This window comes from Myotis nattereri (genome assembly GCF_964212035.1).
Source record: "Myotis nattereri genome assembly, chromosome: 17".
Lineage (NCBI taxonomy): Eukaryota > Metazoa > Chordata > Mammalia > Chiroptera > Vespertilionidae > Myotis > Myotis nattereri.
In genome coordinates, this window is record NC_138092.1 from 53,396,818 (window position 1) to 53,540,996 (window position 144,179).

Consider the following 144,179-nt stretch of genomic DNA (forward strand, 5'->3'; position numbering starts at 1 on the left):
GCTCATTGTGCTCATTGTGCTCATTGTGCTCATTGTGCTCACTGTGCTCACTGTGCTCATTGTGCTCATTGTGCTCATTTTGCTCATTTTGCTCACTGTGCTCATTGTGATCACTGTGCTCATTGTGCTCACTGTGCTCATTATGCTCACTGTGCTCATTGTTCTCACTGTGCATATTATGCTCATTGTGCTCATTGTGCTCATTGTGCTCATTATGCTCATTGTGCTCTTTGTGCTCATTGTGTTCATTGTGCTCATTGTGCTCATTTTGCTCATTGTGCTCATTGTGCTCTTTGTGCTCATTGTGCTCATTGTGCTCATTCTGCTCACTGTTCTCATTGTGCTCACTGTGCTCATTGTGCTCACTGTGCTCATTGTGCTCATTTTGCTCATAGTGCTCATTGTGCTCATTTTGCTCATTGTGCTCATTGTGCTCACTGTGCTCATTGTGCTCACTGTGCTCATTGTGCTCACTGTGCTCATTGTGCTCATTGTGCTCATAGTGCTCATTGTGCTCATTTTGCTCATTGTGCTCATTGTGCTCACTGTTCTCATTGTGCTCACTGTGCTCATTGTGCTCATTGTGCTCATTGTGCTCATTGTGCTCATTGTGCTCATTGTGCTCATTGTGCTCATTTTGCTCATAGTGCTCATTGTGCTCTTTGTGCTCATTGTGTTCATTGTGCTCATTGTGCTCATTTTGATCATTGTGCTCATTGTGCTCTTTGTGCTCATTGTGCTCATTGTGCTCATTGTGCTCATTGTGCTCATTTTGCTCATTGTGCTCATTGTGCTCATTTTGCTCACTGTGATCATTGTGCTCATTGTGCTCATTGTGCTCACTGTGCTCATTGTGCTCATTGTGCTCACTGTGCTCACTGTGCTCATTGTGCTCATTGTGCTCATTGTGCTCATTGTGCTCACTGTGCTCACTGTGCTCACTGTGCTCACTGTGCTCATTGTGCTCATTTTGCTCATTTTCCTCATTGTGCTCATTGTGATCACTGTGCTCATTTTGCTCATTTTGCTCATTGTGCTCATTGTGATCACTGTGCTCATTGTGCTCATTGTGCTCACTGTGCTCATTATGCTCATTGTGCTCATTGTGCTCACTGTGCTCATTTTTCTCATTGTGCTCATTGTGCTCACTGTGCTCATTTTGCCCATTGTGCTCATTTTGCTCATTGTGCTCTTTGTGCTCATTGTGTTCATTGTGCTCATTGTGCTCATTTTGCTCATTGTGCTCATTGTGCTCTTTTTGCTCATTGTGCTCATTGTGCTCATTGTGCTCATTTTGCTCATTGTGCTCATTGTGCTCATTTTGCTCATTGTGCTCATTGTGCTCATTGTGCTCATTGTGCTCACTGTGCTCACTGTGCTCACTGTGCTCATTGTGCTCATTGTGCTCATTTTGCTCATTGTGCTCACTGTGCTCATTGTGCTCATTTTGCTCATTGTGCTCATTGTGCTCATTTTGCTCATTGTGCTCATTGTGCTCACTGTGCTCACTGTGCTCATTGTGCTCATTGTGCTCATTGTGCTCATTGTGCTCATTGTGCTCACTGTGCTCATTGTGCTCATTGTGCTCACTGTGCTCATTATGCTCATTGTGCTCATTGTGCTCACTGTGCTCATTTTTCTCATTGTGCTCATTGTGCTCACTGTGCTCATTTTGCCCATTGTGCTCATTGTGCTCATTGTGCTCACTGTGCTCATTGTGCTCACTGTGCTCATTGTGCTCATTGTGCTCACTGTGCTCATTGTGCTCATTTTGCTCATTGTGCTCATTGTGCTCACTGTTCTCATTGTGCTCACTGAGCTCATTATGCTCATTGTGCTCATTGTCCTCATTGTGCTCATTTTGCTCATTGTGCTCATTGTGCTCTTTGTGCTCATTGTGCTCACTGTGCTCATTGTGCTCATTTTGCTCATTGTGCTCATTGTGCTCATTTTGCTCATTGTGCTCATTGTGCTCATTGTGCTCATTGTGCTCATTGTGCTCATTGTGCTCATTGTGCTCACTGTGCTCATTGTGCTCTTTGTGCTCATTGTGTTCATTGCCCTCATTTTGCTCATTTTGCTCATTGTGCTCATTGTGCTCTTTGTGCTCATTGTGCTCACTGTGCTCATTGTGCTCATTTTGCTCATTGTGCTCATTTTGCTCATTGTGCTCATTGTGCTCATTGTGCTCATTGTGCTCATTGTGCTCACTGTGCTCATTGTGCTCATTGTGCTCACTGTGCTCATTGTGCTCATTGTGCTCACTGTGCTCATTATGCTCGTTGTGCTCATTGTGCTCACTGTGCTCATTTTTCTCATTGTGCTCATTGTGCTCACTGTGCTCACTGTGCTCATTGTGCTCACTGTGCTCATTGTGCTCATTGTGCTCACTGTGCTCATTGTGCTCATTGTGCTCACTGTGCTCATTATGCTCGTTGTGCTCATTGTGCTCACTGTGCTCATTTTTCTCATTGTGCTCATTGTGCTCATTGTGCTCACTGTGCTCATTGTGCTCACTGTGCTCATTGTGCTCATTGTGCTCACTGTGCTCATTGTGCTCATTTTGCTCATTGTGCTCATTGTGCTCACTGTTCTCATTGTGCTCACTGTGCTCATTATGCTCATTGTGCTCATTGTCCTCATTGTGCTCATTATGCTCATTGTGCTCATTGTGCTCATTGTGCTCACTGTGCTCATTTTTCTCATTGGGCTCATTGTCTCACTGTGCTCATTGTGCTCATTGTGCTCACTGTGCTCATTGTGCTCATGTGCTCATTGTGCTCACTGTGCTCATTGTGCTCACTGTGCTCATTGTGCTCATTGTGCTCACTGTGCTCATTTTGCTCATTGGGCTCATTGTGCTCATTGTGCTCATTGTGCTCACTGTGCTCATTGTGCTTATTTTGCTCATTGTGCTCATTTTGCTCATTGTGCTCATTGTGCTCATTGTGATCACTGTGCTCATTATGCTCATTGTGCTCACTGTGCTCATTGTGCTCATTATGTTCATTCTGCTCACTGTGCTCATTGTGCTCATTGTGCTCATTGTGCTCACTGTTCTCATTGTGCTCACTGTGCTCATTATGCTCATTGTGCTCACTGTGCTCATTGTGCTCATTTTGCTCATTGTGCTCATTGTGCTCACTGTTCTCATAGTGCTTACTGTGCTCATTATGCTCATTGTGCTCATTGTGCTCATAGTGCTCATTGTGCTCATTGTGCTCATTGTGCTCTTTTTGCTCATTGTGCTCATTGTGCTCATTTTGCTTATTGTGGTCATTGTGATCACTGTGCTCACTGTTCTCATTGTGCTCACTGTGCTCATTATGCTCATTGTGCTCATTGTGCTCATAGTGCTCATTGTGCTCATTGTGCTCATAGTGCTCATTTTACTCATAGTGCTCATTGTGCTCATTGTGCTCATTGTGATCACTGTGCTCACTGTGCTCATTGTGCTCATTGTGCTCATTGTGCTCATTGTGCTCATTTTGCTCATTGTGCTCATTGTGCTCACTGTGCTCATTGTGCTCATTTTGCTCATTGTACTCACTGTGCTCATTGTGCTCATTGTGCTCATTGTGCTCATTTTGCTCATTGTGCTCATTGTGCTCATTGTGCTCACTGTTCTCATTGTGCTCACTGTGCTCATTGTGCTCACTGTGCTCATTGTGCTCATTGTGCTCATAGTGCTCGTTGTGCTCATTTTGCTCGTTGTGCTCATTGTGCTCACTGTGCTCATTGTGCTCACTGTGCTCATTGTGCTCATTGTGCTCATTGTGCTCACTGTGCTCATTGTGCTCATTGTGCTCATTGTGCTCATTTTGCTCATTGTGCTCACTGTGCTCATTTTGCCCATTGTGCTCATTGTGCTCATTGTGCTCACTGTGCTCATTGTGCTCACTGTGCTCATTGTGCTCATTGTGCTCACTGTGCTCATTGTGCTCATTTTGCTCATTGTGCTCATTGTGCTCACTGTTCTCATTGTGCTCACTGTGCTCATTATGCTCATTGTGCTCATTGTCCTCATTGTGCTCATTATGGTCATTGTGCTCATTGTGCTCATTGTGCTCACTGTGCTCATTTTTCTCATTGGGCTCATTGTCTCACTGTGCTCATTGTGCTCATTGTGCTCACTGTGCTCATTGTGCTCATGTGCTCATTGTGCTCACTGTGCTCATTGTGCTCACTGTGCTCATTGTGCTCATTGTGCTCACTGTGCTCATTGTGCTCACTGTGCTCATTGTGCTCATTGTGCTCATTGTGCTCACTGTGCTCATTGTGCTCATTGTGCTCATTGTGCTCATTTTGCTCATTGTGCTCACTGTGCTCATTTTGCCCATTGTGCTCATTGTGCTCATTGTGCTCACTGTGCTCATTGTGCACACTGTGCTCATTGTGCTCATTGTGCTCACTGTGCTCATTGTGCTCATTTTGCTCATTGTGCTCATTGTGCTCACTGTTCTCATTGTGCTCACTGTGCTCATTATGCTCATTGTGCTCATTGTCCTCATTGTGCTCATTATGCTCATTGTGCTCATTGTGCTCATTGTGCTCACTGTGCTCATTTTTCTCATTGGGCTCATTGTCTCACTGTGCTCATTGTGCTCATTGTGCTCACTGTGCTCATTGTGCTCATGTGCTCATTGTGCTCACTGTGCTCATTGTGCTCACTGTGCTCATTGTGCTCATTGTGCTCACTGTGCTCATTTTGCTCATTGGGCTCATTGTGCTCACTGTGCTCATTGTGCTCACTGTGCTCATTGTGCTTATTTTGCTCATTGTGCTCATTTTGCTCATTGTGCTCATTGTGCTCATTGTGATCACTGTGCTCATTATGCTCATTGTGCTCACTGTGCTCATTGTGCTCATTATGTTCATTCTGCTCACTGTGCTCATTGTGCTCATTGTGCTCATTGTGCTCACTGTTCTCATTGTGCTCACTGTGCTCATTATGCTCATTGTGCTCACTGTGCTCATTGTGCTCATTTTGCTCATTGTGCTCATTGTGCTCACTGTTCTCATTGTGCTTACTGTGCTCATTATGCTCATTGTGCTCATTGTGCTCATAGTGCTCATTGTGCTCATTGTGCTCATTGTGCTCTTTTTGCTCATTGTGCTCATTGTGCTCATTTTGCTTATTGTGCTCATTGTGATCACTGTGCTCACTGTTCTCATTGTGCTCACTGTGCTCATTATGCTCATTGTGCTCATTGTGCTGATAGTGCTCATTGTGCTCATTGTGCTCATAGTGCTCATTTTACTCATAGTGCTCATTGTGCTCATTGTGCTCATTGTGATCACTGTGCTCACTGTGCTCATTGTGCTCATTGTGCTCATTGTGCTCATTGTGCTCATTTTGCTCATTGTGCTCATTGTGCTCACTGTGCTCATTGTGCTCATTTTGCTCATTGTACTCACTGTGCTCATTGTGCTCATTGTGCTCATTGTGCTCATTTTGCTCATTGTGCTCATTGTGCTCATTGTGCTCATTGTGCTCATTGTGCTCATTTTGCTCATTGTGCTCATTGTGCTCATTGTGCTCATTCTGCTCACTGTTCTCATTGTGCTCACTGTGCTCATTGTGCTCACTGTGCTCATTGTGCTCATTGTGCTCATAGTGCTCGTTGTGCTCATTTTGCTCGTTGTGCTCACTGTGCTCATTGTGCTCACTGTGCTCATTGTGCTCATTGTGCTCATTGTGCTCACTGTGCTCATTGTGCTCATTGTGCTCATTGTGCTCATTGTGTTCATTGTGCTCATTGTGCTCATTTTGCTCATTGTGCTCATTGTGCTCTTTGTGCTCATTGTGCTCATTGTGTTCATTGTGCTCACTGTGCTCATTGTGCTCATTGTGCTCACTGTGCTCATTGTGCTCATTGTGCTCATTGTGCTCACTGTGCTCATTTTGCTCATTTTGCTCATTGTGCTCATTTTGCTCATTGTGCTCATTTTGCTCATTTTGCTCATTTTGCTCATTGTGCTCATTTTGCTCATTGTGCTCATTGTGCTCACTGTGCTCATTGTGCTCATTTTGCTCATTGTACTCACTGTGCTCATTGTGCTCATTCTGCTCATTGTGCTCATTTTGCTCATTGTGCTCATTGTGCTCACTGTGCTCATTGTGCTCATTGTGCTCATTGTGCTCACTGTGCTCATTTTGCTCAATTTGCTCATTGTGCTCATTTTGCTCATTGTGCTCATTGTGCTCATTTTGCTCATTGTGCTCATTGTGCTCATTGTGCTCACTGTGCTCATTGTGCTCATTGTGCTCACTGTGCTCATTGTGCTCATTTTGCTCATTGTGCTCATTGTGCTCACTGTTCTCATTGTGCTCACTGTTCTCATTATGCTCATTGTACTCATTGTCCTCATTGTGCTCATTATGCTCATTGTGCTCATTGTGCTCATTGTGCTCAGTGTGCTCATTTTTCTCATTGGGCTCATTGTCTCACTGTGCTCATTGTGCTCATTGTGCTCGCTGTGCTCATTGTGCTCATGTGCTCATTGTGCTCATTGTGCTCACTGTGCTCATTGTGCTCATTGTGCTATTGTGCTCATAGTGCTCATTGTGCTCATTGTGCTCACTGTGCTCATTGTGCTCATTTTGCTCATTGTGCTCATTTTGCTCATTTTGCTCTTTGTGCTCATTGTGCTCATTTTGCTCATTGTGCTCATTGTGCTCATTGTGCTCACTGTGCTCATTGTGCTCACTGTGCTCATTGTGCTCATTGTGCTCACTGTGCTCATTGTGCTCATTGTGCTCATTGTGCTCATTGTGCTCACTGTTCTCATTGTGCTCACTGTGCTCATTATGCTCATTGTGCTCATTGTGCTCATAGTGCTCATTGTGCTCATTGTGCTCATAGTGCTCATTTTGCTCATTGTGCTCATTATGCTCATTGTGCTCATTGTGCTCATTGTGCTCATTGTGCTCACTGTGCTCGTTGTGCTCATTGTGCTCTGTCTGCTCATTGTGCTCATTGTGCTCACTGTGCTCATTGTGCTCATTGTGCTTACTGTGCTCATTGTGCTCATTGTGCTCATTTTGCTCATTTTGCTCATTGTGCTCATTGTGCTTACTGTGCTAATTGTTCTCACTGTGCTCATTTTGCTCATTGTGCTCATTGTGCTCACTGTGCTCACTGTGCTCATTGTGCTCACTGTGCTCACTGTGCTCATTTTCCTCATTGTGCTCACTCTGATCATTGTGCTCACTGTGCTCACTGTGCTCATGTGCTCATTGTGCTCACTGTGCTGATTGTGCTCACTGTGCTCATTGTCCTTACTGTGCTCATTGTGCTCACTGTGCTCATTTTGCTCATTGTGCTCATTGTGCTCACTGTGCTCACTGTGCTCATTGTGCTCACTGTGCTCACTGTGCTCATTTTCCTCATTGTGCTCACTCTGCTCATTGTGCTCACTGTGCTCACTGTGCTCATTGTGCTCATTTTGCTCACTGTGCTGATTGTGCTCACTGTGCTCATTGTGCTCATTGTGCTCACTGTTCTCATTTTGCCCATTGTGCTCATTGTGCTCATTGTGCTCACTGTGCTCATTGTGCTCACTGTGCTCATTGTGCTCATTGTGCTCACTGTGCTCATTGTGCTCATTTTGCTCATTGTGCTCATTGTGCTCACTGTTCTCATTGTGCTCACTGTTCTCATTATGCTCATTGTGCTCATTGTGCTCATTGTGCTCACTGTGCTCATTTTTCTCATTGGGCTCATTGTCTCACTGTGCTCATTATGCTCATTGTGCTCACTGTGCTCATTGTGCTCATGTGCTCATTGTGCTGACTGTGCTCATTGTGCTCACTGTGCTCATTGTGCTCATTGTGCTCACTGTGCTCATTTTGCTCATTGTGCTCATTGTGCTCATTGTGCTCACTGTGCTCATTGTGCTCATTTTGCTCATTGTGCTCATTTTGCTCATTTTGCTCATTGTGCTCATTTTGCTCATTGTGCTCATTGTGATCACTGTGCTCATTATGCTCATTGTTCTCACTGTGCTCATTGTGCTCATTATGTTCATTGTGCTCACTGTGCTCATTGTGCTCAGTGTGCTCATTGTGCTCATTGTGCTCACTGTTCTCATTGTGCTCACTGTGCTCATTATGCTCATTGTGCTCACTGTGCTCATTGCGCTCATTTTGCTCATTGTGCTCATTGTGCTCACTGTTCTCATTGTGCTTACTGTGCTCATTATGCTCATTGTGCTCATTGTGCTCATAGTGCTCATTGTGCTCATTGTGCTCATTGTGCTCATTTTGCTCATTGTGCTCATTTTGCTCATTGTGCTCATTGTGCTCACTGTTCTCATTGTGCTCACTGTGCTCATTGTGCTCATTTTGCTCATTGTGCTCATTGTGCTCATTTTGCTCATTGTGCTCATTGTGCTCATTGTGCTCACTGTGCTCACTGTGCTCATTGTGCTCATTGTGCTCACTGTGCTCACTGTGCTCATTGTGCTCATTGTGCTCATTGTGCTCACTGTGCTCATTGTGCTCATTGTGCTCATTTTGCTCATTTTGCTCACTGTGCTCATTGTGATCACTGTGCTCATTGTGCTCACTGTGCTCATTTTTCTCATTGTGCTCATTGTGCTCACTGTGCTCACTGTGCTCATTGTGCTCACTGTGCTCATTGTGCTCATTGTGCTCACTGTGCTCATTGTGCTCATTGTGCTCACTGTGCTCATTATGCTCGTTGTGCTCATTGTGCTCACTGTGCTCATTTTTCTCATTGTGCTCATTGTGCTCATTGTGCTCACTGTGCTCATTGTGCTCACTGTGCTCATTGTGCTCATTGTGCTCACTGTGCTCATTGTGCTCATTTTGCTCATTGTGCTCATTGTGCTCACTGTTCTCATTGTGCTCACTGTGCTCATTATGCTCATTGTGCTCATTGTCCTCATTGTGCTCATTATGCTCATTGTGCTCATTGTGCTCATTGTGCTCACTGTGCTCATTTTTCTCATTGGGCTCATTGTCTCACTGTGCTCATTGTGCTCATTGTGCTCACTGTGCTCATTGTGCTCATGTGCTCATTGTGCTCACTGTGCTCATTGTGCTCACTGTGCTCATTGTGCTCATTGTGCTCACTGTGCTCATTTTGCTCATTGGGCTCATTGTGCTCATTGTGCTCATTGTGCTCACTGTGCTCATTGTGCTTATTTTGCTCATTGTGCTCATTTTGCTCATTGTGCTCATTGTGCTCATTGTGATCACTGTGCTCATTATGCTCATTGTGCTCACTGTGCTCATTGTGCTCATTATGTTCATTCTGCTCACTGTGCTCATTGTGCTCATTGTGCTCATTGTGCTCACTGTTCTCATTGTGCTCACTGTGCTCATTATGCTCATTGTGCTCACTGTGCTCATTGTGCTCATTTTGCTCATTGTGCTCATTGTGCTCACTGTTCTCATTGTGCTTACTGTGCTCATTATGCTCATTGTGCTCATTGTGCTCATAGTGCTCATTGTGCTCATTGTGCTCATTGTGCTCTTTTTGCTCATTGTGCTCATTGTGCTCATTTTGCTTATTGTGGTCATTGTGATCACTGTGCTCACTGTTTTCATTGTGCTCACTGTGCTCATTATGCTCATTGTGCTCATTGTGCTCATAGTGCTCATTGTGCTCATTGTGCTCATAGTGCTCATTTTACTCATAGTGCTCATTGTGCTCATTGTGCTCATTGTGATCACTGTGCTCACTGTGCTCATTGTGCTCATTGTGCTCATTGTGCTCATTGTGCTCATTTTGCTCATTGTGCTCATTGTGCTCACTGTGCTCATTGTGCTCATTTTGCTCATTGTACTCACTGTGCTCATTGTGCTCATTGTGCTCATTGTGCTCATTTTGCTCATTGTGCTCATTGTGCTCATTGTGCTCACTGTTCTCATTGTGCTCACTGTGCTCATTGTGCTCACTGTGCTCATTGTGCTCATTGTGCTCATAGTGCTCGTTGTGCTCATTTTGCTCGTTGTGCTCATTGTGCTCACTGTGCTCATTGTGCTCACTGTGCTCATTGTGCTCATTGTGCTCATTGTGCTCACTGTGCTCATTGTGCTCATTGTGCTCATTGTGCTCATTTTGCTCATTGTGCTCACTGTGCTCATTTTGCCCATTGTGCTCATTGTGCTCATTGTGCTCACTGTGCTCATTGTGCTCACTGTGCTCATTGTGCTCATTGTGCTCACTGTGCTCATTGTGCTCATTTTGCTCATTGTGCTCATTGTGCTCACTGTTCTCATTGTGCTCACTGTGCTCATTATGCTCATTGTGCTCATTGTCCTCATTGTGCTCATTATGGTCATTGTGCTCATTGTGCTCATTGTGCTCACTGTGCTCATTTTTCTCATTGGGCTCATTGTCTCACTGTGCTCATTGTGCTCATTGTGCTCACTGTGCTCATTGTGCTCATGTGCTCATTGTGCTCACTGTGCTCATTGTGCTCACTGTGCTCATTGTGCTCATTGTGCTCACTGTGCTCATTGTGCTCACTGTGCTCATTGTGCTCATTGTGCTCATTGTGCTCACTGTGCTCATTGTGCTCATTGTGCTCATTGTGCTCATTTTGCTCATTGTGCTCACTGTGCTCATTTTGCCCATTGTGCTCATTGTGCTCATTGTGCTCACTGTGCTCATTGTGCACACTGTGCTCATTGTGCTCATTGTGCTCACTGTGCTCATTGTGCTCATTTTGCTCATTGTGCTCATTGTGCTCACTGTTCTCATTGTGCTCACTGTGCTCATTATGCTCATTGTGCTCATTGTCCTCATTGTGCTCATTATGCTCATTGTGCTGATTGTGCTCATTGTGCTCACTGTGCTCATTTTTCTCATTGGGCTCATTGTCTCACTGTGCTCATTGTGCTCATTGTGCTCACTGTGCTCATTGTGCCCATGTGCTCATTGTGCTCACTGTGCTCATTGTGCTCACTGTGCTCATTGTGCTCATTGTGCTCACTGTGCTCATTTTGCTCATTGGGCTCATTGTGCTCACTGTGCTCATTGTGCTCACTGTGCTCATTGTGCTTATTTTGCTCATTGTGCTCATTTTGCTCATTGTGCTCATTGTGCTCATTGTGATCACTGTGCTCATTATGCTCATTGTGCTCACTGTGCTCATTGTGCTCATTATGTTCATTCTGCTCACTGTGCTCATTGTGCTCATTGTGCTCATTGTGCTCACTGTTCTCATTGTGCTCACTGTGCTCATTATGCTCATTGTGCTCACTGTGCTCATTGTGCTCATTTTGCTCATTGTGCTCATTGTGCTCACTGTTCTCATTGTGCTTACTGTGCTCATTATGCTCATTGTGCTCATTGTGCTCATAGTGCTCATTGTGCTCATTGTGCTCATTGTGCTCATTTTGCTTATTGTGCTCATTGTGATCACTGTGCTCACTGTTCTCATTGTGCTCACTGTGCTCATTATGCTCATTGTGCTCATTGTGCTGATAGTGCTCATTGTGCTCATTGTGCTCATAGTGCTCATTTTACTCATAGTGCTCATTGTGCTCATTGTGCTCATTGTGATCACTGTGCTCACTGTGCTCATTGTGCTCATTGTGCTCATTGTGCTCATTGTGCTCATTTTGCTCATTGTGCTCATTGTGCTCACTGTGCTCATTGTGCTCATTGTGCTCATAGTGCTCGTTGTGCTCATTTTGCTCGTTGTGCTCACTGTGCTCATTGTGCTCACTGTGCTCATTGTGCTCATTGTGCTCATTGTGCTCACTGTGCTCATTGTGCTCATTGTGCTCATTGTGCTCATTGTGTTCATTGTGCTCATTGTGCTCATTTTGCTCATTGTGCTCATTGTGCTCTTTGTGCTCATTGTGCTCATTGTGTTCATTGTGCTCACTGTGCTCATTGTGCTCATTGTGCTCACTGTGCTCATTGTGCTCATTGTGCTCATTGTGCTCACTGTGCTCATTTTGCTCATTTTGCTCATTGTGCTCATTTTGCTCATTGTGCTCATTTTGCTCATTTTGCTCATTTTGCTCATTGTGCTCATTTTGCTCATTGTGCTCATTGTGCTCACTGTGCTCATTGTGCTCATTTTGCTCATTGTACTCACTGTGCTCATTGTGCTCATTCTGCTCATTGTGCTCATTTTGCTCATTGTGCTCATTGTGCTCACTGTGCTCATTGTGCTCATTGTGCTCATTGTGCTCACTGTGCTCATTTTGCTCAATTTGCTCATTGTGCTCATTTTGCTCATTGTGCTCATTGTGCTCATTTTGCTCATTGTGCTCATTGTGCTCATTGTGCTCACTGTGCTCATTGTGCTCATTGTGCTCACTGTGCTCATTGTGCTCATTTTGCTCATTGTGCTCATTGTGCTCACTGTTCTCATTGTGCTCACTGTTCTCATTATGCTCATTGTGCTCATTGTCCTCATTGTGCTCATTATGCTCATTGTGCTCATTGTGCTCATTGTGCTCAGTGTGCTCATTTTTCTCATTGGGCTCATTGTCTCACTGTGCTCATTGTGCTCATTGTGCTCGCTGTGCTCATTGTGCTCATGTGCTCATTGTGCTCATTGTGCTCACTGTGCTCATTGTGCTCATTGTGCTATTGTGCTCATAGTGCTCATTGTGCTCATTGTGCTCACTGTGCTCATTGTGCTCATTTTGCTCATTGTGCTCATTTTGCTCATTTTGCTCTTTGTGCTCATTGTGCTCATTTTGCTCATTGTGCTCATTGTGCTCATTGTGCTCACTGTGCTCATTGTGCTCACTGTGCTCATTGTGCTCATTGTGCTCACTGTGCTCATTGTGCTCATTGTGCTCATTGTGCTCATTGTGCTCACTGTTCTCATTGTGCTCACTGTGCTCATTATGCTCATTGTGCTCATTGTGCTCATAGTGCTCATTGTGCTCATTGTGCTCATAGTGCTCATTTTGCTCATTGTGCTCATTATGCTCATTGTGCTCATTGTGCTCATTGTGCTCATTGTGCTCACTGTGCTCGTTGTGCTCATTGTGCTCTGTCTGCTCATTGTGCTCATTGTGCTCACTGTGCTCATTGTGCTCATTGTGCTTACTGTGCTCATTGTGCTCATTGTGCTCATTTTGCTCATTTTGCTCATTGTGCTCATTGTGCTTACTGTGCTAATTGTTCTCACTGTGCTCATTTTGCTCATTGTGCTCATTGTGCTCACTGTGCTCACTGTGCTCATTGTGCTCACTGTGCTCACTGTGCTCATTTTCCTCATTGTGCTCACTCTGATCATTGTGCTCACTGTGCTCACTGTGCTCATGTGCTCATTGTGCTCACTGTGCTGATTGTGCTCACTGTGCTCATTGTCCTTACTGTGCTCATTGTGCTCACTGTGCTCATTTTGCTCATTGTGCTCATTGTGCTCACTGTGCTCACTGTGCTCATTGTGCTCACTGTGCTCACTGTGCTCATTTTCCTCATTGTGCTCACTCTGCTCATTGTGCTCACTGTGCTCACTGTGCTCATTGTGCTCATTTTGCTCACTGTGCTGATTGTGCTCACTGTGCTCATTGTGCTCATTGTGCTCACTGTGCTCATTGTGCTCATTGTGCTCACTGTTCTCATTTTGCCCATTGTGCTCATTGTGCTCATTGTGCTCACTGTGCTCATTGTGCTCACTGTGCTCATTGTGCTCATTGTGCTCACTGTGCTCATTGTGCTCATTTTGCTCATTGTGCTCATTGTGCTCACTGTTCTCATTGTGCTCACTGTTCTCATTATGCTCATTGTGCTCATTGTGCTCATTGTGCTCACTGTGCTCATTTTTCTCATTGGGCTCATTGTCTCACTGTGCTCATTATGCTCATTGTGCTCACTGTGCTCATTGTGCTCATGTGCTCATTGTGCTGACTGTGCTCATTGTGCTCACTGTGCTCATTGTGCTCATTGTGCTCACTGTGCTCATTTTGCTCATTGTGCTCATTGTGCTCATTGTGCTCACTGTGCTCATTGTGCTCATTTTGCTCATTGTGCTCATTTTGCTCATTTTGCTCATTGTGCTCATTTTGCTCATTGTGCTCATTGTGATCACTGTGCTCATTATGCTCATTGTTCTCACTGTGCTCATTGTGCTCATTATGTTCATTGTGCTCACTGTGCTCATTGTGCTCAGTGTGCTCATTGTGCTCATTGTGCTCACTGTTCTCATTGTGCTCACTGTGCTCATTATGCTCATTGTGCTCACTGTGCTCATTGCGCTCATTTTGCTCATTGTGCTCATTGTGCTCACTGTTCTCATTGTGCTTACTGTGCTCATTATGCTCATTGTGCTCATTGTGCTCATAGTGCTCATTGTGCTCATTGTGCTCATTGTGCTCATTTTGCTCATTGTGCTCATTTTGCTCATTGTGCTCATTGTGCTCACTGTTCTCATTGTGCTCACTGTGCTCATTGTGCTCATTTTGCTCATTGTGCTCATTGTGCTCATTTTGCTCATTGTGCTCATTGTGCTCATTGTGCTCACTGTGCTCACTGTGCTCATTGTGCTCATTGTGCTCACTGTGCTCACTGTGCTCATTGTGCTCATTGTGCTCATTGTGCTCACTGTGCTCATTGTGCTCATTGTGCTCATTTTGCTCATTTTGCTCACTGTGCTCATTGTGATCACTGTGCTCATTGTGCTCACTGTGCTCATTATGCTCACTGTGCTCATTGTGCTCACTGTGCTCATTATGCTCATTGTGCTCATTGTGCTCATTGTGCTCATTATGCTCATTGTGCTCATTGTGCTCATTGTGCTCACTGTGCTCATTTTTCTCATTGTGCTCATTGTGCTCATTGTGCTCATTGTGCTCATTGTGCTCACTGTGCTCACTGTGCTCATTGTGCTCATTGTGCTCATTTTGCTCATTTTGCTCACTGTGCTCATTGTGATCACTGTGCTCATTGTGCTCACTGTGCTCATTATGCTCACTGTGCTCATTGTGCTCACTGTGCATATTATGCTCATTGTGCTCATTGTGCTCATTGTGCTCATTATGCTCATTGTGCTCTTTGTGCTCATTGTGTTCATTGTGCTCATTGTGCTCATTTTGCTCATTGTGCTCATTGTGCTCTTTGTGCTCATTGTGCTCATTGTGCTCATTCTGCTCACTGTTCTCATTGTGCTCACTGTGCTCATTGTGCTCACTGTGCTCATTGTGCTCATTTTGCTCATAGTGCTCATTGTGCTCATTTTGCTCATTGTGCTCATTGTGCTCACTGTGCTCATTGTGCTCACTGTGCTCATTGTGCTCACTGTGCTCATTGTGCTCATTGTGCTCATAGTGCTCATTGTGCTCATTTTGCTCATTGTGCTCATTGTGCTCACTGTTCTCATTGTGCTCACTGTGCTCATTGTGCTCATTGTGCTCATTGTGCTCATTGTGCTCATTGTGCTCATTGTGCTCATTGTGCTCATTTTGCTCATAGTGCTCATTGTGCTCTTTGTGCTCATTGTGTTCATTGTGCTCATTGTGCTCATTTTGATCATTGTGCTCATTGTGCTCTTTGTGCTCATTGTGCTCATTGTGCTCATTGTGCTCATTGTGCTCATTTTGCTCATTGTGCTCATTGTGCTCATTTTGCTCACTGTGATCATTGTGCTCATTGTGCTCATTGTGCTCACTGTGCTCATTGTGCTCATTGTGCTCACTGTGCTCACTGTGCTCATTGTGCTCATTGTGCTCATTGTGCTCATTGTGCTCACTGTGCTCACTGTGCTCACTGTGCTCACTGTGCTCATTGTGCTCATTTTGCTCATTTTCCTCATTGTGCTCATTGTGATCACTGTGCTCATTTTGCTCATTTTGCTCATTGTGCTCATTGTGATCACTGTGCTCATTGTGCTCATTGTGCTCACTGTGCTCATTATGCTCATTGTGCTCATTGTGCTCACTGTGCTCATTTTTCTCATTGTGCTCATTGTGCTCACTGTGCTCATTTTGCCCATTGTGCTCATTTTGCTCATTGTGCTCTTTGTGCTCATTGTGTTCATTGTGCTCATTGTGCTCATTTTGCTCATTGTGCTCATTGTGCTCTTTTTGCTCATTGTGCTCATTGTGCTCATTGTGCTCATTTTGCTCATTGTGCTCATTGTGCTCATTTTGCTCATTGTGCTCATTGTGCTCATTGTGCTCATTGTGCTCACTGTGCTCACTGTGCTCACTGTGCTCATTGTGCTCATTGTGCTCATTTTGCTCATTGTGCTCACTGTGCTCATTGTGCTCATTTTGCTCATTGTGCTCATTGTGCTCATTTTGCTCATTGTGCTCATTGTGCTCACTGTGCTCACTGTGCTCATTGTGCTCATTGTGCTCATTGTGCTCATTGTGCTCACTGTGCTCATTGTGCTCATTGTGCTCACTGTGCTCATTATGCTCATTGTGCTCATTGTGCTCACTGTGCTCATTTTTCTCATTGTGCTCATTGTGCTCACTGTGCTCATTTTGCCCATTGTGCTCATTGTGCTCATTGTGCTCACTGTGCTCATTGTGCTCACTGTGCTCATTGTGCTCATTGTGCTCACTGTGCTCATTGTGCTCATTTTGCTCATTGTGCTCATTGTGCTCACTGTTCTCATTGTGCTCACTGAGCTCATTATGCTCATTGTGCTCATTGTCCTCATTGTGCTCATTGTGCTCATTGTGCTCTTTGTGCTCATTGTGTTCATTGCCCTCATTTTGCTCATTTTGCTCATTGTGCTCATTGTGCTCTTTGTGCTCATTGTGCTCACTGTGCTCATTGTGCTCATTTTGCTCATTGTGCTCATTGTGCTCATTTTGCTCATTGTGCTCATTGTGCTCATTGTGCTCATTGTGCTCATTGTGCTCACTGTGCTCATTGTGCTCATTGTGCTCACTGTGCTCATTGTGCTCATTGTGCTCACTGTGCTCATTATGCTCGTTGTGCTCATTGTGCTCACTGTGCTCATTTTTCTCATTGTGCTCATTGTGCTCACTGTGCTCACTGTGCTCATTGTGCTCACTGTGCTCATTGTGCTCATTGTGCTCACTGTGCTCATTGTGCTCATTGTGCTCACTGTGCTCATTATGCTCGTTGTGCTCATTGTGCTCACTGTGCTCATTTTTCTCATTGTGCTCATTGTGCTCATTGTGCTCACTGTGCTCATTGTGCTCACTGTGCTCATTGTGCTCATTGTGCTCACTGTGCTCATTGTGCTCATTTTGCTCATTGTGCTCATTGTGCTCACTGTTCTCATTGTGCTCACTGTGCTCATTATGCTCATTGTGCTCATTGTCCTCATTGTGCTCATTATGCTCATTGTGCTCATTGTGCTCATTGTGCTCACTGTGCTCATTTTTCTCATTGGGCTCATTGTCTCACTGTGCTCATTGTGCTCATTGTGCTCACTGTGCTCATTGTGCTCATGTGCTCATTGTGCTCACTGTGCTCATTGTGCTCACTGTGCTCATTGTGCTCATTGTGCTCACTGTGCTCATTTTGCTCATTGGGCTCATTGTGCTCATTGTGCTCATTGTGCTCACTGTGCTCATTGTGCTTATTTTGCTCATTGTGCTCATTTTGCTCATTGTGCTCATTGTGCTCATTGTGATCACTGTGCTCATTATGCTCATTGTGCTCACTGTGCTCATTGTGCTCATTATGTTCATTCTGCTCACTGTGCTCATTGTGCTCATTGTGCTCATTGTGCTCACTGTTCTCATTGTGCTCACTGTGCTCATTATGCTCATTGTGCTTAATGTGCTCATTGTGCTCATTTTGCTCATTGTGCTCATTGTGCTCACTGTTCTCATTGTGCTTACTGTGCTCATTATGCTCATTGTGCTCATTGTGCTCATAGTGCTCATTGTGCTCATTGTGCTCATTGTGCTCTTTTTGCTCATTGTGCTCATTGTGCTCATTTTGCTTATTGTGGTCATTGTGATCACTGTGCTCACTGTTCTCATTGTGCTCACTGTGCTCATTATGCTCATTGTGCTCATTGTGCTCATAGTGCTCATTGTGCTCATTGTGCTCATAGTGCTCATTTTACTCATAGTGCTCATTGTGCTCATTGTGCTCATTGTGATCACTGTGCTCACTGTGCTCATTGTGCTCATTGTGCTCATTGTGCTCATTGTGCTCATTTTGCTCATTGTGCTTATTGTGCTCACTGTGCTCATTGTGCTCATTTTGCTCATTGTACTCACTGTGCTCATTGTGCTCATTGTGCTCATTGTGCTCATTTTGCTCATTGTGCTCATTGTGCTCATTGTGCTCACTGTTCTCATTGTGCTCACTGTGCTCATTGTGCTCACTGTGCTCATTGTGCTCATTGTGCTCATAGTGCTCGTTGTGCTCATTTTGCTCGTTGTGCTCATTGTGCTCACTGTGCTCATTGTGCTCACTGTGCTCATTGTGCTCATTGTGCTCATTGTGCTCACTGTGCTCATTGTGCTCATTGTGCTCATTGTGCTCATTTTGCTCATTGTGCTCACTGTGCTCATTTTGCCCATTGTGCTCATTGTGCTCATTGTGCTCACTGTGCTCATTGTGCTCACTGTGCTCATTGTGCTCATTGTGCTCACTGTGCTCATTGTGCTCATTTTGCTCATTGTGCTCATTGTGCTCACTGTTCTCATTGTGCTCACTGTGCTCATTATGCTCATTGTGCTCATTGTCCTCATTGTGCTCATTATGGTCATTGTGCTCATTGTGCTCATTGTGCTCACTGTGCTCATTTTTCTCATTGGGCTCATTGTCTCACTGTGCTCATTGTGCTCATTGTGCTCACTGTGCTCATTGTGCTCATGTGCTCATTGTGCTCACTGTGCTCATTGTGCTCACTGTGCTCATTGTGCTCATTGTGCTCACTGTGCTCATTGTGCTCACTGTGCTCATTGTGCTCATTGTGCTCATTGTGCTCACTGTGCTCATTGTGCTCATTGTGCTCATTGTGCTCATTTTGCTCATTGTGCTCACTGTGCTCATTTTGCCCATTGTGCTCATTGTGCTCATTGTGCTCACTGTGCTCATTGTGCACACTGTGCTCATTGTGCTCATTGTGCTCACTGTGCTCATTGTGCTCATTTTGCTCATTGTGCTCATTGTGCTCACTGTTCTCATTGTGCTCACTGTGCTCATTATGCTCATTGTGCTCATTGTCCTCATTGTGCTCATTATGCTCATTGTGCTCATTGTGCTCATTGTGCTCACTGTGCTCATTTTTCTCATTGGGCTCATTGTCTCACTGTGCTCATTGTGCTCATTGTGCTCACTGTGCTCATTGTGCTCATGTGCTCATTGTGCTCACTGTGCTCATTGTGCTCACTGTGCTCATTGTGCTCATTGTGCTCACTGTGCTCATTTTGCTCATTGGGCTCATTGTGCTCACTGTGCTCATTGTGCTCACTGTGCTCATTGTGCTTATTTTGCTCATTGTGCTCATTTTGCTCATTGTGCTCATTGTGCTCATTGTGATCACTGTGCTCATTATGCTCATTGTGCTCACTGTGCTCATTGTGCTCATTATGTTCATTCTGCTCACTGTGCTCATTGTGCTCATTGTGCTCATTGTGCTCACTGTTCTCATTGTGCTCACTGTGCTCATTATGCTCATTGTGCTCACTGTGCTCATTGTGCTCATTTTGCTCATTGTGCTCATTGTGCTCACTGTTCTCATTGTGCTTACTGTGCTCATTATGCTCATTGTGCTCATTGTGCTCATAGTGCTCATTGTGCTCATTGTGCTCATTGTGCTCTTTTTGCTCATTGTGCTCATTGTGCTCATTTTGCTTATTGTGCTCATTGTGATCACTGTGCTCACTGTTCTCATTGTGCTCACTGTGCTCATTATGCTCATTGTGCTCATTGTGCTGATAGTGCTCATTGTGCTCATTGTGCTCATAGTGCTCATTTTACTCATAGTGCTCATTGTGCTCATTGTGCTCATTGTGATCACTGTGCTCACTGTGCTCATTGTGCTCATTGTGCTCATTGTGCTCATTGTGCTCATTTTGCTCATTGTGCTCATTGTGCTCACTGTGCTCATTGTGCTCATTTTGCTCATTGTACTCACTGTGCTCATTGTGCTCATTGTGCTCATTGTGCTCATTTTGCTCATTGTGCTCATTGTGCTCATTGTGCTCATTGTGCTCATTGTGCTCATTTTGCTCATTGTGCTCATTGTGCTCATTGTGCTCATTCTGCTCACTGTTCTCATTGTGCTCACTGTGCTCATTGTGCTCACTGTGCTCATTGTGCTCATTGTGCTCATAGTGCTCGTTGTGCTCATTTTGCTCGTTGTGCTCACTGTGCTCATTGTGCTCACTGTGCTCATTGTGCTCATTGTGCTCATTGTGCTCACTGTGCTCATTGTGCTCATTGTGCTCATTGTGCTCACTGTGCTCATTGTGCTCACTGTGCTCACTGTGCTCATTTTCCTCATTGTGCTCACTCTGCTCATTGTGCTCACTGTGCTCACTGTGCTCATTGTGCTCATTTTGCTCACTGTGCTGATTGTGCTCACTGTGCTCATTGTGCTCATTGTGCTCACTGTGCTCATTTTGCTCATTTTGCTCATTGTGCTCATTTTGCTCATTGTGCTCATTTTGCTCATTTTGCTCATTTTGCTCATTGTGCTCATTTTGCTCATTGTGCTCATTGTGCTCACTGTGCTCATTGTGCTCATTTTGCTCATTGTACTCACTGTGCTCATTGTGCTCATTGTGCTCATTGTGCTCATTTTGCTCATTGTGCTCATTGTGCTCACTGTGCTCATTGTGCTCATTGTGCTCATTGTGCTCACTGTGCTCATTTTGCTCAATTTGCTCATTGTGCTCATTTTGCTCATTGTGCTCATTGTGCTCATTTTGCTCATTGTGCTCATTGTGCTCATTGTGCTCACTGTGCTCATTGTGCTCATTGTGCTCACTGTGCTCATTGTGCTCATTTTGCTCATTGTGCTCATTGTGCTCACTGTTCTCATTGTGCTCACTGTTCTCATTATGCTCATTGTGCTCATTGTCCTCATTGTGCTCATTATGCTCATTGTGCTCATTGTGCTCATTGTGCTCAGTGTGCTCATTTTTCTCATTGGGCTCATTGTCTCACTGTGCTCATTGTGCTCATTGTGCTCGCTGTGCTCATTGTGCTCATGTGCTCATTGTGCTCATTGTGCTCACTGTGCTCATTGTGCTCATTGTGCTATTGTGCTCATAGTGCTCATTGTGCTCATTGTGCTCACTGTGCTCATTGTGCTCATTTTGCTCATTGTGCTCATTTTGCTCATTTTGCTCTTTGTGCTCATTGTGCTCATTTTGCTCATTGTGCTCATTGTGCTCATTGTGCTCACTGTGCTCATTGTGCTCACTGTGCTCATTGTGCTCATTGTGCTCACTGTGCTCATTGTGCTCATTGTGCTCATTGTGCTCATTGTGCTCACTGTTCTCATTGTGCTCACTGTGCTCATTATGCTCATTGTGCTCATTGTGCTCATAGTGCTCATTGTGCTCATTGTGCTCATAGTGCTCATTTTGCTCATTGTGCTCATTATGCTCATTGTGCTCATTGTGCTCATTGTGCTCATTGTGCTCACTGTGCTCGTTGTGCTCATTGTGCTCTGTCTGCTCATTGTGCTCATTGTGCTCACTGTGCTCATTGTGCTCATTGTGCTTACTGTGCTCATTGTGCTCATTGTGCTCATTTTGCTCATTTTGCTCATTGTGCAAATTGTGCTTACTGTGCTAATTGTTCTCACTGTGCTCATTTTGCTCATTGTGCTCATTGTGCTCACTGTGCTCACTGTGCTCATTGTGCTCACTGTGCTCACTGTGCTCATTTTCCTCATTGTGCTCACTCTGATCATTGTGCTCACTGTGCTCACTGTGCTCATGTGCTCATTGTGCTCACTGTGCTGATTGTGCTCACTGTGCTCATTGTCCTTACTGTGCTCATTGTGCTCACTGTGCTCATTTTGCTCATTGTGCTCATTGTGCTCACTGTGCTCACTGTGCTCATTGTGCTCACTGTGCTCACTGTGCTCATTTTCCTCATTGTGCTCACTCTGCTCATTGTGCTCACTGTGCTCACTGTGCTCATTGTGCTCATTTTGCTCACTGTGCTGATTGTGCTCACTGTGCTCATTGTGCTCATTGTGCTCACTGTGCTCATTGTGCTCATTGTGCTCACTGTTCTCATTTTGCCCATTGTGCTCATTGTGCTCATTGTGCTCACTGTGCTCATTGTGCTCACTGTGCTCATTGTGCTCATTGTGCTCACTGTGCTCATTGTGCTCATTTTGCTCATTGTGCTCATTGTGCTCACTGTTCTCATTGTGCTCACTGTTCTCATTATGCTCATTGTGCTCATTGTGCTCATTGTGCTCACTGTGCTCATTTTTCTCATTGGGCTCATTGTCTCACTGTGCTCATTATGCTCATTGTGCTCACTGTGCTCATTGTGCTCATGTGCTCATTGTGCTGACTGTGCTCATTGTGCTCACTGTGCTCATTGTGCTCATTGTGCTCACTGTGCTCATTTTGCTCATTGTGCTCATTGTGCTCATTGTGCTCACTGTGCTCATTGTGCTCATTTTGCTCATTGTGCTCATTTTGCTCATTTTGCTCATTGTGCTCATTTTGCTCATTGTGCTCATTGTGATCACTGTGCTCATTATGCTCATTGTTCTCACTGTGCTCATTGTGCTCATTATGTTCATTGTGCTCACTGTGCTCATTGTGCTCAGTGTGCTCATTGTGCTCATTGTGCTCACTGTTCTCATTGTGCTCACTGTGCTCATTATGCTCATTGTGCTCACTGTGCTCATTGCGCTCATTTTGCTCATTGTGCTCATTGTGCTCACTGTTCTCATTGTGCTTACTGTGCTCATTATGCTCATTGTGCTCATTGTGCTCATAGTGCTCATTGTGCTCATTGTGCTCATTGTGCTCATTTTGCTCATTGTGCTCATTTTGCTCATTGTGCTCATTGTGCTCACTGTTCTCATTGTGCTCACTGTGCTCATTATGCTCATTGTGCTCATTGTGCTCATAGTGCTCATTGTGCTCATTGTGCTCATTGTGCTCATTGTGCTCATAGTGCTCATTGTGCTCATTGTGCTCATTGTGCTCATTTTGCTCATTGTGCTCATTTTGCTCATTGTGCTCATTGTGCTCACTGTTCTCATTGTGCTCACTGTGCTCATTATGCTCATTGTGCTCATTGTGCTCATAGTGCTCATTTTGCTCATTGTGCTCATTATGCTCATTGTGCTCATTGTGCTCATTGTGCTCATTGTGCTCACTGTGCTCGTTGTGCTCATTGTGCTCACTCTGCTCATTGTGCTCATTGTGCTCACTGTGCTCATTGTGCTCATTGTGCTTACTGTGCTCATTGTGCTCATTGTGCTCATTTTGCTCATTTTGCTCATTGTGCTCATTGTGCTTACTGTGCTCATTGTGCTCACTGTGCTCATTTTGCTCATTGTGCTCATTGTGCTCACTGTGCTCACTGTGCTCATTGTGCTCACTGTGCTCACTGTGCTCATTTTCCTCATTGTGCTCACTCTGATCATTGTGCTCACTGTGCTCACTGTGCTCATGTGCTCATTGTGCTCACTGTGCTGATTGTGCTCACTGTGCTCATTGTCCTTACTGTGCTCATTGTGCTCACTGTGCTCATTTTGCTCATTGTGCTCATTGTGCTCACTGTGCTCACTGTGCTCATTGTGCTCACTGTGCTCACTGTGCTCATTTTCCTCATTGTGCTCACTCTGCTCATTGTGCTCACTGTGCTCACTGTGCTCATTGTGCTCATTTTGCTCACTGTGCTGATTGTGCTCACTGTGCTCATTGTGCTCATTGTGCTCACTGTGCTCATTGTGCTCATTGTGCTCACTGTTCTCATTTTGCCCATTGTGCTCATTGTGCTCATTGTGCTCACTGTGCTCATTGTGCTCACTGTGCTCATTGTGCTCATTGTGCTCACTGTGCTCATTGTGCTCATTTTGCTCATTGTGCTCATTGTGCTCACTGTTCTCATTGTGCTCACTGTTCTCATTATGCTCATTGTGCTCATTGTGCTCATTGTGCTCACTGTGCTCATTTTTCTCATTGGGCTCATTGTCTCACTGTGCTCATTATGCTCATTGTGCTCACTGTGCTCATTGTGCTCATGTGCTCATTGTGCTGACTGTGCTCATTGTGCTCACTGTGCTCATTGTGCTCATTGTGCTCACTGTGCTCATTTTGCTCATTGTGCTCATTGTGCTCATTGTGCTCACTGTGCTCATTGTGCTCATTTTGCTCATTGTGCTCATTTTGCTCATTGTGCTCATTGTGCTCATTTTGCTCATTGTGCTCATTGTGATCACTGTGCTCATTATGCTCATTGTTCTCACTGTGCTCATTGTGCTCATTATGTTCATTGTGCTCACTGTGCTCATTGTGCTCAGTGTGCTCATTGTGCTCATTGTGCTCACTGTTCTCATTGTGCTCACTGTGCTCATTATGCTCATTGTGCTCACTGTGCTCATTGCGCTCATTTTGCTCATTGTGCTCATTGTGCTCACTGTTCTCATTGTGCTTACTGTGCTCATTATGCTCATTGTGCTCATTGTGCTCATAGTGCTCATTGTGCTCATTGTGCTCATTGTGCTCATTTTGCTCATTGTGCTCATTTTGCTCATTTTGCTCATTGTGCTCATTGTGATCACTGTGCTCACTGTTCTCATTGTGCTCACTGTGCTCATTATGCTCATTGTGCTCATTGTGCTCATAGTGCTCATTGTGCTCATTGTGCTCATAGTGCTCATTTTGCTCATTTTGCTCATTTTGCTCATTGTGCTCATTGTGCTCATTGTGCTCTTTGTGCTCATTGTGCTCATTGTGCTCATTGTGCTCATTGTGCTCACTGTGCTCATTGTGCTCATTGTGGTCACTGTGCTCATTGTGCTCATTGTGCTCATTGTGCTCATTTTGCTCATAGTGCTCATTGTTCTCTTTGTGCTCATTGTGTTCATTGTGCTCATTGTGCTCATTTTTCTCATTGTGCTCATTGTGCTCTTTGTGCTCATTGTGCTCATTGTGCTCATTGTGCTCATTGTGCTCACTGTGCTCACTGTGCTCATTGTGCTCATTGTGCTCACTGTGCTCACTGTGCTCATTGTGCTCATTGTGCTCATTGTGCTCATTTTGCTCATTGTGCTCATTTTGCTCATTTTGCTCATTGTGCTCATTGTGATCATCGTGCTCATTTTGCTCATTTTGCTCATTGTGCTCATTGTGATCACTTTGCTCATTGTGCTCATTGTGCTCACTGTGCTCATTATGCTCATTGTGCTCATTGTGCTCACTGTGCTCATTTTTCTCATTGTGCTCATTGTGCTCACTGTGCTCATTGTGCTCACTGTGCTCATTATGCTCATTGTGCTCATTGTGCTCATTGTGCTCATTATGCTCATTGTGCTCATTGTGCTCATTGTGCTCACTGTGCTCATTTTTCTCATTGTGCTCATTGTGCTCATTGTGCTCATTGTGCTCATTGTGCTCATTGTGCTGATTGTGCTCACTGTGCTCATTGTGCTCATTGTGCTCATTGTGCTCACTGTGCTCATTGTGCTCATTGTGCTCATAGTGCTCACTGTGCTAATTGTGCTCACTGTGCTCATTGTGCTCATTGTGCTCACTGTGCTCATTGTGCTCATTGTGCTATTGTGCTCATAGTGCTCATTGTGCTCATTGTGCTCACTGTGCTCATTGTGCTCATTTTGCTCATTGTGCTCATTGTGCTCATTTTGCTCATTGTGCTCATTTTGCTCATTGTGCTCATTGTGCTCACTGTTCTCATTGTGCTCACTGTGCTCATTATGCTCATTGTGCTCATTGTGCTCATAGTGCTCATTGTGCTCATTGTGCTCATTGTGCTCATTGTGCTCATAGTGCTCATTGTGCTCATTGTGCTCATTTTGCTCATTGTGCTCATTTTGCTCATTGTGCTCATTGTGCTCACTGTTCTCATTGTGCTCACTGTGCTCATTATGCTCATTGTGCTCATTGTGCTCATAGTGCTCATTTTGCTCATTGTGCTCATTATGCTCATTGTGCTCATTGTGCTCATTGTGCTCATTGTGCTCACTGTGCTCGTTGTGCTCATTGTGCTCACTCTGCTCATTGTGCTCATTGTGCTCACTGTGCTCATTGTGCTCATTGTGCTTACTGTGCTCATTGTGCTCATTGTGCTCATTTTGCTCATTTTGCTCATTGTGCTCATTGTGCTTACTGTGCTCATTGTGCTCACTGTGCTCATTTTGCTCATTGTGCTCATTGTGCTCACTGTGCTCACTGTGCTCATTGTGCTCACTGTGCTCACTGTGCTCATTTTCCTCATTGTGCTCACTCTGATCATTGTGCTCACTGTGCTCACTGTGCTCATGTGCTCATTGTGCTCACTGTGCTGATTGTGCTCACTGTGCTCATTGTCCTTACTGTGCTCATTGTGCTCACTGTGCTCATTTTGCTCATTGTGCTCATTGTGCTCACTGTGCTCACTGTGCTCATTGTGCTCACTGTGCTCACTGTGCTCATTTTCCTCATTGTGCTCACTCTGCTCATTGTGCTCACTGTGCTCACTGTGCTCATTGTGCTCATTTTGCTCACTGTGCTGATTGTGCTCACTGTGCTCATTGTGCTCATTGTGCTCACTGTGCTCATTGTGCTCATTGTGCTCACTGTTCTCATTTTGCCCATTGTGCTCATTGTGCTCATTGTGCTCACTGTGCTCATTGTGCTCACTGTGCTCATTGTGCTCATTGTGCTCACTGTGCTCATTGTGCTCATTTTGCTCATTGTGCTCATTGTGCTCACTGTTCTCATTGTGCTCACTGTTCTCATTATGCTCATTGTGCTCATTGTGCTCATTGTGCTCACTGTGCTCATTTTTCTCATTGGGCTCATTGTCTCACTGTGCTCATTATGCTCATTGTGCTCACTGTGCTCATTGTGCTCATGTGCTCATTGTGCTGACTGTGCTCATTGTGCTCACTGTGCTCATTGTGCTCATTGTGCTCACTGTGCTCATTTTGCTCATTGTGCTCATTGTGCTCATTGTGCTCACTGTGCTCATTGTGCTCATTTTGCTCATTGTGCTCATTTTGCTCATTGTGCTCATTGTGCTCATTTTGCTCATTGTGCTCATTGTGATCACTGTGCTCATTATGCTCATTGTTCTCACTGTGCTCATTGTGCTCATTATGTTCATTGTGCTCACTGTGCTCATTGTGCTCAGTGTGCTCATTGTGCTCATTGTGCTCACTGTTCTCATTGTGCTCACTGTGCTCATTATGCTCATTGTGCTCACTGTGCTCATTGCGCTCATTTTGCTCATTGTGCTCATTGTGCTCACTGTTCTCATTGTGCTTACTGTGCTCATTATGCTCATTGTGCTCATTGTGCTCATAGTGCTCATTGTGCTCATTGTGCTCATTGTGCTCATTTTGCTCATTGTGCTCATTTTGCTCATTTTGCTCATTGTGCTCATTGTGATCACTGTGCTCACTGTTCTCATTGTGCTCACTGTGCTCATTATGCTCATTGTGCTCATTGTGCTCATAGTGCTCATTGTGCTCATTGTGCTCATAGTGCTCATTTTGCTCATTTTGCTCATTTTGCTCATTGTGCTCATTGTGCTCATTGTGCTCTTTGTGCTCATTGTGCTCATTGTGCTCATTGTGCTCATTGTGCTCACTGTGCTCATTGTGCTCATTGTGCTCACTGTGCTCATTGTGCTCATTGTGCTCATTGTGCTCATTTTGCTCATAGTGCTCATTGTGCTCTTTGTGCTCATTGTGTTCATTGTGCTCATTGTGCTCATTTTTCTCATTGTGCTCATTGTGCTCTTTGTGCTCATTGTGCTCATTGTGCTCATTGTGCTCATTGTGCTCACTGTGCTCACTGTGCTCATTGTGCTCATTGTGCTCACTGTGCTCACTGTGCTCATTGTGCTCATTGTGCTCATTGTGCTCATTTTGCTCATTGTGCTCATTTTGCTCATTTTGCTCATTGTGCTCATTGTGATCATCGTGCTCATTTTGCTCATTTTGCTCATTGTGCTCATTGTGATCACTTTGCTCATTGTGCTCATTGTGCTCACTGTGCTCATTATGCTCATTGTGCTCATTGTGCTCACTGTGCTCATTTTTCTCATTGTGCTCATTGTGCTCACTGTGCTCATTGTGCTCACTGTGCTCATTATGCTCATTGTGCTCATTGTGCTCATTGTGCTCATTATGCTCATTGTGCTCATTGTGCTCATTGTGCTCACTGTGCTCATTTTTCTCATTGTGCTCATTGTGCTCATTGTGCTCATTGTGCTCATTGTGCTCATTGTGCTGATTGTGCTCACTGTGCTCATTGTGCTCATTGTGCTCATTGTGCTCACTGTGCTCATTGTGCTCATTGTGCTCATAGTGCTCACTGTGCTAATTGTGCTCACTGTGCTCATTGTGCTCATTGTGCTCACTGTGCTCATTGTGCTCATTGTGCTATTGTGCTCATAGTGCTCATTGTGCTCATTGTGCTCACTGTGCTCATTGTGCTCATTTTGCTCATTGTGCTCATTTTGCTCATTTTGCTCATTGTGCTCATTGTGCTCATTTTGCTCATTGTGCTCATTGTGCTCATTGTGCTCACTGTGCTCATTGTGCTCACTGTGCTCATTGTGCTCATTGTGCTCACTGTGCTCATTGTGCTCATTGTGCTCATTGTGCTCATTGTGCTCACTGTTCTCATTGTGCTCACTGTGCTCATTATGCTCATTGTGCTCATTGTGCTCATAGTGCTCATTGTGCTCATTGTGCTCATAGTGCTCATTTTGCTCATTGTGCTCATTATGCTCATTGTGCTCATTGTGCTCATTGTGCTCATTGTGCTCACTGTGCTCGTTGTGCTCATTGTGCTCACTCTGCTCATTGTGCTCATTGTGCTCACTGTGCTCATTGTGCTCATTGTGCTTACTGTGCTCATTGTGCTCATTGTGCTCATTTTGCTCATTTTGCTCATTGTGCTCATTGTGCTTACTGTGCTCATTGTGCTCACTGTGCTCATTTTGCTCATTGTGCTCATTGTGCTCACTGTGCTCACTGTGCTCATTGTGCTCACTGTGCTCACTGTGCTCATTTTCCTCATTGTGCTCACTCTGCTCATTGTGCTCACTGTGCTCACTGTGCTCATTGTGCTCATTGTGCTCACTGTGCTGATTGTGCTCACTGTGCTCATTGTGCTTCCTGTGCTCATTGTGCTCACTGTGCTCATTTTGCTCATTGTGCTCATTGTGCTCACTGTGCTCACTGTGCTCATTGTGCTCACTGTGCTCACTGTGCTCATTTTCCTCATTGTGCTCACTCTGCTCATTGTGCTCACTGTCCTCACTGTGCTCATTGTGCTCATTGTGCTCACTGTGCTGATTGTGCTCACTGTGCTCATTGTGCTCATTGTGCTCACTGTGCTCATTGTGCTCATTGTGCTCACTGTGCTCATTGTGCTCACTGTGCTCACTGTGCTCATTGTGCTCACTTGCTCACTGTGCTCATTGTGCTCATTTTGCTCATTGTGCTCATTGTGCTTACTGTGCTCATTGTGCTCACTGTGCTCACTGTGCTCATTGTGCTCACTGTGCTCACTGTGCTCACTGTTCTCATTGTGCTCATTGTGCTCATTTTGCTCATTGTGCTCATTGTGCCCATTGTGCTCACTGTGCTCATTGTGCTCACTGTGCTCATTGTGCTCATTGTGCTCATTGTGCTCATTGTGCTCATTGTGCTCACTGTGCTCATTGTGCTCATTGTGCTCACTGTGCTCATTGTGCTCATTGTGCTCATTGTGCTCACTGTGCTCATTGTGCTCATTGTGCTCACTGTGCTCACTGTGCTCACTGTGCTCATATGCTCACTGTGCTCACTGTGCTCACTGTGCTCATTGTGCTCACTGTGCTCATTGTGCTCATTGTGCTCATTGTGCTCATTGTGCTCATTGTGCTCACTGTGCTCATTGTGCTCATTGTGCTCACTGTGCTCATTGTGCTCATTGTGCTCATTGTGCTCACTGTGCTCACTGTGCTCATTGTGCTCATTGTGCTCACTGTGCTCACTGTGCTCACTGTGCTCATATGCTCATTGTGCCCATTGTGCTCACTGTGCTCATTGTGCTCACTGTGCTCATTGTGCTCATTGTGCTCATTGTGCTCATTGTGCTCATTGTGCTCACTGTGCTCATTGTGCTCATTTTGCTCCTTGTGCTCATTGTGCTCACTGTGCTCACTGTGCTCACTGTGCTCACTGTGCTCTTTGTGCTCACTGTGCTCTTTTTGCTCACTTTGCTCATTGTGCTCATTTTGCTCATTGTGTTCATTGTGCTCATTGTGCTCATCGTGCTCACTGTGCTCACTGTGCTCACTGTGCTCACTGTGCTCACTGTGCTCATTGTGCTCTTTGTGCTCATTGCACTCACTCTGCTCACTTTGGCGACTGTACTCACTGTTTTCATTGTTCTCACTTAGCTATTTGTGATCACTGTACTCACTGTGCTCAGTGTACTCATTTTGCCTATTGTGCTCACTGTACTCACTCTGCTCGCTCTGCTCACTGTGCTCACTGTACTGAATATGCTCACTGTGCTCATTGTGCTCAATGTGTTTTCAGTGTGCTCCTTGTGCTCACTGTGCTCACTGTGCTCACTGTGCTCATTGTGCTCTTTGTGCTCATTGTACTCACTCTGCTCACTTTTGCGACTGTACTCACTGTTTTCATTGTTCTCACTTAGCTATTTGTGATCACTGTACTCACTGTGCTCAGTGTACTCATTTTGCCTATTGTGCTCACTATACTCACTCTGCTCGCTCTGCTCACTGTGCTCACTGTGCTGAATATGCTCACTGTGCTCATTGTGCTCAATGTGTTTTCTGTGTGCTCCTTGTGCTCACTGTGCTCACTCTGTTTGCTGTGTGCTCACTGTACTGACTGCTCACTGTGCTCATTGTGCTCATTTTGCTCACTGTTCTCACTGTGCTCACTATACTCATTGTGCTCACTGTGCTCATTGTGCTCACTGTGCTCATTGTGCTCACTTGCTTGCTGTGTGCTCACTTTGTACTCACTGGTGCCTATTGTTCTTGCCATGTGCTGTTTGTGATCTCACTGTTTCCTGGCATGGGGCCCTGTTGCTGTGGAATGCTCAGCAGTTCAGACAGATCTTGTGGGGCATGTGTAGTGGAGAGGCTGGAATGACATCCTTTCCTGTAATGTGATGGGTGACACAGCCTCCCTAGACCCACTGCAAGGCTTTGTGAGTGACTCTCATCTCTTCCTACTGTTGATTTCTCAGATACTTTCTTGATTTTCCTGAGGTTCCTGAGCAGACTGTCAGTCCAGCCTAGTCCTTCCCCCAGGGAGACACAGGTAATGGCCATTCTGCTACCAATAAGTCCGTCTAATTTCAATTGTACCTTAAAATTCAGCTTTACGCCGGCTCTAATCCTCACCAATCATAGGACCACTCTTGCCTTTAGTGTCCATGCATTGCCTGGGCTCCACCAATGAAGTTACCTTTGAACTATCAGAATTTCCAGTTCCTCCTTTTCCCCTATATTTGGTTCTTTTTTATCTTGATAAATCTGGCTAAAGTTTGATCAATTTCGTGTATTTTTTCAAAGAACCAACTCTTAGTTTTATTTATCTTTTCTATTGTTGTTGTTTTTTTCATTCATGTATTTCTGCTCTGATTTTCATTATTTACTTCCTTCTCTTTGGGGGTTTTGTTGTTTTCTCTTAGTTCTGTAGGCACAAGATTAGATTGTTTGGTTCTTGTTTCTTGAGATAGGCCTGCATCATTATGAATTTCCCTCTTAGCACTGCTTTTGCTGTCCCCACTATTTTGGAGTGAGATTGTGAGGACTGTCTTGGCCCGCAGTGCTTAGTGATATCACTGATGAAACAGACAGGCTCTAGTTGTTCTTAGTCCATCGAGGGTGTGTCAACAGTAGGTTCACAGTTGTTTGTATTTGAAACAGTTTATTCTAGTATTATCATTTATTAATTATTGTGTTATTTTCATATGAACAACTGTAACCCTGCTTTTGCCCACCCTGTGTAATAATGTGATCACGATTGTCATCATCATTATTGTCTTGTTGCTTCTCGTTGTTTTCAGACACGCTTATCCCCTCAGTTGCTTTTATCTGTTCTTGTTTCTCTGGCCATACTACCCAGCTGTGACACCATATTAATGCTTAGCTTTCATAAGGACTCAGCCATTGGAAGTGCTGGGTGGTTGCTTTTTTTGGCTACTAACAGTTAAACACACTCCCACACATGTATGCCAAGTCCTGTGATTGGGGAATAAACATTCTACATGCAGCACTTTATTTCATCCTCAGAGTATTGTCATCAGCACTATCCTGCAGGTGAGGAAACAGGTTATGGGCCCAGGTGGCAAAGCTCTCAGGGTCTGGGCCACACTTCACACCACCCACAGACACCCACGTGTCTTCAGTCTCTCTGAAGCCTGGGAATCCTGCTCCAACACGAAGGCTGACATCAGGGGTGGGAACCTTTAGTCTGCTGAGGCTGTTTGGACATTTACAACATCATTCGCTTAATGTAATTCACTCTGTACACATCTATGTTGCTATGAAAAAGCTCCTAGATTTGCTGAATCTTGAGTCCCGCCTGTGTTTGCCTTGGCAGGGCCAGACCCAGTGGACGTACATGGCCCACAGGGTGGTGGGGGAGGCTGACATTCTCCCCCCTCCAGTTTAGATAGAGGATAAATAGGCTTTTTATTTAATAAATAATACAAATGAATTCATTTATAGAAGGCAGCTCATGAAGATCCTGAAGTGTTGGGCTGAGTAAACTTTATCCTAAAAAAATAGTCAAAGATTAACATTTCTCCATTACGTTGTCAGGTCACATTTGGAGATTACAGACCCGTTGAGACTATGATGGGAGCTATGGATTCTCCTCCCTGGAAAAAGAATAGATCTGCACATACATTTGTAGCTTACTTCTGGGACTTCATTACCCCCCCCACCCTGGCCCTCCAAAAAGGCCCATTCATGAACTCCTGGGAAAACGTTCAATTTCTACTCAATTCCTTTGATTCTATTATAAACCTTTCTCCCCAAAAGTCTGATATTGAACTAATAATATTTGCTACATCCTACCTTGAAATAGCAAGCTAGATAAAAAGCTGAAAATACTAGTTACAGGCAAAGAGCAAAACAAACGTATTAAAATTTCTGTGTAGTTACCACCACCTGCTGGTCATACTTAGGAAATTCTAAAGCTACATTTATCTTGACTATTATACCACTATGTTCTTTATTCTCTAGTAAATCAATAGTCCTGTGTTTCTAGCCTCTAATTTTGATTTCTAATCTGAACACTTGTGACACATTCAGCTGGGCTTGTGGAATTACTTTTTAAAGTCTCTTGCAGTCAAGTTTGTGAGTCGTCCCCTCCTCCTCTTTTTCTACCTGAACTTGGATATCAACTTATTCACCTGCACTGCTCGGCTCATCTCACTTCCTTCCTGCTCCCTGTGACTGCTTTCAACTGACGCCCAACCTGCTGCCAGAAAGATGTTTAAACATGGCTCTCACCTGACTCTCCCTGGTCTGAACCCTCGATGGCCCTTCAGGCTACAGGGTGAAGTCCAGTCCTCACTTCATCTTGTCTCTTCCACCCCCACTCCTCTTCCCTCCTCCCAAACATGCCAGATTGGCTTTCAGACACCTGGGCTGGTCATAGGACTGGAAGAACCAAATCTGTCTTCCCTGTCCAAGAAAAGCAATTTTTAAAAAGTACAGTCACAGCCAGAATGTGGATTCTCAATCCCGATCTGGATAGAAAGTTGAGAGGTGAACCTGTGTGTGAGAGAGAAAGTAGGAGACCCCGGGCACTGGACACCCATGTTAGCAACAGTGGGGTCCTGGTGGTTTGGGCAGGACCCCAAACAAAAGCTGTCAATCAGGAAGAAACGTAAGGCCAAGAATTCGTCAAGAGGAGGGTGATAGTCCCTCCAAAGAGCCACACCCAAGGGCCAGGGCAGGGGCTTGCACTCCTGTTTCTGAACCTGACACAACAGAGCATCTTTTTAATGAATGAAATGTCACAGAAGTTATACTTGTGATGTCCATCAAATGCTGGATAGTCTTTATGATGCTAAACCAGAAAACTAAAAATTATATCAGACAGACATTGACATTACCGACAAGATGAACCCGCTTCCTGGCAGGCCTCCTGTCTCCTGTGCAGGTGGGCAGGTGGCTTCACACAGAGAGAGGAGAAGCAACATTGGTTAGCTTCTTGTCTTTATTTTCCTGTGGTTAATTTGCCTTATTTTTCATCTCAGTATTTCTGTATAGAAGCTTTCAAATGAATCTCGCTACATGATTTATGAGCTCTGGGAGAGATGTAGTGTGTGGAACAGGTAAGTTATGAGAAAATTATCTTTCAGTCATTTACTTATTCATTTATATTTGTCTCATTCATGTTGCCAGGGAGGTGGAATGTGCATGATGGATTCCAGAAGTTATAGAAAAAGCTCCCTTTCCTTAACCTCACCTTAAAACCTCGAGCATTTGATTATTTTTCAAAATCCCACTCTTTTAGGAATTTATTTCATGGATTAGAAATCACTTTCCTCTTAGAGCACAGATAATTTTGCTAATGATCCCACTTTATTACCATTTTACTGATTTTTCAGGGAAGATAATTTAGATGTGAGTCATGGGTGCCTGAGGCATTGGGGTGAGGGGGCTTAGGATGCAAAAAAAAAAAAAAAAAGACAAGAAAAAATGTTTACTTCCTAATTCTTCCTAAGCTCTGAGTTATTATTTTATTTTACAACAGGATCATCACAACTTAACTTTTCTAAATGTCTTTAAATACTGCAAATAAAGGGAAAATTTAAAACATTGTCAGGAAAAGATTAAAAACCAACTTCTCGAAATTAAAATAATTGCTAATAAGTAAAACATATATTAGAAAAGTTGGATAAAGGAAATGTTCATTATTCCAAGATTATAAAACAGTTCTAGTGGCTTTAAATGGCAGCGCATGTGGCTCTCGGACGACGTCCATGCCTGTGTGACCAAGGCCGTGGGCATGATGGGGCTGGCGATGCAGTGATACTGTTGCCCTGGCAGTTTCATTCCTGTGGCTGTTTAGGTCTGTGGTGCCCTGATGCATAGCGACCCCCTAGGGCTCCAGGCAGAGGGAGGCTCCCACCAACTCCTTCCCTGTCTTCAGGGTGCCCTGGAAATGGGTGGCTTTCCCTTTCATTCTCTAGGGATGGGGAGTCTATAGTCCCTCTTCTTAGCTATCCTATTTTTTAAACATTCTGACAGCTACAATAGTCTGCCATTGTAACTTCTAGTTGAATTAAAGTCTATCTCCTTTTGTTTTACTTCTGTAGAGAATTAATGTTCTCCTGATTTTAAAAATCTTTTAAATAAAAATTTTTATAATTGTTAAATTACTAGTCTTTTTTTAGGCTAAGCAACTATAAAAAGAAGTCTGTATTCGGACACTCAAATCATCCAAAATTGCATGGGAGCTCCGACCTGTTTGGGAGACGGTGAGGAAAATGCAGAGCCGTGCCCTGTGCTATGCCCACAGCACCTTCAGGCGAATCACAGCAGGCCTCCCCGAGAGGGAACGTGGGAACCCAGAGCTCGTGTCTATGATGCTGGTCCCAGGTAGCATCCGGGTTCACAGTGCTTCCCTGGCTTGTGGCTGTCTTTTGATTTTGAAAAGATAGAGGCTGTGGAAGGACATACACTCAGTAGTGCTCTCTTTATCTATCTTAGAATCTGAGAAGGGTGGAGAAATTAAATCTATATTTATTCTGTTGCTTTTAGTTCTTATGAAAGGACAGAGCAGGACGGATGGCTGTGTCCTTAACCCCTCTTCCAAGAAAAAGCCGCAGGGTGTATCAGTTACTCAGCCTGCCCTTATCTTGGTCAATGGGAAAGCGGGGGGAAACTAGCCCAAGGCCAAAAGTATGCTGGCCACCCCCCCTGTCTTTGTGTAACCAGACCCTAGCTGCACCCTGCCCCCGGACCCCAAGCCCTATAAATTCTTTGTTCTCTTGGGATTCGGGGCTCTCTCTTGCACCCAGTAATGGAGGCAAGGGGGGGACCAAGCGAGCTTGTATAAGGGACCCTCTGCTTTTGCATCGGACTGGTTCCCTGGCGTGGTTTTTTGGGGATCTTGAAATCTGGGCATAACATTTTGGGGGCTCGCCGGGATCCCCAACACCATCGAGGGGGCCCCCAGTCCGGAGGGCCTGACTGACCGCGGTAGGTCCTGTTTGTGACGTGTGTGTTTTGTTGTGTTTTGTATCTATCTTGTGTGAGCTCACTTCTGAAATCTGTAATCGTAATCGCCCGCATGATCTAGGGGATCAAGGGCGGGAGGAGTCGGGGGACACCTCGATCCTCCATCTGGAGGGATATAGCTTTGTTTCCGCGGAGTCGGAAGGTCTGTAGAAACCCCCTCAATCTGAGACGGGCGGAGGAGTCGGGGGACGCCTCGATCCTCCATCTGAAGAGGGGAAATTTTGCTTCCGAGGAGTCGGAAGGTCTGTAGGAACCCCTCAATCTGAGAAAAGGCGGGTCGCTCCCGCTGGTTGGCACGCAGCCATCGTCTAGCTTTTGATTTTTGCTTCCATGGAGTTGGAAGGCTGTACTTTCTTGGGCCCTTTAGTTGTTTGTGTTTCCGTTTTATTTTGTGGACTTGCTGGATGGACGTTATGGTGGACTCAGACTGCTCTTTTGGGTATTGTGATTAATCATTTCAAGGAGATTGGGGGAGGCTTTACAGCCCCCTCAGGAATGGGGAAGTTGTTAGGAATTGAATGGATTGTTTAAACTCTGAATGAATGTCTGGTGAAAGTGTGGAGGGAGGGGGACTGCTCTCCCCCCTCCTTTGTGTGGCGGTCGGGCGGCCGCCTGAGTGAGGGTCTGTGGAAACAGGTCACCCCCTTCCCAAGTATTCTAAAATTAAAATCCTTCTTGTAATTGAAAAGCTTTTACAAATTTATAAATGCATCCGGGATTTCTGTGCACATGTAAAGGGAAAAGGCCAGTTTAAAAACGAGTGTGCATAGTTTTGAGCTGAACTTGACTTTTTGCTGTGTACAGAATAAAAACCCGAGACTGTTTTGGCCTTAAAAATGGCAAAGATGAACCTGAAAAAGAAATACAGGCTGGTTTCCCAAGGCCATTTAAATTAGCTCTTTTGAAATTTCCCACCCTGAGGCAAGTACCACCAGGAAGTTGATAGTCAAGTTTACATATGAAGAGCTATGACTTCCCCAGCAGGAAAATTGTGACCATTTTGAAATTTAGCAGCTATGCCAGGCTTATTGGCTGGAAACTTAAAACTTTTAAGTTCAAATCATCTAAAAGCATTGAAATTTATAATACTGAAATGTTGATCTAAATATGCCTAGTATGAGGTCTAAATGATAGAAGTTAATCTATTAATTGACAATGCCTTTGCTTATTGATCTGATTGAGAAGAGAGGATTGATTTTGTGACCTCAACTGAAGATTTTTGATGCAAGGACCAGTTTAAATTTAATTGATATTCTTTAAAATGATTATAAAAGGTATAAACAGCTAATATATGCCTATGTTTAACCTACATTCTAGATAATGTGTTTACCCAAAGCTGTGGTTTAAATTGCATGCTGTCTCTGCTTAACTAGAGAAATTTCTGTGTCTCTTAAAATGTATTGCTAATCACCTAAGAATTAAGGCTAAGAGTTCTAGCTACCTGGAAAGCATGGCCTTGGTGTGATAGGAGGAAAAAAGAAATGTTAAATGGATAATATACCAGTGAGCTGGAACTGGTCACTAATGATGGATTGTGAGAAGGGCTGGAGATGGCCTAACTTCTCCTTCCTTGGTACCCCTGAAACGTCAGAGGATCCAATGTGTTTAATCCTCTCAAAGGACATTGAATGGTTCTTTCCTTCCTCTTTAACTTTTAGGGGATTGTATAAATGGATTACTGATGTAGATTATCAAGAATCTCTAAGGGACTTGTCCTGTATCTGGAGGAATGGCTTCTAGATGATATTCACCATCTCTGGGACTTCCGGAGGGAAGTCGAAACTTGGACTGGCTAAGGGTTCGAATCTGGCCTATCTTTTAGAAAGATAGGAAAGAAGCATTCCTAGGCAGTTTTCTACTGCCTCTGTTCAGGGACTTGTTCTGTATCTTGACACAACTGAAACTGATTTGTTGGTATTTTGTGGTATAAATGTGGCATGGACCTCAAAGTTCTTAATGGGGAATGTATCTAGTTATTGTGTCTATTTAGTCTTGATTTCCTTGTTCAATATGAGTACCGTTTCTATCTGGATGAGACATAGGTCAAGAATCCCATCCTGGGACGTGGGAAAGGGAGGCCCCCACATCTGCTCCTGTCAGGCCCCCATCAGGGGACTTGGACAGTGTTCCTGTTACCTGCTCAAGATCCCAAGACTGTATTTGTTCATGTAAGTGTGGAAATATATTCTGTGCTAGGTTGGGATTTTGGAATTCTGGGGTAGAATTAAAAGATATTTGTGACTTTTCTAGTCTGATTGGGACATTTAAGGGTGGGGCTCACAGTTCCTCAGGGCAGAGATTTCATGGGCCCTTCCCCCTGCCTGTGCTAAATTAAATAATACAGGCCAGTGTCATTTAGCTTGCTGGTTAAAGGAAAACAATGGGCCTTAGAATCTGTAAAGGTGGGCGGGAATGAACTGGTCAAATGTACTGAAAGAGTTTGGTACCTGTTGCTGCTAGCTAAGGAGGGGCTGATACCCACTTCTAGCGCACTCCCTTGAAAGAGGCCTGGTTGCTGCTCTACCACAACAGGAACTGGTAGAAAGACAAAAAAGCAGAGCGCTGTAACTGATAAACAGGGTTACCTAGAAGCCATCAGGACTTTGAAGTTCTCCAAGAGAGGAGGAATCTGACTCAGAGACTGGCGAGGACTGGGTGGCTTTTCTTTAACAATCTCTTTCCTTGAGAGGGCTCCAGAGGGCGCATGAGGACATTTGGCCGCACCTCCGCGCCATCTACGAGACCAGCCCAACCCCAACTCCTCATCAGCACAGACCAGGAGATTGGGTCTACATCAGAAGGCACTGCTGGGAGACCCTAGAGCCACGTTGGAAGGGTCCCTACACTGTGGTGCTGAAGACCCCCATCTGGAAAGACTTCATCACCAAATCGATCTCGATCGATCGAGATCAACGCAACCCGCTCAAGCTCAAGCTACGGAGTGCTTGACCTGCCTGATGCCGGTAACATGACTCGCGATCGCTCCTGTCACCAGGAGCCCCCACAATACTGTGTAATACACTTAGATAATGCCTGCATCTTCATGGACATGGCTCCAAAGAGACAAGGACCATTTATAGGATCACATGTTAGTAGATTTGGCTACCTGACGCGGCCATGATGCCAATATTTGTTTCATTGTATTGATATGTTATATTAACCTTTGATTCTTTTGCAGGTTTGAATGTGTGTTGGCTGTCCTGGAAGGAAGCTGTGTAGGGTAACCCCCAAAAGTAAAGGGTGTCTAGCTGCCAAAAAGGCAGGTGCCCAACTAGGCAGGGAAGGATGCCCATCAGGTTTTGGTCTCTGCTGAGAGACAGCTAACAGTTGGCAGCCTGTAATACTGTCTTGCAGGCCTGAGTCACCATGCCCATGTCAGGGGTAGTAAAGCTGGAAAAAGTCTGTTTAGAATAGAAGGTCTGAGGCATGGTTATGCATAGAAAGAAGGTTTTATACCAACAGTTGCTGTTTTGTTTTAAATCCATGAAAAGGAATAAGCAAGGAAAGTCAGAAAATCTCAGAGTAGATCAGTATGTTTTTCTCCTTATATAATTCCTCCGAAATCTGGCAATGCTAAATAAGTACGTTTCTTTGCATAGATTCAGTAAGACTGGTTCCTAATAGTGGTTTTATTAATGGAAAACTTTGGAGTATCATGTTTTGAAGAGCCCTATCTGAGCTCTAAAGACTTGAAGCCAGTAAAAATGCCACAAAGAAAGCCTGGTATCCTGCTTGGGAGCCCTGAAGACGGCTGGTGCTGGAGCGTCGGGCTGATGCCCTACCATCACTGGCGGTTGGTAAGAGTAGAAGGGGAGCAGTAAAGATACCTCTGCATCCCTGCAGAACCCCCACACACTCTGGGCCGCAACGAGTAGGAGGGCTACTGAGATGGGCCTTAAAGCCTGGAGCGTGGGCTCAGGTGGAGTTGCTACAGGTGAGGGATTCACCTAACTCAGCAGGTACTGCAGGCAGGCTTGATGACAGCTGGATGGCTTGGCTTCCTGGCCCTACGGAGCACATTAAGGTTCAACCATGAAATTCCAGCAAAGGTAGTCAGTTACCATTCTTGTTGTGTTTATGCAAACATCAGGACAGTAAATAAATTAATCTTAATTTGGCTTTTTAATAGCCACAGAGGAATTTTAAGAAGAAAAATCCTATTTCAATAGAAGTTGTTAAAGCTAAAATGGTTTCTTTCCCTTCCACCGGACCATTTGTTAAGCTTATAAGAATAGTTCAATTGATAGTTCTGTGTGCCCAGTACGGGCCTCTAGCAACGGTGGAATAGAAATGCAGTCCGTCTCATGATTGAGCCGGAAGTTCCAAGACAAGGGGGGAATGAAAGGACAGAGCAGGACTGATGGCTGTGTCCTTAACCCCTCTTCCAAGAAAAAGCCGCAGGGTGTATCAGTTACTCAGCCTGCCTTTATCTTGGCCAATGGGAAAGCGGGGGAAACTAGCCCAAGGCCAAAAGTATGCTGGCCACCCCCCCCTGTCTTTGTGTAACCAGACCCTAGCTGCACCCTGCCCCCGGACCCCAAGCCCTATAAATTCTTTGTTCTCTTGGGATTCGGGGCTCTCTCTTGCACCCAGTAATGGAGGCAAGGGGGGGACCAAGCAAGCTCATATAAGAGACCCTCTGCTTTTGCATCGGACTGGTTCCCTGGCGTGGTTTTTTGGGGATCTTGAAATCTGGGCATAACACTTACTTAACCCAATTTGTATTTCTGACTGTTAAATCTAATATTAGTCATTTGTTGGTCACCTTCAAATTTAAAAAAAACTTTAAGTACAAGTAAATTCACAATATTTTTTCTTCAAATGCTTTACCACAATATAATTTAGTGTATTCAACAAAATTAGAAATAAGTGACCCATAGACTGGAGATTATAATTGCTACAAATATTTTTATTATAATAGCCGTTAAAATATTACTTGTAATTGGGGGAAAGGAGAATGGAAAGAGAAATTTGAAATGAAATTGTCTGGCCTAGTTAAAGCGTCAGATAACTGAGAACCAAGCTCATCCCTTCATCTCCCCATCCACTTAGTTGCTGACTAAACACATCTGTTGAGTATTGCTGTGTGTCAGGCTCTGGGGTTCCTTGGGGCTCAGCCTTTGACCAGCACTGACTGAGCTCCAATTCTGAACAAGAGCATGCTGGGAGCTGGAGAAGGGCCAGGCACAATGCAGTCCCTCCCCAGAAGGCAGCCCAGTTCAGGGCATGCTGGGAGCACCACCGCGTGGTGAGAGCAACGAGCACTTTTCTGAGTCTGAGGAGGAGACGCCCGTAGTTGGACCTTTAGAGATGAGATGTGGACGAGTGAAGTGGAGAAGGCGCTTCTGTAGGGGGCGCTGTGGACATGAGCAAAGGCAAGGGATGCGCCCAGTGCTGCTCAGTTGATGCCAAGATCTGCCCGAGGGGAAGCCTGTGTTGGGCACATGGGCGGGGAACCAGCAGGAGAAAGTGGATAAGGCCATCATGAGACTGAACCCCATCACAGTAACACGGGTCATTACAGGGTCCTGGGGCAGCGAGGGCTCTCATTAAGAACCATGCAGGAGGGACCAAGTGAGTGGCACCTGCTCTAGATGGTAGAGCCTCAGTGCCCTTGCAGACAGGGTGTCCATGAGGCTGAGGCCTGGGGTGGTGAGAAAGTGGGTGGGTGTGGGAAGCTGCCTATTGTCTTCACTAGCAGAGAGGTGTGGACAAGGAACCTGGAAGGCTGGTGATACTGTTGTGCCCAGATTTCATGATTCCCAAGAACCCACAGGGAGCCAGCGAGTCCGATGCAAAAGCAAAGAGTCATTCATTTCAAACCTAGGTTTGGCTCCCCTGCCACACTCACCGATGCAACGGTAAGCTCCAGTGGCCGAGAGAGAGGCCTGATGGGACAGGGGGCTTTAAAGGGGAGTGGAGTGAGGGCAGGAGAGGGGACTGTGGGCCCCGCCGATTGGCCAGGCGTGAGTTGGTACAGGATGTGGTCATAGTGATGGCGTGCACTTCCCTTGATTATTATTGGTTAGTCCAGAGAAATCCTGGGTGTGGCTAGCAGCGGCATCTTCTGGGAAGAAGCACATGGCACCGTCCCAAAATGGAGGACCCAAGGCAAGATGGAGGGCGCAGTCCTAGCCCACGCCCCCCCCCCCCCCCCCAGGGCGAGCTGAGCCCAGGCTCCAGGGGCCAGTCCGGTTGCTGGGGGTCCAGCAGATCGACCAGTTTCAGCCCAGACAGGAAGTCCATGTCCTCCATCTCGTTCCCGGGGGTGCCGGCGATCGCCTCCTCCTCCATCTCCTCGGGCGAGGGCACACACCCCGCCCTGCCGCCGCTGCTGCCGCCGGGGGCAGTGGGCGGGTGGCAGCCTGCGCTGGGCTCCCCGTGGGCTGGGGAGTCGGTGCCCGAGGCCGCCAGCAGCGTGGTCAGGCCCCACGACGACTCGCCCTTTCAATACTTGAAGTCCTGGCAAAGGTCAGAGCTGTGCACCCACTGTTAGTCCAGACAATGGTAGCTGAAGCAACTTCCCCATTTCTTATTATGTAAATCCTTGCTGATTGGCTAGTCTGCCTGTTACTGGAAATTGCCTAAGGGCCATGGGTGGATCCCAAACCAATAAAAGGTTGGTGCGGCCTGAGCATGGGTGGAAGTCCTTCCCCTTGAGTTGGACTTGCCCGCCTGGCCCCCCAGTATTTCCAAATTATCTCTTGTCTCCTCTCTTTCATTTGTGTGCAGCTCCTCTTCCAGATCCTGAACCCAGAACCACACGGGACGTGGAGGGAACAAACATTTAAAGAGGTGGGTAAGCATAATACACCCAGCACAACCAGGGGAAATGCCCTTATTTAAAAGTTTGGGAGCATCTCTGCCTCTGTATCTATCTTTTTGTTCATCAAGTTATAATGTTCTTTATTATCCATACATGAGTGAGATCATGTGTTTTTCTTTCACTTCCTGGCTTATTTCACTTATAATTCTCTCCAGTTCCATCCATGCTGCATTGAACAGACTGTCAAACTACAGCGGGGGAGGCTGGGGAGGGTTCGTGGGGGGTGGGGGGGAGGTAAGAGATCAACTGAAGGACTTGTATGCATGCATATAAGCATAACCAATGGACACAAGACACTGGGGGGGTGGGGGAGAGGATGTGCCAGGGGGTAGGGGAGGCCTGGGGAAGGTCAATGGGGTAAAAAGGAGACATGTACTACTGTAATACTTTAAACAATAAAATAAAAAAGTTTGGGAGCAAACGCCGACTATGCTAGGGGCCTGAGCAGAGGCGGGCAAGTCAGAGGGGCAGAGCATGGAGCACCACTCGTTCCTGGGCTGCTGGCAGAGCTGGCGGCAGGGATGGTACTGAGAAGGGATTGGTGAAGTATGGTAGCAATCATCTCAGGTAGAAACTATAGTTTAACTTTAACCCTGCTGTTTGGCTTCTGTACTTATTTGCTTTAATAATAGAAAAGTTATTTTGATTTTCTGAATTATATAAATCACCCCATTTGATTAAATACCCCATTGATTGTAATGTGAATATCCCATGGGTTGTGGTCATACTGGTCTTAGGAAGCACATTTCCTTTACCTGGGAGGGACAGCGCAGTTATCCCAAGGTCAGAGGCTCCAGTTAACGTGGCCCTGTTGACTCGGTGTTCCCGAGACCCAAAACTGTAATTTACATCAAACCAGGTTCCTCATTCCAGACCCGAGGGCTCTAGATAATGTTTCTGTCAGAGACCCAAAACTATAATTTAGATAACATGCTGCCTCTGCTTCTGTAAACTGCTTTTTTGCAAACCAGGTTCCTCATTCCAAACCTTGGGATGTAATCAGTACCTTTGTGAATATACGTCTGGTGTTAAGGCCATTTTATCACTATGAGATTTGAGAAAGCAAAATGGCCCCTCATAGTCCCGGATTGCAATAAATGTGATTTTTTTTTTAATTGATTTTTTACAGAGAGGAAGGGAGAGGGATAGAGAGCCAGAAACATCCATGAGAGAGAAACATCGATCAGCTGCCTCCTGCACACTCCCCACTGGGGATGTGCCCACAACCCAGGCACATGCCCTGGACCGGAATCGAACCCGGGACCCTTCAGTCCGCAGGCCGACGCTCCATTCACTGAGCCAAACCGGTTTCGGCAAATGTGACTCTTTAATTCGACTTCTTGAGGTGTCCTTCTGTGATTCGCGGGGTACATTACAACATTGGTAGGAATTTTTAAAGTTAGGGTAGATTCTGATGAATTCAGGAATAAATGGGAAGAGAAAAAGTAAGATCCAGGATTAAAGCTGGGCGCTGGTCCTGGACTCACTCTGGACCTAAGGGCAGGTGTGTCCAGCCTAGAGACGCTGGAGAATTACTCACAGTGTGTCTCTGACTTAAACAAGAGGCCCTGGGCATGGCTGCTGTCTCTCCTGATTCGCAATTGGTGTAAATTAGGATGCACTGCAGCATCAGGATGGTTACAGACAGGGCAGTCCCACGGGTCACCAAGGAGCAGACTTCAGTGAAGCCTTGAATTTATCCAGAAGTTTCAGCTTCCCTATTTACACAGGCGTGAAATCCGTTATGAGAAAAACTACAACACAAATAACTTGTGTAGCTATGACTGCTGCGCCTTTGTGCACACGATGCAGGGAGCAAGGTCTGCACCCGCTTTCCTTGCACATCTGCCTGGGCAGTATTCCACAGGGTGTGGCATGAGGAAGGAAAGAATACGTTCTTTGGTATCATTATAAGCACATTGGTCTTCAGTCATAACATTTCCAACAAGTCCTGACACTTGTAAAGTGGGTCTGTCATGTCTGTCTTCCACTCTCCAGTCTGGCACCCCCTGGGACAATGATGTGGAAGGCAGAAGCTGTGCTTACTGGACCTTTGAATCTTTCCAGGACAGAAAACACTTGAAAAAGAATGAAGTAGACAAGGAGGGCAATGAGTTAGCAGGAAATGCCAGAAGAATAGGATAGTTATAGTAACTGGACAGGTTTTCTGGACCATCACTACTTCTTCATCTTGGATGAACTTCTGTCCTCCCCGTCCCTACTATTGTTAGCACATGCATTACCTTGCTCTTCCTCTCAGAGCAGTTCCTAATTTAGAAGAATTGAGTGTGTATAAAACTGGATCATTTCTTGTTCTCAGAGCCCGAATTCAATACAATGCAATGCCTTTTAATTGCTAACCCTATTTTGCATTAATTTTCATATAACATCTAATTTCAACAATGACCACTGGAATTTGACGGGACAGAAAGAAAAGTTAGGCCTGATTTCTAATGCAATTTTTTTAAACCTATCTCTCACAAGATTTTAACATATATCATGGTACCTGACTTTATTATAAAGTAAAAGTCTTATAAAACACACCTCCCTGAACAAAAACTTGGAATTAGCTTATAAATATTATTTATGGTTTTAGTGGTCAGATGACTTCTAATATTTTTAATAACTAGTTTTGTGCATTGTGTGTGTTATACAGCTCTGAAGGCTAAAAATAAAAATTAAAAACATTGTAGCTGTACATGTTTAGACCTAAATTTAAAATACGAAAAAATGCTATTTTTTGTAGTTTTATATTTATAATCACAAATTATGATTTCTAATAAGATTTTTTAATATTTCTTAGCAGTTTATCTAAGGTAGAGCTTAAGAAATAAAGCAACTAAACCAGCCAGCATCCATATATAAACATACAAACCAAAACATATAGCTATGAACTCTGAAACATAAAACGCATTCAAATGAAACAGCAGCCCACTAAACATCATTCATCACCCAAGCAAACAGAGAATGGGCATTCAGTCTGTGGAGCAAAATATTCCCTGGCAAAGGAGAAAGGCCTGTGGTTATGGAAAAGAGCTTTGGAAATAAATGAGAATCCTTTACATTTGTCTGTTTCTTCAAGCATCCCACCAGTGTTACTGTTTTGCTATATGTTTGTCATTGGGATATTTATACTCACCAGGAAAACATTTCCAATTTTACAATGTAGACATATACTAAAAAGCATTATTTAGGACACACCAACTTATATGCAATCTTTGAAAATTGACATATAAAAACATATTGGTATACAAAAGTATATTACATACACCAAAACTGGTATATAAAAATAGATTAAAACAATAACAATTTTATCTACAGGGCACTTATGATCTCATTGCCAAACTCTATTCAACAAAAACTTTCAGTCAGACTGTGATCAGCTGCCAGAAGATACGGTACGAACAGCAGCTGCAGAGGAAGAGCTCAATCTTGGCTCAGAAAGTTAGGAATTAGTGACTGAGAAAGGTTAGCCGTTATGCAGACTGAAGTTGGGGAAATGGTCTCGAATTATTTGCACCTTGAACTTACCTCACCTGGCAGGGATTTTCATCATTTAAAACCTGTTTTTCTATTTGCAGCATCGTGGTGGGTCCTGAACAGCAGCTAGCTGTTTCCACACCTCTTTGTGGGCCAAGTACAAACCACGTGTCAATCAAAATGTGAATTACAAATTCTCTTTATTCATTTACTCTATTCTTTTTCTATATTTACTCTAAGATGAACACTGTTTTTAAATGTCTTATCTTTGTAACTATCTTTCTTGTAAAATTTAGCTCAATATTCAAAGTTCACTGTTACTCTCTACATTTACTGATTTGCTATACTATAACCCCAAACCCTTTAGTCATAAAATTCTAATATGTGAAAAAAGTGTTCACTTAAAGAAACAAAATTGTGAGAAAGAAACTGATAAAGAAAATATTTAAAATGTGAACTTTTAGAATATTACTTCATAGAATAGATTTGTAGATTTGCCATAAACTATAAAGGTTAAACCAGTGTTTTGTGATTTTTAAGTAACTGATTTTCTGCGAGTGAAGTTTATTCTTCTACTAGAGGCCTGCGGGGATCAGGCCAAATTTGTGCACTGAGCCTCTAACATCCCCCGAGGGGTCCCGGACTGGGAGAGGGCACAGGCCAGGCTGAGGGACCCCACCGGTGCACGAATAAGATCTTTGGTTAATCTCTTCCCACCCTCCACACTTCCCTCTGGATTCATCAGTCTGTTCCATGTTTCCATGCCTGTGCATTGAGTGTCTGCCCCCTGGGGTTAGTGCATGTCATAGCTACCGGTCGAACAATCGCACAGTCGCTTCGGCTTTTAGGTATATAGATAATGCCTACTCTTAGCGCTATTCATTTTTCTCTTATTTTAAAAATTGGTACATTATCCAATATGACTAGTGCCCTTATATACACACACAGAGAGAGAGACAGTGAGAGAAATGGTCATGTGGGGTCACGGAAGCAACCACGGAAGCACGCCCAGAAGAGGGGCCACAGGAGAACCAACCAGCCAGCGCCCTGAGCTTGGACTTGTAGTCTCTAGAACTGCAAGAAAATGTTTCTGTTGTTTTATCAGAAAAAAAGTTAACATAACTTTGTACAAAACCACATTGGCTGAAACCTGCAGAATCTCTATGTATCAGAGTATAAACTGCTTTTTCCCAAGTGAACAGTTCTGTGACAGGTACCATTTAATAATGTGACATCATTATGTAATTTATTAGCATCATAATTCCTTGGATATAAGTCAAACAAATCAAGAAAAATGGAGAGAGAGTTTAACTTTGAGAAAACCTGGTTCATAGCTTATAGCATTATGATCCAGAGGGCTAAATTTCCTAATGAAAAGTAGACATTTCTATTTCAAAATACTTTAAAAAATTTTTAATCTAAGTAAACAAAGAAGGAATATAGCACAAGCACCAATTTTAGGGAAATAATAAAATAGGGCAGGTGCTGCACAGATACAGTTTCCAGATTCACAGCGGAATGACCACAACCCAGTCCCACTGCCACCGCCTCAGACGCTCCACTGTTTAAGCTCATAAGTTAAATATTTTTCATAGTAAAATCTCTTTTAATGATAAATGTTGCTAATGAAAATATAATGTGTATAGAAATTTGCTACTATACTATTCTGTAGTCCAAATTCCTTTGAAACCACAGGTCTTCCAGGAAAAAACTGTGAGGTAAATATTTCCTGTTTTTTTTTGTTTGTTTGTTTGTTTTTGTTTTCCTGTTGGAAAATTCAGAAAAAAAGGAAGTCTGAACACACAAAAAATTTAAATATAAAACCTAAAATATTTTCTCCAACTGATTCATGGAGTATTAACTTTTATCAATACCTTCTTTGTATACCCACAGTCCTCATTCAATCTAAATGAAAGAATTTTGCCATAGGATCTACCTAGACGTAGGTCATAAATGCTGACATAATGCACACGCAACCACATGCATGTGTCTCAGGTCACTTCTAAAGAGGAGAAACACTAAGGAAAACCCCTGACTCAACATTTCCTTTATCTACCTAGCAAAGAACATCAATGGATAATGGACACCTACAGTGACTATTCAAACCATACACATGTACAAGATGTGCAGATAATAAATATCTTTGCTCTGATTATATACAGTAACAAAGGAGGAAGAGATGGAAACCCAGGGGACTGCTGACACACAAACTCTTCTTGAAACACAGGTTATAAATGGTTTCAAAATATAAACTACAGCCAATAGCAGTGTTATTCTGGCCAGTCCATGTCAGTGTCAGACTCAGAAGGTGCACTCCACCTTTGGGGATGAGGCAGTTCCCCACGGAGCTTGGCAGCGTGACTGGGAGGTGCTGCTCTTAGCAGCAGCGCCAGGCGGAAGGGCCCTGCAGGTTTCAAATTGGAATCATTCCTATTGTCTTGTTAACTAGAATTAAAAGACCTTGAGAATAGGCAGAAAATAAAGAGCTCTTACACAGATTATACATCTATTTTTGTGTGAGAGAGCATCTGTGTATTTATTTACACACATCTATATAAGGGAACCTATAATATAAGGGCAAATAGTAGGGGAAATGGCCCGGGGATTACTATCTAATTTAAAGTGACCAATAAACGTATGCTTAATGAAGTTTTCTCTATTTAAAACACAATCTACTTACTTTTCTGGGGAACAAAGCCATGAAAAGTATGGTGGATACTGAGAGACCAAGGAGGGAGACCTACATGTACTTAAAGCTTTAATCTGGTAAAAGCCCAAATGCCAGTGAACAGAAATGTCCTGTTGTTAGGAGTTGAGGATTCAACCTAAACCTTCCTGCCAAATGACAGCCTTCCATGCCACCCAGCAGCCCCGAAGACGAGAGCTTCTGAGAGAACCAGAGTTGGGGAAGTTTGCACTTACCTTTCTGTCAGCAATACTGTTTGGCACTGTGCTGGAGTGAACTTTTAGGACTAGAAGTCATATCCAGAGTGACAAATTCCAAGAGATGGTATAAAAATTCCAGGAACTAAAAGTTTTTAAGCCCTCAAATTCTTCATGTATACATATTCTTGTTATAAGAAATAAAAGAAATTACAGAACTGAATCTTAATGCACCTCAACTGGTTGCAAATGCCTAATTTTTCCTCTTTGGAAATAAGAATGGGTTTTGCAATTACTTTTGTTCATGGGGTCTGATCAGCACTTTTCACCTTCAGTTTTGTTCACTGCTATTGTTTCCAAATTGTCACCCTTTGCTGGTAACTGTGATCCTTAGACAATGTTATTGGAAACATCTATCTGCAAAGACTATCTAAACATCCCCCGTGTCACTGAGACTGCCCTGTGCAGACGCGTCCTCAGCCGAAGGTTGAAGAGACCCTCTCAGTGCTGGTCTGAAATCAGGAAACAAACAGAAGCCACTTTAGCAACAAGTCTGTGCCATCTACACATCGCAGCAAATTCTTTATATTTGAGAATCTTTACAGCTTACATTTCCATTCCATTATTACAAGTGATGAAAAACAAAAACTGAAAGTAGCATGCAAATTATAAGTACAGTCTTCCCATGTCACTAACCACATTTTTATTTGTGAGTGCTTCTTCCCAATATATTTAGGAAAGTGCTTGAAAAGCTGAAACTGATTAGAAAATTTTTTATAGTTTAAAATATCTCTCTCTCATTTTAGGAGAAACCAAATACCCAACCATCAAAATTAAAAATAAATTGAATTGTCACAGTCCATTACAGTTATTGTTACTAGATCCACTTCATTTGCAGGTGTCCAAAACATAAAATAATTATCTATCTTCAAATTCATCTGTTCTTAAAGTGCTCCTTAAAACTTTGGTTGTTTTCCTATAATATAAAAGAAAAACATAATGAAAACAGTTTTTACTAATTTGTTTATCAAACCAAATACTGTGACCTTATTAAGTGTTTACAGATCTAAATGCATGTTACTATAGAAATTATTAAAGTAACTGGAATTTGTCAAATAATAAAACAATCTTCTGTGTTTAATAGAACATATGTAATTCATTTTTAAATATATTAGATTGTATTCCAAACCTGTTCTGTTTTTGTGGTACTTAATTTTTTAAATGTTATTAATATATATATATATCAAAATTAAAGTCAACTCTAATGTATAAGGATTGGTCAAAATAATAAGCATACTCAACTTTTATCTACAAAATAAAATATTAGAGATGGAAAGTCTGCAATTGAAAAAATAACAGTTTTATAAAGCACTTAAGTTTAAGATTCATTTGTACAGACCAAGGATCATATGTTCCTAAAGTCGGTGAACAGGTAGGAAAATTCAAGCATCATAAGGACACTTATCCTCTTTAAATATTCCTGTGTACAAGGCATTATGAAAAAAAAGTTTAAACCCTGCTTTAAGTTTAAAAATAAGAATTGGCTGGAAGTGTACAAGTTAGGGATTTTAAGTTAAGAAACACTGATGTATATTATGAGCAAGTTAAAATATTTAAAAATTGTAATTAAGAAAAAAAGACTATGAAGTCTAAAGAGAAATCTCAAAACCGGAGAGCACAGGAGGGTAGTCTGTATCTGTTTGAGTCATTCTCAGTGTACCTATATTCTGAGCTCTTCTCAATTGAATCCCAGTTGCTTTTCTTTCTTTTTTATTTTTATTTTTACCATTACAGTGTTTCTGAAAACTCTAAATAAAGGTGCTTTAGTATGGAAGTAAAGACCATAGAAGATGAAAGTCATGTTTACTGAGTGCCTAATGAGAGAAAAGCACCATCCCAAGCACTTCCGACATGGTTGGAATTTAATGCTAACAAGTGCAGATTATCATTCTTATCTGTCATTGTAAAACGGAGGCTCAGGAGGGTTAAGTGACTTGTCTAAGTTTGAACAGGACACCAGTACACACAGTAACCCGAGCCTGATGCCAAAACACACGCCCTTCCCATCAATATATTTTGTGTATTTATTTTGATTGAATCTGTTGAGGTGGCAGAGAACTTTAAGACTAAGAAAATCAGAAACATGCTAAAAAGGAATAAGGGGCATGACTCTTTTTTTACTATAAAAAGACAATGTGTGTGGCTGACTGGTGTGGCTTGGTGGTTGAGCGTTAACCTCTAAACCAGGAGGTCACGATTCAATTCTAGTCAGGGCGCATGCCCAGCTTGCGTGCTTGCAGTCCCTAGTAGGAGCCATGCAGGAGGCAGCCAATCAATGATTCTCTCTCATCATTGATGTTTCTCTCTCTCTCTCCCTCTCTCTTTTCTGAAATAAATAAAAAAAATATTATAAAAACAACAACTAAATGAACAGAACAAAAGGCCCAGAAACAGACCATATTGTAGCCACAAAGATGGTGGGGGTGGGTGTGGGGGGAAGAACCGAGATTGTGGCGTAGGTAAATGTGGTAATTGCTGCCTCCCACAACCACATCAAAATTACAACTAAAATACAGAACAGCCCTAGCCAGTTTGGCTCAGTGGATAAAGTGTCAAGGGCACATGCCCAGGTTTTAGGCTCAATCCCCAGTAGAGGGTGTGCAGGAGGCAGCCAATCAATGATTCTCTCTCATCATTGATGTTTCTATCTCTCTCTCCCTCTTCCTTCCTCTCTGAAATCGATAAAAAAAAAATATACTATAAAATACAGAACCGCCATCATTCAGAACCACCTAAAATCTGGCTAAATGGAAGTCCTACAACTAGAGAAGTAAAGAAAAAAGCACATCGAGACAAGTAGGAGGGGAGGAGGAACTGAGGAGCGGAGGAGTGGAATGGGCTGGTCTGACACCCACATGTGACATGTTTTTAATCAGGAGGAATATCTTGGTTGCAGAAGCTTCCAGTGAGGGACAATGGGACTCAGGCCCACACCAGATCTCCTCAGGCTAGGGCTCCAGAGCTGGAAAGAGAGTCCCAGTAACTTCAGGCTATAAAAACCAGTGGGGATTGTGGCTGAGTGACACAGAGACTGCTGGAGTCCCAGGCAGTTCCTCTTAAATGGCTACCACTAGAACTTACGAGGATTCACTCCCTCTGAGCTCCAGTGCTGGAGCAGTGGCTTGAAGGGATCCAGAGACATATGAAGAGAAACTGGACCGTCTGGAATTGGGGCAAGAACTCAGGGGCAGCTTTCTCATAGGCAGGGAGGGGTTCATTGTTCCTATACTGAGACCTCCCCCTCACAGAGCTGACAGGCAGGGGCCATATCTGAGTTACCACCAACCTGGTTCACACTGTTTGCTCCACCTGGTGATTCCCTGAGACCCCGCCCCACCCAATTTGCAGCCTCACCCAAGCTGTTTGCAGCTGCTTTTCCATATGAATGGCCTTTCCTGGCTCAGGTTTCAGACTTTCCTAAAATCTCTCAAACAAGCAACAGCTGGACTCAGCATGTCCCATATCTCTCAATAAGTGGCCCAAGACTTGGCACTAGCAGCAGCCTGCCTTGCTTCACAATTTGGCCTTTCTTGGGTACTTTCAAGCCCAATACAAGTAGCAGCTACCTGCAGATCACTCTGTAGTGCCTGCCAGCAGTGGCTGACTTTGCATTATCTGGGAGGCCCCAGAGCCAGTGCACCTGGTGGACAGCTTCAGACCACAAAAGATTACAACTCTATACATCCACAAGTGATGCACTTAAGGGGCAGACTCACTGAAGCAAGTCCTGTTCCATAAGGGTGTCTCCTGCATAGCAGCTCTTCCACTGTAGTTGTAGCTCGTCCTCAAAGTCAAGTGGCTTGGGAATAAATTCCTCCCAGTGATGCCAACAGTAATCAAGACTCAACTACAACAAGACTGTGCACACAGCCCACACAGAGGCACACCTAGCGTGCCCAGCTTAGGTGACTGGGGAGACTGAGTCATTGGGTCCTACAGGACATCTACTAAACAAGGCCACTCTATGAATTCCAGGAGACACAGCAGCTCTACCTAATACATAGAAACAAACAGGAAAGCAGCCAAAATGTGGAGACAAAGAAACATGTTACAAATTAAAAACAGAAGAAATCGCCAGGGAAAGAACTAAATGAAATGGAAGCAAGCAAACTACAGAGTTCAAAACAATGGTTATAAGGATGCTCTAGAACAGCGGTTCTCAACCTGTGGGTTGCGACCCCTTTGGTGGTTGAATGACCCTTTCACAGGGTCACCTAAGACCATCCTGCATATCAGATATTTACATTACAATTCATAAGAGTAGCAACATTACAGTTATGAAGTAGCAACGAAAATAATTTTATGGTTGGGTCACAATATGAGGAACTGTATTTAAAGGGCCAGAAGGTTGAGAATCACTGCTCTAGGATATTAATTAGAGTTTCAAGGATCTTTAGGAAAGCTTTAAGGGACTTAGTGAGACTTTCAAGGATCTTAGTGAGAATGTCAAAGAAATGAAAAAGGATCAGTCAGCAATGAAGCATAAAGAACAATTTATAGGGATTCAACAGTAGAGCATGCCAAGAATCAAATCAATGATTTGGAATATGAGGAAGCAAAAAACAACCAACCAGAAGAGCAAAAAGGAAAAAGAACCCCAAAATATGAAGATACAGTAGTGTAAGGAGCCTCTGGGACAACTTCAAGCATACCAACATTCACATTATGGGGGTTCCAGAAGGAGAAGAAAGGGAGGAAGATATTGAAAAGCTATTTGAAGAAATAATGATAGAAAACTTCCCCTACCAGGTGAAAGAAATAAACTTACAAGTCCAGGAATCACAGAGAGTTCCAAACAAAAGGAACCCAAAGAGGCCCACACCAAGACATATCACAATTAAAATGCAAAGGGTTAAAGACAAAGAGAGTGCCAGGGTCCAACCCCAGCAGGTCCAGGGGTTCCCAAAGGCGTAGACGGAGTCTGCGAAGAAGGAAGGACACGGAGACAGTGTTCAGTTGATCAGCAGCCTAGCCAGGATCTCCAGCCAAGTTCTGGTCTGGATCTCCAGCGAAGTTCTGCTGTTTATTGTCTTGTTACATCCGTATTTATACCAGTTGATTTTAATCCTGTCAATTTCTATTACAAAGGTTAGGGCGTTTCTTATCTCCATTCCAGGGAGTAAAGATTATGTAGCTTAAGCATGATTGTTTGTAGTTAAAGTGATTACCCGCCTGGCACTTAGTTAAGGAGTTTCATCCCCTCCCTAACTTCAGGGAAAAATCCCTGCCTGGGGAAACAACCTTTCTCGGAGAGGTGACCTTGGTTAAAACACACAGCGCTAAGGGGAGCAAACATATTAAGAACAGTATGCTATATACGCCAGGTCCCTTGAAACATATGCTGTGCAGATGTTTCTATCCTGCAGCGACTGTGTCAAGCAGCAAGGATGGACCGGCTTCCCGCAAATTCCCCCTTTTTAATTTTTTAAATGATAGCACATGCAAATCAGTGGCCACCTCTCAGATTGGGCCGTTTAAAACTCAGAAGAAGACTGGCAAGCAATGACAGTGAGCATAACTATAAACATAGTGAATGGAGTGCACAAGGAGCCCATTCCTGTAGAAGGTTGCTGGCCTCTTCAGTCAAGGGATTACAGCTGTCCTCAAGTTGTTGGTTTGTCTTTGTTGGTCTGGCTAGCGGGCGGCGTCACTGGCGACGGGCTTCCCGAAGCATCAGCAAGTTGAAGGGCTGCATCAAAGGGTCCATCGGGGCCGTGGTTGATGGTGGTGTCGATGTCCGAGGAGGAGTAAGCTGTGCCCTCTGGGTCAGCTGATATGGAAGATGGAGGATAGTAGAGAGAAAAAGAAGAGAAAGCAAAAGAACTACAAGGCATGGAAGTGTTTAGAAAAAAGAGGGAGAATAAAGGGAAGAAGGCAGCATCCTGACACAGCCCTTTCCTTCAGCTGCCCCTTTCCCTGTGGTCCAAGGTAGAAATGGGAAACAAGTCCTGTTGCAGTAAGAGGACAGCTGCTGTCAGCCAGTCTCTGTCTTTACCTGGGTCCCGATATGAGCTGGGCCAAGTCTCTTTCTGTTTCTCGATCTGAGCTGGGCCAAGTCTTTCTGTTATCTGGGTCCCGATCTGGGCTGGGCATGGGAAGCGGGAAGCAGCCATGGGGACAGGAGACCTTCCTCAGAAGGGGCGAGTGTTCAAGCCCCTGAACCATTGGGGGCGTGAGGATCTGTGCCCCACCTCTGTTGAACCCCAAGTTCTCTCCTACTGGCCCCACGACTGTGCCTGTCTTAGGTTGCCCCACCTGTGGGGTCTTACCCGTCTTTGACTACCAGCCATCTCTGGGCCAAGTAGGGTGATGTGAGGTTCAGTTCTGTCTCCTTGGTAGCCTATGTCCCTCTGGCCTCCATGCCCAGCAACTGCCTTGGGCTCCCCTTGCCTGCTGGCCGGGCCCCGGCATTGATCACATATCTTGGTGAACCCAGGTTTCTTCTCCAGGGAGGGCCCAGCTCACGCTATTGGGTGAAAGACAGATCCATGGTACCAGCCACCATGAGGCTTCAACCTCAGCATGAACAGAGAGCTCAGGCAACAGCTATGGGCAATTGGATTGTAAGAAGAGGGTCCCTCTTGACACAAGGGTAAGAGGGGCCAATACAGGACAAAGGAGAGCCCCGGAACAGGGCTTTCTCAGCCCAGGATGTCAGGCTCTTGGCACAAGACAACTCCATGTATGGGACATATACCAAACATCCCTAGAAATGGCATAAAAGGAAGGTGCCCTTCCTGGAACACTAGGGTAGGGAGATTCTAGAAGAGGCTGTGTTCAGGAAAGAAGGAGAAAGGCCAAAGAACCAGCAAACAAGTAGTTAGATTTTTTTAAAAAAAGGAAAAAGGAAAGATGTGGGGCAAAGCTGGAACATGTGGAAAGACAAAAAGGAGGTACATGTGATCCTCCCAATGGACAGATTGTTCCAGCTCAGGGCTGCACATCTGTTGCAGATGGGCACTGGTCAGGTGTGCTATGATGAGGCAGAGATGGCAGGCGGTGAGACATAAGGTCGGACTAGATGGTCTGGAATCCACACAGGTGAGTCTGCGTCCTGTGGAAATATACAAGCATATCCTCTCCCCTGGGTTAAAAGTACATCAGGTCCCTTCCAGGCTCCTGTAAGCAAGTCTCTCCATTTGACGAGGGCTTTAGGTTTAGTTAGATCAGGGTTCCAATGCCTGTACATCGGGGAATTTCCCTCAGAATCTACATTTAGTATATTAATTACAAACTGAGCATGTTGTAGAACATGATGAGGAGAGGAATATTTAAACTCATTTTCTTGTAATTTTTTAATTTGTGTTTTTAAAGTTTGGTGAGCCCTTTCTACTATTGCTTGGCCTTGAGGATTGTAGGGTATTCCTGTAGTATGTGCGATGCCGAATGTAGAGCATAAGTTTTTAAAAGCTCTAGAGGTATAGGCAGGCCCATTGTCAGTTTTAAGTGCCCTTGGTATTCCTAGGTAGGAAAAGCATTGGAATAGATGTTGACTTACATCTTTAAAGGCTTCTGTACGTGCAGAAGCAAGGATAACATGAGAAAAGGTATCAATACAAACATGCACATAGCAAAGTTTGCCAAAAGATGGGACATGAGTAATATCCATCTGCCATAAGTCACAGGGTCTAAGTCCTCTTGGATTAACTCCAGTAGCAGGGCTAGGAAAATGAGTAGGACAGTGGCCGCAGTCACGCACAATACTTCGAGCAGCTTCTCTAGATATGCGATAATATAGACGGAGAGCAGAAGCATTTTGATGGTGAATGGCATGAGACCGCCGGGCTTCTTCTAGAGCTGTACAAACTACTGGGCGAGTTAGTAAATCCGCCTGATAATTTCCTTCGCTTAAGGGTCCTGGTAGGCAGGAATGAGCTCTAATATGTCCAATATAGAAAGCCTTTTCTCGTTTGTGAATGCAAGTTTGTAGCTGAGTTAACAAAGAGAAAATGGCTGTTCTTCCTTGTGGGAGAGAGGCGGTCTCAATATGAGGAAATAATTTAATTATATATTGAGAGTCAGTGTACAAGTTAAAGGGAACCTGTTGCAATTGTTCAAAAGCATAAATGACTGCCAAAAGCTCTGTTCTCTGAGCTGACGTCTCTAGGGTTTGTTGAACATGGGTTATTGAGTCAATGATAGTTACTGCCCTACCATTAGAGGAGCCATCTGTGAATACTAAGGAGGCAGGAGGTGATAATGGCTCTTTTGAACATTTAATAGGAAATATAAACGGATGTAGGGAGAGAAATTGCAATATAGGTGATCTTGGCAAATGATGTAAAATTTGTCCTGGGAAGTTACCTATAGCTATTTGCCACTCTTCTTCAAATTGTAATAGTGTGTCTAATTGTTCTCTTTTATAAGGTATTATTATCTCAGTAACTTCTCTTCCAAAGAGTTCGATACTGCGTCGTCTACCTTTGATAATGAGAGTGGCCACTAGGGAGGGATAGGGTGGTACAATCTTCCTAGGAGTGACAGGTAAATGTATCCATTCTAATGGTCCTTCCTGCCACAAGCATCCTGTAGGAGTATATTTAGTGGCTAGAATAATTAAGGCCCAAGATTTGGAATAATCTAGATACTGTAGTTGCTGTTTATTGATGGCCTGTTCTATTTTTGCTATAGCCTTTTCTCCTTCTACAGTTAATTGTCGGGGAGACTTAGGGTTAGAATCTCCCTTTAAAATGTCAAATAGAGGTTTTAAGTCAAGAGTGGTTATTTTTAGATACGACCTGACCCAGTTGATATCACCTAATAGTTTCTGATAATCATTCAATGTGTTTAAATGATCTTTTCTTAATTGTAGAAGCTGATGGGTGATAGTAGAGGTATGTAATATTCTGCCTAAGTAGGAAAAAGAAGGTTCAGTCTGAATCTTTTCTGGGGCTATTTTTAGACCATGTTCTTCTAAAGCAAGGATGGTCTGAGTAAGAATTTCCTGTAAAGTAGCCCGATCTTTATGAGCTAGTAAAATATCATCCATATAATGAATAAGATATAGATCTGAAAATTTCTTTCTAATAACTTGCAATGCCTGATCTACAAACTTTTGACATAATGTAGGACTATTTTTCATCCCTTGTGGGAGAACCTTCCATTGGTATCTCTGATAAGGCTGTTTAAAGTTTTCTGATGGTATGCTGAATGCGAATCTTTGACAATCAGCTGGGTGAAGAGGTATAGTGAAAAAACAATCCTGTAAGTCAATAACAACAACACAATACTCCTGTGGAATTGCCACAGGGGAGGGCAATCCAGGTTGTAAGGAGCCCATATCTTCCATGGTGGCATTTATGGCTCTTAGATCTTGCAAAAGTCTCCACTTGCCTGATTTCTTTCTTATTACAAATATGGGTGTGTTCCAGGGACTATTTGATGGCTCTATATGTCCCTCTGCTAATTGCTGATCAATTAATTGTCAGGCTGCTGATATTTTCTCAGATGTTAAGGGCCACTGCTCAACCCATACTGGTTGTGACGATTTCCAGACTATGGGATCAGCAGTCCTAAGGGCAATGGCCCCAATTACAGATCCTGTCGAGGAGTGTGAGGTATTACTTTCCTTTCCTAATCCCTTTCCTGGATTAAATCTCGTGTCTAGCATCTGTGATGTTACTCTATCACTGGGGCTATATAATACAACTCCCATTTGAGACAAGATATCTCTTCCCCATAATGTAAAGGGGATAGTCGTAATTACATAGGGACAGAATGTTCCTGAATGTTGATCTTCATCAGTCCAAGTTAGAATCTGAGAACTCTTTTTTACATTAGATGCCTTGCCTAGTCCTACTAGGGAAGTGGAGGTGGTGTGCGTGGGCCATGAAGAGGGCCAATCCTTCTCTGCTATGCAGGAAACATCTGCTCCTGTATCCAATAGACCTTCAATTGGTTTTCCCTGAATTTGTAAAATTTTTGTAGGTCTAGTAGCATGGATTTCTTGTATCCAAAATGCTGCATCACTAGATCCAAAGCCTCCGGCCCCTCTAGCTTCCTGGGTAACAGCTGTCCCTATTTTATGTATTGGTAACAGGATTAATTGGGCAATTCTCTGGTTGGGCTGAATCTGTATAGTTGTCGTGGGTGGGGAAAGTAAAATCTGTATTTCTCCTGTGTAGTCTGCATCAACAACTCCTGGGATGACTAAGATCCCCTGTAACGAGGTGGAGCTCCGTCCTAATATTAAACCCACGGTTCCCTCAGGCAGCGGCCCAGACACTCCTGTAGGAATGGCTGCTACTGGCGAGTCTGGGGTTAGTACTGCATGGGTGGTTGAGTGGAGGTCCAATCCTGCACTGCCTGGGGTTGCCCTGAAGAGGTCACTGACTGATCGAAATTTGCAGAGGGGTTGAAGGTTGATGCCCCTATTATTGCAGGGGCCTGGGGCTGGCCCCTTCTCAAGTTTCCCAATTGAGGTGATGGGATATAACCTCCTTGGGAGCTATTTGTAGAGTTTAAAGGCCGACCATTTTTATGGTATTTTGATCTACATTCCTTTGCCCAATGGAATCCTTTCTGACATCGGGGACAAACGGTTTTTGGAGGATTAATATTATTCCCTAATGTATTTCCAGGCTGTCGAGGAGCTTGCCATCTGGCCTGAGCATTATTATTTTTATTTGGGCATTCTCTGCTAAAGTGCCCAGATAAGCCACAAGAGTAGCAGTTCATATTTCTTTTATTACCTGTATTATTGCTGGCTTGTCCTATACTCTGTACATATTGAGGGTATGTCTCCCCTTTGAGAGCTGCAGCTATAGCTACACCCTGTATAAATGCTGGACTTACATCAGCACACTGTTTTATAAAATCATTTATAGTTCCTGTTCTGAGAATCGGCCTTAATAAAGCCTGACAGGTATTATTAGCATTTTCAAAAGCCAGTTGTTTGATTAGGATATCGGCTGCCTCTTTGTTATTGATTACTCTCTTGACTGCCTGCATGAGGCGAGAAAGGAAATCCTGATATGGTTCCTCCACCTTCTGTTTAACCTCTGTAAGGGTGGTTGTTTTTCCTGCTGTATAAGGTAGGAATTTCCAGGCACTTACTGCACAACTGGTTACTTTGGTAAGTGCCTCTGTGGGCATATTCATTTGCTCCTCAGCCGTGTTAAAATCACCTTCTCCTAATATCATGTCTAGGGTTATTCCTTTTCTGGTTTTTTCGCTAGTGGCTACAGCTTTCTTAGCAAGATCATCATATTCAGTTTTCCATAATAAGTAATCGCCTCCTGAGAGACAGGATTTACAAACCTGTGACCGATCATAAGGAGTCATCCATTTACTGGCTAGGGTTTCTACCAAGGTTTGTGTGTAAGGAGCTAGAGGTCCATATTCAGAGCAGGCCAATTTTAATTCTTTAAGTACTTTGTAAGGTATAGGCTCCAAGGTGGGGTTTCTATTCCCACCAGACTCATTCTCATATGTAACTGGGAAGCAGAGTGAGAATTCAAGATCTCCATTAGCTTCAGCTTCTCTTATCGCCCTTTGAAATTTAGACATGGAGCTCATAGGAGCCACAGGACCTGGTTTAGGCTTCCTTTCTAATTTGGGGAGCCTGTTTTGAATGGGAGGGCCACTCTCCTCTCTACTGACTGGAAAGGACCAATGGTCATGTTTATGATATTTATTCTCCTCCCGATCAGTAGGCATAGCTAAATTGCTTTTAGATTGAGCTGAAGACAATAATGATGTATCCTCTCTAGGTGGAGCCGAGGGACTATTGAAAGGTTGAGAAAGTTCAACCATTTTTGCCTCTGGTGCCAAGGTTTCACAAACTGAATTCCAGAGAGAAAAGATATCTGCCGGGACCTTCTCAGATCCATGGTAGCTGTAATAGTTCTTTAATTGCTCTCCTACTTTAGTCCAAGTTTCTAAATTAACAGTTCCATCCTCAGGAAGCCATTGACATATGTCTTCTATAAAACTTTCTGTCTGACTGGGAGTAACCTTAACTCCTCTGCTAGCAAGCATATGCGTTAAAAGATTAATACAGAGTCTTTTTTCTTTAGACTCAGTATGACCCATCCTGTCAATCTAAGTTCTGTACTAACTACCCGCTTACCCTACTTATCCTCTATAGGGGGGGTCTGAAGCACCCTACGGTGCAGTCCTATCCGTCCCAAGTACGGGGGGACTTACCTAAGGGAACCCTGTTCGGGCGCCAGATGCCGGGGTCCAACCCCAGCAGGTCCAGGGGTTCCCAAAGGCGTAGACGGAGTCGGCGAAGAAGGAAGGACATGGAGACAGTGTTCTGTTGATCAGCAGCCTAGCCAGGATCTCCAGCCAAGTTCTGGTCTGGATCTCCAGCGAAGTTCTGCTGTTTATTGTCTTGTTACATCCGTATTTATACCAGTTGATTTTAATCCTGTCAATTTCTATTACAAAGGTTAGGGCGTTTCTTATCTCCATTCCAGGGAGTAAAGATTATGTAGCTTAAGCATGATTGTTTGTAGTTAAAGTGATTAACTACCTGCCTGGCACTTAGTTAAGGAGTTTCATCCCCTCCCTAACTTCAGGGAAAAATCCCTACCTGGGGAAACAACCTTTCTCGGAGAGGTGACCTTGGTTAAAACACACAGCGCTAAGGGGAGCAAACATATTAAGAACAGTATGCTATATACGCCAGGTCCCTTGAAACATATGCTGTGCAGATGTTTCTATCCTGCAGCGACTGTGTCAAGCAGCAAGGATGGACCGGCTTCTGGCAAGAGAGAATCTTAAAAGCAGCAAGAGAAAAGCAGTTAGTTACCTATAAGGGAGTACCCATACAACTGGCAGCTGGATTCTCAACAGGAACTTTTAAGGCCAGAAAGAGTGGCAAGAAATAGTCAAAGTGATGAATAGTAAGAACCTAAAACCAAGATTACTCTACCCAGCAAAGCTATCATTTAGAATTAAAGGTCAAATAAAGAGCTTCACAGACAAGAAAAAACTAAAGGAGTTCATCACCACCAAACCAGTATTACATGAAATACTGAAAGGATATTCTTTAAGAAGAGGAAGAGGAAGAAGAAGGAGAAGGAAGAGGAGAAGGAGGAGGAGGAGAAGGAGGAGGAGGAAGAGGAGGAAGGGGAGGAGGAGGAGGAGGAGACGGAGATGGAGAGAGGAGGGGGAGGAGGAGGAAGAGAAAAAAGATAAAAATATGACCAATAAAATGGCAATAAATACATATCTATCAACAATTTAATCTAAAAGTCAAAATAAACAAACAAGGAATGTAACAAACAAAATAAACTGATAAATAAACTAGAACCAGCGTCATAGAAACATGGGACTAATGAATCTCAGAAGGAAGGGGGAAAGGTGGATAGGAAGAGATTGACCAAAGAATTCATATGCATTACCGATGGACACAGACAATAGGGTGGTGAAGACCTGGGGCAGAATGGGAACTGAGAGGAGGGGGGCAACTGGAGAAAAAAAGGAGCATCCATAATACTCTCAACAATAAAGATTTGAAAAACAACACAATAAAAAACTAAGATGACAGAGGACTTAGCCTCTCATTAAATATTGCTAGGATGACTTAAGATCCATAGAGAGGGAAAAAACAAACACTTTTACCTCACATTATGTAGCAAAATCAATTCCAGGTGGATAATAGAACTTAATTAGAAAACAAACCAATAGAAGTTTTATAAGAAAACTAGAAGCCGGGTGCATGGATTCATGCACCAGTGGGGTCCCTCAGCCTGGCCTGCGCCCTCTTGCTATCCAGGACCCCTCAGGGGATGTAGTAGTGTGCAGTGCAGCAGGTGGCTGGGGAAGAGCCCAAGACAGAGCCAAGTGCCCGCTTATCCTGGCCCCATTGCAACTTCCGCTGCCGCTGCTCAGTAGCACTGCCATGGAGGCGGGAGAGAGGCTTGCGCCACTGCAGCTGTGCTCACCAGCCATGAGCCCAGCATCTGGCGCCCCTCAGTCAGCTGAGCAGTGCTCCCACTATGGGAACACACTGACCACGAGGGGGCAGCTCCTGCAATGAGCATCTGCCCCCCTGGTGGTCAGTGTGTATCATAGTGATTGGTCAAATGATCGTTAGGTCTTTTGGTCACTTAGGCTTTTATATATATATAGATATGTCAGGCTCTTTTCAATAAACATAACTATTCCATTCTAATTCTTTTTTTGTTTTATTTTTATTAATCCTCACCCAAGGATATTTTTCCATTGATTTTTGGAGAGAGTGGAAGGGAGGCTAGGGTAGAGAGAGGGAAAGATGGGGAGAGAGACATACACAGAGAGAAACATCTATGTGAGAGAGACACATGTGCCCCATCTGAGGCCAGAGATTGAATTTAGAACCCAGGTATGTGCCCTTGACCAGGAATCAAACCCAAGACCCTTCTGTACATGGGTTGATGCTCTAACCACTGCCCCACACCAGCCATGGCCCATTCTAATTCTTCACTAGAGTGCTAATTACTTACAGTAATTGGTTATATTATACATTTACATTTATGTAATTTTATGCATTATGTTTCACAATGATAACAAAAATTAAGAGTGAATAAAACGATAATATTAAAGATAAACATTTTGGAATTAAAATTATACAAAATTAGAAAACTAAGAGGGGAGGGAGAAGGGGAATGATGACAAAAGTGAAGGGCATAAGCAAAAGATAAAAAACCTCATACACAGACAACAGTATGGTGATTATCAGAGGGGCAAGGGGGGATAGATGATGATGGAAAGAGGCCTGACTTGGGGTGGTGAACACACAATACAATGTACAGATGATATATTATAGAATTGTACTCCTGAAACCTATAAAATTTTATTAACCAATCAATGACACCCAATAAATTAATTAAAAAAAAAAAACTTCTAAAGAAAAGGAAACTACTTACTGGTTTTTGAAGTACAATGGGATGATCAGGAAGAAAGTCTGGTTTTTTCCTGCAGATGGAAACACTGGAGAGCTTCAACAGGAAATCTCTGCTGTATTTAATTCTCTCTGTAGATATTAAACATTAAATGTTATAACACACAGAACTTGTCCAGATCACCTTTCTGCTCAACGCTTCCTGGATATCCCTTAACTGTCCTGAAAGGACTAATTTCTCTGCCAAAAACTTGCTTCCAATTTTCCTCTTACAAGAAAAGAAAGCCAAGTAACCAAGGAAAAATGGAGGAAAGAGACCATGCTAAGTGAGCTGTTCTAGCAAATGACTGAATCCAAGGAGGGGGTCTTGGAAACCTGCAGTTTGTAGCCAAGGTAGATGACGTTCTGGGCAAGCTGGGGCCTACCACTTGCAAGTGTGTTCAGAAGTAAAGGGTTCCCACAAAATAACAAGGTAGCCCACTGTATGGGAGAGCATATTTGCCAATGATACATCCAATAAGGGGCTAATCTCCAAAGTTTATAGAAAACTCATACAACTTAACAAAAGGAAGATAAACCAATTACAAAATGGGCAAAGGACCTAAATAGACACTTCTCCAAAGAGGGCATACAGAAGGCTAAGAGGCATATGAAAAAATGCTCAAAGTAACCAATCATCCGAGAGATGCAAATCAAAACGACAATGAGGTATCGCCTCATACCTGTTAGAATGACTACCATCAACAAATCAACAAACAAGTGCTGGCAAGGATGTGGAGAAAAGTGAACCCCGGTACACTGGGAATGCAGACTGGTGCAGCCACTGTGGAAAATAGCATGGAGTTTCCTCAAAAACTTAAATATTGAACTGCTATTTGATCTAGTGATCCCACTTCTAGGAATAGATCCCAAGAAATCAGAAACACCAATGAGAAAGGACATATGCACCCCTATGTTCATAGCAGCACAACTTACAATAGCTAAGATTTGGAAACAGACCAAATGCTCATCAGGAGAGGAGTAGATTAAAAACCTGTGGTACATCTACACAATAAAATACTATGCTGCTATAATAAAAAAGAAAGAACTCACACTGTTTGCAACAGCATAGGTGGAACAGGAGAGCATTATGCTAAGCGAGAAAAGTCAGTCAGAGAAAGACATATATCACATGATCTCACTCATATGTGGTATCTAATGAACAACATAAACTGATGAACAAAAATAGATACAAAAACAGAAGCACCAAACAGACTATCAAACCTTAGAGGGAAGGCAGGGGAGGGTGGGCAGGTGGGAAGAGATCAACCAATGAACTTACATGCATATATGCATAACCCAGGAACACAGACAATAGGGTGATGAAGGCCTGGGGTGTGGGGGGACAGGCTGGGAGAGGTCAATAGGGAAAAAGCGGACATATATAATACTTTCAATAACAAAGATTAAAAATAAAAAGAAATGGTGGGTGCTGTTGTGGGACTGAGCCCTGTACCTGTAGAGTCTGTATGAACTACAGTGTCAGGATTGGATTGGATTATAAAACACCCAGCTGGTGTTGCAAACAACTGCTTGCTACATGGAAACACTGCACATCTTGTGTCCGAAGTGAAGTGCCAGGAGTACAGAGAGCATGAGAGTCCAGGAGAAGCACAGGAGGGCCGTTTCTACCTTGCACATACCCAGGGGGAAATCTTCAGGAATGTCATAGAAGTTCAAAATTGTGCATGACACAGAAGATACACAAATAAGCTTCTACCTGCTTAAGCGATTGTTATTATGGTCTCACCATTAGAACAGTCAAGCCTACAGCCTGACTAATATGGGCAGAAATCAACCAAAAGAATATAATAAATGTCTATTACAGCAAAGCAAATATTAACTCCACATAAATACTAACACTCTCTTATGAAATCTTGGAATTATAATAAAAAGTTACCTTTTTTAACTGGAGACTGATGTTGCGTTTGCTCGCTGAGGCCCGGAGAAAAGGCCTGCATTCCATTCGTCTTACACTGTTGAAAGAAGAAAATACACTTTTTAATTAAGGTATAAACATTTTATGAAGCGCTTTTTTACAATTCAAAAATATTCTCAATTACCAAAGTATTAATCAAGGCATATTTTTTGGCTAAAGGATAAGCAATATGATAGTATACCTATTAAAATAAGCAATACAGATATCTTTTAAAATATATTCAGATATTTTTGTCATGATCGTAATTATTTTTGAAAAGGACTATAAAACCGAAGATGAATAATATGATCTTAAAGATAAATAATTCCAAATGGCTCAATTGATTGGAGCGTCATCACGTACACCAAAAGGTTGTGGGTTTGATTCCTAGTCAGAGCACATGCCTAGGTTGCTAGTTTGATCCCGGTCAGGGCACATACGGAAGACAGCCGATTAATGTTTCTCTCTCACATCAAAGTTTCTCTTTCTCTCTCTCTCTCTCTCTCTCTCTCTCTCTCTCTCTCTCTCTCTCTCTCTCTCTTCCTCTCCGTCTAAAATCAATAAAAACGTATCCTTGGGTGAGGATTTTTTAAAATGGGTTTTAATTCATGAAAACACATATTTATTCACAAAAACCTGAAATACTACTAGAGTATTTACTTTGCTTGATTTTATGTAAAGTAGAACCTTGATGTCAGTTTACAACCATATAAACCAGCAGTTCTCAACATGTGGGTCATGACCCCTTTGGCAGTCGAACAACACTTTCACAGGGATTGCCTAAGACCATCCTGCATATCAGATATTTATATTATGATTCATAAGAGTAGCAACATTACAGTTATGAAATAGCAATGAAAATAATTTTATGGTTAGGTCAGTCACAACATGAGGAACTGTATTTAAAGGGCCAGAAGGTTGAGAACCACTGAAACTGTTTCACACACTACCTTAGAAATAAGGAAAGAAAGAAAATATTGCTTCATCCAATGAAGCAAAAACAAAAATGCAACATGTCTAAGCCAAGGAGTCTTGAGCCCAGGTTTTCAGTCCTACTTGCAGGACCACCTTAATTATGAGACTAGAGGCCCGGTGCACGAAATTTGTGCATGGGGGGTCCCTCCAGCCCAGCCTGCACGCTCTCCAATCCGGGACCCCTTGGGGGATGTCCAACTGCCGGTTTAGGCCCCATCCCTGGGGCCTAAACCGGCAGTTAGACATCACTCTCACAATCCTGGACCGCTAGCTCCTAATTGTTCACCTGCCTGCCTGCCTGGTCGTCCCTAACTGCCTCCTCCCACCGCGCCCCCCCCCCCCACCCGCCAGCCTGATTGCCCTTCACTGCCTCTGCATGCCGGCCTGATCCCCCCTAACTGTCCTCCACTGCCAGCCTGGTCGCTCTTTATTGCCCCCCCTGCCAGTCTGGTCACCCCTACTGCCCCCCCTGCTAGCCTGGTAGCATCCAACTGCCCCCCTCTGCCATCCTGATCACCCCTACCTGTCCCCTGCTGCTGGCCAGGTCACCCCAACTACTGCCTCCCTGCTGACCTGGTCGCCCCACGCAGCCTGTTTTTGTTCAGTCGTTTGGTTGTCTCTCACTAACACCCCTGCCGGCCTGGTTGCCCCATACAGCCTGTTTGTTCAGTAGTTTGGTCACCCCTCACTAACCCCCCTGTCGGCGTGGTCATAGGCAGCCATCTTGTGAGGGCATGAGGATTAATTTGCATATTACCTCTTTATTATATAGCAGTGGTTCTCAACCTTTCTAATGCCATAACCCTTTAATACAGTTCCTCATGTTGTGGTGACCCCCAACCATAAAATTATTTTCGTTGCTACTTCATAACTGTAATTTTGCTTCTGTTATGAATTGTCATGTAAATATCTGATATGCAGGATGTATTTTCATTGTTACAAATTGAACGTAATTAAAGCATAGTGATTAATCACAAAAACAATAGGTAATTATATATGTGTTTTCCGATGGTCTTAGGCAACCCCTGTGAAAGGGTTGTTCGACCCCCAAAGGGGTCGCGACCCACAGGTTGAGAACCACTATTATATAGGATTGACTAATCTAATCTGATTTAAAAATTTTTAACTCCTTTGATTTAACTCCTACATGCTCACCAAGAAATATTCCGTTTACAATTTAACTTTCCATAAATCTCCTTAAAGAAGATAATACACTAATAGAACCAAGAAGAGAATCTCAGAGCACAAGGCAGACAGATTTCTAATTATAAAGTAATGGGCTTTCTGATTATATAAATCAGTTTCACGTACTTGGTCAATACAATCTACCAGTAAGAGATTATCTCTCTATGGTAATGAAAATTAATTTGCAAAACAACAGACTAGACCATGGGCCACAGTAATTCCCGAAGGTAGGCTTCTTTGCAGACATCTATCCTTAACAATGAATATTTCACCTGGTGGTAGCTCCATGGTAGCTGATTTGTTCCCAGTGGGAGCACATGCCTGGGTTTCAGGCTAGATCCCCAGGGGGAGGAGCTGATCAATGATTCTCTCTCTTCATTGATGTTTTTATTTCTCTCTCCTTCTCCCTTCCTCTTTGAAATCAATAAAAAATATATTTTTAAAAAATGAATATTTCTGGACAACCAAGATGAATTTGCTGCCGCGCACAACCACATTAAAACTACAAGTAAAAGACAAAACAAATACCATCCAGAACCACGGGAAGGCTGGCTGAGTGGAAATTCTACAACCAGAAGGAAAGAGAAAAGCACATTGAGTCCGGTAGGAGGTGCAGAGGTGTGGAAGTGTGGAGGTATGGAGGCACGCGCGAAAGAGGCTGGCAGCTGGCTATGCTGTTGTCTTTTTTAATTGGGATGGAGAAACAAGCTCCCGAATGCTCTGAACTCGAGTTCCGGGTGAAAATTTGGAGACCCAGACTCATATGGAGAGAAACTGGACTCTCTGGCATTGGGCCAGAATGTGAGGGCGGCTTTCTCGCAGAGGTGCTTGCAGCGTTCATTGCTTCTGCACGGGGCTATGGGAGACAGACCCCAGGACCTCTCCAAGGCAGAGCAGACTGGCAGCCATTGTGGTTTGCTCCACCCTGGTGATTCCCACCCAATTTACAACCCCACCCAAGCTGTGCGCAGAGGCTTTTGCACACAAATGGCCTGACCTTTCTCCGCCTAAAAACCTGGGCAGACTCAGTGAGTGTCAAAGCCCCACTGAAGCAGGTCCTGCCCCATAAGGGTGTCTCCAGCACAGAAGCTCTTCCATTGTAGACACAACTGGTCCTCACAGCCAATTGGCCTGGAGGTCAATTCCCACCCAGTGATACCAACAGCAATCAAGGCTTAACTACAACAAGACTGTGCATACAACCCACAAAGGGGTGCACCAAGAGCGTCCACCTCAGGTGACTGAGGAGGCTGAGCCACTGGGCCATACAGGACACCTAGCACACAAAGCCACTCTATCAGCACAGGGAAGCAGTCAAAATGTGGAGACACAGAAACAGGTCACAAATGAAAGAAATGGAGGAAAAGAAACTACTGGATATACAGTTCAAAACCACGGTAATAAGGTTTTTCAAGAATTTTCTAGAAACCTCTGAGAAATATAGTGAGACCCTCAAGGATATGAAAAAGGACCAATTAGAAATTAAGCATACACTGATTGAAATAAAGAATAATATACAGAGATCCAACAACAGAGTAGAGGATCCCAAGAATCAAGTCAAAGATTTGAAATATGAAGAAGCAAAAAACACCCAACCAGAAAAGCAAAAAGAAAAAAAGAATACAAAAATATGAAGACAGTGCAAGGAACCTCTGGGACAACTTCAAGCGTGCCAACATCCGAATTATAGGGGTGCCAGAAGAAGAGAGAGAGCAAGATATCGAAAACCTATTTGAAGAAATAATGACAGAAAACTTCCCCTACTTGGTGAAAGAAATAGACTTACAAATCCAGGAAGTGCAGAGAACCCCAAACAAAAGGAATCCAAAGAGGACCACACTAAGACACATCATAATTAAAATGCCAAGGGAAAAAGACCAAGAGAGAATATTAAAAGCAGCAAGAGAAAAACAGTTAGTTACCTACAAGGGAGTACCCATATGACTGTCAGCTGATTTCTCAACAGAAACTATGCAGGCCAGAGGGGAGTGGCAAGAAATATTCAAAGTGATGAATACCAAGAACCTACAACCAAGATTACTCTACCCAGCAAAGCTATCATTTAGAAGTGAAGGTCAGATAAAGAGCTTCACAGATAAGAAAAAGCTAAAGGAGTTCATCACCGCCAAACCAGTATTATATGAAATGCTGAAGGGTATTCTTTAAGAAGAGGAAGAAGAAAAAGGTAAAGATAAAAATTATGAACAACAAAGTGACAACAAATACATATCTATCAACAAGTGAATCTAAAAATAAAGTGAATAGAAAATCTGATGAACAGAATAAACTGATGAATAGAATAGAATCAGGGGCATAGAAAGGGAGTGGACTGACATTTCTCGGGGGAGAGTGTGGGGTGTGCGGGAAGAGACTGGACAAAAATTGTACACCTGACAGTTTGCAGCCGGGAAAGGCAGAGGACTCCTGGAGAAAGGGGACTGTTGGAGATTGCCGGACCAGGCTCCCCTAACCAGGCAGCCTCCACTGCTGCTGAAATCTCTCTTGGAGCGGCCGGCTCAGCTGCAGAGACCACGCCATCTTGAGTGGCTGTTATTGGAAGCATATACATCCAGAGACATTGAAATCATGGCACCCAGGGACTAACTACGAACCCAGGAACACCAGATCTCAAGCAGCACGAATACATGGACTCAGACGAGTCATGCTCCTCCTCATGGAAAGGTCAGATTTCACCTAAAGGTGAGGTTTGTAATTCAGGTTGGAGAGAGGAATGCATGTGGGGGAAGTCTGCACCCCACAAATTCCACAGCCGTTGGGGCCAGCGTGATCTACGAATGTGGAAGGGGCCCCGCAGGGCTGCTGGCAGAAGGGAACTCTAAAAATCAGCCCATAGCTGGACTGGGTGCAAAAAGGCAGCCTCGAATTTTGCCAGTGTGCCAGCAGCTTAGTGCCAAGGGAGAGAGGACGTGCGGAAGAGACTTTGGGAGAACTGCGCACAGAGCTGGACAGTGGAGGGTTGCTAGGTCGTGCAGCTACTCAGGCTCTTTTTATTTTTCCTCTTTAAATCTTTGCATTTGATTATTGAACCCAATACATAGGATCGCCCAACGGGGGTCACTCACAGAGACTGCAGGGGAAAGTTGTTTTTGTGGAACCTGGGAATCAGAGCAGGGAGTAATGATCAAGGAACCAGCTCTGGGGCAGGCGACTCTCCCAAACCAGTATTAAGTGCGATACGGAAAACAAAACCTAAATAATGGCTAGAGGCAACTTATAGCCTCAGAAGTCAATCCAGAAACACTGCCACCCAGGGGCTGAACAACAAACTGACTCTTCTGTAAATACAAATAAAGGCAGTCTGGGAAACCAAGAAATACTGCCTGCTTTAAAATCGGGACTGTGATTTACAACACGGAGGAAAAGTGTATCACGGGGAACTTCAACACTCTCTTGAATACCTGACAGGACTAAGGCGTGCTAAACAGAAGAGAAGAGGAAGTGAAGGACCTTCACTACTGCACATTTTAATTTTTTTCACCTTTTACTTAAGAAACTAAATTGTTTTTCTTTTTTCATCACCTGATTTTACCTTTTTAATTACTACATTTTTATTTTTAACAAGTATTATTACTACTACCATTTTACCTTTATTTATAAAGTGCCATTTTATTTTCTCTTTATTTTATTTTGGGATGTGTTCTACATTCTAGTTTCATCTTTCCTTTAGCATCATTTTACTCTATCTCAGCTTTACCTTTATGCCAAAACTCTCTTCCTCACTTTTCCCTTTTTGTTGTCCTGTTTCTCTTACCCTTTTCCTGCTCTAGATTTTCCCTATTCCTTCTTTGTACCCCCTGTTAAAATTTCACCCTACTTATATATCTAATTTCCAATCCTCTGCTCTAAGTCCATATACACTTCTCTCTTCACTTTCTCCACTATCCAAAATTTTTTCTCTCTCCATCTTTTTGTTGTTGTTTGCTTGATTGTTGATTATATTGGTTTTTTTTTTTTTATGCTTGTCTGTGTGATTGTTTTGCTTTTTCTTTTAATTTTTTTTGTTGGTTTTTTTTCCCCAGTTATATTTTGCTTCTGTTTTTCCTTGCCTCGCTTGATATTAGTTGTTGTTTGTAGTTTGCATTCATTTCTAGGTATCTGTTGCTGAAATCTGTTGGGATTAATGACTGTTCTATTGGAGTTTTCTCCCCATATATATAGTTTCTCCCCCTCTTCTATTTCATTCTCTTTCTTTTCTCTCTTACTTTCTTTTCCCTTTTCCCAATTTCATTTTTGCACTCCTTTTTTCTCTTTTTTTCCTTTTCTCTTCTTTCTTCCTTATCCCCTAATTCTCTTTGCTCTGGTGGTCACCTTTATTGGGGATTATTTGTATCATGAATACATTTGTGTTCAGTGCCTTGTGTGTTGTGCCTTGTTGTGTTGTATTTTGTGCCTTTAAATCAATGCAGCAGAGAGAGAACTACATAACTAAACACTTGGAGAAGAGAGATCATGGGGAGATAAAGAAACAGCCCGCATATGAAAGAAAAACAGGCATCACCAGAAAAGGAAGTAAACGAAATGGAGGCAATGGAGGCAAGCAATCTGTCAGAGAAAGAATTCAGAGAAATGGTCATAAGGTGGATGAAAAGAATGGAAGACAAATTCAACATTATGTGTAAGAACCAAGAGGAAATGAAGAACCAAGAAGAGCCAAAACCGGTTTGGCTCAGTGGAAAGAGCGTCGGCCTGCGGACTGAAGGGTCCCAGGTTCGATTCCGGTCAAGGGCATGTACCTGGGTTGCGGGCACATCCCCAGTGGGAGATGTGCAGGAGGCAGCTGATCGATGTTTCTCTCTCATCGATGTTTCTAACTCTCTATCTCTCTCCCTTCCTCTCTGTGAAATATCAATAAAATATATTAAAAAAAAAAAGAACCAAGAAGAAATGAAAAATGACATCACTGCTATAAAAAACTCAATAGAAAGCATCAACAGTAGACTAGAAGAAGCAGAGGACCGCATCAGTGAGCTAGAAGACAAGGTAGGAAAAAATACCCAAGCAGAGCAGCTTCTAGGAAAAAAAATAAAAAATTAAAATTAAAAAGCAGGAAGAGAGCCTAAGAGAACTTTGGGACAACATGAAATGAAACAACATCCGCATAATAGAGGTGCCAGAAGGAGAGGAAACTGAGCAAGGAATAGAAAACCTGTTTGAAGAAATAATGACAGAAAACTTCCCTGATATAGGGGGGGAAAAAAACTCATACACAAATCCAAGAAGCTCACAGAGTCCCAAACAAAATGAATCCCAAAAGACCGAAGCCAAGGCACATTATAATTAAATTGGCAAACATCAACGACAAAGCAAGAATCTCAAAAGCGGCCAGAGAGAGACAGAAAGTTACATACAAAGGATCAGACTAGCGACTGATTTCTCAACAGAAACACATCAGTCAAGAAGGGAATGGAATGAAATATACAAAGCCATGCAAAGGAAGGGTCTGAATCCAAGAATACTGTACCCAGTGAGGCTATCAATCAAAATTGAGGGTGAAATCAGGAGCTTCACAGACAGAAAAGGACTACAGGAGTTTATTACCACCAAACCAGCAATGCAAGAAATGCTAAAGGTTCTGCTGTAAAATGAAAAAAATAGGAAACGAAGAAGGAACACAGGGGTAAAGAATAAAAATGGTGACAAGTATCTATCAATAATAACTTTAGCCGAAACCGGTTTGGCTCAGTGGATAGAGCGTCGGCCTGCGGACTGAGGGGTCCCAGGTTCGATTCCGGTCAAGGGCATGTACCTGGGTTGCTGGCATATCCCCAGTGGGAGATGTGCAGGAGGCAGCTGATCGATGTTTCTCTCTCATCGATGTTTATAACTCTCTATCTCTCTCCCTTCCTCTCTGTAAAAAATCAATAAAAATATATTAAAAATAATAATAATAATAATAACTTTAAATGTAAATGGATCAAATGCCCCAATCAAAACACATAGGGTAACTGAGTGGATAAGAAAACATGACCCATATATCTGCTGTCTACAGGAAACCCACCTCAGAAAAAAGACGCACACAGACTGATGGTGAAGGGATGGAAAAAGGTTTTTCAGGCGAATGGAAATGAAAAAAAAATCTGGGGTAGCAATAATTATATCTGAAAAATTAGGTCTCAAAGTGAAGGACATAAAAAGAGATAAGGAAGGCCACTTCATAATACTAAAGGGAGAAATCCAACAAGAAGAAATAACTCTGGTAAACATATATGCACCCAATATAGGAGCACCCAAATACATAAGAGAACTCCTGGAGGAGATCAAGGGAGAGATTGACAGTAATACAATCATAGTAGGGGACTTTAATACCCCACTATCACCATTGGACAAATCCTCTAAACAAAAAAATCAGCAAAGAAACATCAATCCTAAATGACTCACTAGATCAGATGGAATTAATTGACATCTTCAGAACATTTCATGCCAAAACCACGGAATATACGTTCTTCTCAAGTGCACAAGGGACATTCTCAAAGACAGACCATATATTGGGTCACAGGCAAAGTCTCTTCAAATTCAAGAAGATAGAAATCATATAAAGCATCTTCTCAGATCAGAATGGTATAAAACTGGAAATCAACTGTAATAAAAACAATCCAAAAAAATCAAACACATGGAGACTAAAGAGCATGCTATTAAACAATGACTGGGTTACCAGAGAGACCAAAGAAGAAATAAAAAACATCATGGCAACAAATGACAATGAAAACACAACAATCCAAAACCTATGGGACACAGTGAAAACAGTCTTGAGAGGGAAGTTCATAGCTCTACAAGCCTACGGCAAAAAACAAGGAACAACAATAATAAATTACATAACCCTACAACTCAAAGAGTCAGAAAGAGAGCAACAAGAAAAGCCCAGTGTAAGCAGAAGGAAGGAAATAATAAAGGTCAGAGCGGAGATAAACGACATAGAGCCCAAAAAAACAATACAAAAGATCAACAAAACCAAGAGCTGGTTCTTTGAAAGGATAAACAAGATTAATGAACCTCTAGCCACCAAGAAACAAAGAGAGAGGACCCAAATAAACAAAATCAGAAATGAAAGAGGAGAAATAACAACAGACCCCACAGAAATACAAATTGTTGTTAAAAAATACTATGGACAGCTCTACTCCAACAAACTAGACAACCTGGAGGAAATGGACACATTCCTAGAAAAATACAACCTTCCAAAACTTAATCAGGAATAATCTAAAAATCTCCATAGCCCAATAACTATGGAAGAAAGTGAAGCAGTCATCAAAAAGCTTCCAGCAAACAAAAGCCCAGGACCAGATGGCTTTACAGGGGAGTTTTACCAAACATTCAAGGAAGAACTAAAACCTATCCCACGCAGATTATTCCAAAAAATTCAAGAGGAAAGAACACTTCTAAGCTCATTCTATGAAGCCAGCATCACCCTAATACCAAAAGCAGATAAAGACAACACAATGAAAGAGAATTACAGGCCAATGTCCCTCATGAACATAGATGGCAAAATACTCAACAAAATCTTAGCAAATCAAATCCAGCAGTACATCAGAAAGATCATACACCATGACCAAGTAGGATTTATCCCAGGGATGCAAGGATGGTACAATATCCGCAAATCAATAAACATAATATATCACATAAACAACTTGAGAGATAAAAACCACAAAGTCATATCAGTTGATGCAGAAAAAGCATTTGACAAAATCCAACACCCATTTTTGATAAAAACTCTCAGCAAAGTGGGAATATAAGGATCATACCTCAACATAATAAAAGCCATATATGACAAACCCACAGCCAACATCATACTCAATGGGCAAAAAGCTAAAACCATTTCCCCTAAGAACAGGAACAAGACAGGGATGCCCACTCTCACCACTCATGTTCGACATAGTACTGGAAGTATTAGCCATTGCGATTAGACAAGAAGAAGAAATAAAAGGCATCCAAATTGGAAAAGAAGAAGTTAAACTGTCCTTATTTGCAGATGACATGATATTGTACATAAAAAACCCTAAAGACTCCATCAAAAAACTATTAGACTTAATAAATGAATTCGGCAACGTAGCAGGATACAAAATTAACGCCAAGAAATCTATGGCATTTCTATACACCAATAATGAACTTACAGAAAGAGAGACTAAAAAAACAATCCCATTTATCATCACACCAAAAAAATTAAGATACCTAGGAATAAACTTAACTAAAGAGGTAAAAGACCTCTACTCAGAAAACTACAGAACGTTGAAAAAAGAGATAGAGAGATAAAGGAAGACATAAACAGATAGGAGAACATACCGTGTTCATGGATTGGTAGAATCAACATTAAAATGTCCATACTACCCAAAGCAATCTATAGATTCAATGCAATCTCCATTAAAATACCAACGACATATTTTATAGACCTAGAACAAACTCTCCAAAAATTCATATGGAATAAAAAAGGACCCAGAATAGCTGCAGCGATCCTGAGAAAGAACAACAAAGTAGGAGGTATCTCAATACCAGATATCAAGCTGTTATTACAAAGCCACTGTTCTCAAAACTGCCTGGTACTGGCACAAGAACAGACATAGATCAATGGAATAGAACAGAGAACCCAGAAATCGACCCGAACCAATATGGTCAATTAATGTTTGACAAAGGAAGCAAGACAGTCTCTTCAATAAATGGTGCTGGGAAAACTGGACAGATACATGCAAAAAAATGAAACTAGAACACCAACTTACACCATACACAAAAATAAAAATTGTACACCAATGGACAAGGACAGTGGGGGGTAAGGGCAGGGGGTGGGGTTGGAACTGGGTGAAGGGGAGCTATGGGGGTAAAAAGAGGAACAACTGTAATAATCTGAAAATAAAGATTTAAAAAAACAAAATTAAAAAAATAAATGAATTATTTCTGCTCTATCAATCACTGTTAGCAAGTTGTAGCCCATTCATTCATTAGATATCTGCAAAGTCTAGTATAATTACTCTGCCTAAAGCCAGAGGGTTCCAACCTATAACACAATGAGGAGCAATGGTGGCAAACCTATATTACTGAGAGATCAGAATAAGTCATCAGAAAAAATAGAATTTTGACAATGCCAAAGATTTGGTTTTACAAATTCTTGACTGCAAGATTTAATAAACTACAAGAATGAACACCATTTCTGGAAGTATCTAGATAAGAAATGGGTACAATGGCTACTTCTGGTCAGAGGAAATAGGTGAGTGGGGGATGGAGCCTTGAGGGAAACTTTTCACTAAAGGCCATTTTGCCTGTTTTTAATTTTAACCTTGGTGATTATTTCACTTAGCCAAAAAATTAAATTAGAATTTTAACAATATAAACCTAAATGTAAAAAAAAAAAAAAAAGGTGGGTACAATGCTATTTATATAAAATGATTTAAAAAATTCTATTTGTTGTAGTAAAAGTACTGATGTAATCATTGAAACAATGGCATTGAGGACAGTTATTTTGGAGAAGTATGGGAAGGAATGGGTTGGAAGAGAAACATGTGGCAGTTTTATACATCTACAAGGTTTTTAAAATTTCCTAAAATATAGCAAAATGTTTCGATTTGAAAATGCTGGGCAACAAGTATAGTAAGTGTTTTATCCTTTTTAGAAATGCTTGAAATATATAAAGTTTTAAAAAGTATTTAAGCACTTAGCAAAGTAGCTGACACACAACAGCCATCTGACGATGTTACTTCCCAGCCTGTAACACTTCATGTTACCGTAATTTCTAAGACCTACTCGGCTAACTCCGCTTTGCAAGTACTGAGTGTTGCATGGATATTCATTTTGAAAGTTGAAAGGGAATACTGCTCCTGTTAGGAGAGAAAAAAAACAAACCTGTTTTAAATATCTATGTTTTCAATAAATGATATACTATCACCTAAAAACTTTAATTGTCCAGGATATTCTAAGCACTGTTTTAAAATGTTTTTTGATAGTTCATTTATTCAACACTATACAATATCAGCCACTGTGTTCGACAAGGTATATAAGTGTGAAAAGAGTTCAGAGATAAAAGGGGCCACAGTCTATTTTAAAGCACAAGCTCATAAATGAGGACAGTAAAGAGTAAGTCCTATGAGATGTTACGAGAAAAGGCCAAGGGAGAGCTGGGTGGGCTTTGAGACATCAAGGAAGTCTTCACAAAAGAAAATAATTTAATCTGGGTTTTAAAGAAAAATATTTCTTTGGGGACGTGAAATAGACAAGGAATGCAGAAGTATGTTGAGAAAAGCTAAAATAATTTCTGATTTACTAAACTTTGCCTAATAGAACCCCACTCTTGTCTGGATCTTAAAAGGATATAATTCAATGAGGAATCAGGGCTCCCTGCCCCCCCCCCACCCCCCCACATTGACCCCTGCAGTGGCCTTGGAGGGAAGGGTCAGTGACCCTGAATCTGCACAGGGGACAGGGTCACAGAAAGGAGCTGCTGACCATGGCTGTGTTCTTCCCTGCAGTTGGGTATATTTTTTTAAAGGTTAATTCTCTCTCCAGCATGACTGCACTGCAGTGATCATAATCACAGCACCAATTTACACTGAGCCATTTTGCCCAGAAGCCAGTTAACCATGAAAAATACACAAAGTTGCTCTCACATCAGGTTTATTATTGCTACTTTTGTTGGTCTGGTAGACTATTAAGAATTCTTTCCTTTGGTAATACTTTTAAATTCTTCTGAGGAGATCATTAGTTTTCAGCACTTCTTTAATATTCACCATAAACAATTACTTTATGTATAATTTAGCCTTTTAAATGCTAATCAGCCATTAACCAATTAATATTTAAAGATGTGTGCCTGACAGGACTCACCAGAGGGAGAAGTCAGATGACGAACAGGTCTTGCTGGTTGAAGCGATTTGCCAATCAATTTTTTTGTTTCCATTATCACCAAGACCTTGAGGTTCCATACTTTAGAAGGGAAACGCGCAATTTTATCTTTTGGACAAGATAACCCATCTGCTTCATCATCTATGCAAACAGCCGCGCGCTTCCGGTGAAGGCAGCTAGTGTGCGAGCGCGGGGCGAGGGGCACGAGAGCCGCGCGCGGGGAACCAGGCGGCCCCCCACCCTCCCCGCGCCTGCGCCTGGGCGCCCCCTCACCTTCGGGGGTGTCCTCAGCCCCCTCCCACGAGACGCAGGGCCCTCCCCAGGCGGCTCTGGACCTCGCCCACCCCGTGGTGGCAACTCCCTGCCCGCCCGCACCCGCCTCTCGCAAACTCGTGCATTTGCCTCGCGTCCCAGAGGCGCGTCCCCGGATCCCGCCTCACGGCCCAGCCCGGCTCCCGCCCGAGGGAGGGCGACCCTCCGCGGCGCTGAGTCCGGCCGCCGCCACGCCCGTCCACCCCCCGCCAGACCCCTCCCGTCGCTACGAGTCCGCAACCGCTGCTCCGGGGCTCACCTTCCCCCGGAGGAGCGCGTCCCGCCAGATGGGAGCAGCCGGCGCCGCGGGAAGCCCAGGCTCCCGCCTCCACTTCCCACGCCCCCCCCCGACCCCCTGACCCCCCGACGGCCCAGCGCCCAGGGCGCGCGACCCCGTGGGGCCCGTCCCCCGAGAAGGAGTCACTAGGGCGGAGGGCGGAGGCGGAGGAACCGACACTCCACCGCTGAAGCACGAACCGAGCGGCCCCCGGGCCGCCGCCCACCCGCTCCCATTCGGCCGCGAATCCGCTTCCCGCGCGTCTCCCGCTCCGCGCCCTGGCGCCCGCGGCTGCCCGACGTGGAGCGCCCCGCGCGGGCGGCACGGAGGCTCGGCCCCGAGGGCCTCGGACACGCGGACACAGACGGAGCCGGTGCCCGGACTCCGCCGCCACTGGGCGCACGTCCTCGCGTCTTCACGACCGTCTCGCTCTCCTCTGGCTCCTCCTTCCCGCGGGGCCGTCCTCTCTCACGGACCGGGACCAGGTCGGTGCCGTCGGCCTGTCGTCCAGTCCGTCGGTAACGAAACTGCAGCCGCGGGAACCGCTGTGGCCCCAGATCCGTCAGGACGTGGCCCGGCGCGGGCGACCGAGCGGCTCCGACCCCGCCTCCCGGAGCCGGGCCGGGCCGGGCCGGGGCGCGGGCGCCTCCGCGGCGTGGGCCCCGTTAGGGCGGTTCTCACGGCCTCGCCGGGCCCTCCTCCTCCCAACCCGCTCCTCCCTCTGCCCGCGTCCCGCCACCCAAAGGGCGCCCACCGGCTCCGCCTTCTCGGCGCCTCCGCCCCAGCGGGCGCGGCTTCCCACACCCACCGCCTCAACGTCCGGACTCGGCAGCGGGTCGCCAGCTCAGCCCCGAGGCGGCGGCCGACCGCACCGCTGCCCGTTGGGGAACGGCCTCCGCAGCGCGTCCGGGGTGTCGGGACCGGGCGAGGGCGGCTGGGGGGCACAGGGGCGGGGCCGCGGGCAGCTGGGGTGGGAGGGCTCGAGGGCGGTTCGGGGGACACAGGGGCGAGGCCGAGGGCGGCCTGAGGGGCGCGGAGGCGGGGTTGTGGGCGGGGCCAAGGCGCGGGGCGGGGCGGCTGTGAGGGGCGCGGGGCGGTTGTGGGCGGGGCCAAGGCGCGGGGACACGTGGGGGGCGGGGCCACGACGACCTAGAGAGCCTGAGTGCGGGCTAGGAGGCCTGAGAGGTCTGGGGGCTGGGAGGGGTGCTGAGCGGTGTCCGAGGTGCTGAGAGGCTCGCAGAGCGCGGGGCGAGTCAGCAGGAACAGCCCTGGGACCCCAGGCGCTGCCCACAGTCGCCCCCGCCCCGTCCTGAGCCCTGAGCGGTGCCAGCGAGGAGAACGGCGCCCCGCCCAGGAGTCCAGCGTGCTGCCCTCACCTTCTCATCAGCTGCAGGGCGGGCCCACAGGAGGCGATTCTTTGTCAGGCAGTTAGCCGTCCTAGGAAAAACAAAATTATTCGAGGCAACTCCGTCCAAATCGAACCCTTTATTGTCATTCTTTGCAGGTTGATGCCCTCCCTGGGACAGATGAGGGCTGCAGGACACGCCCTCCAGAACTCTGCCAGGCGGCTTTCTGCAGGAAGAGGGGTGAAATGAGCAGGTGTGTGGGTGGGCATGGGACAGGAGCGGTGCATGAATCGCATTTTGAACCTTTTACAGGTTGGTTTTTGGTTTTGTGTTTAATATTTGAAAGATCACCCTGTCAGCAGTAGGAAGGGTGGATTTTTGGAGAGGGCATGGCAATATTAAACCTGGCACAGAGAGGCTTCCTTGGAGGTGTTTGCAATAATTGCAGGAAGGAACAGGTCAGGGAAAGTTGGGAGGTGAAATCAGTGGAGTCTAGTGACAGTGGATGGAAGGTGTGAATGAGAGAGAATGGAGGGTGACTCCTGGGTTTCTCATATAGGAGAACAAGTGAGTAATTAGCTGGTGGTGACATAGCAACAGGGGATGCAAGAGGAAGAACAGGTTTGGGGAAGGAAATGAGTTCAGTTTGGGACTTGTAAATATCTACACTAATAAAAGAGAAGCATGCAAATTAGCATCACTCTGCTATGCCCACCAGCCAATCAGAGTGACTATGAAAATGAATCCAACAAAGATGGCAGTTAATTTGCATACACAGGTACAGAGTGAAGACTGAAGACTTCTTCGCTGCGGCGAATCTTCATGCAACGGGCCTCTTGTATAATAATAAAAGGGTAATATGCTAATTAGACCAGACGTCTTCCAGACATCATTCCGGATGTCCTTCCTGACGAAGCTGGGGCCAGAGAGAAGCCAGCTGGGTTCCGGATGCCTGCAGGTGACCCAGGGGAAGCCAGCCCGGGTCCCAGGGCCGGAGGGAAGCCGGTGCTGGCAGCTGGGGGAAGAAAGGCCTCCTCTTGCATGAATTTTCATGCATCAGGCCTCTAGTGACATTATAATAGGATATTTAAGTTGAGGTGTCTGTCCTGCCAGTGTGGCTCAGTGGTTGAACATGGACCCAGCAACTGAGAGGTCATGGTTCGATTCTGGTCAGGGTACATGCCCAGGTTGTGGGCTCGATCCCCAGTGTGGGGCATATACAGGAGGCAGTGGATCGATCAATGTTTCTCTCATTGATGTTTCTCTCTATCCCTCTCCCTCTCTCTCAAAAAATCAGTAAAAAACATATTGAGGTGTCTAAACAGCTATTTTATATATATAAGTGCAGAAAATATATACCCAAGCAAGGATAACAAATACATACACATACATGTCATAGGCATATTATAGATAAATTGAAACATTGGGGAAGGTTCGTTGATTAAGAAAACTTACATGTTCTCCTGGGAGAAGATGCCACCTAGGCTTTCATAGCCAGAGCCGAGCAGTCTGTGCTGGCTCAGAGCTTTGAAGGACAGGCCCATGGTGTTGCCGGTCAGGAATGGCCTCCACAGCATGTCCGGGGGTTTTGTGAGGGGCTCAGGCAGCTGGTGACTTGAGTTGAAGACAGTGCTCACTTACTATTCTAAAAATCCTAGGGTCTTGAAGAATTGTGCTACATGTCCTCTGCTTTTGCTGTATACATGGAACATCAAGCCTGGATGACAGCACACCTGTTGTAAGTAACATGGTTGCTGAAAATTTACATCCACAGCCCTAGCTGGTTTGGCTCAGTGGATAGAGCGTTGGCCTGCATACTGAAGGGTCCCAGGTTCGATTCCAGCCAAGGGCCACATGCCTGAGTTGCAGGCTCGATCCCCTGTAGGAGGCGTGCAAGGAGGGAGCTGATCAGTGATTCTCTATCATCATTGATGTTTCTATTTCTCTCTCCCTCTTCCTCTCTGAAATCAATAAAAATATATTTAAAAAAGAAAGAAAGAAAATGTATGTCCATAGCTGAGACCTACTGCTCAGAATAATAAAATATTCCTTTCAAAATATTCCTGCTCACTAACAAGGCACATGGTCACCCAAGAGCTCTGATGGAGATGTACAAGGAGATCGATGTGGTTTTCATGACTGCGAACACAACATCAATTCTGCAGCCCATGAATCAAGGAGTACTTTCAACTTTCAAGTCTTATTATTTACAAAATACATTTTGTAAGGCTACAGCTGCCATAGATAGTGGTTCCTCTGATGGATCTGGGCAAAGTAAACTGAAAACCTTCTGGAAAGGATTCACCATTCCAGATATCATTAAGAACATTCATGATTCATGGGAATAGGTCAAAATATCAACATTAACAAAGTTTGGAAGAAGTTGATTTCAACCCTCATAGATTCCTTTGAGGGGGTCAAGACTTCAGTGGAGGGAGTAGCTGCAGATATGAAGACATCAAGAGAACTGGAATTAGAGCCTGAATATGGGACTGAATTGCAGCAATTTCATGATAAAAGTTTAATGGATGAGAAATTGCATCTGAAGAATAAGCAACAGCAGTGGCTTCTTGGGGAGGAATCCATTTCTGAAGATGCTGTGAAAATTGCTGAAATGGCAACAAAGGATGTAGAATATTCCAAAACTTAGTTGATGAAGCAGCAACAGAGTTTGAGACGATGGACTCCAATTTTGAAAGAAGTTCTGTGGGTAAAATGCTGTCAAACAGCCTTGCATACTGCAAAGTCGCTCATGAAAGGGAGAGTCGGTCTCTGCAGCAGACTTCAGTACTGTCGTATTTTGAGAAGTTGCCAACCTTCAGCAGCCACCACGTCAAGGCACGGCCCCTCCATCAGCAGGAAGATCGGGACTCGCTGAAGGCTATGGTCAGCGTTTTATAGCAATAAAGAATTTTTAAATTAAGGTATGTTTATTATACATTGTTTATTAGACATAATGTATTGTGCATTTAATATCTATAATAGATCATAAACTTTTATATGCCCTGGGAAAACAAAAAATTTGAGTTACTTGCTTTAATGTGATACTCACTTTATTGTAGTGGTCCAGAACCAAGCAAAAAAGTGAAACACAGAATTTATTCTTGTATTATTATTTATTAACTAGTGGCCCAGTGCACGAAATTCGTGCACGGGAGGAGGGTGTCCCTCAGCCCAGCCTGCACCCTCTCCAATCTCTGACCCTTTGGGTGATGTTGACTACTGGTTTAGGCCTGATCCCAGGATGTCTGACTGCCGGGATCGGGTCTAAACCGGCAGTTGGACATCCCTTTCACACTCCTGGACTGCTGTCTCCTAACCACTCACCTGCATGCCTGCCTGATTGCCCCTAATTCGTGCACGGGAGCGGGGAGTTCCTCAGCCTGGCCTGCACCCTCTCCAATTTGGGACCCCTCAGGGCTGCTGGCACCTCACTGCTCACCTGCCTGATGGCCTGATCCCCCTAACTGCTCTCCCCTGCTGGCCTGATCCCTCTAACTGCTCTCCCCTGATGGTCTGATACCCTTAACTGCTCTCCCCTGCTTGCCTGATCACCTCTAACCGCCTCTGCCTCAGCCCTGCCACCATGGCTTTGTCCAGAAGAACGTCGGAACCTCGTCTGGAAGATGTTCAGTCTAATTAGCATATTACCTTTTTATTAGTATAGATGCCACCTTGCCTAAAAATGCAGGTTGTTAGCAGGTTTTCCCATCATGGAAGGAGAGCCCGCAGTAGCATCCTGGGTTCTGACCAGGGCTTATGCACTCGTACTTTATCTCAGCAGATGAGATTCCTGGAAGACTCTTGGATGTACCTTGAACATTTCTATCTATTTTGCCAAATCATCCTCCAAAAGTGTTGAACCACTTTAAACTCCCACCAGCAACCATGCATGTGCCCTCTGTCCTACTTTGATGCCAGTATCATTGATTTCCCCCTAGAAGCTTCCCTCCCCTCAGCCGGGACTGCTTGGCACTTGAGCCAACCTCACTGTTCAGCCTGGGACTTGATTTCCCGAGACAGAATTATGAAGGAGGAAAAATAGTTTTCCTCTACCTTTCTGAGTTCTTAGCAGAGGCCCTTGTAATGAAAGGCAGATTACCAAGAGAAAAACTAAAGTTCATTAACATGTGTACCTTGTATATATGTGGGAGATCCCAGGGAAAAATGAATAACTTCCCAAAGTGGCTTAGAATCCAGATTTAAATACCTTCTTCCTAGGGAAAGGGGAGGGGATATGTAGGCCCCTTAGAGGAGAGTACATGATTTTTAGGAAAGATGAATGGGGGTGGGGGAGATAGTTTGTAACAAAGTTTGGGTGTGATGTCAACTTCTAGTCTCCTGTCCTGTGACAGGAGTCAGTCTTCACTGGCTGATAGCACTTTTCCCATCAAGGGAACCTTTTGGGGGGTCCGATTTTAGGCAGAGGAGACTTCAGTGAAAACCTCTCCTTGCATTTGCTGTTTTTCAAGCATCTGCAGGTCAATATCGTCAATATAACATCATGGCATATGTTGGGGTGGTCTGTTCTCTGACCTTCAGAATAAACCCAACAAAAGCTTGTTTCCTCTCTCAGATAATTTGCCACAGTAGCCTTATTCCCTGGAGACAGTATTCTGACCAGACCTTCCTGGGAGTGATCATAACATACCCTGTGCTTGTAGAAAGGCGTGGGCCATATCACTAAATAATCAGGGTCAGTTTTCTCATCTTGTGGAAAGGGAGATAAAGTTATGATAGTTTATCTCCCTTTCCACAGGTTTCCTGCCGGTTTGTGTGTCTGCTGCAGCCCCAGTGGCCCCAGCGCCTCTGCGGCCTTGGGGTTAGGGGCTGCTGGCTGCCAGCCCCCCTGCAGGCTGTGTCTGTGCTCCTCTGACCCCAGCGCCGAGGTGGGGCTTGGGGCTGCTGGGTGCTGGGCCCCGCTGCAGGCTTGTGTCTCTGCTCCTCTGGCCCCAGCGTCCCCAGCAGCCCCAGCAGCCCCAGAGCCTCCTCGGCCACGGGGCTTGGGGCTGCTGGGTGCTGACCCCCCTGCAGGATGTGTCTTTGCTCCTCTGACCCCAGCGGCAAGGGGGCGCTTGAGGCTGCTGGGTGCCGGCCCCCCTGCGGGCTGTGCCTCTGCTCCTCTGACCCCAGCCCAAGGTGGGGCTTGGGGCCACTGGCTGCCGGGACCCCCGAGGGCTGTGTTTCTGTTCCTCCTACCCCAGCGCTGAGGCAGGGGCTTGGGGTGGCTGGGTGCTGGTCCCCCTGCGGGTTGTGTCTCTGCTACTCTGACCCCAGCGGCCCCAGCGCCTCCGGGGCCATGGGGCTTGGGGTGGCTGGGTGCTGGTCCCCCTGCGGGCTCTGTCTCTGCTCCCCCAACCGCAGTGCGAGGCGGGGCTTGGGGCTGCTGGGTGCCGGCCCCCCTGCGGGCTGTGTCTCTGCTCCCCCAACCCAGCTGCTCAGGCGGGGCTTGGGGCAGCTGGGTGCCGGCCCCCCTGCAGCCTGTGCCTCTGCTGCCCCAACCCCAGTGCTGAGGCGGGGCTTGGGGTTTCTGGGTGCGGGCCCCCCTGTGGCCTGTGTCTCTGCTCCCCCCCCGCCCCCCCCCCCCCCCCCCAGCGCTGACCAAGCAGGCCCAGAGGCCCTCCACCAGCGGGTTGAGGCAGAACGCCTGCGTCCTCACCAGGCTTCGCTCTGCCACTTGGAGCCTATGTATGCAAATTAGCCATCATTTTGGCTGGCAGTTAATTTGCATATCATGCTAATTAGCCAATGGGAAGGGTAGCGGTCGTACACCAATTACCATGTTTCTCTTTTATTAGATAGGATCAGTGTATTATTTTCCATACAAACAACTATAAACCTACCTTTGCCCCACCCTATAATCAAATGAGATTTCAAATGAATAGGAAAATAATGGATTATTTAATATATAATGCTATTACAATTAGTTAACCAATAAGATAAGAAATAATTTAGATTCTTATTTCATACCTTACATCAAGTATGTTATAAATAGATATAAAATCTACATTTTTAAAATGAAGCCATGAAAATACTAGAAAAAATAAGTGAATATTATATATAAAGAAATATATGTTCTTAAACATGAAAACTTCAGAATAAGCTCTCAAGGCAATTTTGGAAATTACATCTTATTTTTTTAAAAAATGGACTATAACAAGGTAGTTTTTTAACAATAATCTTTATTACTGTACTTTCAAAGGTACATGTAATCCTGAGCTACCACATTCATGTAGTTACTAGAGGCCCAGCGCGCAAAACTGCGCGAGCTCCCAGACCCCCCCGCAGGACCCGAGACCCGCAGCGTGCGAGACCCTCATGCACCTCCTGGTGACTGGTCGCTTGGTCGTTATGGCGTTACGGCGTTATGGCCACCGACCTTTTATAATACAGATCATTTACTCTTTCAAGTTTACATGTATTTTCTTCCAAATGGTTTGATGAGCACATTTTTGTACTAATTGGGAACATAAATAAATTAACATGTTCTTGTCCCTGGAAGAGCCAATTAATTCACTCAGATCATCTCATTTCAAATTCTGCTTTAAGGGCTTTAGAACATTGTTTTTCAACTAAGCAATTTCTTTTTCATCCTAGTGAATTCTTTGAAAACTGTTGTTTTTTGTCTGTAATCTATTTTCATGAATAAATTTTTGATTACTTGAACAGCTATATTTGAGAAAAATGGTAAGAGTAACTGCTTCAAATCTCAACATATTAGCTAGTATAAAATGCACAGGCTCCCTTCACACAGAAGTAGTCCCTGATGATCCCAATAGGAAACATTTACCATGTTTAATGAAGAAGAGGTCAAGCAAATGTACATATATCTTTGTTTAAGTGGTTAAGTATTATAAAACATGTTATTTAAAATGCTTCCTTCAGGCATTATAAAGAAATACATACAGAAATACATTTATGATTTTATGACATTAAAATCATAAATCTAGACCAGAACTTATATAATTGGCAAATAAAACAACAGACAAAATAAAAGACAAAAGTCCTGTGATCTCTGAGGAAAAAAATGCATTTATCCAACATCATCTTTAACTGTGGACAAATAAATATTTTCATTATTGTATTTTAAATTACTACCAAAATAGTGTATCTTTCTACAAACAACAAAAAACAAGCAAACAGTATCTATAAATGGTTTTTATCTGACAAGAATGTCAAGTATTTGAAGGTACACTCAAATTCTTTTCCTGAATAAGGTCACTATGATCTTAAAACAGTTCAAGCAAAATGCATATTGCTTAGATTTTAAAGCAGGCAATTTTGATATGGTAATTAAAATGTAAGTATACATAGAAACATTTATAAATACTTCTTGGTAATACTCACAGATCAGCAAGTAATTGAATAACTATTTAAAAATGAAAGGTGATCTAATGCTTAGTGGCAAATCCAAAAACATGTTTAAGAGATGTAAAAGGACATGAAGACACGGCTTTATTATTCAGAGCTTGAAAACCTAGCAGCAAAACAAACTATCATTTGCATATAATGTAGTGCAATGAGCATTTGTTCATAAAAGACTCCCAAAGTCTTGAAACTTTATACATAAACCAGAATGGAATCCATGAGGATAAATGATTTAAAGAGTCCAGAGCAGCTTATCAAAAACTGCTAGATACTCTCACCTGATTCACTAGCTCATAAGCAAGCTTATGCAAAACTGTGTTCTGGATAGCTCACTCTTATGGCTCCCCAATAGCACGCTCGGATAAGGCAGATCAAGCCTAAGAGATAAGCAATTGCCCACAAAACATAGGTTGCATGAAATCGCCTTGCAAAATCTTGGGTGCCAACCTAAAATAGAAAGCAATATAAATACAAAAGGTTGGAAACTTAAAAAAAATATTATCTACTTAGATAACTTGTGTTGGGAGATTAAAAATGGTGGCAGAGTAAGGGGTTGTTACACAGACGCGCTCCAAGGATGAAACGGGAATTACCACTGAAACACAAAGAAGCCACCCTGAATAATCGCTGGAGAACGTGTGTTGGTTCACACATGATTCTTCTGAGCAATGTTCTTGGGGCCACAAAATCCCTATGAAATGAGTTTGTATACTTTTGATTATCACTCACCGGTTAAAATTATTAAGATGCTGCTATTATAGCTATAAATTTTATGAAGTAAGCAAAAAAAAAAAAAAAAAACCCAACTAAAATATGTTATTACTAAAAGGAACTTAATCTGTATAATTTCACCTGGTGAGTGATATGTGGACAGGTGCAACAAAGGAGCCTGGAAAGTAAATGGCAGCAAAGCAGATCAGCCCTTCCTCTCCCCATGATACCCCCATGCCAACTGCTTAGCTCCAGCATCTTCTGAAAACAAGCCACTCACATGACAACAACCTCTGCTTCACTTGAACAAGGAGAAGACGGGTTCTGCAGACCTCCATAGCTGACTGAGTGTTGCTTTGGCTTTGGCCATGGCCAGGTTGGTTCTGGCATTAAGTGAAAACAAATGGGCTTCCCTTAAATGGATAGTAAAGTCCCAGTGCCAAGGACCTTCAGCGGGGTCCCAAGATACCATTTCCCTTGGGTGGGTGAGCTGTACTAAAACAGGTCCATGGACTGAACTTCCCCCAATTGCCCATAGGCCTTCAGAAGGTTCTGGCCCCGGTATGCCAGGGAAGCAGGCTCTTCATTTAATTGTGATAAAGTTGAGAGGAAAGTAGTACTCACAGTTAATCCAACTCCAATGAAAAAGCACATCATTCCAATGGTAATGTATGCACAGCAGCGTCTTCGTGGAAGAGCACAACCCACTGAGGAGCTGCAAATCATGAGAACAAGAGAGAACGTTAAGTATTTAATAATCACTCTTTATCTCATCCTTGTGAGTACTCATCTGTGACTTCAGTAACATACACACTTCTATTTATTTCTTCAACTTGGGAGATAGGACATACAGAAAAATGTCATTTTTAGTGACTAACATGAATCACAATCATAATTAGTGAGTATGTGATATATTATTGTGGCTTTAAACAAAGTTTAAGCCTTGGTCATTGAAAATATCCACACAAAAACAGTGTGGTCAATAATGATCTTCCAATTAAAAAATCTATTTTCTTTTAAAAAAAATATTTTTATAGGTTTCAGAGATGAAGGAAGGAGAGAGAGAGAGAGAGAGAGAGAGAGAGAGAGAGAGAAACATCTACACTAATAAAAGAGAAATATGTAAATGAACTGTCACTTTGAGATGTCTACCAGCCAATCAGAAGTGAATATGCAAATTAGCAGGACAAAGATGGCGGTGGCCACGGAGCCAACTGGAGAGGGCAGGAGGCTTGGGTTGCCCCTGGCATTGGAGAAAGCCAAGCTTCCTGCCCGCCCAGGCCGGCCACTGAAGGAGGGGCCTGCAACCAGCCCTCAGTCCCTCACCCAGGCTGGCCAGGCCCCCCAGCAGGGACCCCCACCCTGAAGGGGTGTGGCCAGCCTTAAAATGGCCCTCAGCCCCTTACCCAGTCTGGCCACGCCCCCATGGGAAGAGTCCCCACTGGGGGGCGTGGCCAGCCTGGGTGAGGGGCTGAGGGCTGTTTGCAGGCTTGCCAGGCACCCCAGTGGGGACCCCCACCCTAAAGGGGGTGTGACCAGCTGCAAACAGCCATCAGTCCCTCACCTAGGTGGGCCAGGCACCCCAGCGAGACCACCACCCTGATCCGGGACACCCTTCAGGGCAAACCAGCCGGCCCCCACCCATGCACCAGGCCTCTATTCTATATAATAAAAGGGTAATATGCAAACTGACCCTAACAGCAGAACGACTGGGAATGACTGGTCACTATGAGACACACTGACCACCAGGGGACAGACACTTAATGCAGGAGCTGCCCCCTGGTGGTCAGTGTGCTCCCACAGGGGGAGCTCTGCTCAGCCACAAGCCAGGCTGATGGCTGCCAGTACAGCGGTGGTGGTAGGAGCCTCTCCGGCCTCCTCAGCACACTAAGGATGTCAGACTACAGCTTAGGCCTGCTCCCTGCTGGCAAGTGGACATCCCCTGAGGGCTCCTGGGCTGCCAGAGGGATGTCTGATTGCCAGCTTAGGCCCAATCCCCTGGGGAGTGGGCCTAAGCCAGCAAGTGGTCATCCCCTGAGGGGTCCCAGATTGTGAGAGAGCACAGGCCGGGCTGAGGAACCCCCCCCCCACCACCACCACTGAGTGCATAAGTTTTTGTGCACCGGGCCTCTAGTTCTTGAATAATTATAAAAGAAAACATGAACTAGCCAGATAGAAGAGTAAGAGTCTGCTGCTGTTTAAAATGGCAGGTGATCCACAAAGAAGTGTATCAGTGACGTAATGATCTAATAAAAGACAAACATGCAAACTGACCATACCTTCACTATGCCTTAAGCCACGCCCACCAGCCAATCAGAGCGACTATATGCAAATAAACCCAACCAAGATGGCGGCTGGCAGCCACAGAGCTGGAGCGAGCAGGAGGCTTGGTTGCTCCAGTGATGGAGGAAGCCAAGCTGCCCGCCCATCCTGGCCGGCTCTGAGCTCCACTGAAGGCAGCAAAGTTTCAATTATAGAAGGTAAATAAATCTCAGAATTAAAAAAATGAAAAAAAGGAGAGGCTGGGAGCTTTCGTCGCTGAGGGGCTTGGCCTGCCTGAAAACGGCCCTCAGCCCCTCACCCAGCCTGGCCAGGCACCCCAGTGGGGACCCCCCACCCTAAAGGGGCTGTGGCCAGCCTGAAAACAGCTATCAGCCCCTCACCCAGGCTGGCCAAACCTCCTTGGGGTGAGGGTCCCCACTGGGGGGGGGGGCTTGACCAGCCTGAAAACAGCCATCAGCCACTCACCCAGGCTGGCCAAACCTCCTTGGGGTGAGGGTCCCCACTGGGGGGGGCCTGACCAGCCTGAAAACAGCCATCAGCCCCTCACCCAGGCTGGCCAGGTTCCCCAGTGGGGACCTCCACCCTGATCTTGGACACCCTTTAGGGCAAACCAGCTGGCCTCCACCCATGGACCAGGCCTCTATCCTATATAATAAAAGGGTAATATGCAAACTGACCCTAACAGCAGAACGACTGGGAATGACTGGTCACTATGAGACACACTGACCACCAGGGGACAGACACTTAATGCAGGAGCTGCCCCCTGGTGGTCAGTGTGCTCCCACAGGGGGAGCTCTGCTCAGCCACAAGCCAGGCTGACGGCTGCCAGTACAGTGGTGGTGGTGGGAGCCTCTCCCGCCTCCTCAGCAGCACTAAGGATGTCAGACTGCAGCTTAGGCCTGCTCCCTGTTGGCAACTGGACATCCCCTGAGGACTCCTGGGCTGCCAGAGGGATGTCTGACTGCCAGCTTAGGCCCAATCCCACGGGGAGCAGGCCTAAGCCAGCAGATGGTCATCCCCTGAAGGGTCCCAGTCTGTGAGAGGGCACAGGCCAGGCTGAGAGACCCCCCCCCCCCCCCCACTGAGTGCACAAATTTTTGTGCACCGGGCCTCTAGAATTTAATAATCGTTATCACGGATTAAATCACCATTTCTGCTAGTCTGAGGCTTATTATGACACGTGCATGGAAATGGAACCCAGCCTGTATTTCAGAATGCGAGGGCTCCCTGGGCTGGGACCAGGCTGCCTGCGGCAACTGCACGAGGGGCACCAGCAACAGGAGAAGGATGTGGGTGCTGGAGTCGGGCACCACCCCCTCCCCCCCACGTCCTCTGACAGGTTCATAGTAATAAGTAACTTCTCCACCTTAGGAGTAACTTTAGGGTACTTGTTATTTGTGTTTAAGGAAATAAAATTTTCACTCAAAATCTTACGTCAACACATGACTCATCATTTGTAATGAAGAAAAAATTCAAAGAGAAAGAAATCAGCTGCGACTGAGAGTGCTGCAGCGTGGGGTTGGGGGGGCGGGGTGCGCATGTGACCCAGTTCTGCCAGCGTTCGTTCCTCGCAGTGCCACATCAGTGGACTTATCCCATGTGAATTTCTATGTAAGTTGTTCCTTAAGTAACTGATATAAGTTCTTCACGTTAATACACTGTCTTGTGATGTTCTAACTAATCACAGAGTACTAGGTATTCAATACGTCTTTATCACTTTCAAAATACTGCTGCTGTCCTAAATTACTTAAGCAAGCAGAAGCAGCCAGCTGTATCTGGAGTCTCCTAAAGTTCCTCCCCTGTAACATGAGGATGATAACTCCTGGTCATGGGACAGACCACAGCTGGTCCTCTAAAGGGCCGCCCAGTCCTGAGCACAGGGGCTGCCACCCACAGGCAGGCTTGGGTTCTCTTTATTTCCTATAGAAATTTTTAATTCAGTTTCTTATGCTCGGTGAAGATGCCTGCAATTTAATTTTCTTCATTTTTGTAAAAATACAGCTACTGCACAGGCATAGTCACATACTTATGTGTGTGTCTGGAAGTGTCCCTCGAGTATATATATGTTTTTAGTGTAATTATTGGGAGTTATTCACTTTGCTTCTTTGTGTACAGACTTCTACTGGATGCAAAGAAGTTATGAATTCAGATGATTAATTTCACACAAATAAAAAGGAAAATATTAGTTTTTTTGAAGCTAGAAATATGCTGTAAAGAGTTATTGTCTTGGGGCTATATTTAGTTGGGATCACTTTTAGCAGAGATAAAGGGAAATATTTTGTTATATATACCCTACTTTTCAGACAGTTTTTAATTCATTTTTCCTAGAAATAATTCTTAGGATTTCTGTATTAAAACAGATAAGGTATTTATATCATACTAACTATCGCACAGATTAAACTGTGAACTCCTGTTTTCAATTTTCAACACTGAATTGTCAAACCATTCTAGTTTAATTTCCTTAGTTTAAGTTATAATTCACATACACATATGTGGAGAATAATAACTTTTAAATTAAAATTTTATTACCAGCATAGATGCTGTGCAGCATGTTGTTAATGCAGCAGTCCAGAGGCTGCGGTCTTCGAAAGGTCTGGAGAGATCTCACATTACCTACCTAACTATGGCTTTCCGGCTTACCATGCCTAACTGTGCAGTCGATGTGGTAGCGCTGAACACCTGCTTTCCTGCTGGGATTCTAGAGCTTAGGTTTGTGCTGTTCAGCAGGTGCCTGTGGGACCTGCTCCAACAAGGACCTCGGCCCGGAGTCTGCACTGAGCCTCTCTGGGAGGCAGCACGGATGTGCGACTGGGGGAAGGGAGGGTCCTGTGCGCCTCCCCTGGGCGGGAGCTCCTGGAGACTTGCTTCTCTTTCCTCCAGACCAGTGGTTCTCAACCTTCTGGCCTTTAAATACAGTTCCTCATGTTGTAGCCCAACCATAAAATTATTTTCGTTGCTACTTCATAACTGTAATGTTGCTACTGTTATGAATAGTAATGTAAATATCTGATATGCAGGATGGTCTTAGGCGACCCCTGTGAAAGGGTTGTTCGACTGCCAAAGGGGTCGCCACCCACAGGTTGAGAACCGCTGCTCCAGACTTTGGCCCATGCACCTTTTTCTGTGCTAGTTTGTTTTGTATACTCTCACACTAATAAATCATAGCTGTGAGTACAAACATATAATAGTAATTCCTATTAGCCCCTGAGAAGATCATGGAATCTTGGGGTGATTTGGGGACTCCCAATACAGGTGCCATAAAATCTATACTAATAAAAGAGTAATATGCTAATTAGACTGGGAAACCTTCCAGACGTCCTTCCGGACAAAACTGGGGGCTTGGCCAGCCTGTAAACCACCCCCAAACAACCCTCAGCCCCTCACCCAGGCTGGCCATGCCCCCCAGTGGGGACCCCAACCCCAAAGGGTGTGTGGTCAGCCTGCAAACAGCCCTCAGCCCCTCACCCAGGCCATCCACGCCCCCCAGTGGGGACCCCTGTCCCAAAGGGGGTATGGTCAGCCTGCAAACAGCCCTCAACCCCTCACCCAGGCCATCCACGCCCCACAGAGGGGACCCTCATCCTGAAGGGGGCATGCCCAGCCTGCAAATTGCCCTCAGCCCCTCGCTCAGGCTGGCTCCACCCCCAACAGAGACCTCCCCTACCCTGATGGGGGTGTTGCCGGCCTGCAAACTGCCCCAGCCCTTAGCCCAGGCTGGCACTGCCCCCCAAGGGGACCCCCACCCTGATCCGGGACCCCCTTCAGGGCAGACGAGCCAGCTCCCAGCCGTGCACCTCTGTCTAGACCAGGGGTGGGCAAACTTTTTGACTCGAGGGCCACAATGGGTTCTTAAACTGGACCGGAGGGCCAGAACAAAAGCATGGATGGAGTGTTTGTGTGAACTAATATAAATTCAAAGTAAACATCATTACGTAAAAGGGTACGGTCTTTTTTTTTTTTTAGTTTTATTCATTTCAAACGGGCCAGATCCGGCCCGTGGGCCGTAGTTTGCCCACGGCTGGTCTAGACTAATAAAAGGGTAATATGCTAATTAAACCAGACATCCTTCTGGACAAAGCTATGGTGGCAGGGCTAAGGCAGAGGCAGTTAGGGGTGATCAGGCCAGCAGGGGAGAGCAGTTAGGGGGATCAGGCCAGCAGGTAGGCAAGCAGTTAGGAGCCAGGAGTCCCGGATTGCGAGAGGGATGTCTGATTGCCGGTTTAGGCCCAATCTCGCAGGGAATGGGCCTAAACTGGCAGTCTGACATCCCCTGAGGGGTCCCGTATTAGAGAGGGTGCAGGCCAGGCTAAGGGACAACCCATCCCGTACACAAATTTCATGCACCAGGCCTTTAGTATATTTAATAAAAATATCTTCTAGCCCTGGCCAGTGTTGCTCAGTGGTTGGAGTGTTGGCCTGCTTACCAGAGGGTCTCAGGTTTGATTCCTGGTCAAAGGCATGTGCCTGGGTTTCAGGTCTGATCCCCTCCACCCCCAACCCCCACCCACCAGGTTGGAGCACCTGTAGAAGGCAACCAATTGGTGTGTCTCTCACATGGATGTTTCTCTCTCTCTCCCTCCCTCTCTCTCTCTCTCTCTCTCTCTCTCTCTCTCTCTCTCTCTCTCCCCCTCCTTCTCTCTCTTACCCTCCACTAGCCCCTTCCCTTCCACTCTCACTGAAATCTGTGGAAAAAATATCCTCACTCCTTGGGTGAGGATTAAAAATACTATTAATAATAAATATATATATCTTCACCCTGCAGGCATGGCTCAGTGGTTTGAGTGTTGACCTATGAACCAGGAGGTCACGTTTGAGTCCCAGTCAGAGCACATGCCTGGGTTGTGGGCTTAACACCCAGTAGGGGGCGTGCAGGAGGCAGCCTATATCTCTCATCATTGACGTTTCTATCACTCTCTCCCTCTCCCTCTCCTTTCCTCTCTGAAATCAATAAAATATAATATATATATGTGTGTATATATATATGTGTATATATACACACACACACACACACGTATGTATGTGTGTGTGTGTGTGTGTATATATATATATATATATATATATATATATATATATATATCTTCTATTTTCCCCCGCTGATATAATGCCTTTAGGCAGGAGGTTAGAATAGCTAGCAAGCACCTTTTCTCCTAAATATAGCCCATTTGAATATAAATTTTAGATTATTTGTAATAGATTATAACCTCTTAGGACATATGCAAATGCTCACTAAGTTATGGATAATTTTAAACTTATTTCCTTTCAGAGAGTGATATTAAGCCTAATCATTTAAATTTTAAAATGAAATATTAAAGGGCTTAAAGATTTCCTTTTTGTATTGAAAAGTATAAATATATTATGCATTCATTCATTTCATGGCATGTCTTAAGATCAAAATCTAATTAAGTGAGAATTCTGAAATCTTTAACTTGTTCACAAGTACTTCCCAGAGCATGTCCAATGGCGGGGAACTTACATTTTTTTGCAGTGTGGGCATTTCGCCAGAGTGTTGAACCTCAATTCCATCCACTGTAAAATAAATAAAGAGAGGGCTTGAAAAGAAAAACAACTGAAGACCATCCAATCTGATAAGGTGTGTGTTTTTTTTTTTTAGCTCAAACATCACCCAGCATCACAGCCAAGGCAACTACCTTCCCCACCCCCTCCCTCTGCCTGAAGGAAGCTTGGGATTCCCATCTGAAACAGTTCCCATGACTTTCCCAAGGGTCTGACGCAAGTGGGGTCGCTCTAAAAGGAAGCTGAATGCACTGCTGTGATTAGGGTCATTTCTTTTAGATTGATGTCTCATTCACTCCAAAAGAATACAAACATTTCATGTACCTTCAAAGTTTTCTTTCCTTTAAATCTTAAGGACTTGCCTTTTAAATACATATAGATTCATTACTGAAATGCAGCTATTTATTCTATTAATTTGGGAAACTCACAAAGTAAATAAACTAAACTAAATATTTTCAATGCTGTGAAATTTGTAACTTGTCTCAATTGTTTTCAGGCCTTGTAGTGTCTAGGGCAGTGGTCGGCAAACTCATTAGTCAACAGAGCCAAATATCAACAGTACAACGATTGAAATTTCTTTTGAGAGCCAAATGTTTTAAACTTAAACTATATAGGTAGGTACATTGTTATTAACTTAATTAGGGTACTCCTAAGGCTTAGGAAGAGCCACACTCCAGGGGCCAAAGAGCCACATGTGGCCCGCGAGCTGCAGTTTGCCGACCACGGGTCAAGGGGAAAACAAGGTAGCAAATAAACAAATGAATTATCCTGATAGTTAAAGCTGGAAGGGCAAAGAATGGAGTACAAAGGATATGGCTGATCATGATCAGCATAATAATAATAATAATAATAATAATAATGTGAAGTCCTCATGTCAGAATTAAAAACTTTGCAGCCTGTTCATTCTTCATACATAGAGCATCTCTCATTAATCTGAAATTGAAGCAACAGCCCTCCTATCGGTACAGCCTGCATTCCCCAGTCACCAAACACTGTTCTTCAGGAATGTTGAAATCATCTTCAAATACAACATATTAACCCCAAACACCCTTTCCTGCTAAAAAATTAAAGTTTATAATCATAATGACCATGCTGATATGCTAATATGGTCCACTTGCCTGCAATAAATATTAAGTATGAAAGAGAAGCTTTACAAGTTAGTCTTTGACTTTCATATTACTTAGTGATTTCCATCTCAAAGGAAAATATATCATGCTTACACTTTTTTAAAGTAATAAAAATCATGTCACAAACATATCTAGGTAACTTCTCAATTTGGATTATTCTCTAGAATTCACTACTAGATGATTTTAAAAAATTAAATATAAACATTTCAATATTTCATGTTTTAATTGTCTTTCTCCTCCTATTCAATTAGAAAAGCCCGTGAGGGCAGTAAGTGTGCCTTCCTGCCTCCCAGCACTGAGCCTGTGCCGGAAACTCATTCAATATAGATTTGTGAACAAATAAAATGAACTTACTTATAATGTGGCTACCATGACAAGGATTTGGAATACAAAACAGAACTGGGCAAAATTCAAGGTAATTATGAGAGGAGCTCACTGAAGTGAAAAATAAACCTCTTTTGAAGATTTTAAAATGGTATTTCAAAATATGATTTATTTACATATAAGAAAGAAGAAGGTAGCCCTGGCTGATGTGGCTTAGTTGTTTGGAGCACTGTTCTGTACATCAGAAGGCTGTGGGTTCAATTCCTCGTACAGGATGTAACTGATGGGTGTTTCTCTCTCTTTCTTTCCCTCTCCCTTCCTCTTCTCTAAAAAAAAAAAAAAAAAAAAAAAAAAATCAATAAAAACATATCCTTGGGTGAGGATTAAAAAAAGACAAAAAAGATAAATATATTTAATGTAGTAAAAGTAATAAATGTATCCATACCTACAGAGTCTATCATTCTATTATAAATCAATAGGTAATGATTTTTAAAAGAAATCTGTTAACTACTCTCACCAAGTATACCCTCTAACTCAGAGTTCCTCAAACTTTTTAAACAGGGGGCCAGTTCACTGTCCCTCAGACATTCCACACATGTGCACTGCGGGCCGGGGACGAGTCGGCTGCTAAGCAGGACAGGCAGCAGCGGCAAAAACACCCAGCACGCTGGATAAATGTTTTCGGCGGGCTGTAGTTTGAGGACCCCTGCTCTAATTTACCTAGTATATCCTCTAATTTACGCACTTTGTCACTGATTTAATCAATAGAATATAAAAGCAAGAAAGAAGATTTATCCTACTAAGTCAGAAAAGCATAACAATTCTTGATAAATGTAATAAATTGGATAAATGCATGCATTTCCATTTCCTTGCCCAAACCTAACTAAAATGATAGTGAATGGATTTAAAACTGTATAAGACCACAAAGACAAAAGAGAATCAGAAGGGAACTGGGACACTGGAAACTGATGTAGACTTGGCAACTGACTCAGTCAGTGATGGTGTGGCCGTCTGCAAGGGCCTGTGTGTGAAGCAAGTGGCCCACAGGGACAGAGCAGTGGTGAGGGGCCGCCAGGGCTTCCCCTGGGGGGTGAGAGTGGCGGTAAAGTAGGAATACGGGTTATAAACTTCCCTTCACACCACAAAGTCAGGATCCTCTCCTTCCCCAACACATTTGAGAGAAGAGAATTCATTCTGAAAAGAGGTTTGTGAGTTGAGGAACACCAGGCTGATCAGGGGAAGAATAAGACAGCGCTCTAGAAGCAGGCACAGGTTCCATTCTGCCTTCTGAGTAGTGGGTGAGACCTTCACCCACTACCTTTCTCAGATCCTAGAAAGCGTCCTCACAAGAGATCTGGGATTGTTCCCGTAGAAACTTACCATAAAAAAACCTCATTGACACTCAGAGTTGACAATTCTTCAAAAGGAGAGAAGAAGGAGAGGAAGGTAAGGAGTGTGTGTGTGTGTGTGTGTGTGTGTGTGTGTGTGTGTGGCCGGGGTGGGGGGAGAGGTGGCGGGAGGAGAAAGAAGGAGAAAAAGTTGAATGCCTGCTGCATGCATAGAGATCCCAATCAGGGATATGCTGTCAAATAAATAAACTTTTCAGTAAAACCTCTATCACAAAAGAAAAACAGATAGAAAAATGGGTAGAAAACAGAATAAGGCATAAAAAATAACATGCCTCAGAAAAAAATAAGAGCTGCAGAAAGTTGCTATAAAGAAGAGAAAGCTCTTTATAAAAAATGAAAAATTAATCAGAGAACACAGGGAAACTCTTGGGAATTAAAAGTTAAGTTAGATCATCTACACTAATAAAAGAGAAACATGGTAATTGGCGTACGACCGCTACCCTTCCCACTGGCTAATCAGCAAGATATGCAAATTAACTGTCAGCCAAGATGGCGGCCGGCAGCCAGGCAGCTTGAAACTAACATGAGGCTTACTCCAACGTTCCCCGCCTGACTTGCCGGCCTCTCAGCTGCAACTCTAAGCAACTATGTTGCAAATGTAGAAGCTAAACAAAACCCCAGAAACCTGCTTTACTCAGTGGGGCTTCAGCCAGCCGGACCGCAACATTGTATCAAATACAGACGGTAAACAAAGGCCAGAAACCTGTTTTCAGCAGCCGAGGCCTCAGAGCTAAAGCTGGCCCAGAATAAAAAAGAAAAAACGGAGCGGTTGGGAGCTTCAGTCACCCGTCAGCCTGAAAATGGCCCTCAGCCCCTCAGCCAGACTGGCCAGGCACCCCAGTGGGGACTCCCACCCTGATCCAGGACACCCTTCAGGGCAAACCAGCCGGCCCCCACCTGTGCACCAGGCCTCTATTCTATATAGTAAAAGGGTAATATGCCTCCCGGCACTGGGATCAGCATGACAGGGGGCAGCACCCAAACCCCCTGATCGCCCTGTGGCTCTGTGTGTGACAGGGGGCAGCGCCCCAACCCCCTGATCGGCCCTGCTCTGTGGGTGATAGAGGGCGGCGCCCCAACCCCGCCCCCCCCATGGGCCCTGCTCTGTGTGTGACGGGGTAGAGCCATAACCTCCCCATCAGCCCTGCCCTGAGTGTGACAGTGGCGGTGCCCCAACCCCCTGATCGGCCCTGCTCTGTGGGTGATAGGGGGCGGCGCCCCAACCCCCTGATCCGCCCTGCTCTGTGTGTGACGGGGGGTGGTGCCCCAACCCCCCTGATGGGCCCTGCTCTGTGAGTGACAGTGGGGAGCTCCTCAACCCCCTGATCGGCCCTGCTCTGTGTGTGACAGGGTACAGAGCCCCAACCCCCCTGATCTGCCCTGCTCTGTGCGTGACAGGGGGTGGTGCCGCAACTTCCCTATCGACCCTGCCTTGAGTGTGACAGGGGGCGGTGCCCCAACCCCCCAATCGGCCCTACCCTGAGCGTGACTGAGGGTGGCATTGCAACCTCCCAATCTGCCCTGCTCTGTGCATGACAGGGGGTGGTGCCCCAACTCCCCAATGGGCCCTGCTCTGAGCCCGACCTGGGGCTGCACCTAGGGATTGGGCCTGCCCTCTGCCACCCGGGAGCAGGCCTAAGCCAGCAGGTCGCTATCTCCCGAGGGGTCCCAGACTGCGAGAGGGCACAGACCAGGCTGAAGGACCGCCCCCCCCCCCCCGAGTGCACATATTTTTGTGCACCGGGCCTCTAGTCTGAAATAAAAGTTTTGAATTAAAGTTCGAAGATATAGTTAGAGCCATTTCCCACTAAGGAAAGGAAAAAGCCAAAGGGGAAGAGAATGTTTCAGAGAGAGAGAAAGTGATCTTTCATAGAGAAAGGGAACAAAGCCAGCAGCGGGGACCAGGAGAGACTACTGAGAACCAAGAGCTTGCCCACTCCCCCACCACTCCCCCAGCACATCTGAATGCCATTCAGAGCCCTAGGCACCATGGAAGAGGAAAGAGGAATATCACAAGGAAAAGGTCACAGAGAAAGGGTCAGGAGTCAGAACAGCATTGAATTTCTCACCAGAGGGGCAAACCCTTCAACATCTTGAGAGGAAACAATTGTCAAACTGTAATTCTACATCTGAACAAATTATAAAGTGAATGTGAAATTAGATTAAAGCTGTTTAAAAAATGAAAGGGCTCAAATTTATCTTTCTACATCCTTTCTCGAAAAGCTGAGAGGAAGTGCTCCAGCAGAAGGATTAAAGCCAGGACCCCACCTGGGAGACAGTGCCAGGGACTACAGGATACTGTGAAGGGAAGCCCTGGCGGCAGCTGAGAGGCAGGATCCCTGCTGTGTGTCCTGGAGGGACAGGAGTGCCACACTCTGTGAAAGAATACGGGAAGAACCAATGATTTGTACATAGAAAAGTAGATTCCAGAGGGGGAGGGAAAACGAACAAATCCAAGAAAAATGTGAAAGCCGTACAGGAGAGGAATATAGCACATTCCTTGGCTCAGCTGTGAATACCATTTACCTAATGATAAAATATGTAAACACTAAGTATTAATGGAATAAAATATTATAACTCTCCTGGGAGAATGGAATGAGAGGATATGAATGGGGCAGGCAGGTAATATCTAAACTTGTTTCATCAAAAAGAAAAAGGATAAACAAACAATTTAACCCCAGAAAGTCAATGTCAGCAGAGCAGCTGGAAGGGACGAAGCCCTGGGGTTGGCAGTGGGTGCGTTAGATAAGAGGCGACCGCTGTTTTCCCATAAAGCTTTCTATTCCGAGTTGACATTAGCAATTATGTGCACAAGTGACTTCACTAAAATAAAAACTAGAAGAAATAAAGCAAATCTTACGCTCTGTCACCCTTATGGCTGGTTTTGTTTATAGAAACTGCCCCTCAGGGCCTGCCCCTTGCCCTCAGGAGGGCTCCTTCCCACGCAGGCTCCCCAGGAACGTCATGCTTCCAGGGGCTGAGGAGCCCTCCTGACACCGTGAGTCATGAAATTAACCTGTAAATGTCAAACTTAAGGTTAAAGGTAAGAGTAGTAACTAACTTTTGGTCATATGTAGTTACTTATGCCTTCTAAGTTTTTACCCAATGCTTTATCTAATTACAGATACCAGAGTTCATCCACTTTACTTCAAGTTTATCTTTTTAAATAAGAAAATCTCTGATAAATCCTAATAAGATTTATTAGGATTTATAATAAATTTTTATAAATTTATTATAAAATTTATCATAGATTCAGATTTTTCTGAATCTATAAACCTGCACTTTGTGCTCCACTGAGAAGGTGAGGATGGGGAGACTCTGCCCCTCACCAGGCCACGGGGTTCCCAGGAGCTTCCCTGGAGAGGCCCTTTTGGCAAATAAACCAAGAGAGGTGCACCGCATGCCTGACTCACAGCAGCTGCCGCGCACTCTGGCTGCACTTCCAAGTACCTGACTTTCTTAAAAAGGCTCCACTGAAGCCTTCTGGTCAGTCCACTGGACAGACCCGCTGACCATGAGTGGCGGCCAGACCCATGTGGCCACGATCAGCACTGAGAGGTGAGGTCACTTAGACGTGCCGGCCACTCACCAGGAAGGTGTTCCCGCAGTGCCCGCACGCCACCCGGGCGCCTTCTGGTTGGGTTGGCACCGCAGGTTGAGCTGGCTGCTCTTCAGAAATGAGCATCACTGGGCCCAGGTTAACGATGCGCCTGCTGCAGGGAGAGGAACAGCTTCATTAGCCACCAATGAGCTGGGAGGACAGCAATGAAAACAGGTTCTATTAATTGTTTAAAAATTAAGTTAATAAGCCCAACTCTGGAGTCAAAATCACAAAGAAAAAAACACTTAGGAACTATTTAACTACCATTTGCAATAAAAAAAACAAACTTGGGAATGATTTAACTGCTGTTCTAGGTTCAAATCATAAAGTTATTATTCCCTATCTAGGAAGACAGCTTGAGTGTGGCCAAACACTAAATACTAAACACAGTGAAACACCCTGTATCTGCCAGGAGCGAGCCCCAGCCTCCGCTGCTGTCACACCACCCCTGCCTGCACTCCTGGCTCCCTAGCATCTGCCTAGTCAGACAGAAAGGGAAGCGGCGGCTACTTTCCTTCCAGGGAGGGCTGTGCATGATGCACTGGTCCAAAGGCAGAAACCATAGGAAAAAACAGTCCAGGTCTTGGCATTCTACAACCTGGGCACATCCATGGTGGCATCTGCACATAACTCCAGAACGTATTATATAGAATGTGCCCTGCAAAGGTTAGTGCACCCAAGGCAGGCGCCCAACGGCGTTTAGAACAAACACCTCCAGATGAAGAAGAATTAGATAAAAGGCAAACTGATTCGTTGTTTTTAAATATGTAAGTTTCACAAGTAACTGACTTATTACAGTGCATTAAGTACGTCAGGAAAACTTCCATTGCTCATTCAGGAATATTGTGTCTTGCAAATGCCTGTGACCATTAATTTCAAACTATATCATTCCTTTCACAAAGAAAAATAATCCAGGTCCTGTAATGACCACGAGGACACAGACTTTGTTTAGAACAATGCCTGGCACATATGTGCCTTTAATAAATACTTGTTGAATGAATGAATGAATGAATGAATGAATGAATCCTCATCTCTTACCAGTTGGGTCTCGGGCAGCCTATTCGCCGAGATGTGTCCTTACAAACGAGGAGACAATTGCAAGGGCATCTAACATACTTCTTCCCTGCCGGGGGGTTTCTGATTGGCTGGACAAGAGAAGGAAATACAAACACAGCAAATTAACCAAAGTGCAGGCTGACAAAGCTTGTCTGTGTATACAAAAAGCATTAATTCTTTGAAAACGAAGGCTAATGGTATCAAATTACAGTTTAAGGACAAGTGCATCATAAATGCTTTTAAATAGTCTACTCTTGGCAAGCACTCCATGAAATTTGGAGGCTGTTGAGAGTTGATAATGAAGGAAATATTTCCAAATTAGTTTGTAAGGGTCTTTAATATGAGAGGAATGTTTAATGCACCCGTTCACAGGACAAGGTCCTCTGACTGTCTGGCAGGTGCAAGCATTCCCGGGGCTCGTGCACCTGTCCAGGGGAAGAGCAGGTTTACTCAGAACAGTGGGCAAAGAGGAGTGTGCGCTGACAAATGTGAACTTTTCCTAAACTTTACTCACTAGAATAGCAGAAGTGATTCATTTTAAAATATATATATTTTTATTAATTTCAGAGAGGAAGGGAGAGGAAGAGAAAGATAGAAACATCAAGGATGAGAGAGAATCATGATGCGCTGCCTCCTACACACCCTCTACCAGGGATCGAGCCCACAACCTAGGCATGTGCCCTGACCAGGAATCGAACCATGACCTCCTGGTTCATAGGTTGACGCTCAACCACTGAGCCACGCTGGCCAGGCAGAAGGATTAAGTTTATGATACCTTTTTAACTTATAAAAACTTATAATAGCTCTAATGCTAGCGATTCTTTTATTTTCTTTAATTTTATAATCAGTTTAAAAGCTTCAATACTAGCATGTTGCACCGAAAGGAGAATATCACTCCTGGGCACAATAGCTTGAAATGTGTGACCTGAATCTAACCATAGGGAACATCAGAGAAACCCAAATTCAGGAATGTCTCACAAAGTATCTTGCCTGCACTCTTCAAAAATGTCCAGGCAATAAAGGACAAAGCAAAACCAAATTTCAGATAAAGGAAGATTAAAGAAACATGATAACCAAGTGCAACATGTAATTCTATATTGACTTTTGGACCAGATTTTTATTTTTAATGGAATAACTGGACAAACATGAACTCGGCCAAAACTTAGATAATAGTATGTTAATTTCTTGCATCTGATAATTGTACTGTAATTGTATAAGTGAATGTATTATTTTTATTATTATTATTTTTATACGTTTTTATTGACTAGAGAATGAGAGGCCGCCTCCTGCACTCCCGTCCCTGGGGATCAAGCCTGCAACCGGGGCATGTGGCCTGGCCAGGAATAGAACCGGTGACCGCTTCACCCGTGGGGCAGTGCTCAAACACTGAGCCACGCCAGCTGGGCTGAATGTCCTATTTTTAAAGAAATTCACACTAAGATGTTTATCAGTAGTTAAGCATCATGGCTGCAATTACCTTAAAATATTATACAAAATGATAATTTATTTAGAAAGAGAAAGCTGATGTGACAAGATGTTAATATGTGAGGGCTGTGCATGAAGAAGCTATGAGCACTTTCTGTACCACCTACTATTGTTGTTATAACTTTTCTGTAAGTCTGCACCCGATTTTAAAAAGACTTCCAGCCCTGGTCCAGTAACTCAGTTGGTCAGAGTACCATCCTGATGCGCCAAAGTTGTGGATTTGGTCCCTGGTCAGGGCATGAACAAGAATCAGCTAATGAATGCATGAATAAGTGGAACGACAAATTGATGTTTCTCTCTCTCTCAAATCAATAAAAAAAAAGATTTAAAAAAACTTAAGTAAATAATCTTGGTAGAAATATATAAAAGTTAGCAATAAGCCACCTATAATTTATTAAACATTATATAGAAAATCTGAATATTTAAAATTCACAAACATTCAGAATGTATTACTATACTACCTAAAATGTATCCATATTCACACACACACCCTCCTACGTCCCTTTCCAATTCTATCTCCTGACATAAAAAGGGCATGTGTTAGCCTTGCTCTGTGTTGTTGTTGTTGTGAGGTTGTTTTTTCATCTCCACAGGAACATCAGGTTCCTCTCAGAGGTGGTTGACCCGAGGAGAATGAATCATCGTAAACCTGCGCCGTTCTGTTGAGCCCTGGTCCATCCTATCTTCTTTTTTCTATCTAGAATTTCTCCAGAGAAGCATCCAGTTTCCTAGCACCTCCTCATTTCACAAATTTAAGATCAAATTACATGAACATTAGCAAGTCTTATACTAAAGCACTCCTCAAAGACTTTTTTTCCTTCCCTGTAATGTTACTGATTCCACACAAGACAATCTGATTGGATACTATTCATTTTCTCTGGAATATTCACAATTATTTGCATTCTTATATAAGAGGGTTAGTAATGATATAAAAATTTCAGCACAACTTTCTTTATGTCCAGAAATAACTTATTATAGTCAAACCTCCTGCTGCTGGGTGAGCGCAGCCCTTCTAAGCAGCCAGGCTGACGGTGGTAGCTAAATGCACAGGGACTTGGAGATTCTGTTTGGACTGTGCTGTTTCTGTACGGGCCCAGCCTGTTCTGTTGATGTCCAAGTGCAAGTGTACAGTTTTAAAACTCCTCTTTCTCTACTTATTTAAAAACAAAAGTTTTTATGGGTGGTGTGTTGTGTATTTAGTTTAATATGATTTCAAATCCATCTGCTTATGATTTGAAGTTGTTTAAATGCCCTTGTTTATGACACAGACCAGAAAGGTTGTTTTTAGAAGTGAAGTTGTGTCAGGACTCATCACCTCCTCTGTGGGCCCAGCTGGGGGCGTATCCGCAGGATGGTGGGGGGAGGGGGGGAGCAGCAACCAAGGCCAGGGGACCTGCAGGCTGACTCCTGAGGCCGTGAAGAGTGCTGGAGAGTTTGGGCTAGGCAAGGCACCCTCTGCTGACCTAAACAGCCCTGGGAACATCGGGAGACATTTCTCCCACGTGGCCAAGGTGACCCTGGGTGGGCAGTGGCCCTAAGCCCTGCCCAGCCATGGAATGACAGCCTCGGAGCAGCCAGGCAGCCCGCCCAGCACCGGTTCCCTGCAGCGCGACTCAGCAAGCAGGGGCTGAAGTGGGAGCGCAGCTGGAAGTCAGGGCGTGGCTCCCTGTCCCCAGCTCCCATGCAGAGGCCCACCCACCTCCGTTGCATGGGGACGTTCTCCTTTGTCTCCCCTGCCTGGAACAGCAGTGTGTCACCCTGTCGTGTGGACTGTGCTGTTTCTGTACCGGCTTCTTGAAAGGTACTGTCGCGTGTGCTGCTGGCTGGTGAAATCGTTCCAGTCCCCATGGCAGACCTGGGTAAGCCAACGGCCGGCAAAGACAGAACCAGCCCCGAGCAGAATCTGCTGCCTCTCTCCAAACAAAAACAGCGGAGTAGAGGAACAGGAGGGAAAACCACGAATACAAAATTCAAGGAGACCTCTGAGGCACTGGCCGATGTTTTTTAGTTACTGCTTATGTCCAACAACTTGTATTGTTTGCCAGCTCCACGAAGAGCACGAAGGAGGTTCATGCTAATGACGTTTACTACTAAGTGTTCAACTTAAACAACCAGGCGGCTTTATAGATGCCATCTGACCTATACAATAAAAGCCTAATATGCTGAGTGCCTGGTGACCGGTCAACTGTTCAAACAATCAAAGCATAATATGCTAATGATATGCTAAGACTGCTCAACCACTCGCTATGATGCACATTGACCACCAGAGGGCAGACATTTGACTGGTCAACCAGTCGTATGACCCGCACTGACCACCAGGGGGCAGACACTCCAACCGGTAGGTTAGCTTGCTGCTGGGGTCCGGCCAATTGGGACTGAGTGAGAAGGGCCAGACACACCCTGGAGCCCTCCCACGGTCCCTCCCCAGCTGACCGGCCCTGATCGGCCCCCATCAGGACTGGGCAAGACGGGGCTGGACACGCCCTGGAGCCCTCCTGTGCTCCCTCCTTGGCCCCAATTGTGCACCGGTGGGGTCCCTTGGCCTGGCCTGCACCCTCTCGCAATCCGGGACCCCTCAGGGGATGTTGGAGAACCAGTTTCATCCCAATCCCGCAGGCCACTCCCCTCAGGAGGGCACCAGATTCAGGGCTCATGGCTGGCGAGAGCTGCTGCTGTGGCAGTGTGAGCCTCTCCTGAATGGGACTGATTGGGCGTGAGCCCGCGGCAGGCGCAGTGGGGCCAGGATGAGCGGGAGCAGCAGGTAGGAGCTGCAGGTGGCATTGAACTGCGGGTTTTGTCCGGATCCACACAGGCCACTCCGGGGAACCCCGCCCATGCACGAATTTGTGCACTGGGCCTCTAGTCTATGCAATAAAGTTTTTCCAATGATGTCCTTTATAGAAAAAAATATTTACAATGGAAAAATCACTTTGTAACTTAAGGCTTTATTTTATGACTTTTACATAAAACATATAAAGCCCAGCATCCATGCTTTATGGTTTTTAGAGATACAATAACCACTAGCTGACCTTTTTCATACTTATCTAAAGAGGGGAAAAAATACAAATAAAACAAATTAATTTAATTTCAGATTTTAAGAGAGATTGACATTTTAAAAATAAAGACTAACCATAAAAGCAGAAATATACTAAATCTAACTGACATACACTTTACAAATTTATTACTTAAAACTGAAAATTTTAGTTAAAATTTAGTTGATTTTCCCAAAGTTTAGTAAAAGAAATTTGCCCTTCAAATTTTTTGGACATTTCACCAAATTAATATCAAGCTAATGGAATAAAATACCAAGCAACTTATAAACAACTAGAGGCCCAGTGCACAAATTTGGGCACAGCTGGGGAGGGGATGCAGGAGGTTGGCTGGCAAGCCTGCCCCTCATAGGGGGATGGGGTAGTTGGGGACGGGGCTGGCCAGGGGGAGGGGCCGCAAACAGTTGGCTGGCCGGCCCAGCCCCCTGATCAAACTCCTGACAGAGGGGACAATTTGCATAGTAGCCTTTTATTATATAGGATTTGGTACAAATATCAATAATAAATTCCTAAAAAGAAAAGCCATACTGACAGTCTGCAAACATAAAATATGTTTAAGTAATTCTCCACATAAGTACAAAGTCCATATTTGTGGTGAACATCAGCATATTTTCATTTTAGTGAAAATGAAAATGGATTTCACTGTGATGTGAATAAACATTGAAGATAATCCTATATAATAAAAGGGTAATATGCAAACTGACCCTAACAGCAGAAAGACTGGGAATGACTGGTCACTATGACACACACTGACCACCAGGGGGCAGATGCTCAATGCAGGAGCTGCCCTCTGGTGGTCAGGGCGCTCTCACATGGGGAGCTCTGCTCAGCCACAAGCCAGGCTAACAGCTGCTAGTACAAGCCAGGCTAATGGCTGCTCTCCCGCCTCCTCAGCAGCGCTAAGAATGTCCGACTGCAGTTTAGGCCTGCTCCCTACTGGCAAGTGGACATCCCCTGAGGGCTCTGGGCTGCCAGAGGGATGTCTGATTGCCATCTTAGGCCCAATCCCCCAGGGAGCAGGCCTAAGCCAGCAGGTGGTCATCCCCCGAGGGGTCCCAGTCTGTGAGAGGGATTTCCAACTGCCAGTTTAGGCCCCATCCCAGTGGGCCTAAACAGGCAGTCGGACATCCCTCAAGGGGTCCCAGATTGGAGAGGGTACAGGCTGGGCTGAGGGACCCCCCCCCCCTCCGTGCACAAATTTAGTGCACCGGGGCTCTAGTTACAAATAACTGTCTGTGGTCAGTCTTGTTTTAAAAAGTTAAGAGCCAAAGGACATATTTAAACTCGCCCTGACATTTTCACAATGAAGTGAACTACAAACACCCGGAGGATCCTTGTATGCTGAAGAGGAATAGACAGCTGAGAGGACAGCAAGGGTGCGGAGATGCGCCATCTCTGTGTCCAGCCTGCACCTACGCTTAAGTCACACTGTGGAAGTACTTCCTTGAGGGAGAGGAGGTCGGGTAACAATCGATGCTTTTACTGGCGGAAACTCCACTTACTGTAGCCTCATTGCAGACCGTGCACTTCACCACGTGCTGGTGGAGCTTGCTGTCCAGGCTGATCAGCGACTGGCACACGCGACAGTTTATCACTGGGATGGCCCCGGAGTCCGGGCTGGCGATGGAGGTGTATGGAGGGGGCAGCTCTGCTAAAGAGATACCAGTCGCTGAGTCAGTCACACATGTTGGGTTTGAGCATAGGAAGCTGTCAAAAGGTCCCCTTTTCTTTTAGTAACGTGCATAAAACTAGTCAATCTATCATCATTTCAGAGGAGAAACACACATGGGACTGATAAAATCCAAATCATCTTGCCAGGTCTACCCCAATGACCCAGTTCCTGTCTACAAAACTATACCCCAAATGTCAACTGCCCTCCGCACCCATAACGGGGACCTGATTTCAAACTGCCCGGCAGGTCCGGACAGTGACTGGGGATGAAGCAAAGTTTGGATAAAATCCACGGTCAGATCCCTGCGGCCCGGGAGAGGGTGGAGGGGAGGACTGTGCGCTGGGCTGAGCCGAACCCCAGGCCGGGCCAGGGCGGGCAGACGGGCTGCACGCGGTGTGTCCTGGAGCGGACGTAGCTGAGCGGTGTCCGCGGAGGTGGCGGCTCGGCCTCAGTTCATGGCGCTGAGATGTCCGAGCGCCCCGAGCAGGACATCACGCGACATCACAGCATTTGTTCTGCACCAGCCACGGTGGGGTGCGGGAGACGCCTCAGGGCCCAGGGGAGCAGGAGGCCTGGAAGGGCTGGAGGAGCTCCCGTTAACACCAGGCACAGCTCCAGGGGGCAGGTGCCAGGGGAACTTCCTGAGGGCAGAGCCACGCCCGTCCCCTCCACATCCACGGCGGGCGCTCCGCTTGGACAGAGCAGCCAGCGCCAGGTTCAGGGGGAGGCCGCACCCACGTTGGTCGGAGGGGCAGAGCTCGGACAGTGGAGAGCTGGGCGCAATATCTTGGCTGAGAAGTTCCCTGTTTGGCGCGAGGTGAACTACGGCACAGTGGGCTCCCCAGCCCCGAGCGCCAGTGCGGGGAAGGGGGTCCCCACAACATCTGCCTGTTCAGTGGAGCCAAGGGTTCCTTGGGGATGCCACGGAGGGCTGCGTCTACATTTCTGAGTGGTAGATCTGTCTCCTAGACCAGTGGTCGGCAAACTCATTAGTCAACAGAGCCAAATATCAACAGTACAACGACTGAAATTTCTTTGGAGAGCCAAATGTTTTAAACTTAAACTATATAGGTAGGAACATTGTTATTAACTTAATTAGGGTACTCCTAAGGCTTAGGAAGAGCCACACTCAAGGGGCCAAAGAGCCGCATGTGGCTCAGGAGCCGCAGTTTGCCGGCCACGGTCCTAGTGTATCCAGGTTCGGTACCAAGAACACGGTGTCACAGGCTGGGAGAGCAACAGGGAACACGACACACCACCCCGTTCAGGTGGCGAGCCGATCCCAAGGAGGTGCAGTTACCAGCCCCAGGTCAGCAGCTGGGCACTGGCAGGAGGGTGGGTCCCCAGCCAAACCGCGCCCGAGGCAGGTTGTCCCTGAGACCATAATGAGGGGTGCAGTCATGCAGAGCTCAACAAATGTACCCGAAGCCAGAGAAAGGAGCTATGCTTTACATTTAGTTTTCACATATATATTTTCATTCTTACAAAGAAAAAGAGATTAACTTTCCAACAGCAGCCAGGGAAAGGGAAAAAATCTAGGAAAGTGCCAAAGCAAAACAAACTCTGAAGCAACCTTATCCCCCCACTTAGAAAGTAGTTTCTATTTAGGTAACCTGTGTTCCTTTCCAGTTAAGAAGAAAAGTGACTCTGCTACAAGGCAGAAAGAACTTCTTGTGTGGGAAACTGTTTGTTGCCTTCACTATCTGATAAGCATAGACAGAGAAACCCCCTGAAGGCTGGGTGCCTTTGAAGCCCTAGCAAAGGTCTGAGCTAGGCGCCACCTCTGTTTGTCCAGACAGTGGTAGCTGAAACTACTCCCCCATTTATTATTATGTAAATCCTTGCTGATGGGCTAGTCTGCCTGTTGCAGGGGGTCACCTGCCTAGGGCTATGCTATGGGTGCATCCCAGATCAATAAAAGCTTGGTGAGGCCTGAGCATAGAAGAGAAGTCCTTCGGGACTTGCCGCCTGGTCCCCCAATATTGCAAAATTATCTCGTGTCTTTTTCTCTCATTTGTTGTGCGGCTCCTCTTTCAGATACCGAACCCTACTCCACGCGAGTCGTGGAAGGAAACACACTCAACATCTTGCTAAACCAGTTGTTAAAAGCAAGACAACAGGCCCCACATGGAGCAACTTATGGGAAGCCCCATGTCACCAAAAGGAGACAATCACACCTGCAGCCTCTCCCGGAAATGGGAGGGTAAACCAGTCAGTGAGGAGCAGCCTGGGCAGCACTGTGAGGGCATCTGTCATGCCCGAGGAAAGTGTCCTGGGCACAGCAGTCCAAGCTCTGCTATAGGACTTCCTTGTTCCTGCCTCCTTCTGCCCAGAACAGTCTCTCATTGGCACAGCTCCTCGGAGCTCCCTTCTATTGGCTAGATGGGATGCTGCCAGAGCCATGAATCACTGAATAAAGCCAATATCTTTAAAATGTACTCAGTCCAATTCTGGTTTTTTAACACTTGAATTTCTTTGGCTCTTAAATGTTTTCTGGAACGAAACTTCTTTTTTTCTCAGTGGCTGATCTGAAACTTGTACCTTATTTTGCAGTTTGAGGAGTCTTATCAGATTAAACAAATATATGACACATGATGATGTCTACAGGCAGATCTATGGGTATGACCATTTGGTGGAATAATCGAGCCAGTATTTGATCAAAATCATAGATGCAACATAGAGGACATGAAATCTTTTATAGGAAAGTTAGTTAAACCCAAACTCCTCCTCTTAACAAACTGTCAAATATTTTGTGTTAAAAGGGTGGCTTGATGAAGTTGAGACATTCATTGATAAGCAATGAAACACATTCTAGACCATAATATTTAGACAACAGTGAAATATTAATATCAAATGTGCTCATTGAAGAAAGTTCTCCACGTGGCTCCCTCTGGCAGAGTTTAATGCTGACCCAGAAGGACTGTGTGCTTTGTCGGTGAGTTTCTGTTCCAGTTTGTACCTTATTTCTCAGCTCATGGATCATGTTGAAATATTCACAGCTAAACTGCTTTTCACTTTCCTGCTTCTTGCTAAGTGTGGATTAAGATCTCAGTAGTTGCTTTTCAAGCTATCGTTTGTTAAGTAAAAACGTTTAAACACTACACAAGTTTAACCTGCTCCAAGGCAAACATCGACGTGCACCTCCCAGGGTTTTTATACTTCTCACATCGTCTGGAGAAGATGGATGCACTTGAGCTACATTTGCAAGAGCCATTGTGACCAAGCTCACACTCTCAAGTGACTTTTAAAGCATCGCCTCCCATTCTCCACACTCCTGATCCCCTTATTGCACCCACACAAGTCACCTGAAAGGCTCACAACAAAGATCTGTGAATAAATTTAATAATTTGGTAAATAGATCCTCCCTTCTTTCTCCAGTTCCCAAAAAGCTATCAATCTTTTTGGATTCCATCTAGAGAAGAAAAATGGATAGAAATAGACACAGTATTAACTGTGTTACTTATTAAAGTTAATTTCAATCTCACCTACGTATACACCAAGAACACGCCGTCTTCCCTGCTCTCCCTCCTCGTTCACCAGCCGCAGTAACAAGGGGGGCGGGCACTCCGGGCCCCACAAGAAAATGGATGAACCTGTTCCTCTCCTTAAGGCGATGCCCGGACTGACGGAGTGTGGGTGGGTGAGCCTAGGAGACCACGTTTTTCACACGAAGCTTTTCAAGGTCAGATGCCCAGGTGAGCCGCGCCCAGGCTCCTCCGCAGCTGAAAGGGCTTGTGACAGATGGAGCGCTGACTCCGCTGAATCCGAGGCCCGTGGGCCCGCACCCAGGTCAGAGGGTGGCGCGCACTCCACGCACCAAGCCCACAGCGCAGGCAGTGGGCGCCCTCCCCTCCCACCCGCTTCCCCTCGGACAGCGCCCCTCTGCCCCCCCGCCCCACCCCTCCGCACCCGGGACAGCGCCCCTCTCCCCCCGCCCCACACCCCCGCAACCCGGACAGCGCCCCACCCCCCCCCCCACGCACAGCGCCCCTCTCCCCCAGCCCCACCCCTTCGCACCCCGGACAGCGCCCCTCTCCCCCTCCCCCCACGCACAGCGCCCCTCCCCCGCTGGGCCCGCGAGTGAGAAGGGCACTGCGGGTCTTACCTTGCGGGCTGCTTTCCGGTAGGCGCGGCGGGGCGGTGGGGGTGACATGTCCTGAGTGGGGGGCGGACAGCAGAGGCGAGCGCTCATCCGCCCCATCTGCAGCCATGGCTGCGGCGCCCGGGAAGGTGCGGGCCGCGCCGCTGTGCGGGAGGCGGAGCCGTCACCCGGCGCTGGGAGGGAGGGGCGCGGGGAGGGAGGAGTCCGGGAGGAGGGGGCGTGGGGAGGAGGGGGGCGGGGAGGGGTGACCGGCCGGGAGGGGTGACCGACCCGGAGGGGTGACCGACCGGGGCTGCCGCCCTCCTCCCCGAGCTGTGGCTCCTGTAGAGCGGCCTGGGGTCGGGAGGAGCCTCCGGCTGGACCAGGAGGCCGGGCGCAGGGTCAGCTCAGCCCTCCCGGGCGGGGTCCTTGCTGGCACTTCCCAGCTAATTCCTCCGGCGATCAGCTTTCTTCTCGGGCCGCTTCTTTGCTAGAAAATCACTTTCCAGTCATTGCAATGATTATCTGTCATCTAAAAGGAAATACATTTCTGATAATGTTTTGTTGTTTAATATCTGTCTGGCACTCTAGTAACAATGGCTTTTTGAAAAAATGCATATTGGTTTAGGTTTCACAAAATAAGTTAATAATTTCGTTTTGTTTTTGTACTAAATTGTGCCTGACACATAGACTATAATGAAGTTTATTAATAAGAAATGAAAAACTATTTTCTTGAGATAATGCTTTAAAATATCTTTCACGTGTAAAAGTAAAAAAAAAAAACACAAAAAAAACAACAAAACAGCTGGGCACCATGCTTGACCTGCTTCCTGTCTTTATTTTTTTATTTTCTTTGTTTTTCTTTTTGGCAGTTTGCTGAAGTGGTTTAAAAATCAAAGATTTGGCCAGGCCAGTGTTCCTCAGTGTCTGAGCATCAACTCATGAACCAGGGGTCACAGTTCGATTCTATAGTCAGGGGACTCTCTCATCACTGGTGTTTCTATCTCTCTCTCCCTCTCTCTTCCTCTCTCTCAAATCAATAAAAATATATTTTGAAAAAAATCAAAGTTTTGAACATGCCCAGATTTAAAAACACACACACAATTGGAACATAGTAATGATCTTGAATGGTCATTTTTCTTCAGCGGATCATTCAGCAAACATGTATTATGTGCTCACAGGGTCTACAAAGGTGAGTAAGGCAGGTCGAAGTCCAGCCATAGATCTAAAGCCGTGTGTGGAAAAGCAGACTGTAGACAATTGAAATTACTTCTGTATTATTAAATAACATCTTCAGCCCTCACTGGTTTCGCTCAGTGGATAAAGTGTCGGCCTGAAGACTGAAGGGTCCTGGGTTCGATTCCAGTCAAGGGCACATGCCCAGGTTGTGGGTTTGGTCCCCAGTAGGGGGCATGCAGAAGGCAGCCGATCAATGTTTCTCTCTCATCATTGATGTTTCTATCTCTCCCTCTTCCTTCCTCTCTGAAATCAATAAAAATATATTTTTTTTAAAAAGAAGAAGGGTCTTCATGGTGCTCTCTGAAGATACTCTTCCTTTCAAAGCGTGCACCTAGGCATCAGCTTGAAGCCGTAAAGGAAAGGCAGTGCATGGTGTTTCTCGTGTGTCCTCTTTTGTGGGGCAGCAGCACAGGACTCAGTGTAACGTAAGGGTCCTCCTCTGATGTGGTGCGAGGCCAATGGCACAGGGAGTGAGGGGTCAAGGCCGAGCAGGCCCAGCAAAAGTGAACTATTTAGACCAAGCATGTCACACTCAAAGGCTAACACGGGCCAAATAAAGAAGGTGTAAGTGTATGTGGGCCACAAACAAAAGCTCAATTTCCTTAGAAACGTAGGTTTATTTCGATAGTGACATGCTGAATACAAAGGGCTGAAACAAATGAATCATCGTTCACATAAAATAATAGAACATTTTAATAAAAATTAATATTTTTTCTTGAACATTAACTTACCAGACACTGAATAACTGCACAAATTAATAAGTGTGATGCAAATAAACCTATTTTTCTTGTTCTCTGAAAGCAAAATATTTCTTGTTCCGCACACCAAATAAGTCAGTCCAAAACTAATGACGTGGCCATCGGCTGCTAAAATATTCACTGCTAGTATTAGTGGAGAGAAATGGTGCGCCTGTGTGTAAGGCACATAAGGGAAATGAATGCAACACGATTCTAGTAATCAGTCATTAGTGAACGTTGTAGCTCGTTATTAATTATGTATAACAAGATATTGTAAAAATTATGAAATTTTTATTAAAATATTTCTTACATACCGTTATACTGGCTGGGCCACAAAAATATTCATTGTGGGCTGTGAGTTTAATATGCTTGATTTAGAAAATAAACAGCAATGTTTTAACAGTCACAGCCTGGAATCTATTGAACTAAAGAAACTTAAGAAGAATCAACAAAATCATATCACTACTAGAGGACCGGTGCATGAAGATTCGTGCACCGGGGGTGTGGGGGTCCCTCAGCCCGACCTGCACCCTCTCCAATCTGGGAGCCCTCAGGGGAGCCCTCTCCAATCGGGAGTTTCTGTCTGTCTTTGCAATCATATGAGCAAATTGTCTGAGACCCCAGCCCAGTTTGGTTTGTTGCTCACAAAATAATAGAGGCATTTTTTTTTTTTTTTTTTTTTTTTTGCTTCATTGGTGGAGATTTCCTGGAAGTTTTAGGATATCTTCCCTTTAATTTTTCTTACACACTCTGATTTTACTTATGTCTCTCACCTTTGCTTTCCCTCCATCCCCCACCGCAGCAGTAACTTGCTCCAGGCCCACTCTGCTCTAGTGCAGTGGTTCTCAACCTGTGGGTCGCGACCCCGTTGGCGGTCGAAGGACCCTTTCACAGGGGTCGCCTAAGACCATCCTGCATATCAGATATTTACATGACGATTCATAACAGTAGCAACATTACAGTTATGAAGTAGCAACAAAAATAATTTTATGGTTGGGTCACAACATGAGGAACTGTATTTAAAGGGCCAGAAGGTTGAAAACCACTGCTCTAGTGTCTAGGACCGTGGTCAGCAAACTGTAGCTCGCGAGCCACATGCGGCTCTTTGGCCCCTTGAGTGTGGCTCTTCCTAAGCCTTAGGAGAACCCTAATTAAGTTAATAACAATGTACCTACCTATAGAGTTTAAGTTTAAAACATTTGGCTCTCCAAAGAAATTTCAATCGTTGTACTGTTGATATTTGGCTCTGTTGACTAATAAGTTTGCTGACCACTGGTCTAGGAGATCTGTCTGCCACCAGAACTACGATTCCCAGCATTTCTGGTGCTCCTCGTGCTCTGGGCTTCCACTTGAAGTCCTGGGGCTGCCACCAGAACTACTATTCCCAGAATTCCTGGTGCTCACCACACTCTTGGTTTTCCCTTCCTGCTGTGTCTCTGTCCCACGGCCTCCCACTCTGCCAAGTCCTCCAAGCCACCAGCTCTCCCTCTCTACTCTCTGCCCGGCGGCTTGGGTGAGCAACCGAGGGAGCCACGTCCCCCTGAAGCTGCCAGCTCTCCTGCTCTACTCTCCACCTGGCAACTGTGCATGCAAATTAACCCACCATCTTTGTTGGGTTAATTTGCATACTCACTCCTGATTGGCTGATGAGCATAGTGGAGGGATGGTCAATTTACATGTTCTCTTTTAATATATAGGATAGTGTCCTGTCCTGTCATCAGTCACACTCTTTGGTAAAAGTGTTTCCACATTTCAATTACCCACCAGTCTTGACTGTGTAACCATGCCCTATTCACTAGCACCTAACACAATGTCTGGCACAGTAATAAGTGATTAATAACTATTTGCCAAATCAATAAGCAAAGGAGTATATGAACAAATCCCACACAGTTGTAGAATCTCACTAAAACAGTGGTTCTCAACCTTCTGGCCCTTTAAATACAATTCCTCATGTTGTTACCCAACCATAAAATTATTTTCGTTGCTACTTCATAACTGTAATGTTGCTACTGTTATGAATCATAATGTAAATATCCGATATGCAGGATGGTCTTAGGTGACCCCTGTGAAAGGGTCGTTCAACCGCCAAAGGGGTTGCGACCCACAGGTTGAGAACTGCTGCACTAAAAGAACTGTCCAAGTTAAGAGCAGAAGAAAGAAAGAAAAAGAAAAAGAAAGAAAAGTTAAGAGCATTTATTGATTTTTGGATGAAGATGTAGTTTTGACATGTGACTGACCAATGGTTTTATTATTTCACTAGAGGCCTGGTGCATGAAATCCATGCATGGGGGAGAAGGGAGAGAGTCCCTCAGCCTGGCCTGCTCCCTCTCCAATCTAGACTCCTTTGGGGATGTTCAACTCCTGGTTTAGGCTCAATCATGCAGCCCTAAATCTGGGACTGCTGGCTCCTAACTGCTTACCTGCCTGCCTGCCTGATCGCCCCTAAATGCCCTCCCCTGCTGGCCTGACCACCCCTAACTGCCCTCCCCTGATAGCCTGATCACCCCTAACTGCCTCTGCCTTGGCCCTTGCCACTGTGGCTTTGTTCGGAAGGAAGGCAGGACAACTGGAAGATGTCTGGTCAACCCGGTCTAATTAGCATATTACCCTTTAATTAGTATAGATTATATTTTTATAACAAAGGTCCCTGACCTTTAGCTCCTGTAAGAACTTGGTTTTGCAGATTCCTGCAGTCATTGTGGGTGTGAAGTCCGTGTTGCCTTTGTTTCCTGCCCCTGAGTTGGAGATAAAGGTGCAAAAACTCTATTATATTTTTATTGTCTATGTAAAATTATCAGTATACATTTTTTCTTGCTTTACTTCTTTTTATGGCTTCTCCATCTGTTTCAGACCTCAGCTGATGACAATTACTCTTCTTATACTATAAAAGGTAGTGTGTTTACTGACATTATATTTGTAGCAATGTTGAGTTTTTCAAAAATTTCAAAAGGCTTATTAGATAAGTATCACTTTGTTGTAGTTTAAAGATAATATTATAGTTTATGGTTACTCAACATATGGTAAATAATACTCATCAATCCAAGGCATTCATGATTATGATATTTTGCCATCTCTCTTCATATGAGCTAATAGGCCTTTTAGAATAAAAGCACAATATAAGCAGGTAATGTGTCAGCCAGTAAAATATTTCTTATTGCTTCCTTAAATACTGAAGCTACAGTTCCAGTTACCTGCTACTGAGTAACAACCCACACCAAAGCCGTGGCTTAAAACAGCAGGACTGGGGGGCAGGCTATGGTGGTGCTGGTTCTTGGCAGGTGGAGAAGGGGGCTGCCCCAGACACGGGCATCTGCTCCTGGTGAGCTGCCAGCCTCCCTTCTGGTTGCCCATGTCCCTGACCTTTAGCTCCTGTAAGAACTTGGTTTTGCAGATTCCTGAGGTCACTGTGGGTGTGAAGTCCGTGTTGCCTTTGTTTCCTGCCCCTGAGTTGGAGATAAAGGTCTGAAAACTCCAGGAACTGTGACAGCAGCACTAATGCAGGCTTGCTCTGCCCTCTGTGCCTCTGACTTCACAGAAATGGCCAACCACACATCGCATTCCACACACTGACCTCTTTAAGGACACACCCACGTACATAAAGTAAACTTGGAGAAATCTCACTACCGAACTTCTGTGTTGCAGAAGATACTTTGGTATAAAAGCCTCTCAGAAAATATGTTTTCTAAAGGAATAGAAATGGAGTGAGAGTGACAGTGCAGTGTGTTTGTGGGTAGAGCCTGTTTTCTCTGTTCCTCAAGGGCCGGTGAGCAGGCTGTACCGCCCGATTGCAGCCGCACCTCCATCGCTGCCACAGGCGTGTATTAGGTGAACCCCAGAGGCTGGTCAGCTATACCCTCCCCCCTCACCCCCTGGGAGAACAGAGGGCTCCCTGGTGCTCTGTGTCCTGTAGGCCTGAGGGGGTGAGAGCAGAGGAAGGGGGAGAGGACACAGCTTTGTCCAGGTAGCTAATTGGTCTGTTTGTAGTGTCTTCATTTTACGTTCTGTTTTATTAACGTGTATTTTTACTAGGAAATCACCCAAGTCCTCCAGGTTTCCAGGTTGATGCAATAGGTTTCTCTTTACTTTTAATTGCTCCTCTTTCTGGTTTTCTACAGAATCGTTGCAGTTAATGAACAAATATTGATACATTATTGTCAACTTAAGTCTCCATTTTATTTAGGCTCCACAGTCCGGGCGCAGGCTCAGTCCTGACACGTCTTTTAATTACTCTCCAGGCTCCCAGCTGGGTGGGTGCTGTGCTAGGACACGGGCGGGGGGAGAAATGCGCTGCCAGGGTCCGTGCTGTGCAGACCGCAGGGACTGCATGGGGAGGCATGTGGGCAGCTCTGACACACGCCAAGTGACTGGATCCGGTCCTAACTGAGAAAGGTCGGCTGGAGGTGGGACTGGACGAGAGGGGACAGGAAGCTGAGCAGCGGGCTGGCTGGTGAGCGTGGTGCTGGCCGAGCTGAGGCAGGGACGGGGTTGCAGAGGACCAGGGTGTGAGGACCAGAGAGGCGCGGTCAGCACCGTCCTGAGGATGGAGCCAGCAGGGGTGTGGGAGCTGGAACCAGGGGGACTGGCCATTCGGACCCCAATAGGAGAGCGCATTCTGCTGAAAGGAGACTATGTGCTAACCTCTGGATCTATTGGCCTCGAAGGAAGGACAGGACTAAGAAGGGAGACAGGAGAGTGCTGATCGCACGCTGGGCAGCAGCCAAAGGCACCGCCTCACTGAGTCCTCCCAGCCACCCAGAGGGAGCGTCGTCCTCATCTGACAGGGGAGACTGAGTCTCCATCTCTGCGTGAAGCCGCACAGCCTGGAGGTGGTGGGGCCAGAAGCCAGCTCTGCGCTGTTGGGCTCAGGCCCTGCCCCGCAAGGGCCTTCGATCCACTCGGAGCTGCCAGGAAGCTCTTGTCAGGCGAGGCCTCAGGAAGGGGCGTGGGCAGAAGCAGACAGGCTGTGGCCAGGAGCACAGCTTTCCGAGCCTGGAGGAGCCTGGCCGACATGGCCCAGGGGCTGGCATCATCCTGCGCATCAGGAGGCCCTAGTCCCCTTCCTGGTCAGGGCATGTGCAGGTTTCAGGCGTGGTCTCCGGTATGGGTGTGTGGGAGACAGCGCATTGTGTTTCTCTCTATCGATGTTTCTCTCTCCCTTCCTCTCTCTCTAAAATCAGTTACAAAAACAACAACAAAACAACAAGGCTGGAGGCAGGGAGTAGGAGTTGTAATGGCGAGATGGCTGGAGTGTGCAGGGGTGAGTACCAGAGAGGAGGGTTTTAAGCAGAAAAAGAGTCTCCGAAATGTCATGAAGATTCTTCTTGATTCTCTGGTTGAACACCAGGCTGCACGTACCTGGATGGGATCCCAAGAGGCCTGGATGGACATGACTGAGGACGGAGCCTCTCCTGTGAGGCTGCAGCTTGCACGGGCGCGGGAAGCCCTCCTCGCTGGCCGCCAGGGCGCAGAGTCTCACTGAAGATGGGTCACCCCGTAGAGAACTCAGAATCGGTCATGGCTGCTCTCGACGCACCTGGACTTATTTTAAAAGCAAGCCTTGGACGGACCAAGTCTGTCTGAAATTTAATAAGTTGTTGCCACGAAGCACTAGATCTACTGAACCCTATCAGCGTATGGCTACCTCAGGATGAGCAGCGTGGCGTCCAGCACCCAAGCAAAATACAAGATGCGGAGAAGCAAACGTGTGACTGATCGTCAAGAGAAAATAGTAGAAACCGACACAGAAATTATAGTTGATGATAAACAACCCCAACATTTAAAAAGTATATTCAGGTGTTTATAACAAACATAAAAATAAACAAAAATGAAAGAAATGGAAGAATATGTGTGTAGAAAAGATAAAATCAAAAACCTTATGCCTGTTGATGGGCTCAACAGTAAGTTGCATGTTGTGGAAACAAGATTTGTGGACGGGGAGACATGGAAATAGCAACTGTCTACACACAGCACAGATGAGACCCAAACAGGCTGCCCCCCCCTCAAAAGCGATCTATGAGACAGCGTCTCCCCAAGGTCCGGAAGCATTTACAGCCCAAGCCCAGGAGGAGCAGAGGGGAAGGGGCAGAAGGAGACCATGTTCCCAGGGGGGCTGCCCTGCAACTAAACGTCCAGAGCGCTCCCGGCTTCGGCTGGGAACCCCCGCCAGAGGCAGCCGCTGTGCCCACAGGCCGCGCCCAGACCAGGCGGCACCGTCACAGGCCCCGCCGTAGCCACTGGCCGCCGGGATGGCCACAGGCGCCCACTCCTGGGCCTGCAGCCAGGACTGCAAGGGGCTGGCATCGCGAGGGCCTCCCGCATCAGGAGGCCGGGGAGCAGCGGAGCATCTACCAGCCAGTGGAGCTGAGGAGCCCGCGGCGCCCCTAGCAGGCTGGCACCATGGGCACCAGCCTGTCTGGGGGCTGCTGCGGGGGTGGGAGGACCCCCTCCCCCGTGCCTCCCCCACGCGTCCAATCCACTCAGGGCATAGACACTCTTGTGATTAGAAGGGTTTTATTTTATTGAGACCAAAGCATCGTTCCTTATAAATACGGCCTTTGGTTCATGATTTGCCTTAACACACACACACACACACACACACACACACACACACGCACACACGCACGCACATACACGCACACATGCACGCACGCACACTCGCACATACACACACGCGCGCGCGCACATGTTGAATGGAACACACCCCTCCTCAGGCACGGCCCCTCCTGCCAGGCAGAGGGAGGAGAGGGAGGGAGGGACCGGGAGCCGGGCGCCCCTCAGCCAGGGAATCGCTGGCTGCCATTCGGACCCTGCAGCTCCTGCCCCCGCCCTGCAAGCCGGTTTCCCTGTTTCCTATGACACCTGCGCTGGGAAAGCCTGCGCAGCGGCCCCCTCCCCGCACCCGCCCCTGAGGCCTGGAGGCTGGTGGGACTGGCGGCAGGTGCAGAGGGAGCGTTGCAGGGCACCACCCGGGAGAGCGGGTGGGGACCCCACTGCCCCCTCCCCTGGCGCGCGGGGGTCCCACTTCCCCCTCCCCTGGTGAGCGGGGGCCCCACTGCCCCCTCTTGCCGCCTGACTCCCCAGTTACTTCTCTGTCTGGATCCGAGAACAAGCCCCGAGGTCTGGCCTGGCACTTGGGTAACAACACAGGATCCCAGCGCCCACTCCGCGCCCGCAGGCCCAGCATTAGCCCCCAGGGACCTGGAACCCGCTGCGCTTCTGTCCTGACAAAGGCCCCAGTGACTGCTCAGGGGAAGCCGCTCGGGGAGACCGGTGCGGGGAGGGAGGGAGGGAGGGTGGCCTCGGCGCCGGCAGGGGCGCCAGGAGCCCCAAACAGCACGGGGTCGCCCCGCTGAGTCCGGCATCGGAAACGGCGCCGGGAGGAAGGTGGACACTTAGTCCCGCCGCCTCTCTGCGCTGGGGAAGGTCTCTCAGCTCCGGTGAGTGTCCTGCCTGTGACACGGGCTGAGGAGCCCGCCTCCCTGTCCGGACGGTTCTGAGCCGGGTGGGATGACGCACTGACCTGCAGGGGATGAAGGCTCTGGGCGCGAACACCAGGGAGCAACCTGTCCGGCTTCTACGTCACTCCTCGGCCTGCAGTGTGCTGTGCACGTGTAAGAACGTGTTACAATCTCTTGTTTGTACATTTTAAGGCACCTCGATGCTTTTTGAAATAGGGTGGGTGTGGAGTAAACATAAACATTTTTTGTTGTTAATCCTCACCAGAGGATATTTTTCCCCCATTGCTTTTCAGAGAGTGGAAGGGAGGGAGGAGAGAGAGAGAGAGAGAGAGAGAGAGAGAGAGAGAGAGAGATGTGAGACAGAACATGGACTGGTTGCCTCCCCCACTCACCCCTTCTGGGGTCAGGGAGTGAACCCACAACCCAGGTACATGCCCTTGACTGGGAATTGAACCTGTGACTCTTTGGTGCTCAGGCTGACACTCTAACCATTTAACCACACCGACCAGGGCAAAAGATAGACAAATATTTTAAAAAGCTATAACCCACTGTTCCCAAACCTTCTCTCATGATATTCTTGAGCTAATGGCCTACCCAAATCGTGTAACAGCCTCATTACAAACACGATTTTCAGAAAGGCCTTTCCTTAGATACCACAAAACATCGGAAAGGAGGATGGCAATATACAGACGGAGAATACACGGAAGTAGAGCGATTTCTCTGGTGTGCTAGAGAATGAGACAATTCTCTGTTCCTAATTCATTTCGCAGTAAAAGGAACTGGCCTCTTTGGAGAAAGAACTGATACAGCTTTGGGTGAGAGAAGGTACAGGTGAGTTAATGTGCCAGAAAGCAAGGAAGTGCATAGAGACTGGTGGAGGCATTGAGGGAAACTACTGTCCAACCTCGAGGAATTTAAACATCAAAACAACCAGCTTACTATGGATTTTAGCAGATTGAACAACAAAAGGAGTACCAAGCCACACAAAAAAGAGAGGAGAGGGAAAAGGAAAAACTTCTTTTTCAGAAGACTGTTGGGTGAAAAAATGTGTAATTAATGATAATATTATAAAATCGCTTTTTTTCAATCATTGATATAATAATTTATTCAGGCAAGAATTATCATTGAGTATAAATTAACTGGGGAACAGAATATTAACAAATTCAAAGTATTTTTAAATAATGTATAGATCTAGTGGGAGCCACCTTATTAAGTTATCAAACGCTGTATCCCACTTTTATCCCAACAATAAAAAATCTTTATTGTTGAAAGTATTATATAGGTCCTCCTTTCCCCCCATTAACCTCTTCCAGCCACTCCCCTCCCCACCCCAGGTCCTCACCACCTCATTGTCTATGTCCAAGGGTGATGCATATATGCATACAAGTTCATTGATAGATCTCTTCCCACCCTGCCTTCCCTCTGAGGTTCAAGAGTCTGTTCATGCTATGTCTCTGGATCTATTTTTGTTCCTGAGTTTATTTGGTTCATTAGATTCCACATAAGAGTGAGATCATGTGATACATCTCTTTCTCTGACTGCCTTATTTTGCTCAGTGCCGGAGTCCGTTTATTGTCTTCATTAGCTGAGTTTAGACAGAGACCCCCCAAAAGCTAGTAGCCCTTGAAAGTCCTAGCAAAGGTCAGGGCTTGAAAGTCCTAGCAAAGGTCAGGGCTGTGCACCACCCAGTTAATCTAGGAGCCACTCAGTTAATTTAGGTAATAATAGTTGAAGCATCCCCACCTTAGTTCACTTAATTCCTTAGATACTTATGTAGATCCTTGTTGATTATTGTTAATCAGATACACCCGGAAATCTATTGATGAGCTAATCAGTTACTCTGCCTACACTCGGAAATCTATTGATGAGTTAATCAGATACTTTTGTCTATTCCTGGAAATTGTCTGCTGATCTGTGTGTCATTGAAAACTCCTTACCCTAAGGGCTACTCCAGATCAATAAAAGATTGGAGCGGCCTGAGCACGGGAGGAAGTCCTTCGGGACTTGCTGCCTGGTCCCCCAATATTGCAAAATTATCTCGTGTCTTTTTCTCTCATTTGCTGTGCGGCTCCTCTTTCAGATACTAAACCCTACTCCGCGCAGAACGTGGAGGGAGTCTTACTCGACAGCTCAGCATTATACTCTCCAGGTCCCTTCATGCTGTTGCAAATGGTATGTACCAAAATTTTTTTTCTATTAGCTATTTTAAATGACGCTGCTATGAATGTAGGTAGGGGTGCATATATTTTTTCTGATGAGTGTTTCAGGTTTCTTAGAATATATTCCTAGAAGTGGGATCACTGGGTCAAAAGGGAGTTCCTTTTTTTTTTTTTTTTTAGGAAACTCCATACTGTTTTCCATAGTGACTGGGCCAGTCTGCATTCCCACCAGCAGTGCACTAGGATGGATTCTCTGCTCCGCATCCTTGCCAGCACTTGTCATTTGTTGATTTGTTGATGTAACCATTCTGACAAGTGTGAGGTGAAACCTCATTGTCATTTTGATCTGCATCTCTCAGATGATTAGTGACTTTGAGCATGTTTTCATATGTCTCTTGGCCTTCTGTATGTCCCCTTTGGAGCAGTGTTTATTTAGGCCCTTTACCCATTTTTTTATTGGATTGTTTGTCTGCCTTTTGTTAAGTTGTATGAGTTCCCTATAATTTTGGAGATTAACCCCTTATCGGATGTATCATTAGCAAATATGTTCTCCCACATACATGGGGTTTCTTGTTATTTTGCTGATGATTTCTTTTGCTGTGCAGAAGCTTTTTGTTTCGATGTAGTCTCATTGGTTTATTTTCTCCTTAGCTTTCATTGTCCTAGATTTAACAGTGGTCGGCAAACAGTGGCCCCTTGAGTGTGGCTATTCCACAAAATACCACGTGTGGACGCACACATACAATGCAATTAAAACTTCGTGGCCACACTCAAGGGTCCAAAGAGCCGCATGTGGCTCACGAGCTGCAGTTTGCCAACCACTGTCCTAGATGTATCAGTAAACATATTGCTATGAGAGATGTCTGAGATTTTGGTGCCTATGGCTTCTTCTATGGCTTTTATGGTTTCATGTATTACATTTAAGTCTTTTATCCATTTTGAGTTTATTCTTGTGTATGGTGTATGTTGGTGGAATAGTTTCATTTTTTGTATGTAACTGTCCAATTTTCCAAGCACCATTTATTGAAGAGGTTGTCTCTGCTCCAATGTATGCTCTTGCCTCCTTTGTCAAATATTAATTGAGCAGAGTGGCTTGGGTTGATTTCTGGGATTACAGTGGCTTGTAGTGTAACTTGATATCTGGTATTGTAATTCCTCCAACTTTGTTCTTCTTTCTCAAGATTGCTGCAGCTATTCAGGGTCTTTTTTTTTTTTGGTTCCTTGTAAATTTTTGGAGTGTTTGTTCTAGAATTTTGAAACATGTTGACATTTTAATGGGGATTGCGTTGAATCTATAGATTGTTTTGGATCATATGGACATTGTAATGATGTTGATCCAACCAACCCATGAACATGGATATTCTTCCCCTTGTTTATATCTTTCTCTTATCACTTTTTTTCAATGTCCTGTAGTTTTGAGAGTACAGTTTTTTTTTTTTACCTCCTTGATTAAGTTTATTCCTCAGTATCTTAATTTTTTTTTTTGTTATAATGGTAAATGGAATTGCTGTTTTAGTTTATCTTTCTGAGCATTCACTATTGGTGTATAAAAATGCAGTGGATTTCTGGGTGTTAATTTTATACACTGCTATGTTTCCAAACCATTTATTAAATCTAGTAGTTTTTTGATGGAGTATTTGGTTTTTATATGTGCAGTATCATGTCATCTGTGAATAATGAATGTTTTACTTCATACTTTCTAACCTAGATGCCTTTTATTTCTTCTTCTTGTCCGATACCTATGGCCAGGACTTCCAGTACTATGTTGAATAAGAGTGGTGAAAGAGGGCATCCCTGTCTTCTTTCTGTTCTTAGGAGAAGTTGTTTTAGTTTTTGACGATTGAGTATGATGTTGACTGTAGGTTTTTCAGATATGGTCTTTATTATGTTGAGGTATGATCCCTCTATTTCCACTTTGCTGACAGTTTTTATCAAGAAAGGGTATTGGATTTTGTCGAATGCTTTTTATGCATCAATTGATATGATCATGTGATTTTGTCTTGCAATCTGTTTGTGATGTACAACATTTATTTTTTATATATTTTTAATAGTCATTTTCTTTTTCTTTTAAAATATATTTTTATTGATTTTAGAGATGAAGGGAGAGGGAGAAAGAGATAGAAACATCAATGATAAGAGAGAATCATTGATTGGCTGCCTCCTGTGCATCCCCTACTAGGGATCCAGCCCGCAGCCTGGGCATGTGCCCTTGACTGGAATCGAACCCAGGACCCTTCAGTCCGCAGGCTGATGCTCTATCCACTGAGTCAAACCAGCGAGGGCCACATTTATTGATTTGGGAATATTGTACCAGCCTTGCATCCTGAGAATATATCTCACTTGGTCATGGTGTATGATCTTTTTAAATATATTGCTAGATCTTATTTGCTAAAATTTTGTGGAGGATTTTAGTGTCTATGTTCATCAGGATATTGGCCCGATTTTCTCTTTCTTTGTCATGTCTTTATCTGATTTTGGAATTAGGGTAATGCTGGCCTTATAGAAAGATTTTGGAAGTGTTCCTTCTTCTTGAATTTTTTGGAATAGTTTGAGGAGAATAGGTTTTAGTTCTTCTTTGAATGTTTGGTAAAACCCCCCTGTAAAGCCATCTGGTGTAGGGCTTTTGCTTGCTGGAAGTTTTTTTTTTTTTATGGCTTCAATTTCCTCCATAGTTATTGACCTATTCAGGTTTTTTTATTCTTCCTGATTGAGTTTTGGAAGGTTTCATTTTCCTAGAAATATGTCAATTTTGTCCAAGTTCTCATTTGTTAGACTAAAGTCATTGATAGTATTTTCTTTTCTTTCTTTCTTTTTTTTTTCTTTTCTATCCTTTGTATTTCTGTGGGGTCAGTTGTTACTTCACCTCTTTCTTTTCTGATTTTGTTTAGGTCCTCTCTCTTTGCTTCTTGATGAGTCTGGCTAGAGGTTCATCAATATTGTTTATTCTTTCAAGAACCAGCTCTTGATTCATTGAGTTTTGTATTTTTTGGTTTCTATATCATTTATTTTCACTCTGATCTTTATTAATTACTACCTTCTACTTACTCTGGCCTTTTCGTGTTGTTCTCTTCCTAATTCTTTAAGTTGTAGGGTTGGAGAGCTTATTAAAAGTTTTTCTTATTTTTTTGAGGTAGGCCTGTAATGCTATGAACTTCCCTCAGGACTGCATTCACTGTTTCCCATAGATTTTCAGTTGTTGTATATTCATTTTCATTTGTTTTCAGGATGTTTTTTTATATTTCCTTTTACCTATTTGGTAACCCATTCATTGTTTAATAGCATTCTATTTAGTCTCCATGTATTTAAATGTTTTTATTGTAGCTGATTTCTAATTTCCATTGTGGTCTGAGAAGATGCTTGATATGATTTCAATCTTCTTGACTTTGTAGAGACTTAGCTTCTGTCCTAGCTTTTGGTCTATCTTTGAAAAATGTCAGATGTGAATTTGAGAAGAATGCATGTTCCATAGCTTTAGGATGAAATGTTCTGAAGATGTCAATTAGTTCCATTGGTTCTAGAGTGTCATTTAGGATTGATGTTTCCTTGTTGATTTTTTGTCTAGAAGATTTATTCAGTGTGTCAGTGGGGTATTAAAGTCCCTTACTATGATTGTATTGTTGTTGATTTCTCCCTTGATATCCTCTAGAATTTTAAAAATATATTTGGATGCTCCTGCATTCGGTGCATATACGTTTACCAGAGTTATATTCTCTTATTGTATTGATCCCTTTAGTTCTATGAAGGGATCCCATACCTCTTCTTTTTAAAAAAAATATATTTTATTGATTTCTTTACAGAGAGGAAGGGAGAGGGATAGAGAGTTAGAAACATCTATGAGAGAGAAACACTGATCAGCTGCCTTCTGCACACCCCCTCCTGGGGATGTGCCTACAACCAAGGTACATGTCTTTGACCGGAATCGAACCTGGGACCCTTTAGTCCACAGGCCAACACTCTAGCCACTGAGCCAAACTGGTTAGGGCTCATACCTCTTCTTATGGCCTTCAATTTGATGTCTGTTTTGTCAGATATAAGTATTGCTACCCCAACATTTTTTTTATTTCCATGTGCCTGAAAATTTTTTTCCATCCCTTCACTTTCAGTCTGTGTGAGTCTCTTGTTCTGAGGTGGGTCTCTTGTAGACAGCATATATTTATGGGTCATGTTTTCTTATCCACTCAGCTACCCTATCTTTTGATTGGACCATTTAATTCATTTACATTTAAGGTTCTTATTGATAGGTACTGGTTTGTTGCCATTTTTATTCATTATGCCTGTGTTCCTTCTTTCCTTTCTATTTCTTCTTTCTACCACAGTCCCTTTAGCATTTGTTGCATTGCTATTTTGGTGGTAATAAACTTCCTTAGCCTTTTCTTGTCTGCGAAGTTCCTGATTTCTCCTTCAATTTTGAATGACAGCCTCACTGGATAGAGTATTCTTGGATTCATTCCCTTACTTTGCATCCATTCCATTTCATTCCATTCCTTTGTGGCCTGATGTGTTTCTGTTGAGAAATCATTTGATAGTATAATGAGAGATCCCTTGTAGGTAACTCTATATCTCTCCCTTGCAGCCTTTAAGATTCTTTCCTTGTCTTTTATGGTTGTCAATTTAATTATGATGTTTCTTGGTGTAGGTCTTTTTAGATTCATCTTGACTGGGACTCTGTCCTTCTTGGAATTGTGTGAGTTTTTTCTTCCCTAAATCAGGGAAGTTTTCTGTAATTATTTCTTCAAATATGGTTTCCATTCCTTGCTCAGCTTCCTATCCCCTATTATATGGATGTTGCTTCGTTTCATATTTTGTCCCAAAACTCCCTTTGAATCTCCTGCTTTTTAATTTTTTTCCAGTTGCTACTCTGATAGGCGGTGTTTTTTTTTTTTTTTAATACCTTCGTTTCTAACTCACTAATTTGGTTCTCCACATCTTCTAGTCTACTGTTGAAATATTCCATTGTGTTCTTCATTGCAGCTATGTCATTCTTCATTTACTCATGTGGGTTCATTTCTCATTCAGCTCCTTGTAATTCTCATTGATTTGCATGTATTTCTCACCCAGATGTTTGAGCATCCTTATAGCCATGACTATGAATTCTTTCTCTGACAAATTACTTGGCTCCATTTCATTTAGTTCCTTTTCTGGTGATTCCTCTTTTTACTTCATTTGAGGGTTGTTTCTTTGTTGCACCATTGTTGCTGTTCCTTTTTCATTGTTTCTATGTACTGGATCAAACTGCTGTGCCACCCAGATTTTTTGAATTGATCTTATGTACTAGATGTTTTGTGGGACCCAGTGGTGCAATCTCTAAGGTCTCCTGGGCTGGGTGTTCTAAGGTGGCCCCCTACTTGAGATATTTGGGTTCTTCTCATGTAGTTGGTTCTTGAATGTCATTGTCCCATTTGTGGATGGAGTCTCCTCTTAGGGTGTCTAATTATGTGGCTTGCTCTCTACCACATTGTGATAGCCGTTTTGGAGGTACTGACTGAACAACACAAAATACAACATGAGAAGACACAACACAGAACATGAATATACACAAGATGCCTATAGCCCCAACAACAGTAACCACCAGAGAAAAGTGAATGAGAGAAGAGAAAAGAGAGCAAGAATGGTGAAAGAAGAAAAATATGGAAAGAAAAATCAATAAAACAAACAAATAAACCACAAAGCACAAACAAAAAACACCCAGAAAAAAAAGGGGTGGGGGGTCTGAATCTGTGGATGCAGAGCTTAAGTAAAGAAAATAATGTTAAAGAATTAGAGAAATAGGGGAAGAACCATGGTTTAAAATAAAGGAGGAAGAGAAGAAATCAGAAGACAAGAAAGAAAAATAATTGAAAGAAGAGTAGAGGAGAGAGCAGATAGTCCTAAATTTAGGAAGTGAAATAAGTCAAGAAATTAGGAAAATAAAAGAGAAAGAGAAGAGAGAAAAGAATTTAAAAAAATTGAGTAGTGAAAAAAAATAAAAGAGAAAGGGAAATTGATTAGGAGCACAGAAGACAAAATTAATATATGAACAGGGGAGTAAAGATGGTGGCCAGTAGGACGGCAGTGAGGAAGAGAGTGTGAGTGAGGGAGTGAAAGTGGAGTGCGTGGTTTGTGTGTGTGAGTGAGGGACAGTTAGATCCTGCAGGTGTCTTGGGGGCAGGCAGACCGAGCTGGGCTAGATGGGGAGCCCTTGTTACCAATGCAACCACTGTCAGGGCAGCTGGCTCAGGCACAGAAACCACACCATCTTTAAGAGGAGAGCTGCTGTGACTATGAGCCCAGCCTCACCACCACCCAGACTGGCCTCAGACACCATACCAGACCCTAAAGTCACTCTGGCCAAAGACATGCTACCTTATCTGCAGACCCACAGACTCTGGGATACCAGCCTACTCAGCTGCAGGCTCCTGTGAGCCCTGGAGTGCCCAACCCTCCCACCTAGCCCAACTCTTCGGCTGCAGGCCCTGCATGACCTGGTGCCCGGGCCTTCTGGCAAGACTCAGGGTGTGCAATCCTCCCACCGAGCCCACTGCTTTAGCCACAGGACCTGTGCAACTCAACTCCTGGACCCTAAGATGAGAGCAAAAATGGGGAGACAAAGAAACAACCCCCAAAAGAAAGAAATGGAGGAATTGGCAAGAAAGGAACTAAATGAAAACGAGGCATGCAATATGTCAGAAAAAGATTTGAGGATAAGGGTCATATAGTGCCTAAACCAGCTGGATGAGAAATCAACAACTTATGTAAGAATCAAGAGAAAATCAAGAATGATACCGCTACAAAAAAACACAATGGAAGGTTTCAACCATATACTAGAAGAAGTGGAGGACCTAATTAGCGAGTTGGAAGGCAAGTTGGGAAATATACCCAATCTGAACAGCAATTGGAGAAAAACATTAGAAAGCAGGAGGAGAGCCTAAGGGAGTTTTGGGACAACATGAAATGAAATAACATCTGTATAATAAGGGTGCCAGAAAGGCAAGAAGAGGAGCAAAGATTATAAAACCTATTTGAACAAATAATGACAGAAAACTTCCCTGATTTGGGGTAGAAAAAAGTCACACAAGCACAGAGTCCCAAACAAGATGGATCCAAAAAGGCCCACACCAAGACACATCGTAATTACAATGACAGTCATTAATGACAAAGAGAGAAACTAAGGCTGCAAGAGAGAGAGACAGAGAGTTATCTACAAGGTTTCTCCTATTAGACTATCAACTTATTTCTCAGCAGAAACACATCAGGCCACAAGGGAATGGAATGAAGTATACAAAGTGATACAAAGCAAAGGAATGAATCCAAGGATACTCTATCCAGCAAGCCTATCATTCAAAATTGAACGTGAATTCAGGAGCTTCATAGACAAAAAAAGGCTAAGGGAGTTTATTACTACCAAGCCAGCAGTGCAAGAAATGCTAAAGGGACTGTTGTAAAAAGAGGAAATAACAGGCATAAAGATTAAAAATGGCAACAAACTAGGACCTGTCAATAATAACCTTAGATGTAAATGGATTAAATGCTCCAATCTAAAGATATCCAGTGGCTGAATGGATAAGAAAACATGACCCATATCTCTGCTGTCTACAAAAGACCCACCTCAGAACAAAGGACTCACACAGACTAAAAGTGAAGGGATGGAAAAATATCTTTAGGCAAATGGAAAAATAAAAAGCTGGGTTAGCAATACTTATATCTGACATAATAGATCTCAAAGTGAAGGCCATAATAGGAGATAAGGAAAGCCACTACATAATAATAAAGGGAGTGATACAACAAGAGGCTATAACTCTGGTAATCATATATGCACCCAATGTAGGAGCATCCAAATACATAAAAACACTTGTGGAAGATATCAAGGGAGCGATCAACAGCAAAACAATAATAGTAGAGGACTGTAATACCCCACTGACATCACTGGATAAATCCTCTAGACAAAAAAAAAATAAACAAAGAAACAGCAATCTGAAATGACTCACTAGATCAGGTGAACTTAATAGACATCTTCAGAACATTTCACCCCAAAGCTACAGAATATACATTCTTCTGAAGTGCACATTGGACATTTTCAAAGATATATCACATATTGGGACACAGGCAAAGTCTCCAGGTTCAAGAAGATTGAAATCATATCAAGCATCTTCTCAGATCACAATGGCATAAAATTAGAAATCAATAACAATAAAAACAATCAAAAAATTTAAACACTTGGAGACTAAATAGCATGTTATTAAACAATGGTTAGGTTACCAATGAGATCAAAGAAGAAAGAAAAAATATTCTGGAGACAAATGACAATGAAAATACAACAATCCAAAAATGATGGGACACAGTGAAAGCAATCATGAGAGGGAAGTTCATAGCACTACAGGCATACCTCAATAAACAAGAAAAACATGTAATAAATTATCTAACTCTACAAATTAAAGAATTAGAAAGAGAGCAATAAGAAAAGCCCAGAGTAAGTAGAAGGAAGGAAATAACAAAGATCAGAGCAGAAATAAATGACATAGAGACCAAAAAACAACACAAAAGATCAATAAAACCAAGAACTGGTTCTTTGACAGGATAAACAAGATTAATGAACCTCTAGCCAGGCTCACCAAGAAACAAAGAGAGAGGACCACAATAAACAAAATCAGAAAAGAAAGAGTCAAAATAACAACAGACCCCACAGAAATCCAAAGGGTTATATATAAAAAAATACTATGAACAACTTTATTCCAACAAACTAGTCATATTCCTAGAAAAATACAATCTTCCAAAACTCAATCAGGCAGAAAAAAAAATCTGAATAGGCCGATAACTATGGAGGAAATTGAAGCCATAATAAAAAAAACTTCCAGCAAACAAAAGCCCTGAGCTGGACAGCTTCACAGGGGAGTTTTACCAAACATTCAAATAACTAAAACCTACTCTCCTCAGACTATTACAAAAAATTAAAGAGGAAGGAACACTTTCAAGCTTTTTCTATGTGGCCAGCATCACCCTAATCCCAAAAGCAGAGAAAGACACCCTAAAGAAAGAGAATTACAGGCTAATATCCCCGATGAATATAGATGCTAAAATCCTCAACAAAATTCTCGCAAATCCAATCCAGCATTACACTCAAAAGATCATACACCATGACCAAGTGGGATTTATTCCAGGGATGAAATGCTGGTATAATATCCGCAAATCAATCAACATGATACATCACGGAAACAAACTGAGAGACAAAAATCACAGTCATATCAATTGATGCAGAAAAAGCATTTAACAAAATTCAACACCCTTTCATGATAAAAACTCTCAGCAAAGTGGGAATAGAGGGATCATACCTCAACATAATAAAGGCTATATGACAAACCTACAGCCAACAGCATACTCAATGGGCAAAAACTAAAATCATTTCCCCTAAGAACAGGAATAAGACAGGGATACCTGCCCTAACCTGTTTGGCCCAGTGCATAGAGTGTCAGCCTGTGGACTGAAGGGTCTCAGGTTCGATTCTGGTGAAGGGCATGTACCTTGGTTGTGGGCACATCCCCAGTAGGGGGCGTGCAGAAGGCAGCTGATCGGTATTTCTTTCTCATTGATGTTTCTAACTCTCTATCCTTCTCCCTTCCTCTCTGTAAAAAATCAATAAAATATATTTTTAAAAAAGACAGCGATACCCACTTTACCACTCCTGTTCGACATGGTACTGCAAGTGCTAGCCATAGCGATCAGACAAGAAGAAAAAATAAAAGGCATCTAAGTTGCCAAAGAAGAAGTAAAACTGTTATTATTCACAGATGACATGATATTGTAATAGAAAACCCTAAAGACTCCATCAAAAATCTACTAGACTTAATAAATGAATTTGGCAATATAGCAGGATACAAAATTAACACCCAGAACTGTATGGCTTTTTTATACACCAATAATGAACTCACAGAAAGAGAAAATAAAAAAAAAACATCCAGTTTACCATTGCAACAAAAAACTAGTATTCCTAGAAATAAACTTAACTAACACGGTAAAAGACCTGTACCTGGAAAACTACAGGACATTGAAAAAAGAAATAGAGGAATATGTAAACAAATGGAAGAATATACTGTGTTCATGGATTGGTAGAATCAACATCATTAAAATGTCCATACTACCCAAAGCAATCTATAGACTCAATGCAATCTCCATTAAAATACCAACGACATATTTTATAGACCTAAAACAAACTCTCCAAAAATTCATATGGAATAAAAAAGGACCCAGAATAGCTGCAGCAATCCTGAGAAAGAGGAACAAAGTTGGATGGATCACAATACCAGATATCAACCTGTATTTCAAAGCCGCTGTTCTCACAACTGCTTGGTACTGGTACAAGAACAAACAGAACATAGAACCCAGAAATCAACACTAGCCATTATGCTCAATTAATATTTGACAAAAGAGGCAAGAGCATACAATGAGTCAAGACTTCAATAAGTGGTGTTGGGGCCCTAGTGGGCTTGGCTCTGCGGAAAGAGTGTCAGCCTGCAGATTGAAGGGTCCTGGGTTCAATTCCCGTCAAGGGCACTTGCCTGGGTTGCAGGCTTGATCCCCAGTGGAGCGGGTGTGTGGGTGTGCAGGAGGCAGCCAATCAATGATTTTCTCCCATCATTGATGTTTTTGTCTCTTTCTCCCTCTCCCTTCCTCTCTGATATCAATAAAAATATCTTTTAAAAAAATGGTGTTGGGAAAATGGGACAGATACATGCAAAAAAAAAAAAGTAATTAGATCACCAATGTACACCATACACAAAAATAAAGTCACACAAAAATAAAGTCAAAATGGATAAAGGACTTAAATATAAGACAGAAACCATAAAAATCTTAGAAGAATCCATAGGCAGCAAAATATAAGACATATGTCGTAACAATACCTTTACTGATACAGCTCCTAGAGCAATGGAAATTAAGGAGAAAATAAACAAAATAAAAAGCTTCTGCTCAGCAAAAGAAACCATCAACAATACAACAAGAAAGCCCACTGCATGGGAAAACATTTGCCAATGTTATATCAGATAAGGGTCTACTCTTCAAAATTTATACATCTTAACAAAAGGAAGATAAACAATCCAATTAAACAATGGGCAAAGGACCTACTAGTAAACAGACACTTTTGAAAGTGGACATGCAAAAGGCCAAGAGACATATGAAAACATGCTCAAAGTCACTAATCATCTGAGAGATGCAAATCAAAACGACAATGCGGTACCATCTCACACCTGTCAGACTGGCTATCATCAACAATTCGACAAATGACAAGTGCTGGCGAGGATGTGGAGAAAAAGGAACCCCGTGCACTGCTGGTGGGAATGCAGACTGGTGCAGCCACTGTGGAGAACAGTATCTAGTTTCCTCAAAAAAATTAAATAATGTGTAGAACTCCTATTTGACCCAGTAATCCCACTGCTAGGAATATATCCTAAGAAATCAGAAACACCAATCAGAAAGATATACTATGCACCCCTATGTTCATAGCACAATTCAGCATAGCTAAGATTTGGAAACAGCCTAAGTGCCCATAAGCAGATGATGGATTAAAAAACTGTGGTACATCTGCACAATGGAACACTATGCTGCTGTAAAAAAGAAGGAACTCTTACCATTCACAACAGCATGGATGGAGAGCATTATGCTAAGCAAAATAAGCCAGTTGGAAAAAGATAACTATTACATGATCTCACTCATTTGTGGAATATAATGAACAACATAAACTGATGAAAAAAAATAGATCCATATACTTAGAAGCATCAAACAGACTGTTAAACCTCAGGAGGAAGGCAAGGGAGAGTGGGATGGGGGAGAGAGGGGTAAGTGATCAATCACAGGGAAAAAAATTAATATATGAACAAAACAACAGAGACAGAATAATAACAAATCAATAAAACAGATAGATAAATAAGAGTTCAATTTTTAAAGGGGGAAAAATGAAGGAAACAGAAAAAACAAAAAGGAGAAAGGAGAAGAAAAATGGGAGGAAAAAAAGAGAAGAGAGGAAGAAAAAGATGCAAAATATAATGGGAATAAAATAAAAAATAAATAAATGAAGAGAAGTGTCGTTCGCTTCAGCTATGTTTTACTGCCCCATGGGGGCTGGTTCAGGACCTCACCCTCTGTTCTGTCTGCGGATGCTGGGCTTCCTGTGAGGACCTAGGTGCTGGCCACTGCTCTGTCCGTCTCCACAGGCCTTGGCTGCCAGCAGGCTTGCCTGTCCGCCAGCTGTCAATCTTCATCACTTCAGAGTCTGTTTCTGACTCGGCTTTAGGAGGGGTTGGTGCTGTTTCAATTTCAGGGACTATGATGGGTGCTTTTCCTGTGTCAGAGCTCCTCTTCTGCCAGTGGCCCAAAATATCTCTGGCCTTGGTTGGCCAGAGATTCTTGCATGGAGACCAATGGGGTCAGCTGGGACCTGGAGCTTTTATCAGTCTGGTTCCTAGAACAGTGGGCAGGTGGCCCCTCTTCCCACCGGGTCCCTGAGGCTCCTTGAGACTGTTCAGACCTGCAAGCTTGGCTTCTGCCTTTGTTTCTCAGTAACCCTCAAAGTGCAGGTGTGACAGGCTGTAATGGGGGGGGGTCCCCTTTACCTGCTCTCTGGGTGTTGGGAGCAGGTAGCTCCTCCAGGGACAATGGCCTTTTGTTTGGAAACATATGGACAGCCGGATGCAGGACTCCTGGCTCCTGCTTTTCCAGGTCTCCCAGCCCTGCTTCCCTCCCTGCCTCCCTAGGGCACCTCAGTCAGTGCCTCCCTCCCTGCACCACTGCCTGGGTGTGTAGCTGCAAATGAAACTCCTGTGCTCTGGGTTTAGAGATAAAAGAAAGAAAAAGGAGGAAAAGGGGGAACCAGAACTGTGGCTCTCTCCTCACTGGCTCCTTCTTGCGGGTGTGGACTCCACCGCCACCAGCACCCTCTGGCCTTTTCCCTGCTGCATGGACAAGGCGGTCCCCCAGGGGCGCCACAGGCAGGGTGTGTGTGTGTGTGTGTGTGTGTGTGTGTGCGCGTGTGCGTGTGCGCGCGTGCGCGCAACCCGTCTTTCGATCTCGCACTTCCTACTGGTCTCCTTCTTCCTTCTTCCTTCCTGGTTATGTCACCTCCTCAGCTGAACCACAGCTGGAAATTCCAGGGATTGATCTCTGATGTAGTGGTGGCCCCAGGCTGGCCCTGGGCAAGGCGCCGGCAGGTTTCTCCTCTCTGCATCCCTCTCGACATGACACTTGGCGAGTGCACATTAACGACGATGTTTCCAGAAATGAGTAAGAACCTGTAAGAAACACTTCAAATACATGTACATAGATTCTTACTATATTTACTGCCATGTTCAATCACCGAGGTTACCTGTTAAAAGCTGTGAAATGACGAAAATACTGATAATATTTACAACTCCGGCTACTTCAGGTGCTGTTTTCACAAGAATGTGCTTTCAAATATTAGGAATTCATGTTTACAGAACTCAGAATTTGTGTATGAAGCCTTTAAATGAGGAGAATACTGTTTATGTTTACAATTGAGGCTGATTTGCTCAGGCGTTTTTTGTGTTAATCAGTTAAAGTGCTTACGATTAAAGTATGTAGTTATAAGAAAACTGTCTAATTGTGGTAAAACTCTTAAAAGACACATCGATAGTTTATAGAAATGATTAGGAACATGTAAGAAAAACTTCAAATACACGTAAATAGATTCTTAATACATTTACTGCCATGTTCAATCACCGAGGATTCAAGTGGAGAGCTGTAAAATGACGAAAATACTGATAATATTTAAAACTCTGGCTACTTCATACGGCATTTTCACAAGAATGTGCTTTCAAACATTAGGAATTCATGTTTATAGAAGTCATAATTTGTGCATGAAGCCTTTAAATGAGGAGAATACTGTTTACGTTTTACTGCATTTACTGCCTTGTTCAATCACCGAGGTTACCAGTGGAAAGCTGTGAAATGACGAAAATACTGAAAATATTTAAAACTCCAGCTACTTAAGATGGCGTTTTCACAAGAATGTGCTTACAGACATTAGGAATTCATGTTTATAGAAGTCAGAATTTATGTATGAAGACTTTAAATGAGGAGAATACTGTTTATGTTTAAAATTGAGGCCGAATTTCTCTGGCGTCTTTTGTGTGAATCAGTTAATACGCTGGCGATTCCAGTACATACTTGTGAGAAACCTCTCTAATTGTGGTAAAACTCTTAAAATACGCAATTATAGTTTCCAGAAATGATTAAAAACTTGTAAGAAACACTTGAAATAGAAGTAAATAGATTCTTACTACATTTCCTGCCGTTTTCAATTAGGCAGATTACCAGTGGAAAGCTGGGAAATGACGAGAACACTGATGATAGGTACATCTCCGGCCACTTTAGGGAGCGTTTTCACTTGAATTTGCTTTCAAATATTAGGAATTCATGTTTATACAGCTCAAAATTTGTGAAGAAAGGCTGTAAGTGAGGACTATACTGCCTATGTTTACAATTGAAGCCGAATTTCTAAGGCGTCTTTTTTGTGAATCAGTTAATATCCTGGCATTTCAGTACATACTTGTAAGAAAACACTCTAATTGTGGTAAAACTCTTAAAATACGCATTTAGAGTTTCCAGAAGTGATTAAAAAGTTGTAAGAAACACTTGAAATAAAATTTAATAGATTCTTACTACATTTTCTGTCATTTTCAATCATGGACATTACCTGTAGAAAGCTGGGAAATGACCAGAAAACTGATAATATTTACAACTCTGGCCACTTTAGGGAGCGTTTTCACTTGAATTTAATTTCAAATATTAAGAATTCATGTTTATAGTGCTCAAAATTGGTGTAGAAAGGCTGTAAGTGAGGACTATACTGCTTAAGTTTACAATTGAGGCCAAATTTCTCAGGCTTCTTTTGTGTGAATCAGTTACTATCCTTACGGTTCCAGTCCATACTTGTAAGAAAACTCTCCAATTGTGGTAAACGTCTTAAAACAGGCAATTAGAGTTTCCAGAAGTGATTAAAAACTTGTAAGAAACACTTGAAATAAAACTAAATAGATTGTTACTAAATTCGGTGCCGTTTTCAATGAGGGAGATTACCAGTGGAAAGCTGGGAAATGACCAGAAAACAGATAATATTTGCAGCTCGGGCCACTTTAGGGATCGTTTTCACTTGAATTTGCTTCCAAATATTAGGAATTCCTGTTTATACAGCGCAAAATATGCATAGAAACACTGTAAGTGAGGACTATAAAGCTTATGTTTACAATTGAGGCTGAATTTCTCTGGTGTCTTTAGTGTGAATCACTTAATATCCTGGCATTTCAAGTACATACTTGTAAGAAAACACTCTAATTGTGGTAAAACTCTTAAAATACGCAATTAGAGTTTCCAGAAATGATTAAAAACTTGGAAGAACCACTTGAAATAAAAGTAAATACATTCTTCCTACATTTCCTGCCGTTTAAAAATCACAGACATTACCAGTGGAAAGCCGTGAAATGACCAGCAAACTGATAATATTTACAACTCCGGAAATTTAGCGAGCGTTTTCACTTGAATTTGCTTTCAAATATTAGGAATTCTTGTTTATACAGCTCCAAATTTGTGTAGAAAGCCTGTAAGTGAGGACTATACTGCTTATGTTTACAATTGAGGCCGCATTACTCGGGCGACTTTTGTATGACTCAGTTAAAATACTTACTTTTCCAGCACATAGTTGTAAGAAAACTCTCTAGTGTGGTAAAACTCTTAAAATACGCAACTAGAGTTTCCAGAAATGATTAAAAACTTGGAAGAACCACTTGAAATAAAAGTAAATAGATTCTTCGTACATTTCCTGCCGTTTGTAATCACAGACATTACCAGTGGAAAGCTGTGAAATGACCAGCAAACTGATAATATTTACAACTCAGGGCAGTTTAGCAAGCGTTGTCACTTAAATTTGCTTCCAAATATTAGTAATTCTTGTTTATACAGGTCAAAATTTGTGTAGAAAGCCTGTAAGTGAGGACTGTACTGCGTACGGTTACAATTGAGGCCGCATTACTCTGGCGACTTTTGTATGACTCTTTTAAAATCCTTACGGTTCCAGTACATATTTGTAAGAAAACTCTCTAGTTGTGGTAAAACTCTTAAAATAGGCAATTAGAGTTTCCAGAAATGATTAAAAACTTGGAAGAACCACTTGAAATAAAAGTAAATAGATTCTTCCTACATTTCCTGCCGTTTGTAATCACAGACATTACCAGTGGAAAGCCGTGAAATGACCAGAAAACTGATAATATTTACAACTCCGGGCACTTCAGGGAGCTTTATCACTTGAATTTGCTTTCAAATATTAGGAATTCTTGTTTATACAGCTCAAAATTTGTGTAGAAAGCCTGTAAGTGAGGACTGTACTGCGTATGGTTACAATTGAGGCCGCATTAATCTGGCGACTTTTGTATGACTCAGTTAAAATCCTTACGGTTCCAGTACATACTTGAAGGAAACTCTCTAATTGTGGTAAAACTCTTGATATACGCAATTATAGTTTCTAGAAATGATTAAAAACTTGGAAGAAACACTTAAAATGAAAGTAAATAGATTCCTCCTACATTTCCTGCCATTAGTAATCACAGACATTACCAGTGGAAAACCGTGAAATGACCAGAAAACTGATAATAATTACAAGTCCGGGCACTTGAGGCAGCGTTTTCACTTGAATTTGCTTTCAATTATGAGAAATTCATGTTTATATAGCTCAAAATTTGTGTAGAAAGACTGTAAGTGAGGACTAAACTGCTTAGGTTTACAAGTGAGGCCGAATTTCTCTGGCAACTTTTGTGTGAATCAGTTAACAACCTGGCGATTCCAGTACATACTTGTAAGAAAACTCTCTAATTGTGGTAAAACTCTTAAATTACGCAATGAGAGTTTCCACAAAGGATTAAAAAGGTGTAAGAAATCTTCAAATAAAAGTAAACAGATTCTTACTAAATTTCCTGCCGTTTTCATCAGGGACATTACCAGTGGCAAGCTGGGAAAAAACCAGAAAACTGATAATATTTACAACTCCGGGCACTTTAGGGAGCGTTTTCATTTGAATTTAATTTCAAATATTAGGAATTCATGTTTATAGCGCTCAAAATTGGAGTAGAAAGGCTGTGAGGACTATACTGCTTATATTTACAATTGAGGCCCAATTTCTCTAGCGTCTTTTTTGTGAATCAGTTAATACCCTGACGGTTCCAGTTCTTACTTGTAAGTAAACATTCCAATTGTGGTAAACGTCTTAAAATAGGCAATTAGAGTTTCCAGAAATGATTAAAAACTTGGAAGAACCACTTGAAATAAAACTAAATAGATTCTTCCTACATTTCCTGCCGTTTGACATCACAGACATTACCAGTGGAAAGCCGTGAAATGACCAGAAAACTGATAATATTTACAACTCCGGGCACTTCAGGGAGCTTTATCACTTGAATTTGCTTTCAAATATTAGGAATTCTTGTTTATACAGCTCAAAATTTGTGTAGAAAGCCTGTAAGTGAGGACTGTACTGCGTATGGTTACAATTGAGGCCGCATTAATTTGGCGACTTTTGTATGACTCAGTTAAAATCCTTACGGTTCCAGTACATACTTGAAG

The 144,179-nt window shown here is 44.3% G+C and overlaps 2 protein-coding genes and 1 long non-coding RNA gene across 4 annotated transcripts; 1 reads left to right on the plus strand and 2 right to left on the minus strand.

Moving 5' to 3' along the window:
• Window positions 1–48,420: 48,420 nt before the first annotated feature.
• Window positions 48,421–80,870, minus strand: LOC308533379 (uncharacterized protein C8orf88). 2 transcript variants are annotated; one of them, XM_081111361.1, is made up of 6 exons: window positions 80,777–80,870; window positions 79,362–79,460; window positions 78,288–78,361; window positions 66,366–66,441; window positions 64,452–64,558; window positions 48,421–50,509 (listed from the first exon to the last, which is right to left on the minus strand). In XM_081111361.1, exons 2-6 carry the CDS (start codon window positions 79,432–79,434, stop codon window positions 50,468–50,470), a joined length of 372 nt encoding a protein of 123 aa, XP_080967487.1. In that variant the 5' UTR covers window positions 79,435–79,460; window positions 80,777–80,870; the 3' UTR covers window positions 48,421–50,467. The 2 variants fall into 2 exon arrangements, with proteins under 2 accessions (XP_080967487.1, XP_080967486.1); XM_081111360.1 differs by lacking the exon at window positions 80,777–80,870 and having other exon boundaries at window positions 79,362–79,682.
• A 252-nt stretch (window positions 80,871–81,122) lies between these two features.
• Window positions 81,123–84,235, plus strand: LOC308533380. The gene is made up of 4 exons (XR_013997079.1): window positions 81,123–81,567; window positions 82,093–82,272; window positions 82,973–83,052; window positions 83,393–84,235. It is a non-coding gene; the product is annotated as an uncharacterized lncRNA (long non-coding RNA).
• Window positions 84,236–87,485: 3,250 nt separating this feature from the next.
• On the minus strand, window positions 87,486–115,379 carry PIP4P2 (phosphatidylinositol-4,5-bisphosphate 4-phosphatase 2). Its single transcript, XM_081110998.1, has 7 exons — window positions 115,020–115,379; window positions 110,745–110,893; window positions 104,690–104,796; window positions 103,640–103,763; window positions 97,150–97,202; window positions 90,018–90,108; window positions 87,486–89,129 (listed from the first exon to the last, which is right to left on the minus strand). The coding sequence occupies exons 1-7, from the start codon at window positions 115,123–115,125 to the stop codon at window positions 88,986–88,988; spliced, it is 774 nt and encodes a 257-aa protein (XP_080967124.1). The 5' UTR covers window positions 115,126–115,379; the 3' UTR covers window positions 87,486–88,985.
• Between the last annotated feature and the right edge of the window lie 28,800 nt (window positions 115,380–144,179).

Excerpts from the sequence above, each read along its gene's own strand:
- LOC308533379 (XM_081111361.1), bottom strand. The coding sequence starts at position 79,434 with ATGGAAACAAAAAAATTGATTGGCAAATCGCTTCAACCAGCAAGACCT. Across the intron at positions 78,362-79,361 it reads TCATCTGACTTCTCCCTCTG|GAGCAGTATTCCCTTTCAAC; the intron begins GTGAGTCCTGTC and ends CTCTCCTAACAG. Across the intron at positions 66,442-78,287 it reads TGCAAAGCGGAGTTAGCCGA|TGTAAGACGAATGGAATGCA; the intron begins GTAGGTCTTAGA and ends TTCTTTCAACAG.
- PIP4P2 (XM_081110998.1), bottom strand. The coding sequence starts at position 115,125 with ATGGCTGCAGATGGGGCGGATGAGCGCTCGCCTCTGCTGTCCGCCCCC. Across the intron at positions 103,764-104,689 it reads GGCTGCCCGAGACCCAACTG|CAGGCGCATCGTTAACCTGG; the intron begins GTAAGAGATGAG and ends CTCTCCCTGCAG. Across the intron at positions 97,203-103,639 it reads ACTGCGGGAACACCTTCCTG|TGGATGGAATTGAGGTTCAA; the intron begins GTGAGTGGCCGG and ends TTTATTTTACAG.